Genomic DNA, 124,555 nt, shown 5'->3' with positions numbered 1-124,555 from the left:
TGATTTATGAGTGTGTTTGCTTGTCTGTTTGAAGGTAAATTATCTGTTGTGGTTATTGCTGTGTGAGAGTGTGTTGTGTTACTGTTGGATAGTGTAATGCTATTGAGTGTTTTGCACAATTTGCTGGTGTTTGTTTTGTGATCAAGTGTATTGACAAACTTTTGCCATTTTTTTTTTTTATGTATTTTATTGGTAATCTCTGTGTTTATTGTTTGTATTTGGTCCACTAGGTTTTGAAGGATAGGTGTGTGGGTATTGTGTTTAAGTGTATTTCGTTGTCTATTGAGGCCTTGGATTTCTGGTGTGAAATTGGGGTTGTGTGATTTTCTGTTGCCTCTAGAGATATATCTCTTGTCAGCATTTTGTATGATTGTATTAAAAATGTGTACAGCATTGTTTATGTTTGTGATTGTTGTACTGTTAACTGTCTCAAAATGTTCTATTGTCACTTCAGTGAAAGCTTCCCAGTTTGCTCTCTTGTTATTGGTGTATGTGTGTCTGTGGCCAACATGGGTGTGTATCTTGTTTTGGTGGTGATAATGATGGGAAAGTAGTCAGATCCCTTGGATCTGACCACTCTCCTTAAAGTTGTTGGGGTTAGGCAGGGGTAGCAGAAGGTGATATCAGGAGAGGAGGGAGTGTAGAGGGCTAGGTGAGAGATATTTACCTAGTTGTATTATACGGGAAGGGAGCTATGCTCGTGGTGACCTGTCTTTGTATCTTTCAGCATCAAGTTTTTTCTTAAATATGTGTGTTGTTCATGATGGTCAGTGAGTCAAGTTGAGTCTGCATATGAAGCCCTCTGTGTCAGGATTGTCGGCATACCAGGCCGACGACTTGGCGTTGAATCACCACCCATGGTGAGGTTAGGGATTATGGCTAGTTGATTAAGTTGAGACCTGAAGCTGTTTGGAACTGTGGATGATGATTGGGGGAGGTGTATATGTTAACTATTATCTGTGTTGATTTGTTGCCTGTACAGATTAGAATAGATTGGATTTCTGTGGTAGGGAGGAGGATTTTGGTAGTGGCGCTTGTGTCCACAAAACAGATGGATTCGTGGACCAGGGTGATGAGTCCACCGCCATTGCCATTTATCTGCAGTTGTTAAAGGTATATGTGTGCTTTGTGCTTGCAGAAGAATTTGGACATACTGTTAGAGCATATTTTTTCCTTTGAATAACCCTGTTGATTGATCAGTTTTAAGAGTCTTATTCTGAATTTTAACATGAGAAGTATGGTAGGGATTACAAAGCTGGGTAAAGTGAGGAGGAGAGGAGGGGGGGAAAAGGAGATGGGAGATAGGGTTGATGAAAGTTTAGTAAAAGAGGTCTAAAAGATATAGGTGGATGCAGTGAACATGAGGGGGTGACCGAAGATGAGATTGATGGATGGGGTGAAAGAAGCATTGAGCAGGGAAGGGAGAAGGTGGGAGATGGGGGTTAGAGAGTGGGTATGTGTAAATTATATTTTGACATTGCCCAAAGGGATATCTTCCCATCAGCTTTTTTCCATGGCGGGGCAGAGAGGGGGGATCACTGATTAAGTGAAATGGCTGGTGTTGCTGTGGGTGTGCTGTGTCTTGCTGCATTGCAAGACGCAGGGCAGTGGGGAGAATACAGGGATGATCCGTCATCCATGAGGAGCTAAAATGAGAGGGAGGAAAGGGTGATGGATAGGAGTGGAATGGGTGGGTATGTGTCTTTTGATTTTGGCTACCTCCCTTGTAAGAGGGAAAATTCCCTACAATAGGTATATACATACATACATATACCAAGGCTTTTTCCCCCTTACAAGGGAGGTAGCCAAAAAGGAAAAGGCATAAAATCATTCCCACCTATTCCATCCCTAAATACACTCCACACCCCTCCACCCTCCCTCTCATCTTAGCACCTCCTGGATGACGGGTCATCCCTGCACCTTGTCCACTGCCCTGGGTCAGAAGCAGTGTTGCAAGACACAGCACATCCACAGCAAGGCCGCTTCATTAAATCGGCGACCCCCCCTCTCCGTCCCCCCATGCATAAAGGAGAAGACGGGGAGAAATCCCTTCGGCCTGCGTCAAAATTTGCTCACACATACTACCCCACCACCCATTCCACCTCATGCATCACACATCATCCATATACAACCATTCTCCATTCACCCCTGTCTTCTGTCCTCTCCCGTCCTTCCTCAACAGATATTCCCCTCTTCCCCAAAGCCCCCTTCACCCCATCCATCCACCTCATCCTAGAACGTCCTTTCATGTTCACTCCCTCCACATCTGCCTTCCATTCCTCTTTTAGTAGTCTTTCTTCACTTATTCTTTCCATGTGTCCAAACCATCCTAATACTCTTTCATTAACCCTATCTCCCAACCCCCTTTCCACCCCTGTTCTCCTCCTCACCTCCTCATTTCTCTATCTATCCTAGTAACCCCCATCATTCTTCTCAGACACCTCATCTCAAACACATTCAAACTCCTTCTCTCTTCCTTTCTTATGTTCCATGTTTCTGCCCCATACAGTGCTGTTGGCACAATCACTCCTTCATATAGTCTCCTCGTAGCATCCATTCCCAAATGTCTATTCCTCATTACACTTTTTAATCCACCAAGGCATTTACTCACTTCTCTCAGTTTACATTCTATCTCCACCTTCACTCAACCTTTTCCTGCCACATTTGCACCCAAGTATCTAAAACTATCCACTTCCTCCAGTCGCTCTCCCTTAATGCTCACTTCCAGACTTCTGCCACTTTCACCCCTTGTACATCTCATCACCTTACTTTTACCCACATTTATCTTCAGCTTTCTTCTATCACACACTCTCCCAAACTCTGTCACCAACTTTCTCAATCCCTCCTCCGATCCTGCCACAAGCGCAGTGTCATCCGCAAACAACAGCTGGCTCACCTCCCACTTTTCTCCATTTTCTTTAACCATCTCCAACCCCAACCCACTACCCTTGCATTTACCTCTCACATTTCTCTCTCTTCTTTTCTTTCTTCCCCATTTTCTCCTTTCTCTCCACTCCCCTGGTTCCTTTCTCCTTCCTCTCCCTACTCTCCCTTGTCTCTATCTTCTTCCTTCCTACCCCATTTTGTAACATGGCAATCATTCTGTAATCAACTTCTGGTAAAATTGAAAAGAAGAAAATCTGTCATGTATATAACATTTTGGTAGTTTATTGCCCACTCTTAAAGTGACTTAACGTTTCAGGCAGTGTGTACACGAACTGCGAATGTAGTCCCAGTAATTGGAAAACCACCTCCACCTTTAGTGGTTATGACTGTCAACTTCAAAACTACTGTAAATCCTAAGTCTCACCAGAATGAGATTGTTCTTGCTGGCTGCCTTGTCCATACACAGTTTCACTTGGACAAACCACCACCCCAACCACCTTTTCAACAGCATTTTTGTGGTAAGTGGACGCACTGAAATAAAGTGAAAATTTAATTTTTATTTAATACTCTGATATTTTTTGTCAGGATGCTCACTGGCTAAACAGGTTAGGGCATCACTACTTGCAGCAGAGGCCAAGATGATGGTGGTTCAAACCATGCCACCAGTGAGTTAAGGGAGCATCGCTAGTGATATTTAGAAAAATTCTGGTACATGAGCGAATTTTAGGTAAACATTTCAAAAGAATCTCTATGATGGTGGCGACACTCATAAAAAGTTATACAGTTTTTTTTTTTTTTAAGAATAAGATAGATAAAATATTGGAAACTTCTGGAAACCCCATTGCATAAAAAAAATATTCTGTATATTGAAATAGCATCAACATTTCTAGAGCTATATAGTTTTTTGCTACAGAATTGTATTTATGGAGATATTTGGCAATTCCTCCCACCAGCATACCCCACAAAGACAGTGGACAGGGCACCAGTACTCTTGAAAAGGTCAAAGGAAGGTGACATTGCTCCTGGCGCTCTCACAGTACGCAACAATTTTGATTCCTTGCCCTGTATTGTTGCTGTGATCATGGGGAAAATTAACAAGAAACAAGAGAGTGAAGCAGCAGAATATAGAGAGGGCCCATGAGTGTCTGAAATAGAAACAAGAAGGAAAAAGAGGAGAAAAGCAGCAAAGCTGTGCCCAGCACTCTGCAAGCATTTACTAGCCATGCCACCTTATAGCTCCACCCACACCACTCACCCTCACCTCACACCTCATCAGCAAAGAAGAGGAAATTGGAGATTTGCTATACATCGCAACCATCAAACAAATGGTTGCGAAAATTTAAATCCCCCGTCCTGTAAAGTTTGTTTTTTATTCTTTCTGTTGTAATATCTTCAGTTGTTCTTTATAGATTTTTGTCATTTTTGTTTCATTTGAAAGTAAAATCATACTCTTTATTTTCTACAGTAAAAAATAAAAGAAATTGGATTTTTTTCCTTTTTGTTTATGAAACCTGAATTTTGAAGCATTTTTTAATTATTCAGAGAAACATATAAAAAATCAGAGGTATTAGTTTGAAAAAATGTATTCAGTAAGATTTGTTTCCCAGACTCTAAGCTGAATGATGTGGAAGAATTTTCCATTAAGTAATTAGAGCTTCAATAGAGCTCACTTTTTCTTCATTGAATATTCACTATGCCTTATATATACATGGGAGGAACACAACACCCTGAGGAATTACACACTAATGTAAGGGATATTTATACCTATATTCATTAAACACATATTTGAAAAAAAAAAAATCACCTACTCAATAAAGTGATGCGACACTCCTTTAAGTTATACCAAGTGTGTGGTTCATTATATTCCATGCTACAAGGTCCTCTGTAAGTGGTACCATCCTAACTTACTGATAGGGAGTTTTATGATGTTAAACTGAAATATCAAATCATCATTTTTGTCAGATTATTGGTTTGATGAAAATTATTTCCACCTTCCATCTCGGTTGTCGACCAGTTGGTTGAAACCCAGTGTTATTGCTGTTATTTTTGTGTTATTTCCATATCAGTCATATATATATATATATATATACCAATGGCTTTTTCCCCCTTACAAGGGAGGTAGCCTAGGTCAAAAGACATAATTCCACCCCCACCCATTTTATCCCCATCTATTCCGCCCCCATTCACCACACCCTCCTTTCCACCCTCTCATCTTGGCTCCTCCCAGATGATGGGTCATCCTTGCATTTCACCCATCACCCTGGTTCAGAAGCAATGCAGCAAGACACAGCACATCCACAGCAAGGCCATTTTATTTAATCATGCAGAAAAAGAGAAGATGGGGAGGAATCGCTTCGGGTTGCATCAAAATATCATTCACACATAACCACTCCCTAATCCCTATTCACCATAGTATCATCCATACACAGCATTCCTCACTCAACCCTATCTTCTGCCTTCTCCCTTCCTCAATAGTCATCCCCCTCTTGCTCAACGTCCCTTTTATCCTATCCATCCATCTTATCCTTGGTCGTCCCCTCTTGTTCACTCCATCCACCTCTGCCTTCCACACTTCTTTCTTTACTCATTCTTTCCATGTGTCCAAACCATCCCAATACTCTTTCATCAACCCTATCACCCATCTTCTTTTCCTCCCCTACTCTCCTCCTCACCTCATTTCTCACTCTATCCAGCCTAGTAACCCCTACCATACTTCTCAGATGTTTCATCTCAAACACATTTAAACTCTCTCTTCCTCTTCTATGTTCCATGTCTTTGCCCCATACAGTGCTGTTGGCACAATCTCCTCTTAGCATCCATTCCCAAATGTCTTTTCATGATCTGGTGTGTTGTTTTTGATTTACTGTATCAAACCTGGTCATGATTTGATCAGTTCTATCAATCCAATTACCAGCATGCTTTATACCTATAGTTTTGAGGTTTGCTTTCTTACACTGGATATGAAATAAAGGCAAAATGGAAAATATAACTACATACATAATATAGAATATGTACAGAGGGGGACTTACAAGATATGAGGGGTTTGAATGAGGGTGTGAGTATGTGTTACAGCATACAACCTTCCTTTTATATGTGGGGCACATACAAGAGCCAATGGCAGGTATTTTGCTATATCTATAGGCCTAGTCTATGTTCCTATTTACCTGGCACACAATCCTTCCACTATATTTTGGTGTGAAGAAAGTTTACAACTTATAATTTACAACCTATCTGAATCTTGCTAAGAACTAAGCATGATTGGTGATGGCACTACTGCCCTATGCCATTGTTGTTGTATTGACCTATGACCTCTTGCTGTTCCTTGCTCCATTTGTGTACTTCTCTGCTGTACTCTGCATCATTCTCCAGATCTGCAACTGGTAATTCCATTTCAGTTTATATATGCTTTCATGATCCTATATCTCACTATCCAACTTAAGATAGCTTAGTACTGATCGGATCCAACATGATTTTATGTATATAGATAGTAAAAGCCCTCATATCCATCCTATTAGTATACGGTACTTCAAATAACTGGCATATTTTTCACGAAAATTTAAAAATTGCGATACAGATGTAAAAAAAAAAAAAAAAAAAATAATAATAATAATAATTTTCCCGCACGTGTCTAAAATTCCTGCGCATGGTTGTAGTTGCTCCCGCCACCACCAGAGCTTCTTAGTCCCATTCACTTCTTGTGCCACGTGTTAGCCAACTCTATTTCATCATGCCCAAGGTTGAGAAGAGGAAACGTGTGGTGCTTTCACTTAAGCAAAAGGTGGACATATGCAGAAGATTGGAGAATGGCGAAAATAGAAAAATACTAATGGAAGAATACGGTATTCGTCTACCATTTACGATATCAAGGCCCAATTCAAGAAACTAAAAGAGTTTGTAAAGTTGAGTGACATGCCCATAGCTGCAGAAAACCGCCACACTCTACAACATAAATGTGTGGAAATGCTGGACATAGTGTTGTACGAGTGGTTTTGTCAAGGTCTGAAGGTGCAGCTACATCAGGCCCAATGCTGCAAGAAAAAGCCAAAGATTTTGTTGAAAAATGTCAATTGGAGAATCATGCCAGTTCTCAGATGGATGGCTTCACAGACTCAAGAATGGTCTTGATGTGGCTAGGGAAGCAAAATCTGCTGATTTACCTTCTGCAGAGTTCATAGATATGTTAATTAAGCTATGCCTTCTTGGTAAAGATTCACATCTCATATCTCAATTTCTCTCGCATACACGGATGCATAGCACTTTTTTTTTTTTTTGCAAAATTGGTTGCCAATTACAGTCTGAAACCAGAGCAGATCTACAATGCTGATGAGACTGGCCTGTTTTACTGACATCTACACTAGCCAGTGAAGCAGAGGAAGCCGCCAAAGGATTCAAACATAGCAAGGATAGACTGATGGTGGCAGAGTGAAGAAGATGACTGGTGATGCTGTGGTGATTGTAATTGATGTATATTGATTGGATTTACTCTGTACTGATTGAATTTATAATATATAGATATGCGATGTATTTATTATCTAAGTGATTTTTTTTTTTTTTATTATTATTATTATTATTATTATTATTATCCGGTATTTTCTTGTATCCAGTATGTCTTTGGACCCATTGGTGCCAGATACAAGGGCCTTTACTGTACATGTATTTTACCTAGTATCTTGCAGAAAGGGGCACTAAGCACATGGTGTCTAATCACCTTATTTTTACCCACATTTACCTTCAACTTTCTCTTGCACACCTTCCCAAATAATGTTGCTAACTTCATCAATCCCCTCTGTGATCCTACCACTAGTACAGTGTTGTCAGCAAATAACAAGTGGCTTACCTCCTACTTTTCTCCATTTTCTTCAACCATTTCCAACCCCCTGGCCATTATTTGTGCATTTACCTCCTGCACTGCCCCATCCATGTACATATTGAATAACCATGGCAACATGACACATTCTTGGTGAAGTCCTACCTTCATCTCAAACTGCTCACTTTCTCCATAGGCCCTACTACTCTTGTAAAAAATCTTGACTGTCCTTACCATCTGTCCTATCCCATATATCTGCAAAACCTCCCACAGTGTCTTCCTGTCTACCCTGTCATAAGCCTTTTCCAAATCAACAAAGGAGGGGGGGAACACCCTTATCCTTTGCCAAAGCTTTCTTAATGTCTTACCACAAAAATCTCATCCACACAACCCCTACCTTTCATAAACCCACTCTATTCGTCTCATATTCTTCTCAATCAAAACCCTCCCATAAGCCATCCCAACTACACAACAAACTGATCCCTCTGAAATTTAATCACATTTGTCCCCTTTTCCCTTGTAAAATGGAATTATATGTGTACTCCAGTCCTTTGGCACTCTACCCGCCTTTAGACAAACATTAAACAACCTCACCAGCTAGTCCATCACTGTACCTCCCTTTCTTAGATGTTCTGCATGACACCCATTTAACCCAGGTGCCTTACCTGCTCTCATAATTTTGATAACTGCTTTCACCTCATCTTTTCTTATTTCTCCCCTTTTTCCTCATGCATTACTCTCATTTTCTTAGCACCCACTGCAACCACTGTTCCCTCCCTATCCTCCTCCACATTTAGGAGCTCCCCAAAATACTCTGCCTTTCTTCCTCTCACCACTTTCCTCTTTCATTATCATCTCTCCATCAGGGTTTTTTACCTTTTCTTGTCTACTTGATTCACCTCCCTTTCCTCTCTTAACTTCTTTCCAAAATATCTTTTTATTACATACATGTTTTTTTTCCCTTACAAGGGAGGTAGCCAAAAAGAAAAAGGCATAAAAACCATTCCCATCATACTCACTCTTCCCCCATTGTCAGCTCTCCTCTTTACCTCCTTTATTGTACTTTGTACTTTTACTTTTCATGTGTTGATCTCATCTTGTTGTGCAACCAGTTCATTAATGGTTGTTTCTTCTCTTCAACAACTTTCTTTGGTTCATCATCACCTCTCATCCTTGTACCACACACAATTTTTCACATTTTACTCCCTCCTTGAAACACCCCCCAATTCTCCTCCACTCCTACCTCTATACTTCACCTCCCACTCTTCTCTCAACTTCTTGTACTCCTCTTTTTCCTTCTCATTTAAGCAGTTTATTCTAAGCACCTCTTTACCTAATGTCCTTTTCCTTTTTCTCCATCTATCTTCCACTCTCAACTTACCTTCTACTAAAAAATTATTGGTATTCCCCCCACTCTCTCCCCTTTGAATATGTACATCCAAAACTCTTTGTACGCTTCTCCTGGATACTACTATATAGTACATTAAAGCCCTGTCAGCTACCCTTCTTTCCACCATCCTCTCCCATATGTACTTGTGTTTGACTTCCTAAACACTGTTTAGCTATCATCAAGTCTCTAAACACATCACCATCAACTCTCCATTATGATTTTTTCCTGGCACTCCACACTTCCCAACCACTCCTTATATGGGTTCATCTACTCTAGCATTAAGATTTCCCAATACCACTACATTGACATTTCTCCCTGAACCCTCTATCCAAAATGCCTCCCTTTCCTTAACATTTTTCTGATTACCAGGCCTATACACACTTACAAAGACCCACATCTCTCTTCCCAGTTTCCCCCTCATCCACATTAACATTGAAGAAATCTCCTTCCACTCCACACACTTACCTATCTCTTCACTTACAAGTATAGCCACCCCTTCCCTCCCTCTTCCTCCTCTCACTCCCAACACTCCCCCTACAGTCCCAAACTCAATATCACCTTAACCCCTTCCATATGGTGCCGCACACGTAGGCGTCATGGGGAGCGAGTGTATTCGCGAGGCTGCCATATCGGCGTCTTGATTATATTTATTGTAGTCACCCCTGTGTTTTTACATTCTCTCAAATGTGCCCTGAATCCCATTCTCTGTGGTATTCAAAATTCGCGGGTGAAAGAGAGAACGATCGATATAAGCAGTGACTATATTTTATGATGCGAGTATTATTACGACACGTCGTACGGCTGGCATTGGCTGCTGCCACTGAGATCTAAGTCCATGACGCCTACGTGTGCGGCACCGTATGGAAGGGGTTAACCTTCAACTTTGTCTTATTTATTGTGAACACATGCATCTTCTCACAAAAATACTGCCTGTCTCTTCCATTTTACTCTTATCTATACCATACACATGTACCTTAACCACTTCACTATGGGACTTAAATCTCGCGGGCAGCAGCCAATGCCAGACGTACGACGTGTCGTAATAATACTCCCATCATAAAGTATAGTCACGGCTTATATTGATCGTTCTCTCTTTCACCCGTGAATTTTGAAAACCACAGAGAATGGGATTAAGAGCAGATTAGGGAGAATGTAAAAACAGGGGCGACTACAATAAATATAATCAAGACGCCGATATGGCAGCGTCGCGAATCCACTTGCTCCTCATGACGCCTACGTGTGCGGCACCGTATGGAAGGGGTTAAAAGACACAAATTGGTTGGAAAACTTCCCAGTCTCTTTTATGCCATGATGCCCCACTTCTTTTTATCATTATTATTATTACCCCTTTAGGGCTTCAGGGAGTATGTACCAGGTCTTATCCTGCATCCTATTTTACATACATATACCAAAGGCTTTTTTCCCCCTTACAAGGGAGGTAGCCAAAAAACAAAGGCTTAAAATCCACTCCCACCCATTCCATCCCCACATACTCCACTCCCATCCACCCTCTACCTCCCTCTTACCTTGGCTCCTCCTAGATGACAGGTCATCTAGCATCTCACCCACTGCCCTGGGCCAGAAGCAATATTGCAGGATACAGCACATCCACAGCAAGGCCACATCATTAAATCAGCGGCCCCCCCTCTCCATCCCCTCATGCAGAAAAGGAGATGGGGAAAAATACCTTCAGGCTGTGTCAGTTTATTCTTCACACATACTCCCTCACCCCCCATCCCCCACCCACTTCCCCTCATGCAATCACAGCATCCATACACAACCATTCTCCATTCACCCCTATCTTCTGTCCCCTTCATTCCTTCCTCAACAGACATTCGCCCCTTTCCCAATGCCCCTTTTACCCCATCCATCCATCTCATCCTAGGTCGACCCCCACTCCTTCCACCTCTGCCTTCCACACCTCTTTTACTAGTCTTTCTTCACTCATTCTTTCCATATGTCCAAATCATCCCAATACTCTTTCATCAACCCTATCTCTCAATACCCTTTCCACCCCTATTCTCACCTCCTCATTTCTCACTCTAGCCTCGTAACCTCCATCATAGTTCTCAGGCATTTCATCTCAGACACATTCAAACTCCTCTCTTCCTCTCTTATGTTCCATGTTTCTGCCCCCATACAGTGCTGTTGGCACAATCACTCCTTCATACAATCTCCTCTTAGCATACATTCCCAAATGTCTATTTCACATTACACATTTTAATCCCCCAAAGCATTTACTTGCTTTTAATCTACATTATACCTCCACCTCTTCTCCCCTTCTCGCCACATTCGCACCCAAGTATCTAAAACTAACCAGTTCTTCCAGTCTCCCTAAATAATCACTTTCAGTCTACTCCCACTTTCTCCACTTGTATGTCTCATCACCTTTTACCCACATTTATCTTCAACTTCTTTTTTACACCTCAAACTCTGTCACTAACTTCCTCAAACCCTCCTCTGATCTTGCTACAAGCCCAGTGTTGTCAGTAAACAACAACCTGCTTATCTCCCACTTTTCTCCATTTTCTTTAACCATCTCCAATCCCCAACCCATTACCCTTGCATTTACCTCTTGCACCACCCCATCCATGTATAGATTGAACAGCCAAGGCAACATAACACATCCCTGGTGAAGTCCCACCTTTACCTCAAACTATTCACTCTCCATTTCTGATTCTAACACAATCTCTACTATATATACATATACCAAAGGCTTTTTTCCCCCTTACATGGGAGGTAACCAAAAAACAAAGGCATAGAAACCACTCCCATCCATTCCATCCCCTACCTACTCCACTCCCCTCTACCCTCTTCCCTCCCCCTTATCTTGGCACCTCCTGGATGATGGGTCATCCCTGCCTCTTGTCCACTGCCCTGGGTCAGAAGCAGTGATGCAAGACACAGCACATCCAGAGCAAGGCCGCTTCATTAAATCAGTGCCCCCCCTCTGTCCCCTCATGCAGAAAAGGAGATGGGGAGAAATCCCTTTGGGCTGTGTCAGTTTATTTCACATACTCCCTCACCCCATATCCCCCACCCACTCCCCCTCTACTACTCTGGTAAAAACTCTTGACTGCTCTTAAAAGCTTTCCTCCTATCCCATATATCTGCAATACCTCCCACAGTGCCTTCCTCTCTACCCTTTTCCAAATCCATAAAGGCCCCCCAAAAATTCTTACCTTTTCCTAAATCTTTCTCACATATCTATCTTACCACAAAAATCTAAATCTGATCCAGGCAACCCCTACATGTCTTAACCTCACATTGTTCCTCTCCTAATCCTCTCAATCAAGACCCTCCCATAAGCCTTCCCAACTACACTTAACCTCTTCACTCCGGGGCACATCGCACGTCTGGCAGCATTAGCTGCCCGACGTGTGATGTTGCGTCATAATAATCGCATTATAAAAAATAAAGTCAGTGCTCAATCGTTCGTTCTCTTTCACCCATGAATTTTGATAACCATAGAAAATATGATGAAGCCAGTTTAGAGAGAATGGAGGTTACTTAGGTACGACTACAATAAATATAATCAAGATGCCGACATCGGCATCATCGCGTACCCACTTGCTCCTCATGACGCCTACGTAGGCATCACCGTATGGAAATGGTTGAACTGATCCCTCTGAAACTACTTCACTCACACTTGTCACATTTTCCCTTGTAAAGTGGAACTATACAGGCATTCCTCCAGTTGTCTGGCACTGTACTCTATCTTAAACAAACATTAGATAACCCCACCAGCCAGTCCATCATAAATGTACTTTTTTTTTTTATCATCATCTTAACCACTTCACTACGGGCCAAAATCTCGCGGGCAGCATTAGCTGCCAGACGTACGATGTTTCGTAATAATACTCATACATACATAACACAGCACATCCACAGCAAGGCCGCTTCATTTAATCGGCGACCCCCCCTCTCCGTCCCCCCTTGCATATAAGGAGAGGACGGGGAGAAAATCCCTTCGGGCTGCATCATAAAAAATAGTCACCGCTTTTATCGATCATTCTCTCTTTCACCTGTGAATTTTGATAACCATAGAAAATGTGATGAAGACAGTTTAGAGAGTATATCATTATGCAGGGGCAACTACAATAAATATAATCAAGACACCGATATGGCAGCCTCGCGTATCCACTTGCTCCTCATGCCGCCTACGTAGGCAGCACCGTATGGAAGGGGTTAACAACTGCTTTCACCTCGTCTCTCCTTATTTCTCCGTTTTCCTCACTCATCACTCATTTTCTTAACATTTCCCACTACATCTGTTTCCCTCCCTATCCTCCACATTTAGCAACTCCCTAAAATACTCTGCCCATCATCCCTTTACTGCCTTCTCTTCTTTTTTCACCTCTCCATCTGCACCTTTACCTTTTCTTCTCAACTTGATTCGCCTCCTCTTCCTTTTTTAATTTCTTTCCAAAACATCTTTTTATTACTTTAAAAGATTTGTCATAGTCTTACCCCATTTCACACTTGTCTCCTTTATCTTGTGCTTTACTTCTCTTTTCTTTGTACCTCTCATATGATTCTCTTGTCCTATTTTGTAACCAGTCTGTGAAAGCTTTCTCTTCTACAACCTCCTTTGCTTCCTCATCCCACCACTCCCTTCCCTTCCTTCTATTTCCTCCCATCCTCCTTGTTCCACACACCATCTTTGTACCTCTTATGACTCCCTCCTTGAATCATCCCCATTCCTCCTTCACTCCCTTCCACTCCTCTCTCAACTTCTTTTTGTACTCCTTTTCTTTCTCACTTAAACAATTCATTTTAAGCGCCTCCCTACCTTCTGTCCTTCCTCTTTCTCCATCTATCCTCCACTCTTAAGTTACCTTCCACCAAAAAATGATCTGATATTCCCTCACTCTCTCCCCTTAGGACATGTACATCCTTAACTCTTCCTACTATAATCCTGGTTACCACTATATAGTCCATTAATTCTCTACCACCCTTCCATTCACCACCCTCTCCCATGTGTACCTATGCTTGACTTTCTTAAAAAACACTGTATTTGCTATGATCAACTCTACACACATCACCACTATTTTTTCCTGGAACTCCACACTTACTAACCACCTCTATTGGTTCATTTTCTACCATAGTATTAAGGTTTCCCAATACCACTACATTGACATTTCTTCCTAATCCCTCTATGCACCCATTTAAATCTATCCAAAAGACCTCCCTTTTCTCTACACTTTTCTTAGTACCAGGCCCAAAGGCAGTTAGAGAAACCCACATCTTCCTTCCCAGTTTCACCTTCATCCACATTAACCTTAAAGAAACCTCCTTCCACTCCACCACACGCTTACCTATCTCTTCACTTGCTAGTATAGCCACCCTTCTCTCCATCATCTTCTCTTCACTCCCGAGAACCTCCCAACTACACTCCCAAACTCAAAAATGCCCCGCCCCTTCAACTTAGTTTCACTCAATGCCAACACATCCATCTTTCTTTTCACAAACTATGCTTATCTCTTTCCTTTTAATCTCATCTGTACCATATCCATGCACATTAAAGACCTAAACCGTAGGGCAGTGTTTCTCAACCTTTTTACCCTTGCCTAATCTTTAAAATAAATTGCATGTCTCAAGGAACCCCTGTGAAAAAAAAAACACATATACAGTGAGACCTCTTATTAATGGACGGTAATTAGCTGTGTTTGCGGTGTTTTTGCTGTGTTTTCAGTGTTTTTGGTGCTGTTTAGTGCGTGCAATCACTATGCCACCCAAAAACCACTCCAAATGAATGGATTATTCACATCAACGGACACCATTACCCCCCTTTTAGTCCGTTAATGAGAGGTAGTACTGTACCATATTTTTCTCATTTTATTTTCATTGTAATAATAGGTTAGATAGGATGATGTCTATATTACATTATTACAATAATCAAGAATATGTCGTGTGTTTAATTATATTACGCATATGAAATTAAATAAAAAATCAAAAGTGCATTAGTTGATCTCATTTGTTCTCGCGGAACCCTTAGGGATCTTTTGTGGAACCCCAGGACCTGGTTAAGAAACACTGCCTTAGGGTACTGGTTGGAAAACTCCTCCCAGACTGTCTTATACATTTACTTTGTTTTTGGAATGTCCCCTTTGGGGCTGCAGGGAGAAGGATGCCTAATCCTATTCCCATCCCATTCTTGTTGCCTTGTATGACTCAAGTGGAAATACCTGATGGCAGTATTCTTTTCCCCAGCTACAGTGTTTGGCAAAATGAGAAAATGAATATTCAGAGAAATGGTACAGGACAGTAACAAGAGTTGGGGGGACAGCATAATGGAGGGACAGTTGCAGTATAATAAAGTATCATTTCTCTATGAATAGAGATTTCCTCTACCACAGACAAAATTATGTGTGGCTCTGGTCTGTAGGGGCACCCCATATAGACCCTAAAGTATCAGCTGCATGCTACTTAGCAGCTTTTAACCCCACAATAACATGCAGCCAATACTCCAGATGGGGGTATTGGCTGTTTTGGCTGCCTTTTATGACCCAAGTGGGATTATTTGGTGTCAGCATTCTTTCTACCCTACCTCAGGGTCTGGCAGAAATGGAAATATATATTCAGAGAAGTGCCACAAGACATTATTAAGAGTGGGGAGACAGTCATATTACAATAAAGTATTGTCATTTCTCCATGAGTAGATATTTCCCCGAGCACAGACAGAATGATATGTCCATAGGGGTGCCCCCATGTAGACCCTAAAGTATTAGTTGCATGCTACTGAGCAGATTTTTACCTTGTGATAACATGCATCCAATACCCCAATAGGGGATGTCCCTTGATGTCAGTCATAAACCAAAATATTTTCTACCTGAATTGTATTAGAAGATATGACCATTTCAATTTTCTTTTCCAAGCTATGACGCATCCATCTGACACACCATGGCCTTGGGACCTCAAAGAATGTATGAGCCGATACCAGTCGACCAAGGTGGAACGTATGGATTCAGAACGAGCTCTTCTTGCCTTCTTATTGGCTAAGATTCATAAAATTGATCCTGACATTGTTGTGGGTCATGATGTTGTTGGTTTTGATATTAGTGTACTGCTGCACCGAATCAGTACCAACAAGATTCCCCAGTGGTCTCGTTTAGGAAAATTAAAAAGAGGACAAATGCCAAAACTTACCGTAAGAAAATGTCTCATTTTTGTGTGCTTCTATTGTTCTAGTTAAGGCCACTGTTTAACAGACAGGCTTTCACATTTTGATTTTAAGTATGGTAGGGGCTACTAGGCTGGATAGAGTGAGAAATGAGGCGAGCAGGGATGGAAAGGGAGGGAGATAGGGTTGATGAAAGAGTATTGGGATGCTTTGGACACATGGAAAGAATGAGTGAAGAAAGATTAGTTAAAGAGGTGTGGAAGGCAGAGGTGGAATGAGTGAGCATGAGGGGGTGACCAAGGATGAGATGGAAGGAAGGGGTAAAAGGGGCATTGGGAAAGAGGGTGTCTGTTCAGGAAGGAAGGGAGAATACAGAAGAAGGGGATGAATGGAGAATGGTTGTGTATGGATAATGCTGTGATGCATGGGAGTGGGAGGGGGGGTGAGGGAGTATGTGTGAATAAAATTTTGACACAGCCTGAAGGGATTTCTCCCCGTCTTCTCCATTTCTGCATGAGTGATGAAGAGGAGAGGGGGTTGCTTGCCTAAGTTTTACAGACTGGAAACCCCCAGCTCTACACTGGATGGCAATGGTTTCTAGACCCTCCCATACATTTCTGGGAAGAAACATTGGATGTCTGTGTTAGGTTAGTGTGAGATTGTTTCTGTTACTGAATTGTCAGCTCTTCTTGTGTGAAAAGGTGGGAGAGATTTGTAGACAGTGCCAGCCCTATTTAGCTGCTGCTCTTAGTACAGGTGAAGGTGTGGATGAGTTTCGAAGTTAAATGGCAGGGAGATAATTCTCTGATATACATCTTGCAGGCACCCATCATTGGTCCCTTTCCTCTTGTATCCAGTAAGTTAAGATTGATGATGGGTATGTGTATGAAGTGGTCCTACAAGAAGGACCAGAGTTGTATCTCTTATACTCATTTTCAGATTCATCAACTTGCTTACTTATATTTGAAGTTATAGGGCTGGCACTTGGTCTTCAGATTGGGTTTAGGATCTCTCTTTATCAACTTCATATTTCTTCCACCTTTAACCACAAAGAGAACTGACAACTAATAACAGTCTTCCTATCACTTTCAGCTAGGGACATAGAAACAGTCCCACACTAAAACATTCCAGACATTGACAAATAGTTGAGGGGGTGTCCTAGGATGAGATGAATGGATGGTGTAAAAGGAGTATTATGAAAGAGAGGAAGGACGGGAGAGGACAGAAGATAGGGGTAAATGGAGAAGGGTTGTGTATGGATGATGCTGTGATCCATATGTTGGAGTAGGTGGGGATGGGGGGTGAGGAAATATGTATGAGAAATAATTCGATGCAGCCTGAAGGGAGTGAAAATGAGGGGACAACTAAGGATGAAATGGATGGATGGTAAAAGGGGTTTTGGGGAAGAGGGAATGTCTGTTGAGGAAGGATGGGAGAGGACAAGATAAGGGTGAATAGAGAATGGTTGTGTATGGATGATGCTGTGATGCATGAGGTGGAGTGGGTGGGGGATGGGGGGTGAGGGAGTATATGTGAAAAATAAATTGACACAGACCAAAGGGAGTTCTTTCCATCTTCTCCTTTTCTGCACGAGGGAACAGAGAGGAGGGTCACCGATTTAATGAAGGGCTTTGCTGCGGATGTGGTTTGTCTTTCAACACTGCTTCTGACCCAGGGCAGATGGCCAGATGCATTGACGACCCATCATCCAGGAGGAACCAAGATAAGAGGGAGGGAAGAGGGTGAATGGTAGTGGAGTATATTAGGGATGGAATGGATGGGAGTGGTTTTATGCCTTTGTTTTTTGGCTACATCCCTTGTAAAAGGGGAAAAGCCTTTAGTATATGTATTTATTTTTTATAATTATGATATATGTATATATATATTTTAATGTCTGTGTATCACACATTTCAGGGAAAGGGATTTGCAGAAAAGACAGCTATGTGTGGACGGCTTGTGTGTGATGTGAAGATCTCTGCCAAAGAACTCATACGAGCAAAGAGCTATGATCTTGGTGCTTTGGTATCTCAAGTTCTTAGGGTTCCAGAAAGTGAACACAAAAATGTAACTGTTGAAGAGATCAAAAAGGCATATGAGTAAGTATTCCAAGTCTGTTAAGGTCTGTCATCTAGACATAATTCACATGTCCACATTGTAAAGTTGCACAAGACTTGTTGCCACTCTGCTGATGTCGAATTTTCATTGATTATGTGATAAAAATTACAATGAAATGGATAATATATTCTTTTATTTTCTTTGGGAGATAATGAGTCATTATTGAATGTGATAAATACACACAAACCTATCCTTCATGCATCATACCTTTAACCTCATGAGTAGAGTAGACTTATGAAAATAATATATTTGTAATGCTCTGTTTTCAGTTCAGCAGCTATGTTGCTACAACTGGTAACAATGACTATGCAAGATTCATCATTTATCATCCGCCTTATGTGTGAGCTCAATGTTCTTCCTTTAGCTCTCCAAATCACAAACATTGCAGGTAATTGTTTAAGGAAATGATAATATATAACTTTGTTTATTACATCTCTCCTCCAAATATTTCCTCCTTCATCTTCCCCCCTCCTCATCCCCTTTTGTCTCCTCTTTCCTCTCTCCTTCCCCTTCCTCCTCCATTTCCTACACCTCTTCCCTCTCCCCTTCCACCTCCTTTTCCACCTCCTTTTCCACCTCCTATTCCTCTTCCCTTCCCTTCCCCTCCCTCTTCCACCTCTCCTTCACTTTCTTCTTTACCCTACCCCTCATTCATTTACCCCATCCCTTCCCCCTCTTCCTTCCCCTCCCCCTTTGCCTTCCCATCTACTTCTCATACACATTCCCTCACCTCTTCTCCTTTTATGGATCTGGAAAAGGCTTACAATAGGGTAGACAGAAAGGCACTGTGGGAGGTTATGCAGATATATGGGATAGGAGGAAACTTCTAGGAGCTGTCAAGAGTTTTTATGAGAGTAGTAGAGCTTGTGTCAGGATTAGAAATGGAGAGAGTGAGTGGTTCGAGGTAAAGGTGGGACTTCGTCAAGGATGCATTATGTCGCCCTGGGTGTTCGGCTTATACATGGATGGGGTAGTGCGAGAGGTAAATGCAAGGGTAGTGAGTCAGGGATTGGAGATGGTTAAAGAAAATGGAGAAAAGTGGGAGGTGAGCCAGCTGTTGTTTGCTGACGACACTGCGCTTGTGGCAGGATCGGAGGAGGGATTGAGGAAGTTGGTGACAGAGTTTGGGAGAGTATGTGATAGAAGAAAGCTAAAGATAAATGTGGGTAAAAGTAAGGTGATGAAATGTACAAGGGCTGAAAGTGGGAGTAGACTGGAAGTGAGCATTAAGGGAGAGCGACTGGAGGAAGTGGATAGTTTTAGATACTTGGGTGCAAATGTGGCAGGAAAAGGTGGAGGTAGAATGTAGATTGAGAGAAGCGAGTAAATGCCTTAGTGGATTGAAGAGTGTAATGAGGAATAGACATTTGGGAATGGATGCTAAGAGGAGACTATATGAAGGAGTGATTGTGCCAACAGCACTGTATGGGGCAGAAACATGGAAGATAAGAGAAGAAGAGAGAAGGAGTTTGAATGTGTTTGAGATAAGGTGTCTGAGAAGTATGATGGGGGTTACTAGGCCAGATAGAGTGAGAAATGAGGAGGTGAGGAGAAGAATAGGGGTGGAAAGGGATTTGGGAGATAGGGTTGATGAAAGAGTATTAGGATGGTTTGGACACATGGAAAGAATGAGTGAAGAAAGACTAGTAAAAGAGATATGGAAGGCAGATGTGGAGGGAGTGAACATGAGGGGATGTCCTAAGATGAGGTGGATGGATGGGGTGAAAGGGGCTTTGGGGAAGAGGGGAATGTCAGTTGAGAAAGGACGGGAGAGGACAGAAGACAGGGGTGAATGGAGAATGGTTGTGTATAGATGATGATGTGATGCATGAGGTGGAATGGGTGGGGGGATGGGGGGTGAGGTAGTATGTGTGAGCAAAATTTGACGCAGCCCGAAGGGATTTCTCCCCGTCTTCTCCTTTTATGCATGGGGGGGACGGAGAGGGGGGGTCACCAATTTAATGAAGCGGCCTTGCTGTGGATGTGCTGTGTCTTGCGACACTGCTTCTGACCCAGGGCAGTGGACAAGGTGCAGGGATGACCCGTCATCCAGGATGTGCTAAGATAAGATGGAGGGTGGAGGGGTGTGGAGTGTATTCAGGGGTGGAATGGGTGGGAATGATTTTATGCCTTTTCCTTTTTGGCTACCCCCCTTGTAAGGGGGAAAAAGCCTTGGTATATGTATGTATGTATTTTTGTTCTGTACTTGTTTCTTATTGCAAAGATATATATGTAAATACTTAGTCTTACATTATAGCATTTTTATTTTTATTGTTATTTCTTCTATATCCATTCAAAAATTCTGTAATTCTGTTAGGTACAGTTATGGTGGGCTGGCTGGTGAGGTTATTTAATGTTTGTGTAAGAGAGGGTAGAATGCCAGAGGACTGGAGGAGTGCCTGTATAGTTCCACTTTACAAGGGAAAGGGGGACAAGTGCGAATGTAGTAGTGTCAGAGGGATCAACTTGTTGGGAGGGTCTTAATTGAGAGGATTAGGAGAGGAACAGAGGGAGTAATTGGTGAGGAATTGTGGGGATCAGATTTTTGGGGTAAGACAGATATGTGAGAAAGCTATAGGAAAAGGTAAGGATGTATTTTGGGCTTTTATGGATTTGGAAAAGGCTTACAACAGGTTAGACAGGAAGGCACTGTGGGAGGTATTGCAGATATATGGGATAGGAGGAAAGCTGTTAAGAGCAGTCAAGAGTTTTTATGAGAGTACTAGAGCTTGTTTTAGGATTAGAAATGGAGAGAGTGAGTGGGTTGAGGTAAAGGTGGGACTTTGTCAGGGGTTTGTTATGTCACCCTGACTGTTCAATCTATACATGGATGGGGTAGTGCAAGAGGTGAAGCAAGGGTAGTAGGTCAGGGGTATGGTTAAAGAAAATGGAGAAAAGTGGGAAATAAGCCAGCTATTGTTTGCTGATGACACCGCTCTTGTAGCAGGATCAGAGGAGGGATTGAGGAAGTTAGTGACAGAGTTTGAGGTGTGTGAAAGAAGGAAGCTGAAGATAAATGTGGGTAAAAGTAAGGTGATGAGATGTACAAGGGGAGAGAGTGGCAGCAGACTGGAAGTGAGTATTAAGGGAGACTGGAGGAAGTGGATATTTTTAGATACTTGGGTGCGAATGTGGCAGGAAAGACAGGAGTTGGGGGTGGAGGTAGAATGTAGATTGAGAGAAATGAGTAAATGCCTTGGTGGATTAAAAAGTGTAATGAGAAATAGACATTTGGGAATGGATGCTAAGAGGAGGTTATATGAAGAAGTGATTGTGCCGACAGCACTGTACAGGGCAGAAACATGGAACGTAAGAGAGAAAGAAAGGAGTTTGAATGTATTTACCTAGTTTTAATATACAGGAGGGGAGCTATGCTCCTGGTAACCCGTCTTTGTATTTCTCCACATCAAGTAGTTTCTTAAAATCCTGTATAGTGTTTGCACATACTGTTTTGTTGTCTAATTTGTTCCATGTATTTATCGCTCTGTGTGGGAAACTGTTCCTTTTCAAGTTTTTTCTATAACTGTCCTTTTTCAGTTTTTTCCGTGCCCTCTCGTTTTACTGTTGTCCCACACTAACAAGTCGTTCCTGTCTAAAACTTCCATTCCTTTCATTATTCTGTAGATAGTCAGCAAATCTCCTCTTTTTCTTCTTTGTTCCAAAGTTGGTAGGTTCAATTTGGACAGTCTTTGTTCATATGTTAGTTCGGCAAGAGTCAGTGTTAGTTTGGTTGTCGCTCTTTGTATTCTTTCTAGTTTCTTTATATTCTTTTTGGCACTGGGTGTCCAAAGTGATGCTGTGTACTCAAGTTTTGGTCTTATTAGTGTAATTAGTATTTTCTTTATCATTTCTTCATCCAAATAAGCAAATGCCATTTTGATTGACCTCAATAAATTGTAGGTTTCTCCGAATATTTTATTTATATGCTTATCTGGTTTCATGTCCTTTCCAATTATCACTCCAAGATCTTTTTCTGAGTTTGCTTTTTTTTATTTTTTCTTCCCCAATTCTGTAATCTTTTGATATTCTGTTTTTACTCTTTCCAAATTACATTATCCTGCATTTCTTTATATTAAATTTTACTTCCCACTTTCGAGTCCAATTCCAGATCTTGTTGCAATGAGTTGCAGTCCTCTTCTGTTTTTACTTTCTTTAGTAATTTTGCATCATCTGCAAAGAAATTCATATAGCACTCCACTCCTTCATTCATGTCATCAATGTATACAGCGAACATAATCGTGGACAGTACTGATCCTTGCAGGACACCGCTTTTTACTTCTTCCCAGTTGGAGAATTTTTCTCTGATTACAACTCATTTTCCTCCCAATCAGGAAGTCTGAGAAATATGATAGGGGTTACTAGGCTGGATAGAGTGAGAAATGAGGAGGTGAGGAGGAGAACAGGTGTGGAAAGGCAGTTGGGAGATAGGGTGGATGAAAGAGTATTAGGATGGTTTGGACACATGGAAAGAATGAGTGAAGAAAGATTAGTAAAAGAAGTGTGGAAGGCAGAGGTGGAAGGAGTGAATATGAGGGGGGCATCCTAGGATGAGATGGATGGTTGGGGTAAAAGGGGCATTATGAGAGTAATGTCTGTTGAGGAAGGATGGAAGAGGATAAAAGATAAGGGCAAATGGAAAAGGGTTGTGTATGGATGATGCTATGATGTATGAGGGGATGGGGGGTGAGGAAGTATGTATGAGAAATAAATTGACGCAGCCCAAAGGGATTTCTCCCTGTCTTCTCTTTTTCTGCATGAGGGGATGGAGAGGGGGGGTCGTCGAATTAATGAAGTGGCCTTGCTGTGGATGTGCTGTGTCTTGCGACACTGCTTCTGACCCAGGGCAGTGGATGGGATGCAGGGATGACCCGTCACCCTGGAGGTGCCAAGATGTGAGGGAGTGGAGGGGAGTATGTAGGGGATGGAATGGGTGGGAGTGGTTTCTGTGCCTTTTTCTTTTTGGCTACCTCCTGTGTAAGGGGGAAAAAGCCTTTGGTATATGTATGTATGTAATTCTGTTAGAAAATATTAAAGAATGAACAGGTATGATTTAGAAATCCACAATATCTTAATTTGTTTATATAAAACAGTTGTGTCAGGATTGGAAATGGAGAGAGTGAGTGGTTCAAGGTAAAGGTGGGACTTCGTCAAGGATGCGTTATGTCGCCCTGGCTGTTCAACTTATATATGGATGGGGTGGTGCAAAAGGGAAATGCAAGGGTAGTGAGCAAGGGATTGGAGATGGTTAAAGAAAATGGAGGAAAGTGGGAGGTGAGCCAGATGTTGTTTGCAGACGACACTGCGCTTGTGGCAGGATCGGAGGAGGGATTGAGGAAGTTGGTGACAGAGTTTGGGAGAGTATGTGATAGAAGAAAGCTAAAGATAAATGTGGGTAAAAGTAAGGTGATGAGATGTACAAGGGGTGAAAGTGGGAGTAGACTGGAAGTGAGCATTAAGGGAGAGCGACTGGAGGAAGTGGATAGTTTTAGATACTTGGGTGCAAATGTGGCAGGGAAAGGTGGAGTGAAAGTGGAGATAGAATGTAGATTGAGAGAAGCGAGTAAATGCCTTAGTGGATTAAAGAGTGTAATGAGGAATAGACATTTGGGAATGGATGCTAAGAGGAGACTGTATGAAGGAGTGATTGTGCCAACAGCACTGTATGGGGCAGAAATATGGAAGATAAGAGAAGAAGAGAGAAGGAGTTTGAATGTGTTTGAGATGAGGTGTCTGAGAAGTATGATGGGGGTTACTAGGCTAGATAGAGTGAGAAATGAGGAGGTGAGGAGGAGAACAGGGGTGGAAAGGGATTTGAGAGATAGGGTTGATGAAAGAATATTAGGATGGTTTGGACACATGGAAAGAATGAGTGAAGAAAGACTAGTAAAAGAGGTGTGGAAGACAGATGTGGAGGGAGTGAACATGAGGGGACGTCCTAGGATGAGGTGGATGGATGGGGTGAAGGGGGCTTTGGGGAAGAGGGGAATGTCAGTTGAGGAAGGACGGGAGAGGACGGAAGACAGGGGTGAATGGAGAATGGTTGTGTGTGGATGATGTTGTGATTGCATGAGGTGGAATGGGTGGGGGGATGGGGGGGTGAGGTAGTATGTGTGAGCAAAATCTGACGCAGCCCGAAGAGATTTCTCCCCGTCCTCTCATTTTATGCAATGGGGGGACGGAGAGGGGGGTCGCCGATTTAATGAAGCGGCCTTGCTGTGGATGTACTGTGTCCTGCGACACTGCTTCTGACCCAGGGCAGTGGACAAGGTGCAGGGATGACCCATCATTCAGGAGGTGCTCAGATAAGAGGGAGGGTGGAGGGGTGTGGAGTGTATTCAGGGATGGAAGGGGTGGGAATGATTTTATGCCTTTTTCTTTTTGGCTACCCCCCTTGTAAGGGGGAAGAAGCCTTGGTATATGTATGTATGTAGTTATAATGATATAGGCCTACTCAAGTTAGGAGCATATGAATAGGCTTTGAGATATGTAGGGTATAATCACTTAATTACATAAAGAGAAGTGTGAGCAGGAGTCACCAAAAAATAGAGGAGTTGGAGTACAAGGTTTTGTGTTCTGACTCCACAGCCCTGGGTATAACCCAGAGATGGATTGAGTGATTTCATAAATGAAAATGCAGATGTGTAAGATATACATGAGATTTGTATTGTTTCCTGTTACAGCAGTGTAACCAAATTTGAGTGAAAGTGTCGATTATATTTTGCAGGTAATGTGATGTCAAGAACTCTCTTGGGAGGCAGATCAGAAAGAAATGAATTCTTGCTACTGCATGCCTTTACAGAAAAGAATTTTATTCCACCTGATAAACAGTACAACAAGAATGAGAAGGTATATTATTATTATTATAATTTTTTTTGTTTTCCTCCATATTTTGAACTTGACTACCAGCTTTATATACTAAATAGAATTACTGTTGTAAGTTTAAAACAAATATTCTCTTTGAAAGAGAGTAACATGATTTAGGGTCTAACATATCCTGGCTCATTTGTATCCAAAGGCGGCAAATTTGGATGATGGTGATCATATGGCAGAAGATGCTGGAAAGAAAAGCAAAGGGAAACGCAAGCCAGCATATGCAGGAGGTTTGGTACTGGAACCCAAAAAAGGCTTTTATGATAAATTCATTTTGTTAATGGACTTTAATTCATTGTATCCAAGCATTATTCAAGAGTACAACATCTGCTTCACCACAATGCCACGAGCTGCCAAGGTGACTTTTATGAATTTTGAATGGACTTTTATTATTATGGTACTGGGAGTTGAGAAGCCCTTTAGTTGTGATGATTTCATAACTGCAGATACCATCATCATATTTTCTTCTTCTTTTTCTTCATTTGAATACACTTTAATACTTTCATTACTTTTGAAAAGAAAGAAGAAGAGGAAGAAGAGCAGGTTTTGGAGATGCCAGACCCAGAACTAGAATTTGGAATTTTGCCAACTGAAATTCGCAAGCTGGTGGAAAGTAGAAAGCAAGTTAAGCAGCTCATGAAACAGTCAGACCTTGCCCCTGACCTGAAGATGCAGGTATGTAATCAGAACATATCAGTAAATGCTATTTACTCTATTAGCTCTCACCTATGCTAATGGCTTAACAAGCCTTGCGCAACTACTACCAAATAGTGGCCCAAATTAGCAAGTTGATGGAATATGTAGTGGTAAATAGGATTATGATAGGAAGAGTTAAGGATGTACATGTGCTAAGGGGAGAGGGTGGGGGAATATCAGATCATTTTTTGGTGGAAGGTAAGTTGAGAGTGGAGGATAGGTGGAGAAAGAGGAAAGGGACAAAAGGTAGGGAGGTGCTTAGAGTGAACTCTTTAAAGGAAAAGGAGAAGGAGTACAAGAAGAAGCTGAAGGAGGAGTGGGAGGGAGTGAAGGATAGAGTAGAGCTAGGTGTGGAGGAGGAATGGGGATGGTTCAAGGAGGGAGTCACAAAGTGTGCAAGGATGGTGTGTGGAACAAGAAGGACAGGAGGAAATAGAAGGAAGGGTAGTGAATGGTGGGATGAGGAAACAAAGAAGGTTGTAGAAGAGAAGAAGTGAGCTTTCACAGATTGGTTACAAAATAGGACGAGGGAGTCATATGAGAGGTACAAAGAAAAGAAAAGAGAAGTAAAGCAAAAGGTAAAGGTTGCAAAGAGGAGAGCAGATGTGAAGTGGGGTAAGAGTATGACAGAAAATTTTGAAAGTAATAAAAAGATGTTTTGGAAAGAAATTAACCACTTCCATATGGTGACGCCTACGTAGGCGGCATGAGGAGCAAGTGGGTACTTGATGATGCCAACGTCGGCATCTTGATTATATTTATTGTAGTCGTACCTACGTAACTTCCATTCTCTCTAAACTGGCTTCATCATATTTTCTATGGTTATCAAAATACACGGGTGAAAGAGAACGAACGATTGAGCACTGACTTTATTTTTTATAATGCGATTATTATGACGCAACATCGCACGTCGGGCAGCTAATGCTGCCAGACGTGCGATGTGCCCTGGAGTGAAGAGGTTAAGAGTGGAAGAGGAGGCGAATCAAGTAGAGAAGAAAAGGTAAAAGGTACAGATGGAGAGATGATAATGGAAGAGAAGGCAGTAAGGGGAAGATGGGCAGAATATTTTAGGGAGTTGCTAAATGTGAAGGAGGAAAGGGAGGGAAAGATAGTTGCAGTGGGAAATTGCTAAGAAAATGACCGTGATGAGTGAGAAAAATGGAGTAGAAATAAGGAAGGATGAAGTGAAGGCAGTTGTTAAGATGATGAAAGCAGGTAAGGCACCTGGTCTGGATGGATGCCATGCAGAATGTCTAAAAAAAAGGAGGTACAGTGATGGTGGACTGGCTGGTGAGGTTATTTAACCACTTCACTCCGGGACTTAAATCTCGCGGGCAGCAGCCAATGCCAGCCGTACGACGTGTCGTAATAATACTCGCATCATAAAATATAGTCACGGCTTATATCGATCGTTCTCTCTTTCACCCGTGAATTTTGAAAACCATAGAGAATGTGATTAAGGGCAGATTAGGGAGAATGTCAAAACGCAGGGGCGACTACAATAAATATAATCAAGACGCCGATATGGCAGCGTCGCGAATCCACTTGCTCCTCATGACACCTACGTGTGCGGCATCGTATGGTAGGGGTTAATGTTTGCTGGAGCGAGGGTAGAGTGCCGGAGGACTGGAGGAGTGCCTGTATAGTTCCACTTTACAAGGGAAAAGGGGGCATGTGTGAATGTAGTAGTTTCAGGGGGATTAGCTTGTTAAGTGTAGTTGGGAAGGCTTATGGGAGGATCTTGATTAAGAGGATTAGGAAAGGAAGAGAGGGAGTAATTGGTGAGGAACAGTGTGGATTTAGGACGGGTAGAGGTTGTGTAGATCAGATCTTTGTGGTAAGACAAATATGTCAGAAAGCTATAGGAAAGGGGAAGGATGTTTTTGGGCTTTTATGGATCTGGAAAAGGCTTACGACAGGGTAGACAGAAAGTCACTGTGGGAGGTTATGCAGATATATGGGATAGGAGGAAAGCTTCTAGGAGCTATCAAGAGTTTTTATAAGAGTAGTAGAGCTTGTGTCAGGATTAGAAATGGAGAGAGTGAGTGGTTTGAGGTAAAGGTGGGACTTCGTCAAGGATGCGTTATGTCGCCCTGGCTGTTCAACTTATACATGGATGGGGTAGTGCGAGAGGTAAATGCAAGGGTAGTGGGTCAGGGATTGGAGATGGTTAAAGAAAATGGAGAAAAGTGGGAGGTGAGCCAGCTATTGTTTGCTGACGACACTGCGCTTGTGGCAGGATCGGAGGAGGGACTGAGGAATTTGGTGACAGAGTTTGGGAGAGTATGTGATAGAAGAAAGCTAAAGATAAATATGGGTAAAAGTAAGGTGATGAGATGTACAAGGGGTGAAAGTGGCAGTAGACTGGAAGTGAGCATTAAGGGAGAGCGACTGGAGGAAGTGGATAGTTTTAGATACTTGGGTGCAAATGTGGCAGGAAAAGGTGGAGTGAAAGTGGAGGTAGAATGTAGATTGAGAGAAGCGAGTAAATGCCTTGGTGGATTAAAGAGTGTAATGAGGAATAGACATTTGGGAATGGATGCTAAGAGGAGACTGTATGAAGGAGTGATTGTGCCAACAGCACTGTATGGGGCAGAAACATGGAACATAAGAGAGAAGGAGTTTGAATGTGTTTGAGATGAGGTGTCTGAGAAGTATGATGGGGGTTACTAGGCTAGATAGAGTGAGAAATGAGGAGGTAAGGAGAAGAATGGGGTGGAAAGGGATATGGGAGATAGGGTTGATGAAAGAATATTAGGATGGTTTGGACACATGGAAAGAATGAGTTAAGAAAGACTAGTAAAAGAGATATGGAAGGCAGATGTGGAGGGAGTGAACATGAGGGGACGTCCTAGGATGGGGTGAAGGGGGCTTTGGGGAAGAGGGAAATGTCTGTTGAGGAAGGACGGGAGAGGACAGAAGACGGGTGAAAGGAGAATGGTTGTATATGGATGATGTTGTGATGCATGAGATGAAATGGGTGGGGGGATGGGGATGAGGTAGTACAGGTACTCCTCGTTTAACGACGACAATTGGGACCAGCGCGCCGTCGTTAACCGAATTGGTCGTTAAGCGAAAGTGTATACATATACGTACATGTACTGTATGTACAATGTCCAGCAATACATGTATCTTTATTTTCGTGTATTTTCCCTCTTTTATACAGTACATTAAAGCTTTATTTACTGTTTATTTATGGTGGTTAGGTTCCTAAAATTACCGTATATGACCAAATCCGCGTATGCTGACATTCCATATTGAATACCGGGGTATTTTTTTAGTTTCGACCATGGGCGCAATATAGCAATAGAAAATTAATTATTAATTTTGTAAATTAAAATGTATCAACGTAATATGCAATTTTGTAGGCGGAAATGAAAGTAAAAAATACCTTGCTACAAGAAAATATGCTAATGAACGAAGTCGGTAGCATAGGCTCGGGACGCCATCTTGTCGTCTGCCAACGTCTCTCACGATGACGACAACGAAGACGAGCCGGATGACATTTAATTTGCAGGTAATGATTTATTAAACACAGGTTAGGTTAGTTTAGTTTAGGTTAGACGAATTAATTTATCATCCTTTCATTTCTTCGACATCAGCATCTATCATAACAAACATGGTGTACCATTCGTCCGACATGACTTCGTTACTTACGAAATCTGTTTTAGCATTTTTTTTTCATTTCCGCTCACAAAATTGCATATTACGTTGATACATTATAATTTACAAAATTAATCATTAATTTTCTATTGCTATATTGCACCCATGGTCGAAACTAAAAATTTACCACTACCGGTATACACTGTACCCCAGGTAGTTTTTGCAGCTTGCAGGATGGTAATGTAGACCTAAGCTTCAGAACACTTTACCTCACAGCTAATATCCACCGTACAAGTTCATTTATAACATACAAATTTGCCTCAGCCAACTTAATTATCGTACACGACGTCGTAGCTACGGGAGATTTACGTTAAACGGCATCATAAAGCCTGTCGTTAACCGAGTAGGTCGTTAAACGAGGAGTACCTGTATGTGTGAGCAAAATTTGACGCAGCCCGAAGGGATTTCTCCCCGTCTTCTCCTTTTATGCATGGGGGGATGGAGAAGGGGGGGTCGCCGATTTAATGAAGCGGTCTTGCTGTGGATGTGCTGTGTCTTGCAACACTGCTTCTGACCCAGGGTAGTGGACAAGGTGCAGGGATGACCCATCATCCAGGAGGTGCTAAGATGAGAGAGAGGGTGGAGGGTTGTGGAGTGTATTCAGGGATGGAATGGGTGGGAATGATTTTATGCCTTTTCCTTTTTGGCTACCTCCCTTGTAAGGGGGAAAATGCCTAGGTATATGTATGTACATTGGCAAGTTCAGACATGCACTTAATAACACTACTGTATACTATGCTTTTGTTTGCCTATACAGGAATATCTCACTGTACAACCGAGTTGTGTTCCCAGCTGACTGGTCACAATGTGAAAATTTGTATATCGAGGTGGGTTTTACATGTAAATAGGGGGGGTTGTGTTCATGGACCCTGTCAACCCACTCTTCAATTTTTGCCTCCTGGGGCTCTCGCATACACCCAACATTTGTTTTACCTACTTTATAGCACTCGGTCATACAGTGAGGTGATACTGTATTGAGTAGTCACTTGATTACTGTACACGTAATACATATAATAGTAATTGTTCCCTCAAGTTTCATTAAGCCACAGCACCTGGCAAGTCATTAGGAAATAAGCTTACATGCATTTTTGTGTTATCCTTGGCAATTGTAATTGTTATTTTGAGCAACGTGTTCTTTTCATTATCTGCACTTCATGTATATTGATTCAGTGCCAAATAAAATTATTATTATTATCATCATTATTACAGGGTATTGGCTGCATGTTATTGTGGTAAAGTAGCATGCAGATGATACTTTAGGGTCGATGTGTGGCACCCCTACGGACCAGAGCCACACATCATTTTGTCTGTGATAGAGGAAAACTCTGTTCATAGAGAAATTATTACACTTTTATACTACGACTATCCCTCCGTTATGCTGTCCCCCAACCCCTTGTTACTGTCCTGTACCATTTCTCTGAATATTCATTTCCTTTTTTTGTCGACCCTGTGGTGGGGGAAGAGAATGCTACCACCAAGTCTTTCCACTTCAGTCATAAAAGGCGATAAAAAACGGGACAGGGGATGGGATTAAATTAAGAGTCCTACTACTGTAGCCCGAAAAGGGGACATTCCTAAAAAAAGAAGTAAAGGCATAAGAGGGTCTGGGAGTTTACCAACCAGTACCCTAAGGTTTGGGTCTTTTAATGTGCGTGGATGTGGTACAGATGAGAGTAAAAGGAAAGAGATAGGCAGTATTTTTGTGAGAACAAAGATGGATGTGCTGGCTTTGAGTGAAACTAAAATGAAAGGAAAGGGCAACTGTGAGTTTGGGAGGTACTCGGGAGTGAAGAGTGGATGAGGGAGAGAAGGGGTGGCTATACTAGTAAGTGAAGAGATAAGTAAGCGTGTAGTGGAGTGGAAGGAGGTTTCATCAAGGTTGATGTGGATGAAGGTGAAGCTGGGAAAGGAGATTTGGGTTTTTGTAAGTGCGTATGGACCTGGTGGTGAGAAGAGCATAGAGGAAAGGGAGGCTTTTTGGGTAGATATAATTGAGTGCATAGAGGGATTAGGGAGAAATGTCAATGTTGTATTGGGAGACCTTAATGCTAGGAAATGAACCAATAGACAGAGTGATTGGGAAGTATGGAGTTCCAGGTAAAATTTGTAGTGGAGATGTGTCTTGAAAGAGTTGATGATAGCAAATACAGTGTTTCAGAAGAAAGTCAAGCATAAGTACACATGGGAGAGTGTGGTGAATGGAAGGGTGGCAGATAGAGCGTTAATGGACTATAGTGGTGACCAGGAGTATGGTAGGAAGAGTTAAGGATGTACATGTTCTAAGGGGAGAGAGTGGGGGAATATCAGATCATTTTCTGGTGGAAGGTAAACTGAGAGTGGAGAATAGGTGGAGAAAGGAAAATGGCAGAAGGTAGGGAGGTACTTAGAGTGAACTGCTTAAATGAGAAAAAAAAAGGAGAATGAGTATAAGAAGAAGCTGAAAGAGGAGTGGGAGGGAGTAAAGGATAGAGTAGAACTAGGAGTGGAGGAGGAATGGGGATGGTTCAAGAAGGGAGTCATAAGGTGTGCAAAGATGGTGTGTGGAACAAGGAGGGTGGGAAGGAAGGGTAGTGAGTGGTGGGATGAGGAAGCAAAGAGAGGTGTAGAAGAGAAGAAGCAGGCATTTATAGATTGGCTACAAATTAGGACGAGGGAATCATATGAGAGGTACAAAGTAAAGAGAAGGGAAGTTAAGCATAAGATAAAGGAAGCAAAGAGGAGAGCAGATGTGAAATGGGTAAGAGTATGGCAGAAAATTTTGAAAGCAATAAATAGATGTTTTGGAAGGAAATTAAAAGAGAAAGATTAGGGGAATCAAGTAGAGAAGAAAAGGTAAAAGGTGCAGATGGAGAGATGATAATGGAAGAGAAAGCAGTGAGAGGAAGGTGGGCCGAGTATTTTAGGAAGTTGCTAAATGTGGAGGATAGGGAAGGAAAGGTAGTTGCAGTGGGAAGCGCTAAGAATATGAGAGTGATGAGTGAGGAATATGGAGGAGAAATAGGGAAGGATGAAGTGAAAGCAGCTGTTAAGATGATGAGAGCAGGTAAGGCACCTGGTCTGGATGGATGCCATGCAGAATGTGTAAAGAAAGAAGGTACAGTTATGGTGGACTGGCTGGTGAGATTATTTAATGTTTGTTTAACTTCTTCACTCCGGGGCACATCGCACGTCAGGCAGCATTAGCTGCCCGACGTGCGATGTTGCGTCATAATAATCGCATTATAAAAAATAAAGTCAGTGCTCAATCGTTCGTTCTCTTTCACCCGTGAATTTTGATAACCTTAGAAAATATGATGAAGCCAGTTTAGAGAGAATGGAGGTTACATAGGTACGACTACAATAGATATAATCAAGACGCCGACGTTGGCATCATCACGTACCCACTTGCTCCTCATGACGCCTACGTAGGCGTCACCGTATGGAAGTGGTTAAGAGAGGGTAGAGTGCTGGAGGAATGGAGGAGTGCCTGTATAGTTCCGCTTTACAAGGGAAAGGGGGACAAGTGTGAGTGTAGTAGCTTCAGAGGGATCAGCTTGTTGAGTGTAGTTGGGAAGGCTTATGGGAGGGTCTTGATTGAGAGGATTAGGAGAGGAACAGGGAGTAATTGGTGAGGAACAGTGTGGGTTTAGGACAGGTAGAGGTTGTGTAGATCAGATTTTTGTGGTAAGACAGATGTGTGAGAAAGCTATAGGAAAAGGTAAGGATGTTTTTTTGGCTTTTATGGATCTGGAAAAGGCTTATGACAGGGTAGAAAGGAAGGCACTGTGGGAGGTACTGCAGATATGTGGGATAGGAGGAAAGCTGTTAAGAGCAGTCAAGAGTTTTTACGAGAGTAGTATAGCTTGTTTTAGGATTAGAAATGGAGAGAGTGAATGGTTTGAGGTAAAGGTGGGACTTCGTCAGGGATGTGTTATGTTGCCCTGGCTGTTCAATCTTTACATGGATGTGGTGGTGCGAGAGGTGAATGCAAGGGTAGTGGGTCAGGGATTGGAGATGATTAAAGAAAATAGAGAAAAGTGGGAGGTGAGCCAGTTGTTGTTTGCTGACGACACGGCGCATGTAGTAGGATCAGAGGAGGGATTGAGGAAGTTAGTATCAGAGTTTGAGAAGGTGTGTGAAAGAAGGAAGCTGAAGATAAATGTGGGCAAAAGTAAGGTGATGAGATGTATAAGGGAAAAGAGTGACAGCAGGCTGGAAGTGTGCATTAAGGTTGAAAGACTGGAGGAAGTGGATAGTTTTAGATACTTGGGTGCGAATGTGGCAGGAAAGGGTGGAGTGGGGGTGGAGGTAGAATGTAGATTGAGAGAAGCAAGTAAATGCCTTGGATAAAAAAATGTATTGAGAAATAGACATTTGGGAATGGATGCTAAGAGGAGGTTATATGAAGGGGTGATTGTGCTAACAGCATTGTAAGGGGCAGAAACATGGAACATGAAAGAGGAAGAGAGAAGGAGTTTGAATGTGTTTGAGATGAAATGTCTGAGAAGTATGATGGGGGTTACTAGGCTAGATAGCGTGAGAAATGAGGTGAGGAGGAGAACAGGTGTGGAAAGGGAGCTGAGAGATAGGATTGATGAAAGAGTATTAGGATGGTTTGGACACATAGAAAGAATGAGTGAAGAAAGATTTGTAAAAGAAGTGTGGAAGGAGTGAATATGAGGGGGCATCATAGGATGAGATGGATGGATGGATGGGGTGAAAGGGGCATTACAAAATAGAGGAATGTCTGTGGAGGAAGGACAGGAAAGGATGGAAGATAAGGGTGAATGGAGAGGGGTTGTGTACAGATGATGCTGTGATGCATGAGGGGGAGTGGGTGGGGGATGGGGGGTGAGGAACTATGTATGAAAAAAAAATTGACGCAGCCCGAAGGGATTTCTCCCTGTCTTCTCCTTTTCTGTATGGAAGGACGGAGAGGGCGGGGGTCGCCAAATTTATAAAGTGGCCTTGCTGTGGATGTGCTGTGCCTTGCAACACTGCTTCTGACCCAGGGCAGTGGACAGGATGCAGGGATGACCCATCATCTAGGAGGTGCCAAGATGGGAGGGAGGGAGGTGGGTGGAGAGGAGTGGAATGTATAGGGGGTGGAGTGGGTGGGAGTGGTTTCTGTGCCTTTTTCTTTTTTGGCTACCCGGGGAAAAAGCCTTTGGTATGTATGTATGCTCTATGAGAAGGAATTTTGGACAGTTATCTGTTGTATTAGTGTGGGACTATTTCTGTCTCACTGGCTATAATAGAGGAAGAGAGGAGCAGTCATGTCATTTGTCAGCTCTTCATATGTCCATTTATATACCAAGAGCCTTTTCCTCCTTATAAGGGAGGTAGCCAAGTCAAAGACACATACCTACTCCCATCCATTGTATTCCCATCCACCACCCTTTTCCCCCTCTCATCATAGCTCTTCATGGATGATGAGCCATCTCTGCATCCCACTCACCGCCCTGGGTAGAAATGTAGCAAGACTTCTTCTAGAGTAAGGCTGCATCACTTAATTGGCAAGCCCCCTTCTTTGTTCCCTCATGCAGAAAAAGAAAAGACGGGGAGAAATCCTTTTGGGCAGCATCAGAATATCTTTCACAGATCTACCTCCCATGTAAGGGGGAAAAAGCCATTAGTATATGTAAGTAGATTCTTGTTGAAATGGTAAAATCTGACATTTAGCCTGAACAAAAAAGGAGGATTAATTGTTGATGTTATTGTTCTTTCAATGAAAAAAGAGTTACTGGACAATAGAATTTTGTTAGCTGTTATTTACATTGATCTGATGAACCAAATTTACTAAGCCATGAACAAACTGATCAAGGAAAATGGGGAATGTGTGAAATAGCATATTACATGAAAGGACCACAGAGACTACCTGAAGCTTCAACTAAAGATACTCTCAGTATCGGTAACCTTGAAGAAACCCCTACAGAATCAATTGAAGAATTAAACTTTGATGTTTTGGACAAAATGGAGCATTCAAAAGTGAAACGACAGCAATTGAATGTACAGTAGATCTTCCAAAAAGAAAATTTCAGCACAATGTTCTTGTAGCAGAGCATGTGTTAGGCTTAGAAATGGAGAGAGTGAGTGGTTTGAGGGAAAGATGGGACTTCGTCAGGGGTGTGTTATGTTGCCCTGGCTGTTCAATTTATACATGGATGGGATGGTGCAAAAGGTAAGTGCAAGGGTAGTGGGTTAGGGATTGGAGATGGTTAAAGAAAATGGAGAAAAGTGTGAGATGAGCCATTTGTTGTTCACTGACAACACTGCACTTGTAGCAGGATGAGAGGAGGGATTTCGGAAGTTAGTGACAGAGATTGGGAAGGTGTGTAAGGAAGTTGAAGATAAAGGTGGGTAAAAGTAAGGTGATGAGATGTACAAATGGAGAAAGTGGCAGCAGACTGGAAGTGAGTATTAAGGGAGAGAGACTGGAGGAAGTGGACAGTTTTAGATACTTGGATGTGAATGTGGCAGGAAAGGCAGGACTTGGGGGTGGAGGTGGAATGTAGATTGAGAGAAGCAAGTAAATGCCTTGGTGGATTAAAAAGTGTAATGAGAAATAGACATTTGGGAATGGATGCTAAGAGGACATTGTATGAAGGAGTGATTGTACTGACATCACTGTATGGGGCAGAGACTTGGAACATAAAATAGGAAGAGAGGAGTTTGAATGTGTTTGAAATGAAATGCCTGAGAAGTATGATAAGGGTTACTAGGCTAGAAAGAGTGAGAAATGAGGAGGTGAGGAGGACAAGGGTGGAAAGGGATTTGGGAGATAGGGTTGATGAAAGAGTATTAGGATGGTTTGGACACATGGAAAGAATGAGTGAAGAAAGATTATAGAAAAGGTGTAGAAGGCAGAAGTGGAAGGAGTGAACATGAGGGGTCGTCCTAGGATGAGATGGATAGATGGGGGTAAAGGGGGCATTAGGAAAGAGAGTAATGTCTGTTGAGGAAGGACGGGAGAGGACAGAAGATAGAGGTGAATGGAGAAGGGTTGTGTATGGATGATGCTGTGATACAAGGGAGTGGGTGGGGAATGTTGGGTGAGGAAGTATTTATGAGAAATAGATTGACGCAGCCCAAAGGGATTTCTCCCCGTCTTCTCTTTTTCTGCATGAGGGGATGGAGAGGGTGGGGGGGATCACCGATTTAATGAAGTGGCCTTGCTGTGGATATGCTGTGTCTTGCAACACTGCTTCTGACCCAGGGCAGTGGACAAGATGCAGGGATGACCCGTCACCCAGGAGGTGCCAAGATGAGAGGGAGGGAAGAGGGTAGAGGGGAGTGGAGTATGTAGGGGATGGAATGGATGGGGGTGGTTTCTATGCCTTTGTCTTTTGGCTACCTCCCATGTAAGGGGGGGGGAGAAAGCCTTTGGTTTATGTATATATGTATGTATTATTATTTACTATTTACCTATTTGTTTATTATTTAACTTTACCTATTTAATTGTTTATTTTATTTATTATTATATTATTGTATATGGATGATATTGTGATGCATGAGGTGGAATGGGTGGGGGGATGGGGGGTGAGGTAGTATGTGTGAGCAAAATTTGACGCAGCCCGAAGGGATTTTTCCCTGTCTTCTCCTTTAATGCATGGGGGGACGGAGAGTGGGGGTCGCCGATTTAATGAAGCACCCTTGTTGTGGATGTGCTGTGACTTGCGACATTGCCTCTGACCCAGTGCAGTGGACAAGGTTCAGGGATGACCCGTCATCCAGGAGGTGCTAAGATAAGAGGGAGGGTAGAGGGGAGTGGAGTGTATTTAGGGATGGAATGGGTGGGAATGATTTTATGCCTTTTTCTTTTTGGCTACCTCCCTTGAAAGGGGGAAAAAGCCTTGGTATATGTATGTATGTATTTATCATTATCATTTTTTTGCATCTGACCTAATTATGGACCAAAAGGTCTCGTGTCAGCATGCTCCTCCTTTGTAATCCTTTATATGCATTCTCCCCTACCACAGGGTTTTGTGAAAAAGAAAATGAATAGTCAGAGAAGTGGTACAGGACAGTGTTATGAATAGGGGGATAGCATAATGGAGAGACAGCAGTATAATAAAGTACAGTAGACCCTTCATATACCAGATATCGGATATAACCTTAAAAGAATGTGACTACACAAACCCTCGCTATAACGGATGAAAATTAGTTAAAGTGAGGGATCCTCAGTTATAATGGATCTTAAGATAGAACGACAGACCCCTGTCCCCATATCATGTTATATCAAGGGTTTACTGTAATTTCTAATACCGAACAAACTTCAGGATATAACGGATCTGTCTGGTATTTCCATTGGGTATAATGGGTCCTCTGTTATAACGAATCTTCGGATATAATGACAGACTCCTGTCCCCATATCATCCGTTATATCAAGGGTTTACTGTAGCATCATTTCTCTGTGAATAGAGATTTCCTCTATCACAGACAAAATTATGTGTGGCTCTGGTCCATAAAGGTGCCCCCAATAGGCCCCAAAGTATGAGCTGCATACTACTGAGCCGCTTTTAACCACACAATAACCACCACTAAGAAATACCTGTCATTGATTACACCGTGTAACAAAGGTTTTGTCTTTGAGTTGAAACTGTTATTTCCTAATTGCCTATGTCCAGAATACATGAAAAAATACTTTTATTCATTTCTAATTTTGCTCTTGTGTTCAGGATAATGATATTTATGAAATTTACATATTCTCATAGGGACAAAGTGGTATATTGGAAATTTGATTTGAACAAAACAAACACAAAACGATATAATGCAATAATAGCATTTATTTATTCTAGATTTACAATAGAGAGACAATAGACACATTAGAAATGAGTAGTTCTTCTAGATTTACGCTTATACTGTAGATTACTTTCACGAATCTGCCCCCAAATATAGTCTCCCATCATATTTTCATTATAAGACCCTTGGTAGCGGCGTTCAAATTCCAAAATATCCTGATGGAAGCGTTCGCCTTGCTCCTCAGAGTACGCTCCCATGTTTTCCTTAAATTTATGAAGATGGGTGTCAAGGATATGCACTTTGAGGGACATCCTGCAACCCATTTTGCCGTAGTTTGTCACCAAGGTCTCAACAAGCTCCACATAGTTTTCGGCCTTGTGATTCCCCAAGAAGCCAAGAACTACTGCAACAAAGCTGTCCCATGCTGCTCTCTCTGTCCTTGTGAGTTTTTTTGGAAACTCCTTGCACTCCATTACCTTTTTTATTTGTGGACCAATAAAGATACCGGCTTCAACTTTCGCTGCAGACAACTTGGGGAAGAAATCTTGGAGAAATTTGAAAGCTGGAGACTCTTTATCTAGAGCTCTGACGAATTGCTTCATAAGGCCCAGTTTTAAGTGTAGTGGAGGAAACAGTACTTTTTTGGGATCCAACAATGGCTCCCATTTTACGTTGTTCTTCCCCACACAAAACTCGGTTCGCTGTGGCCAGTCACGCTTGAGGTAGTGTGACACGGTATCCCTGCTGTCCCAAAGGCAAAGATAACAAGGATACTTGGTAAAGCCGCCTTGGAGACCCATTAGGAAAGCCAGCATTTTGAAGTCTCCTATAACCTCCCAACAGTACTCTCCATATTTCAAGGCATCTAACAAAATCTTGACACTGTTGTATTCCTCTTTGAGCTTGACAGAGTGGGCGAGGGGAAGAGATGGGTACACAGTCCCGTTATGAAGCAGCACTGCTTTGAGGCTCCTACACGAGCTGTCGATAAAGAGTCGCCACTCTTTGGGGTTATGGGTAATTCCAATTGCCTTAAACAGACCGGTCACATTGTGGCAAAAGCAAAGCCCATCTTGACTAGTGAAAAAGCTTGAAAAATGCTGGTGACGCTTTCTCTGACCTGATATGTGCACACTCTCATCTAGCAAATTCCACTGCTTGAGTCTCGACGTCAAAAGCTCGCCATTTGACTTCGTGAGGCCAAGATCTCTGATGAGGTCATTGATGTCTTCTTGGTTGGGGTAGTATGGATTTCTGTCATCAGTTGCGTCTCTGAACTCTGGATCAGTGTCTTCATGCTCTTCTGAACTACTATTCTTTTGTAAACACTGCTGCTCTCTCATGGGAGGAGTGGGTACGGGGAGCTCAGAGCAGTGTGGCACTGGCGCAATGGATGACAGAAGATCAGGATATATGATAGCAGGCGCATTTTTGCCTCCTCGACGTTTGGAAGGGTCTACCATACAGAAGAAGCAATTGCTTGAGTGATCAGTTGGTTCCCTCCAAATTCGGGGGACTGCAAATTTCATAGCTCTGTTTTCCCCTCTGTACCAACCTGTAAAAAGCAGAATGAAAACATAAGTATAAAAATAAAACAAATAAATTTTGCTATAAACTATTTGTAAATAAAATTATATATATATATATATATATATATATATATATATATATCTATATATATATATATATATATATATATATATATTAGGTTTTTTCTTACCTTCCAGAGTTCTTTTGCAGAGATCGCAGGTGAAATGAGGTGCCCAAAGTTTGTCCTGATCCCCAACAGGCATGCCGAAATATGCTTTGTAGGCCTCGCGCATTTTTGGTGATCTTTCCAGAGAGTACTTTTTAGCTCTAGTTTTGATAAACTCGCCACAGACGTAGCAAAATGCGTCTGGCGGATGCTTACAACCTCTTGACGCCATGCTGAAAGAAGGCAGATAGGAATGACTGATGACGAACGAATTGTCTACGCAGAGACGGCTAGAAGTAAACTGACCCGTTTAGCATACGTTCCCTGCATTTATACTGCCATCTACGTTGCAAGAATGTTCTAGAAGTTTGTGGAACGTTTCGAAAGAATTGTTTTGAATGTTCTGGAGTCATCCAGAAAATTCTTTAATTTTTTTTTCCACCATATTAGTGCGGAATTTGTTTGAATTGTTGGGGATAATTGAAACTAGCCTATTATAATAGGCTAGTTTAAAAAAATCGCTGGCCAGTCTAGAATAATCAAAGTTTTAAGAGAATAATCATTATTTTCTTAACTTTGTAGATAAAAGGAAATAGAAAATAACATTTATTGACCAAAGACAGAAAAAAGTCAAAATTTTGTAACACTGTGTTATATTGTGTTGATAAGATTGGTACTCTTTTCAGTATGATATTAGGCAGAAGGCTCTTAAGTTAACAGCTAACAGTATGTATGGTTGCCTGGGTTTTTCTCACTCAAGATTTTTTGCTCGTCACCTTGCAGCCCTCGTCACTGGTTAGTGCAATTATTTTTACTTTATTGACATAAGTAGTATATATTTTAGAAATAATTGAAGTTGTGGCCCTATTGACATGCTTCAACCTTGTCTCTTTGATTCATTCATCCTGAAAACACATGCATGACTACAGAAGTCATAGATTTTATTCATAGAATTTCATCTTCTAAAGCTAATTTAGAAGAATTAATTCATGAATATGTAAATAAATAAAACTAATCTATATACCAACAATGAACTTTAATCACCCATTTATTTTTGCAGCTAAGGGTAGAGAGATTCTCCTGAACACTAGAGATTTAGTTCAGAAGATGAACTTTGATGTTATTTATGGAGACACTGATTCCATCATGATAAATACAAATTGCAATGATTTTGACCAAGTATTTAAGCTAGGTCACAAGGTAAACTTTTGTCTATTTCATATTCACCAGATGTGAATAATATGTAATATATTTAGTAGGTAATCACTATGCTTTGTGGATAGTGGCTGATTGAAAAAGAAAAAAAGAAAAGCTAGTACTTAAAAACAGAATACTAAGACATTCAGTATACTATTAACAATAAAAAAGAAATATTCTTCTTCTCTTTCTTTTGCCTCTTTCTTTATTTCTTAATTTTTTTTTCTTATTTTTCTTCTCTTTGTACAGATAAAAGCAGAAGTGAACAAGATGTACAAACTCCTAGAACTTGATGTGGATGGTGTATTTAAATACATGTTGCTTCTTAAGAAAAAGAAATATGCTGCTATGACTGTGGCCAAGCTTCCCAATGGCAATGTTGTCATGGAACAAGAATTGAAAGGATTGGACATTGTACGGCGAGACTGGTCTCAGTTGGCTTCAGATGCTGGGAGGTGGGTACATGGCCTCATACTAAGTACACACAGCTGCCTAAGAAACAATATATATTTAATATATCTAATACATTCAGTATACATACATATACCAAAGGCTTTTTCTTTTCCCCCTTACACGGGTGGTAAGACATATATGTGAGAAAGCTATAGGAAAAGGTAAGGATGTTTTTAGGGCTTTTATGGATTTGGAGAAGGCTTACGACAGGGTAGACAGGAAGGCACTGTGGGAGGTACTGCAGATATATGGGATAGGAGGAAAGCTGTTAAGAGCAGTCAGGAGTTTTTACAAGAGTAGTAGAGCTTGTGTTAGGATTAGAAATGGAGAGAGTGAATGGTTTGAGGTAAAGGTGGGACTTCATCAGGGATGTGTTTTGTTGCCCTGGCTGTTCAATCTATACATGGATGGGGTGGTGCGAGAGGTGAATGCAAGGGTAGCGGGTAGAGGGTTGGAGATGGTTAAAAAAAATTGGAGAAAAGTCGGAAATAAGCCAGTTGTTGTTTGCTGACGACACTGTGCTTGTAGCAGGATCAGAGGAGGGATTGAGGAAGTTAGTATCAGAGTTTGAGAAGGTGTGTGAAAGAAGGAAGCTGAAGATAAATGTGGGCAAATGTAAGGTGATGAGATGTACAAGGGGAGAGAGTGACAGCAGGCTGGAAGTGAGCATTAAGAGAGAGAGACTGGAGGAAGTGGATAGTTTTAGATACTTGGGTGCGAATGTGGCAGGAAAGGGAGGAGTGGGGATGGCAGTAGAATGTAGATTGAGAGAAGTGAGTATTTGCCTTGGTGGATTAAAGAGTGTAACATTCAGTATACTATTAACAATGAAAAAATATTTATCTTCTTTTTCTTTTGCCCCTTATAAGGGGGAAAAGCCCTTCCTTTGCTTTATGAATATATGCTTGGCCCTTCCTGCACTTCCTTGTCATTTATTCTTTCCCCATTTCACACTTGTTGGGCTAAAGACTGAGTACCTGCTTGTGATGGTCTTTGAAAATAGATGGCATGTAGAATCATTGACCCTTGCCCTTTAAAAGAAATATTTTACTCTTGTGGAGCCCAAAATGAGTACCCGCCTTTAATGGCCCTTTAATATGGATGGCATAATAAATAATTTCCCTTCTGCCCATTTTCAAACCCTGAAGGACTGACTCTTGGTCTCCAGATTGGGCCCAAGATATCTCTTTCTCTCTCTCCTACTATTGGGTTTAGTTACAAAGGATTACAAAGGCGGAGCATGCTGACAGGAGACCTTTTGGTCTATATCTAGGTCGGATGCGAAAAAAAAAAAAAATAGCAAATAAAAACCATAATGTAAATAACAAATAAAATACATAAGTAAATGCATAGGTATAGTTAAATAATAAACAAACAGGTAAATAGTAAATAATGATCAATTGACATATAACTAATAATAAATGAAAGTCAGACAGACAAATAAAAACAAAACAAAAACAACTAATATAAAATAAATTATAATCATTACAGCATCTTGCTTAGGTGTTTATCTTAAATGATTCTTAAAGCTTCGAACTGAACTACATTGCACTACCTGTGCAGGAAGTTTATTCCATTCATTAACTACACGGTTGGCAAAGTTCTTTCTTCCCACTTCCAAATTGAATCTATTTCCGGACAGTTTGAGACCATTGTTTCTTGTCTGATTTTCATTCAATGTGAAAATTTGGTCACTTTTGATGTTGTCAATTCCCTTTAAAATCTTAACCCCTTCCATACGGTGCCGCACACGTAGGCGGCATGAGGAGCAAGTGGATACGCGAGGCTGCCATATCGGCGTCTTGATTATATTTATTGTAGTTGCCCCTGCGTAATGACATACTCTCTAAACTGTCTTCATCACATTTTCTATGGGATATAAAAATTCACGGGTGAAAGAGAGAACGATCGATATAAGCGGTGACTATATTTTATGATGCGAGTATTATTACGACACATCGTACGTCTGACAGCTAATGCTGCCCGCGAGATTTTGTACCGTACTGAAGAGGTTAAAGACCTGTATCAAGTCACCTCTGAGTCTACGCTTTTTTAAGGAAAACAGATTCATATGTTTTAGTCGATTTTCGTATGATTTATTTTTTATATTTGGAATCAGTTTTGTGGCTCGCCGTTGTACTTTTTCCAGTCTGTCAATGTCTTTAATGAGATTCGGTGACCATACGGAAACAACATATTCCAAATGTGGACGAACTAATGATTTATATAGCTTGTTAATGAGTGATGGATTTTTTAAATCAAAAGATTGCGCAATCAGTCCTAGAATCTTATTTGCCTTCTCAGAGGCTGAAATACACTACTTGGATGATTTGAGGTTGTTACTGATAATTACGCCAAGATCTTTTTCACTATCCACTTTTGTTAACGAATTTCCAAATAACTTGTAATCATACTTACTGTTATTTTTACCTATGTGGATTACCATGCATTTACTTGTGTTAAATTTCATTAGCCACTTTTCAGACCATTGCTGTAATTTAGTTAATTTCTTACACTTTCTTATGCATGGAGACATGACAACCAGCAACTACACTCCTCCCACTTTCATCTGGTGACATCAGAACAATAGCATACTGCTACAGCAGATAGTATCCCAGAGAAATCTGTGGAAGTACCCTTGCCTTCAACAGTGGAACTGCAGGTTTATAGTCACTGACATTCAAAACAACAATTATTGTATATCACTTATTTGTTGTTTTGTTTAACTCTCCATGTTTGTTTTGTCTCCTTTTTCTGAAAGTGTACTTTTGCAATATTACTTTGTACTCTTCATAGTTGTTGTATCTTATTTAAGATGTTTCTTGCTCTAGGCACATTATTCAGCAGATTCTGTCAGACCAAGGCCCTGATGAGAGAATAGAAAATATCCACAGTCATCTAGAAAGCCTCAGGAAAAATATGGATGAAGGAAAGGTAAGCATTTGAAATTTGTTTTACCATTACAAAAGGTAAATAGATAAGATGTCCTTATGAGCAATTTTAAATCATTGTTATATAGATAGCTTTGTCATGTCACTATGACATATTTTGCTCCTAGTTATGTATTGTGGTTACCAGAGCTGGGTGTACTACTGCTGGTTTTGCTTCTGAGAGGTAATCTAAATATTCATGTAATCCTGAGATTGATCCATATGTGTTGGTATAAGGTAATTTTAATTTTCTATTCCCTCCATCTCATTCTGTCTCTCTCTCTCTCTCTTTCCAATATAATATCTTTTCAGTCTCATATCTAATACACTCCAATAGAACTGTTTTGTCTCAGTCTCTGTTCTTTTCTCTCTTATTTTTTTAAGCTTCATTTTGGAATGTCATAATTTTTCTTTTCCTCATCATTTATGTCTCTTTTCATCCATATATATTTTATAGTGTTTGTTTCTTGCTAATTATCCTGTTCTTGCCAAGATTTCTTCCGCTGCCATTTGTGACCTTAACCCCTTCCATACGGTGCTGCATACGTAGACGGCAAGAGGAGCAAGTGGATACGCGAGGCTGCCATATCGGCATCTTGATTATATTTATTGTAGTTGCCCCTGCATTTTTACATACTCACTAAACTGTCTTTAATCACATTTTCTATGGTTATCAAAATTCACGGGTGAAAGAGAGAACGATCGATATAAGCGGTGACTATATTTTATGATGCGAGTATTATTACACGTCATATATATATATATATATATATCTATATATATATATATACATATATATATCCATATATGTATATACATATACACTTATATACACACATATGAAAATCGGTAACACATTGATGGAAATGCACCCCAGATTTTTTGGTAGTTCGAATCCTGCCACCAGCAAAGTTGAACCAAGGGCATGGTTCATTAACCCCTTCCATACGGTGCCGCACACGTAGGCGTCATGGACTTAGATCTCGGTGGCAGCAGCCAATGCCAGCCGTACGACGTGTCGTAATAATACTCGCATCATAAAATATAGTCACCGCTTATATCGATCGTTCTCTCTTCACCCGTGAGTTTTGATAACCATAGAAAATGCGATTACAAAAGAATTAGAAAGAATGTCATTATGGAGGGGCGACTACAATAAATATAATCAAGACGCCGATATGGCAGCCTCGCGAATACACTCGCTCCCCATGACGCCTACGTGTGCGGCACCGTATGGAAGGGGTTAAATTCCATGCTACAAAGCCCTCTGTGAGGGGTACTGTCCTAGCTTTCTGATGGGGGTAGTTTGTCATGGTAAACCATAACATCATCATCACTACCTGTCCAACAGTAATGCACCCAGCTCTGGTGATTACCTTATGAGATCAGTTATTACCTGCTAGTGTTGGTCCCTAAAGATGGACAGTATTTAGAATCATTTCCCTGATGCCCATTTATGAAAGCTGTCAAACCCTTCACCTCCATAAGGTGGAATTCTGAGGGACTGACACTCAATCTCTGGGCTAGGCCCAAAATCTCTGTGAACATCAATAATGTATTTTCCACCTTTTCACATAAGGAGAGTCGATAGCTGGTGATTACTCTCCTTCTATATCTTTCAGTCAATGACATAAGTGTTGGTATAACAAAATGTGTAGTGATGCTAAAGATAGAAGAGACGATGTCTGGAAAAGATGGAAAAAAAATTACAAAAAAAAATAAATGACCAAATGGCAAACATACATCAAACTGAGAAACGAATATGTAGATATATGCAGGGAGGAAAAAAGAAACTAAAAAAAAGATATAATAGACAAATGCATAGACCAACCCAAACTATTTTACAGATATGTAAATGATAAGCTAAAAGACAAACACAAAATAGTGAAACTGTGCGAAGGAAACAAAGAATATATAAATGATGTGGAAATAGCTGAAGTTATGATCAGGCATTTTAGGTCTGTATTTATAATTGAAAGCTCACAAATTTGGGAAGAAGGATAGCAAGAAAGATCCCCCAAAATGAAAGAAATAAGGGACCAAATAAAAAATCTTGAGGACAGAAAGTCACATGGGCCAGATGGAATTGTGAACTGGATATTGAGAGAATGTATAGATGAACTAACGGACAAAATAAATACATACATATACCGAAGGCTTTTTCCCCCTTACAAGGGAGGTAGCCAATGGACAAAATACATACAAAGGCTTTTTTCCCCCTTACAAGGGAGGTAGCCAATGGACAAAATACACAAGATAATTGACTTCTCATGCAAAGAAGGAAAAGTACCACAAGATTGGAAAAATGCAAATATTGTACCAATGTACAAAGGAGACAAAATCCAACAAACTATAGACCAGTATACCTTACAAACACAGTAGCAAAAATATGTGAAAAAGTTATTAGGAATAAATGGATTAAACACTTGGAAGAGAACTAAATCCTAAATCCTAAACAACTTGGTTTTAGAAGTGGAAGATCATGTACTCAAGATTTATAGAAATTATACAAGAAAGAGACGGATGGGCAGATTGTGCTTTCTTGGAGTTACAAAAGGATTTTGATAAAGTACCATACAAAAAGCTACAAAAAAATTGAAATAATAGGTGGAATACAAGGAAAGTTATTGGAATGGATAAAAGATTTCTTGAACGGGAGAAAAACGCGGTGATACTCAGAGACAAGAACTCAAATTGGGAAGAAATGATACGTGGAGTCCCACAAGGCTCTGTATTGGTTCCGATAATGTTTGCTATTTATGTAAATGATATGGATGAAGGTGTGGACTATATGAACTTCTTTGCAGATGATGTGAAACTACTTAAAGAGAGTACACACAAAGGAAAACTGCAAATCTTTTCAAGAAGACCTGGACAGTCTGGAAATGGAGTCAGAAATGTGAAGTGAACTTCAACATTAAGAAATGTAGCATAATTGAATTTGGAAAAAGCAAAAATAGAATATTGTGTCAATATAAAATTGGTACAAAGGAAGTAAAAAAAAGTAAACTCGAAAAGGGAACTAGGAGTAACTCTCAAATGACATGACATCAACAAATTAGTCGGAGAAACTTTTAACTTATTAAGATCAATGAAAGTAGTCTTTGACTACATGGATGAAGAAATGGTAAAGAAAATACTAGTTACATTGATAAGACCAAAATTAGAGTACACTGCGACACTATGGACACCTAGTTCTAAAAATCACATTAAAAAAACTAGGAAGAATTCCTAGAGCAATGATGAAGATGGCACCAACACTCTCCAATTTGACATACGAACAAAGATTGGGTAAACTAAATCTACCAACCATTGAACAAAGAAGAGAAAGGTGATTTGCTAACCATCTACAGAATCATGAAAGGGATGGAAATTCCTGATAGAGATGACTCACTAAAGTGGAACAGAAGAAAAACAAGAGGACACGAGAAGAAACTTAAAAAGGACAGTTACAGAAGAGATCTGAAAAAGAATAGCTTCCCACACAGAGTGATAGATATCTGGAACAAACTGAATGAGAAAACAGTGAGTGCTAAAACTATACATGACTTTAACCTCTTCACTCCTGGGCACATCGCACGTCTGGCAGCATTAGCTGCCCGATGTGCAATGTTGCGTCATAATAATCGCATTATAAAAAATAAAGTCAGTGCTCAATCATTCGTTCTCTTTCACCCGTGAAATTTGATAACCATAGAAAATACAATGAAGCCAGTTTAGAGAGAATGGAGGTTACGTAGGTACGACTACAATGAATATAATCAAGATGCCAACGTCGGCATCATCACGTACCCACTTGCTCCACATGCTCCACATGACGCCTATGTAGGCGTCACCGGATAGAAGTGGTTAAGGACAAACTGGATGTGGAAAGACACAAAAGCGGGTCACTACGAGCATAGCTCTCTTCTCGTAAAATACAATGTTGAATGGAGAATGGTTGTATATGGAAGATGTTGTGATGCATGAGGTGGAATGGACGGGGGGATGGGGAGTGAGGTGTGTGTGAGCAAAATTTTGACGCAGCCCGAAGGGATTTCTCCCCATCCTCTCCTTTAAATGGGGGGGGTCGCCGATTTAATGAAGCGGCCTTGCTGTGGATGTGCTGTGTCTTGCGACACTGCTTCTGACCCAGGGCAGTGGACAGGGTGCAGGGATGACCTGTCATCTAGGAGGTGCTAAGATGGGAGGGAGGGTGGAGGGGTGTGGAGTGTTTTCGGGGATGGAATGGGTGGGAATGATTTTATGCCTTTTCCTTTTTGGCTACCTCCCTGGTAAGGGGGAAAAAGCCTTGGTATATGTATGTATGTAGGTAAGTACAGTGGTACCTCTACTTACGAAATTAATTCGTTCTGGAAATCGTTTTGTAACGTGAAAATTTCGTAAGTAGAAACGCTTTTTACCCTATAAATGCCTTTCCTTTGATTTTTAGGAATTTGCCCCGTGGGGCTACAGGGAGAAGGATGCCTAGTCCCTCTCCCCGTCCCTTTCTTCTCGCCTCTTACGATCCAAGTGGGAAAACTTGGTGGCAGTATTCTTTTCCCCCACCCAGGGCGGTGGGCAGGGTTCAGGGATGACCCGTCATCCAGGAGGTGCTCAGATGAGAGGAAGGGTGGGAGGGGTGTGGAGTGTATTTGGGGATGAAATGGGTGGGAGTGTTTTTGTGCCTTTCCCTTTTTGGCTACCTCCCTTGGAAGGGGGAAAAAGCCTTGGTATATGTATGTATGTACCCTATAAATACCCTAATTGGTTCCAAGCCCCTTAAAAATCAGACATAAATTTTTCATAAATTACAAAAATGCATCAAAACCTGTAACAAATACGTTAGAATGAAATTACTGCACAATAAACATAAAAATGAGAGTTGTACATAATGTAAAGAATATATATTTTTTTTATTTCTTTTTTGCATTTAATTTTTCTCTTGTTTTAACTGCTATCGTTGTCACCTTTCGCCTTCTTCGGTTCAGGTTCACTCTCAGCAGTGGTTTTTGCCTGACGTTTTGTAAAGAACCGATCCAAGGTCGTTTGCTTTTGTCGGCTTTTAACAATCTTTCGAAAATGTGCAAGGCAAACATCATCATAGTGAGCGATAGCCCGACTAGTGAACACTTTTTCTGGGTGATTCTTTTCAACAAATTCCGAAACTTCATAGAATTTTCCTAAAATGTCTTTTATTCGGGCTGTCGGAATAATGGCTGCCTCCTCTTCATCTTTACTGAACTCCTCCTGCACTTCCGTGTGTTGCATTGCCTCCAACTCCCTCAGCTCCTCCGTTGAAAGCTCCTCGTGGTGCTACTGAATCAACTCGTCGATGTCCTCGTCATTCACCTCAAGCCCCATGGACTTTCCCAGCGAAACAATTTCGTCAACTTCAGGTTCAACTTTACCCTCCAACTCCACCTTGAACCCCTCAAAATCTCGTGGGGCAACAGCATCGGGCCACAGCTTTCTCCAAGCCGCATTAAGGGTATGCCTGGTCACCTCCTGCCAAGCCATGACGATTGTCTTGAGGCAAACAACAATATCGAAGTGCTGCTTCCAAAACTCACGAAGGGTAAGCTGGGTGTTTTCAGTGATGTCGAAACACCTCTTGAACAAGTGTTTCGTGTAGAGTTTCTTGAAATTCGAAATGACTTGTTGGTCCATAGGCTGGAGGATAGAGGTGGTGTTAGGTGGGAGGTACAGCACCTTAATAAATGAGAACTCCTCCAGGATATCATCTTCGAGGCCGGGCGGGTGGGCAGGTGCATTATCGAGAATGAGGAGGCACTTGATGGGGAGATTGTTCTCCTCTAGGTACCTCTTAACAGCAGGGCCAGAAACCAAATTGACCCACTCAACAAAAAATTGTCTGGTAACCCAGGCCTTGGCATTGGCCCTCCATAGCACCTGAAGTTTTTCTTTTAATATTTTGTGGGCCTTAAATGCTCTGGGATTTTCGGAGTGGTACACCAGCAGGGGCTTGATTTTACAATCCCCACTGGCATTGGCACAAAGGGCAAGTGTAAGGCAGTCCTTCATGGGCTTGTGGCCTGGCATTTTTTTCTCTTCTACTGTGATGAAGGTACGGCGAGGCATCTTTTTCCAAAAAAGGCCAGTCTCGTCACAATTAAAAACTTGCTGTGCAACGTAGCCTTCATCGATCACCAATTGTTCAAATTTTCGCACAAATTCGTCGGCTGCTTTCTGGTCGGCGCTAGATGCCTCGCCATGCCGAACAACAGAGTGAATTCCAGTCCTCCTTTTGAACTTCTCGAACCACCCACACGATGCCTTAAACTCCTGGTGTGGTTCTTGCGCCGAAGTTCCCTCGCCTGCATCCATCTTTACGAGGTCATTAAAGATGGCGGTCGCCTTTTCGCAAATTATGGTCTCGGTCACTGTGTCTCCAGCTATCTCTTTCTCCTTTATCCACACGAGTAACAACCTCTCCATCTCATTGTTCACTGCCGACCTCCTCTTCGAAATGACAGAGAGGCCTTTGGAAGGAGTCGTAGCTTTTAGGGCTTCCTTTTGTTTTAATACCGTGCCGATCATAGATGGATTACGGCCATATTCTTTGGCGAGATCAACCAAACGCATCCCTTTTTCGTACTTTTCTATTATCTCTTGCTTTGTTTGTATGGACAAAACTCTCTTCTTCTCACCACTTTTCTCCATCACTTTCTTGGGGCCCATAGTGAATAAAAGTTAATACACACACGTAAAGTTGCAATAAATACTAACAAAAGCTGACAAAAAACTGTCCGAACACTTCGTGCTTTACTGAATTTCGCTAGTGTGAGACTGAGGCTTCGGTGATCCTCGTGGGCCGACGGGAAAACGAAGAGGATTCTGGGTATACGCACATACACACAGAGGTCCCTCCTAGCCAATGGGATGCCAGGAAGATGCTGGGCAATAGCCAATGGCAGAGCAGCTCGGACGCGCCACTTTCAAACCAAGATACAGGATGCTACAAGTATGTTTACGTTCGGTGGACTCTGGGAGCTGTGAGTAGCAGCGCGTATTTTGAAATTTTCGCCTTTCGTATCCTGAAATTTCTTTCGTAACAAGAGGCAATATTTTTCCGAAGAAGTGTTTCGTAACCTGAAAATTTCGTATGTAGAGCCTTTCATAAGTAGAGGTACCACTGTACACCATTGCAACACATAATATTTCCAAGTTTCCACCCAGAGATATTTGTCGGATGGCCCAGGAATTGCCAGTTGTGGGTTTTCCAATAAGTGAAACTCAAAGCAACCATTATTTTATTATTTCACTAACCATCTATGGGTGGGAGTGGGTACATGCCTTTTGACTTGGCTATATCCTTTGAAAGAGGAAGAAAGCCCTTGGCACATAAACTGACCTTCCACACCCTTGAAATGCTGGGTCCCTTTGCATCATGTACATCCACTACAGGAATATTACTAAAAATCTCTAAAGTATTGACCATGTACAATTTGTGTAATCAACACTATATATGGGAATAGGAAGAATGCTCGTGACCTCTGCTAGAGAGCTCGTTTTTCTGCACAGACACCAGCTAGCAAATACCTGTGAAATCTATATCTCCGAATAGTGTTAAGTGATTGTGTTGTGTTTTTGTAATTGTATACGTATAGTGCTATACAGTTACAGATTTAAGATAATAAAGTGCAGTGTTCTATTTAAATTCAAAACAAGTTTCTGTTACTGTACTCCAAAGGTAGGAGAAATAGTATAAGGTAAGCAAAGTAAGCTTCGCGTATTTAGTTTATTAGAGACCGCTTTTTTGTCGTTGATTTGTATTTTCTCTTTGCCGTTTTTATTGCTAAAGGAGGAGCGAAATGGCTTGTGAAGGTTGCGTGAACCTAGAGGTCCGTCTCAGGATGTGTGAGGAGGAAATTCGTCTTCTCAGGAGTGCGCTCCGTGAGAAGAGTGAACCCTCCCCACAACCCAAAGAGCGTTCCACTTCTTCCCCTACTGTCACTGCCGTGAGCGAGTGGCGCTCCGTGGGGTCCCGTTTGTCGAGCCCGTGTTCGGTAGACGTGTGCCCTGTGGAGCAACTGCTGTCTCTAGCCAGTCATTTTGCTCTACTGGAGGATGAAGTGGCTGAAAACCAGGAGTTCTTGGTGGTGGGGGACTCCATGGTGCGAGGCTATGACGATATCCTGCAGCGGAAGACTAAGCGACGTTGCAAGCTTGTATGTCAACCGGGCCGTGGGATCGCCAATTGTACCCAGTCCATCAGGGAGCAAGGACGGAAGAACACGATTACGATTGTTCATACGGGAAGTAACGATGTAGGTAGGGTGAGATCAGAGGAACTTGTTCGGAATTACAAGGTCCTCCTTCAGGAGATGAAGGAACATGGGAGCTGTCACGTAGTCTGTGGGATCCTCCTGAGGATCTACGCAGGCTCATGTTGGAACAGTAGAGCCATAGGGATCAATGATAGGGTATAGCAGTTGTGCACACAATTGGGATACCACTTTCTTGATCCTTGGTATCTCTTTTCTAGGCGCCATGACCTTTACGCTTCTGATGGGATCCACCTTACCCACAAAGACAAAAATGTTCTTACAAACCTCATTGTGGGAGTTTGTAATGAACTAGCTCCTTTTTTAGGGTAGAAGCCCAAAGGGAAGGGGAAATAGAATGTACATGGGAAAACAGTGTAGAGTATAGCATTAATGTAGAACAATGTGCCAGTATAGGACAAAATATAATTTTAGGATATAATGTCGGTAAAGGATGAAATGTTACATTAGGATGTAATGTCATAGGACAAAATATCGCAATGGGATGTAATGACAGTGGAGGACAAAAGATCATGATGGGAAGTAATGATAGTGGAGGACAAAATATCACGATAGGATGTAATGATAATGGAGGAGAAAATATCACAGTAGGATATAATTTGAGGAAGGGATACCGGACAGAATGTCAATGAAGGCCAAAATATCATGATGGGATGTAATGACAGTGGAAGACAAATGATCATGATGGGATGTAATTATAGTGGAGGAAAAAATATCACGGTAGGATATAATGTCACTGGAGGACAAAATATAATTTTAGGAAGGGATGCCGGACATAATGTCAATGAACGACGGGAGGCCGGCGTGAATCACGGTGACGTAGGGGGACAAAATGTACAAATGAGATCGGATGACCGTGATGGACCAGATGTCCGTGATGGGGGAAGTGTTAATTTTGATGGGAGAAATATTAATGAGGCATTGAATGTCAATGAAGGACCAAATAACAATATAGAGCAAGATATAAATAAAAAACAAAATGATAATGTAAGACATGATATTGAAACTCAAAATGTGTCAAAAAGAAATAATCACAAGTTTCTTAAAACCATGTACTTTAATGCTCGTAGTATTAGGAACAAATTTCAAGAAATACAGGCGTATGTCAAAAGCGAAAATCTCGATATGATAGGAATAACTGAGACATGGTTAAATGGTACAGAGTTCAAAGCTGAATTTAATATTGCAGGATTTAAACACTTTCATCAGGATAGAAACCACAAGAAAGGTGGGGGTGTTCTGTTGTACGTTAAAAACAATGTTCATGCTTGTGTTTTAGAGAAAGTGAAACAGGATGCATATGATAGTTTGTGGGTTGAGTTAACCCAAACAAATGGACAAAAAATGAATATAGGTGTAATATATAGGCCAAAGACATTATCATTAGTAGACGACAAACTGTTATTTCAAGAACTGTCTAGTTTCTGCAACCGGGATTTATTGATAATGGGTGATTTCAATTTTACTGACATTGATTGGATGACCCTTGAACATGGCCATATAGGTAGTCGCTTGATTGATTTTCTTAGTGACAATTACTTAACCCCTTCCATACGGTGCCGCACACGTAGGCGTCATGGGGAGCGAGTGTATTCGCGAGGCTGCCATATCGGCGTCTTGATTATATTTATTGTAGTCGCCCCTCCATAATGACATTCTTTCTAATTCTTTTGTAATCGCATTTTCTATGGTTATCAAAATTCACGGGTGAAGAGAGAACGATCGATATAAGCGGTGACTATATTTTATGATGCGAGTATTATTACGACACGTCGTACGGCTGGCATTGGCTGCTGCCACCGAGATCTAAGTCCATGACGCCTACGTGTGCGGCACCGTATGGAAGGGGTTAATTCAGCATATAAAAGAGCCCACAAGATATGGAAACTTACTCGATCTATTGATCACTATCCGCGAAAGCATAGTAACTGATGTAGAAGTCGGTGAATCTGTTGCAAATAGCGATCACAACTTAGATTCAATCTCCTAAAATTTTTTAGAATAGATACTTGTGTTTCTAAAATACCCGATTTCAGTAAAGCTCAGTTCATAGGACTACGTCAGGAGCTTCAGCTTACAGACTGGGAGGCAAAATTAAACGAAAGACCTGTAGATCAGATGTGGGAAATTTTTCAAAATACACTCACTAAGATGATTCAAACTTACATTCCTTTTAAGGACAGACATCCCCCAAATCAGGCTCGCCCAAAGTGGCTCGACAAAAAAACTGAAAAAAGTATTGCTAAAAAGAGACAGGTTTATAAGAAATATAAGTGCTCGGGTGCATCTAATGACTATGAAAGTTATGTATCAATACAGAGAGATTTAAAAAAGACATACATACATACATATACCAAGCCTTTTTCCCCCTTCCAAGGGAGGTAGCCAAAAAGGGAAAGGCATAAAAACACTCCCACCCATTTCATCCCTAAATACACTCCACACCCCTCCCGCCCTTCCTCTCATCTGAGCACCTCCTGGATGACGGGTCATCCCTGCACCCTGCCCACCGCCCTGGGTCAGAAGCAGTGTCGCAAGACACAGTACATCCACAGCAAGGCCGCTTCATTTAATCGGCGACCCCCCCCCCCCCCCTCTCCGTCCCCCTTTGCATATAAGGCGAGGACGGGGAGAATTCCCTTCGGGCTGCGTCAAAATTTACTCACACATACTACCCCACCCCCTCCCATTCCTCCTCATGCAGTCACAACATCATCCATATACAACCATTCTCCACTCACCTCTGTCTTCCGTCCTCTCCCTTCCTTCCTCAACAGACATTCCCCTCTTCCCCAAAGCCCCCTTCACCCCATCCATCCACCTCATCCTAGGACGTCCCCTCATGTTCACTCCCTCCACATCTGCCTTCCATACCTCTTTTACTAGTCTTTCTTCACTCATTCTTTCCATGTGTCCAAACCATCCTAATATTCTTTCATCAACCCTATCTCCCAAATCCTTTTTCACCCCTGTTCTCCTCCTCACCTCCTCATTTCTCACTCTATCCAGCCTAGTAACCCCCACCATACTTCTCAGACACCTCATCTCAAACACATTCAAACTCCTTCTCTCTTCTTCTCTTATGTTCCACGTTTCTGCCCCATACAGTGCTGTTGGCACAATCACTCCTTCATACAGTCTCCTCTTCGCATCCATTCCCAAATGTCTATTCCTCATTACACTCTTTAAACCACCAAGGCATTTACTCGCTTCTCTCAATCTACAGTCTACCTCCACCCTCACTCCACCTTTTCCTGCTACACTTGCACCCAAGTATCTAAAACTATCCACTTCCTCCAGTCGCTCTCCCTTAATGTTCACTTCCAGTCTACTGCCACTTTCACCCCTTGTACATCTCATCACCTTACTTTTACCCACATTTATCTTTAGCTTTCTTCTATCACATACTCTCCCAAACTCTGCCACCAGCTTCCTCAATCCCTCCTCTGACCCTGCCACAAGCGCAGTGTCGTCCGCAAACAACAGCTGGCTCACCTCCCACTTTTCTCCATTTTCTTTAACCATCTCCAATCCCTGACTCACTACCCTAGCATTCACCTCTCGCACCACCCCATCCATGTATAAGTTGAACAGCCAGGGCGACATAACGCATCCTTGACGAAGTCCCACCTTTACTTCAAACCACTCACTCTCTCCATTTCCAATCCTAACACATGCTCTACTACTCTCATAAAAACTCTTAACAGCTCCCAAAAGCTTTCCTCCTATCCCATAAATCTGCATAACCTCCCACAGTGCCTTTCTGTCTACCCTATCATAAGCCTTTTCCAGATCCATAAAAGCCCAAAAAACATCCTTCCCCTTTCCTATAGCTTTCTCACATATCTGTCTTACCACAAAGATCTGATCTACACAACCTCTACCCGTCCTAAATCCACACTGTTCCTCACCAATTACTCCTTCTGTTCCTCTCCTAATCCTCTCAATTAAGATCCTCCCATAAGCCTTCCCTACTACACTCAACAGGCTAATCCCTCTGAAATTACTACATTCACACTTGTCCCCTTTTCCCTTGTAAAGAGGAACTATACAGGCACTACTCCAGTCCTCCGGTACTCTACCCTCTCTCCAGCAAACATTAAATAACCTCACCAACCAGTCCACCATCACTGAACCTCCCTTTTTCAGACATTCTGCATGACATCCATCCAGACCAGGTGCCTTACCTGCTTTCATTATCTTTACAACTGCCTTCACCTCATCCATCCTTATTTCTCCTCCATTCTCCTCACTCATCACTCTCATTTTCTTCGCATTTCCCACTGCAGCTATCTTTCCTTCCCTATCCTCCTTCACATTCAGCAACTCCCTAAAATATTCTGCCCATCTTCCCCTCACTGCCATCTCTTCCATTATCAACTCTCCATCTGTACCTTTTACCTTTTCTTCCCTACTTGATTCGCCTCCTCTTCCTCTCTTAATTTCTTTCCAAAACATCTTTTTATTACTTTCAAAATTTTCTGTCACTCCTACCCCATTTCACATCTGCTCTCCTCTTTGCCTCCTTTACCTTTTGCTTTACTTCTCTTTTCTTTTCTTTGTACGTCTCATATGACTCCCCTGTCCTCTTTTGTAACCAATCTGTGAATGCTCGCTTCTTCTCTTCTACAACCTTCTTTGTTTCCTCATCCCACCATTCACTACCCTTTCTTCTATTTCCCCCTGTCCTTCTTGTTCCACACACCATCCTTGCACACTTTAAGACTCCCTCCTTGAACCATCCCCATTCCTCCTCCACACCCATCTCTGCTCTATCCTTTACTCCCTCCCACTCCTCCTTCAGCTTCTTTTCGTACTCCTTCTCCTTTTCCTTTTCATTCAAGGAGTTCACTCTAAGAACCTCCCTACCTTTTGTCCCTTTCCTCCTTCTCCATCTATACTCCACTCTCAGCTTACCTTCCACCAAAAAATGATCTGATATTCCCCCACCCTCTCCCCTTAGCACATGTACATCCTTAACTCTTCCTATCATAATCCTATTTACCACTACATAATCCATTAGCGCTCTATCTACCACCCTTCCCTCCACCACCCTCTCCCATGTGTACTTATGCTTGACTTTCTTCCGAAACACTGTATTTGCTATCATCAACTCTCTTTCTAGACACATTTCCACCATCAACTCTCCACTACGATTCTTTCCTGGAACTCCACACTTCCCAACCACTCCATCGATTGGACCATTTCCCACCCTAGACAATAAGAAAAAGAAAACGACAATACGAAATGAACATCGCTGATAAATCCAAAGAGAATCCCAAAGAATTCTATAGTTACATTAGAGATAAAAAGGTTGTTAGGAATCACATTGGTCCACTGTTATTTGCCGACGGTCAACTTGAATATTCAAATGAAGGAATGTGTAATATCTTAAACAATTATTTTAGCTCGGTATTCGTAAATGAACACCTCAAAGTGAACTCCAAACTGAAACCTGTGAAAAGTCTAGGGTAAACTTACTACGGTAAATATAACAAAAGAAAAAATTAAAAGGTGTATAGATAAACTCAAAGATAATAAAACACCAGGGCGTGAGGGTTGGCATCCAAGAATCTTAAAGGAAATGAAAAATGAGATTGTTGTTCCATTAGAAATTATTTTCAAGAAATCCATCATATCCAGAGATGTCCCAAGAGAATGGAAGCTAGCTAACGTTACTCCCATATTCAAAAAAGGTGACAAAAAGAAGCCAAATAAATATAGGCCTATAAGTTTGACTTCAATCGTAGGAAAAATAATGGAAACTATCATCAGAGATGCTATCGAACATCATTTAGAAAGTAACCGTTTGATAAATGATAGCCAGCATGGTTTCAGACGGAAACGTTCTTGCGTGACTAACTTACTCGAATTCTACAATACAGTTATCTCGAATTATGACAAAAGAAGCAATATAGATTTAATATATCTAGACTTTGCAAAAGCTTTTGATACCGTCCCACACGAAAGACTACTTACTAAATTAGCTTTACACGGAATAAGTGGTAGCCTATTAGGTTGGACTAGTAATTGGTTGAATGGAAAAATGTTACAAGTGGAGTTCCTCAGGGTTCCGTTCTTGGGCCACTTCTATTCATAGTATATATAAATGATATAGACCATGGACTAAAATCTACTGTTTCCAAATTTGCTGATGATACAAAACTGTGAGGAATGGCAAATGATCACTTAAACCAATTAGATATTCAAGAAGATTTAGATAAATTACAGCAATGGTCTGAAAAGTGGCTAATGAAATTTAACACAAGTAAATGCAAGGTAATGCACATAGGTAAAAATAACAGTAAGTACGATTACAAGTTATTTGGAAATTCGTTAACAAAAGTGGATAGTGAAAAAGATCTCGGCGTAATTATCAGTAACAACCTCAAATCATCCAAGCAGTGTATTTCAGCCTCTGAGAAAGCAAATAAGATTCTGGGTCTGATTGCGCCATCTTTTGATTTCAAAAGTCCATCACTCATTAACAAGCTACATAAATCATTAGTTCGTCCACGTTTGGAATATACTGTTTCCGTATGGTCACCGAATCTCATTAAAGACATTGACAGACTGGAAAAAGTACAACGGCAAGCCACAAAACTGATTCCAAATATAAAAAATAAATCAAACGAAAATCGACTAAAACATATGAATCTGTTTTCCCTAAAAAAGCGTAGACTCAGAGGTGAACTTGATACAGGTCTTTAAGATTCTAAAGGGAATTGACAACATCAAAAGTGACAAAATTTTCACATTGAATGAGAATCAGACAAGAAACAATGGTCTCAAACTGTCCGGAAATAGATTCAATTTGGAAGTAGGTAGAAACAACTTTGCGAACTGTGTAGTTAATGAATGGAATAAACTTCCTGCACAGGTCGTGCAATGTAGTTCAGTTCAAATTTTTATGAATCATTTAGATAAACACCTAAGCAAGATGCTGTAATGATTATAATTTATTTTATATTATTTGTTTTTGTTTTGTTATCATTTGTCTGTTTGATTTTCATTTATTATTAGTTATATGTCAATTTTGACGCAGCCCGAAGGGATTTCTCCCTGTCCTCTCATTTTATGCAATGGGGGGACGGAGAGGGGGGGTCGCCGATTTAATGAAGCGGCCTTGCTGTGGATGTGCTGTGTCTTGTGACACTGCTTCTGACCCAGGGCAGTGAACAAGGTGCAGGGATGACCCGTCATTCAGGAGGTGCTAAGATAAGAGGGAGGGTGGAGGGGTGTGGAGTGTATTCAGGGATGGAATGGGTGGGAATGATTTTATGCCTTTTTCTTTTTGGCTACCTCCCTTGTAAGGGGGAAAAAGCCTTGGTATATGTATGTATGTACAGTGGCCACAAAAAAAAAAGTACACATTTTCACAGCAATAAAAATGTACACACGCGAAACTGCGTGTACATTTTTATTGCGTTCCCACCATAGGAATAGTGGGAGGAGCTAGGGAGTGACGTAGCACCCACATGATAGGCTGACGTCATGCTTCCCTGCCACAGCAAGCATCAGTGAGCTTCAAAAGCTCGGTGAGTGGGGATTAAATTTACGCGCTCCTCAGTGCCCGCTTTTGCACTTGCTCACCAACTTTGATGCCCTATAACTCACAACCACTCGCCATAATGGGACGAAATAAACTTACAATGGAGGAGAAGACTCGTACCATCACCCCACTGGAGCAGGGGTGGTCTGTGATATGCGTGGCCGTAGACCTGAAGGTGACAAGAAGGGTCATCTACAACCTGAAGAAGGCAGCCGCCAGCGTCCCACCCGGCACCATTCCACCACGAAAGAAGGGCTCTGGAGCACCAAGAAAGACCAGCCCACGAACAGACAAGGTCTTGAAGCGTGAGGTGTTAGCTGAACCATCCATTACTGCCGTGGAACTAAAGGAGAAACACCCTGACCTCCTGAAGAAGGTGTCTGTTCGGACGATTCAACACCACCTGCAAAAAGATCTGAAACTCCCTGCTCGCCGCGCCGCCAAAAAAAACCCCTCCTGACAGAGGCGATGAAGAAGAAGAGGGTGAAGTTCTGCAAGAAATACAAAGATTGGACCCCTGAACAGTGGAAAAAAGTAATGTTCAGCGATGAGAGTACTTTTCGGCTTGTTAGGGGCGGCTCAAAAGTGGTCCGTCGCCCCAGTTCTGTGTCGCGGTACGATCCTCGCTTCACAGTTAAAACGGTGAAGCACCCTGACAGTGTTATGGTATGGGGTGCCTTTAGTGGGAACAAGGGCAGGGGGGGGGGCTTTATTTTCTTCCTAAAAACATTACAATGAAATCCGCAAATTATATTGAAGTGCTAAGAGAACATTTACTGACATTTTGGAACATTCACGAGTGCGATTTTTTCATGCAAGATGGTGCTCCTACCCACAAGTCCAAAGCAGTGAAAACTTTCCTTGATGACCACAATATCGCTGTTTTAGAGTGGCCTGGTAATTCCCTGGACTTGAACCCGATAGAAAATGCGTGGAACATCATGAAACACGAGGTGGAAAAGTCGTGACCCGCTAGTATTTCCGAGCTGAAGAAGTACTGGGTGCAGAGGGACCTCGCATACTTCGAGAACCTCGCTACATCGATGCCTAAGAGACTTGAGATGGTGTTGAAGGTCAAAGGAAACATGACCAAATACTAAATGAAAATATTTGTAAATATAAAGTGTGAATAAAACCCATGAAAGTAATACTTTTGCATTTTATTATCCAAAAAACCTTAGTGTGTACATTTTTTTTGCGGGCACTGTATATATCAATTTATTGTTATTTACTATTTACCTGTTTTTTTTTTAACTATACCTATGCATTTATTTATGTATTTTATTTGTTATTTACATTATTATAGTTTTTATTTATTTATTATCAAGATTTTTTTTTTTCACATCCGACCTAGATATGGACCAAAAGTTTTCCTGTCGGCATGCTCCGCGTTTGTAATCCTTTGTAATGGAAAGAATCTTAGTCATTTAACATGTTACTATTATGATTATATTTCATCAGGTTGGCCTGGATATGCTTGCCATCACAAAGCAATTAACGAAGAACCCTGAAGACTATCCAGACAAGAAATCCCTTCCCCATGTTCAAGTTGCCATAAGAGTCAACTCCAGAGGTGGGAAAAAGTTAAAGCAAGGCGATACTGTTCAATATATAATTTGTGAGGTAAGTGATGCCCACAGGAATTGATTTGTCATTAATATTAAGTTGGAATTTTTCACTTGGAATCTCCAGCAAAATGTGTGTTACAATTTTGTTAACCACTTTGGTACAATGATACCTACATAGGCATTATGAAGCGCAACTGGGGATTCTGCGAACTGGTTTGATCACATTTTCTGTTTATTTTTACTCAGAGTAAAAGAGAATGAGTTATATAGCAGTAACTTTATATTTTGTAATGCAAGTAGTGTGATGCAAATTACATATGGCAACCAATGCTGCGCACAAGAATTTGAGTCATACTTAAGTAGTTAATGACTGAAATGGTCATATCATGTAGGAGATATCCCATTTATCAATCTGTATCAGCCATAAGAAAGTAAAGTATATCAATATAATGAAAGAGTTATCATATAACTATTTACCAGACATGCAGTCTTGTGATTTAAGACTTGAAGATTAATCCATATGCAAACTTCAGGACAGTAGCAACCTTGCCGCTATGCAAAGAGCATACCATGTGGATGAGGTCAAAACCAACTCAACTTTAACCATTGACAAGAACTACTACCTGGCTCATCAGATTCATCCGGTAGTTTCTCGTTTATGTGACCCTATTGATGGCACAGATGCAGCACGGATTGCAGAGTGTTTAGGTAATTTATTGTATTTTGCTTGTGGATGAATATTGCCAATGTATATCATTTTAGGCCATATCAATTTATTCACAATCACTCTCCATTCACCCCACTCCACTCACAACTATCTCTCGCACTCTCCCTTTCCTATTCAACAGACACTCTCCATGTACCCAGGGTCTCCTTCACCCCTTCCATCCATCCATCTCATTTTGTCTTACCCTGAAGTTCACACCACTTCTACTTTCCACATTCATTTTATCGTCTTTTTTCTCTTATTCATCCCATATGCCTAACTGGGTAGGGGACAGAGATGACCCTTCATCTACAAGGAGCTAAGATAAAAGGGACAACAAATGGGTGTTGAATGGGTATGGGTGAAATGTGTGTGTATGCTTTGACTTGGCCATCCCACTTATAAGGGAGGAAAGGTCTTATAGTATACATTAATGTGTATAGGTTACATATTTGATTACCACATTGTTGCATATTCAGAGATTATAAGAAAGGGCACCCAGTAATTAGTATATACATGTGTATACCAAAAGGCCCTTTCCCCTTTCATGCACAAGAGATAAGAGTTCAAATCCTTGGGTGAATGCCATGAAGAGGAAAGAAAAAATAGGTGCTGATCATTATATCTAATGTCTAATGAATTTCAATCCACAGGACTAGACCCAAGTGGTTACAAGCAGTCACGTCATTATGGTGATGGGGAGGAGGATGAAGAAATGGCTGGAGAACAAATTTCTGATGAAGAAAGATATCGCTCCTGTGAACGTTTTACTTTCATGTGTCCCTCAGCCCAGTGTGACACAATTATATCCATGGATGGGGCCTTCAGAGGAGTGGTAAGCAAGATTTGCCTATTTTGAATTCAGTTCTATGTGAAAGTGGTAAAAAGAGATAGATTCATGCTTGAGTTGGAAGAAACTAAAAGTATTAATTTTGGAGGACATGAGGAAAAACAAAGTTGTGAGGAATATGAAAGACAGATGAGGGTGTCACAATTTGATGTTTTTTATTTACTGTATTAAATCTGGGCATGATTTGAGCAGTTCTATCAATCCATTTGGCAGCCTGCTTTTGCCCTCATTATCAAGTAATTTCTCTCTTACACTGGATATGAAAGGTGAAATGCAAAAAAATATATACATACATATACACATACCAAGGCTTTTTCCCCCTTACAAGGGAGGTAGCCAAAAAGGAAAAGGCATAAAATCATTCCCACCCATTCCATCCCTGAAAACACTCCACACCCCTCCACCCTCCCTCTTATCTTAGCACCTCCTGGATGACGAGTCATCCCTGCACCTTGTCCACTGCCCTGGGTCAGAAGCAGTGTTGCCAGATACAGTACATCCACAGCAAGGCCGCTTCATTAAATCGGCGACCCCCCCATGCATAAAAGGAGAAGATGGGGAGAAATCCCTTTGGGCTGCGTCAAATTTTGCTCACACATACTACCTCACCCCTCCATCCCCCCGCCCATTCCATCTCATGCATCACAACATCATCCATATACAACCATTCTCCATTCACCCCTGTCTTCTGTCCTCTCCCGTCCATCCTCAACAGACATTCCCCTCTTCCCCAAAGCCCCCTTCACCCCATCCATCCATCTCATCCTAGGACGTCCCCTCATGTTCACTCCCTCCACATCTGCCTTCCATACCTCTTTTACTAGTCTTTCTTCACTCATTCTTTCCATGTGTCCAAACCATCCTAATACTCTTTCATCAACCCTATCTCCCAACTCCCTTTCCACCCCCGTTCTCCTCTTCACCTCCTCATTTCTCACTCTATCTAGCCTAGTAACCCCCATCATACTTGTCAGACACCTCATCTCAAACACATTCAAACTCCTTCTCTCTTCCTCTCTTATGTTCCATGTTTCTGCCCCATACAGTGCTGTTGGCACAATCACTCCTTCATACAGTCTCCTCTTAGCATCCATTCCCAAATGTCTATTCCTCATTACACTCTTCAATCCACCAAGGCATTTACTCGCTTCTCTCAATCTACATTCTACCTCCACCTTCACTCCACCTTTTCCTACCACATTTGCACCCAAGTATCTAAAACTATCCACTTCCTCCAGTCGCTCTCCCTTAATGCTCACTTCCAGTCTACTGCCACTTCCACCCCTTGTACATCTCATCACCTTACTTTTACCCACATTTATCTTTAGCTTTCTTCTATCACATACTCTCCCAAACTCTGTCACCAACTTCCTCAATCCCTCCTCCGATCCTGCCACAAGTGCAGTGTCGTCAGCAAACAACAGCTGTTTCACCTCCCACTTTTCTCCATTTTCTTTAACCATCTCCAATCCCTGACCCACTACCCTTGCATTTACCTCTCGCACTACCCCATCCAAGTATAAGTTGAACAGCCAGGGTGACATAATGCATCCTTGACGAAGTCCCACCTTTACCTCAAACCACTCACTCTCTCCATTACCAATCCTGACACAAGCTCTACTACTCTTATAAAAACTCTTGACAGCTCGTAGAAGCTTTCCTCCTATCCCATATATCTGCATGACCTCCCACATTGCCTTTCTGTCTACCCTATCGTAAGCATTTTCCAGATCCATAAAAGTCCAAAAAACATCCTTCCCCTTTCCTATAGCTTTCTCACATATCTGTCTTTCCACAAAGATCTGATCTACACAACCTCTACCCGTTCTAAATCCACACTATTCCTCACCAATTACTCCCTCTCTTCCTCTCCTAATCCTCTCAATCAAGATCCTCCCATAAGCCTTCCCAACTACACTTAACAAGCTAATCCCTCTGAAACTACTACATTCACACTTATCCCCTTTTCCCTTGTAAAGTGGAACTATACAGGCACTCCTCCAGTCCTCCGGCACTCTACCCTCTCTCCAGCAAACATTAAATAACCTCACCAATCAGTTCACCATCACTGTACCTCCTTTCTTTAGACATTCTGCATGGCATCCATCCAGACCAGGTGCCTTACCTGCTTTCATCATCTTAACAACTGCCTTCACTTCATCCTTCCTTATTTCTCCTCCATTTTCCTCACTCATCACGGTCATTTTCTTAGCATTTCCCACTGCAACTATCTTTCCCTTCCTATCCTCCTTCACATGTAGCAACTCCCTAAAATATTCTGCCCATCTTCCCCTTACTGCCTTCTCATCCATTATCATCTCTCCATCTGCACCTTTTACCTTTTCTTCTCTACTTGATTCGCCTCCTCTTCCTCTCTTAATTTCTTTCCAAAACATCTTTTTATTACTTTCAAAATTTTCTGTCATACTCTTACCCCACTTCACATCTGCTCTCCTCTTTGCCTCCTTTACCTTTTGCTTTACTTCTCTTTTCTTTTCTTTGTACCTCTCATATGACTCCATCATCCTATTTTGTAACCCATCTGTGAAAGCTCGCTTCTTCTCTTCTACAACCTTCTTTGTTTCCTCATCCCACCATTCACTACCCTTCCTTCTATTTCCTCCTGTCCTTCTTGTTCCACACACCATCCTTGCACACTTTGTGACTCCCTCCTTGAACCATCCCCATTCCTCCTCCACACCTAGCTCTACTCTATCCTTCACTCCCTCCCACTCCTCTTTCAGCTTCTTCTTGTACTCCTTTTCCTTTTCATGTAAAGAGTTCACTCTAAGCACCTCCCTACCTTTTGTCCTTTTCCTCTTTCTCCATCTATCCTCCACTCTCAACTTACCTTCCACCAAAAAATGATCTGATATTCCCCCACCCTCTCCCCTTAGCCCATGTACATACTTAACTCTTCCTATCATAGTTCTATTTACCACTACATAATCCATCAACGCTCTATCTACCACCCTTCCATCCACCACCCTCTCCCATGTGTACTTATGCTTGACTTTCTTCTGAAACACTATATTTGCTATCATCAACTCTCTTTCTAGGCACATTTCCACCATCAACTCTCCACTACGATTCTTTCCTGGAACTCCACATTTCCCAACCACTCCATCAATTGGACCATTTCCTACCCTAGCATTAAGGTCTCCCAGTACTATTACATTGACATTTCTTCCCAAATCCTCTATGCACTCATTTAAATCTATCCAAAAGGCCTCCCTTTCCTCTCCACTCTTCTCACTGCCAGGCCCATATGCACTTACAAAGACCCACATCTCCTTTCCCAGTTTCACCTTCATCCACATTATCCTTGAGGAAACCTCCTTCCACTCCACTACACGTTTACCTATCTCTTCACTTACTAGAATAGCCACCCCTTCCCTCCCTCGCCCTCTCTTCACTCCTGATAACCTCCCACTTACACTCCCAAACTTACACTCACCCTTCCCTTTCAACTTTGTTTCACTCAAAGCCAACACATTCATCTTTCTTCTCACAAACATACTACCTATCTCTTCCCTTTTACTCTCATCTGTACCACATCCACGCACATTAAAAGACCCAAACCTTAGGGTGCTGTTCCGAAAACTCCCAGACCCTCTTATGCCTTTACTTTTTCGTTTAGGAATGTCCCCTGTGGGGCTACAAGGAGAAGGATGCCTAGTCCCACTCCCCGTCCCTTTCTTCTTGCCTCTTACGATCCAAGTGGAAATACTTGGTGGCAGTATTCTTTTCCCCCACCACAGGGAATAAAATATATAACTACTTTTACTTAGGGTAGTGGTTGGAAAACTCCTAGACCCTCTTATGCCTTTACTTTTTTTAGGAATGTCCCCTTTGGGGCTACAGGGAGAAGGATGCCTAGTCCTATCTGCATCCTGTTTTTTTGTCACCTCATATGACTAAAGTGGAAGATTGGTGACAGGGATAGGCAAAGAAAGGAAATGAATATTCAGAGAAATGGTACAGAACAGTAACAAGGGGTGGGGGGACAACTGCAGTATAATAAAAGATCATTATTTCTCAATGAGCAGAGATTTCCTGTATCACAGACAAAATTAATGTTGCTCTGGTCTGTGAGGGTGCCCCATATAGATCCTAAAGTATGAGCTGCATGCAACTTAGCCATATTAACATGCAGTCAATACCCCAGACAGGGAATTGTGTAAGATAAGGGAGAATAGTTGAGGAGTGCCTGTATAGTTCCACTTTACAAGGGAAAAGGGGACAAGTGTGAATGTAGTAGTTTCAGAGGGATCAGCTTGTTAAGTGTAGTTGGGAAGGCTTATGGGAGGGTCTCGGTTGAGAGGATTAGGAGAGGAAGAGGGAGTAATTGGTGAGGAACATTGTGGGTTTAAGACAGGTAGAGGTTGTGTAGATGAGATTTTTGTGGTAAGACAGATATGTGAGAAAGCTATAGGAAAAGATAAGGATGTGTTTTGGCCTTTTATGGATCTGGAAAAGACTTATGACTGGGTAGACAGGAAGGCACTGTGGGAGGTATTGCAGAATTATGGGATAGGAGGAAAGCTTTTAAGAGCTGTCAAGAGTTTTTGCAAGAGTAATAGAGGTGGAGGTGAACTGAGGAATAAAGGAAGTGAGTAAATATCTTAAGGGAAATGAAAAGTGTCATAAATAGGTAGCTAGAGATGAATACAAAGAGGAGACCGAGAGAGTGATTGTCCATTGCACTACATGGAGCAGAGACATAGAATTTGAAGGAAGCAGAAAGGAGCATGTTTATGAACCATGGTGGGGGCTACAAGGATGGATGGAGTGAGAAATGTGGAGATGAGGCAAAGAGCAGGGCTGAAAAGAAAGTTGGCAGATTGGATTGATCAGAGAAAATCAAGATGGTCTGGGCATATGGAAAGAAAAAGTGAAGGAATACAAGCAAAAGAATGTGGAAAGCAGAAGTGAATGAGGGAACTTTAGGGGCAGATTCTGAATGGGGTGGATAGATGGGGTGAAAGGGGGCTTTGGATGCAAGATGTCTCTCAGTCAAGTAAGAGAGTAAACAGAAGATGGTAATGAATGGAAATTGGTTCTAAATTGGCGAGGAATGGCTTCAGCCCAAGAGATGTTCTTCTTTGCTCCATGATTATCTGAGGTGGTTGAAGGGGTGAGAGTAGTTCCCATAAAATGAAGCAGTGAAGATAGATTATCTCCAACTGTTGGGCCTTGATGTGGAGGTTGTATCTTGCTGCATTGCCTCTTGACCCATGCTCTGTATTAGGGGACAGGAATAATGCTTCATCCATGAGGTGTTAGGTTGGAAAGGGCAACAAAAAAGATTTTGCATGGGTGAGAAAGGATGGGTTGCTTTGGCTTAACTAACCTCCTCATGTGGGGAAAAAGCCTTTTTGTATATGTACACATATTATTTTTATGTTTCTTTTTCTAGTTTTCTTTTTCAACTTTTGTGTTTTATTGTAGGGGACCCAGAGGGAGGTGGTGCTGGACAGGTGCCCCAACCCTAAGTGCAACTTTACAATTTACACTAAACTGACGCCTGTCATCAATAAATTGCACATGGAAATCCAAAAACATATCAACAAATATTATGAGGTAAGTATTGAGTTCATATAGTCAAAATGTTAACAGATTCTCATAGCTGTAATATATATGTGAGTCAAGTACACGTCCACCTAATTGTACATACATATACCAAGGGCTTTTTCTCTCTTACAGGGGAGGTAGCCAAAGTCAAGAGACATAATTCCACTCTCACCCATTTCATCCCCACCCACTCTACTCCTATTCACCACCCCTCCCTCCCTCCCTCCCTCTTTTCTTGGCTCCTCCTGGATTATGGGTCATCCCTGCTTCTTGCTCATTGCTTTGGGTCAGAAGCAATGCAGCAAGACACAGCACATCCACAGCAAGGCTGGTTCACTTAATTGGCAACCCCCCTCTCCATCCCCTCATATAGAAAAAGAGAAGGGGAGAAATTCCTTTAGGTTGCATTCACACATAACCACTCCTTAACCCCTTCTGCCCACTGCTTACTGTACATCACAGCATCATCCATATATAGTAAAAGTCCTAAATTTCAGAAGTCATGGGGGTTTGGACTTTCCAAAAGTATATATATTTTTTGCATGCGAAACATAAGTTATTGCACTATTATTACAGATGAGCAAATGGTTACATTGAATTGACAAATGAGTGGCAGCCTGGCCTGTCCGTAATGCTCTTTAACAGCATAGCTCCCCTTCCTGTAAGATACAACTAGGTAAATACTGTTATTAACATCCTTAATCCCTCTAGTCCTGCTACAAGCTCAGTGTCATCAGCAAACAACTGGCTTATCTCCCATTTTTCTCCATTTTCTTTAACCATCTCCAATCCAGCCCATTATCCTTGTATTAGCCTCCTGCACCATGCCATCCATATACACATTGAACAGCCATGGCAACATAACACACCCCTGGTGAAGTCCCACCCCTCAAACCACTTGCATTCTCCATTTACAATTCTAACACAGGCTCTACTACTCTAATAAGAACTCTTAACCTCTTCAGTACGGGCCAAAATCTCGCAGGCAGCATTATCTGCCAGACGTACGATGTGTCGTAATAATACTCGCATCATAAAATATAGTCACCGCTTATATCAATCGTTCTCTCTTCCACCCGTGAATTTTGATAACCATAGAAAATGTGATGAAGACAGTTTAGAGAGTATGTCATTACGCAGGGGCAACTACAATAAATATAATCAAGACGCCGATATGGCAGCCTCGCGTATCCACTTGCTCCTCATGCCGCCTACGTATGCGGCACCGTATGGAAGAGGTTAACAGCTTTCCTATCCCGTATATCTGCGCAATACCTCCCACAGTGCCTTCTTGTCTACCCTATCATAAGCATTTTCCAAATTCATAAAGGCCCAAAAAACATCCTTATCCATTGCTAAAGCTTTCTCACATATCTGTCGTACCACAAAAATTTGATCCACACAACCCCTACCTGTCCTAAACCCACACTGTTCCTCACCAATTACTCCCTTTGTTCCTCTCATAATCTCCTCAATCAAAACCCTCCCATAAACCTTCTCAACTACATTCAACAAACTGATCCCTCTGAAACTACTACACTCACATTGTCCCCTTTTCCCTTGTAAAGTGGCACTCCTCCAGTCCTCTAGCACTCTACCTTCTTTTAGACAAACATTAAACAACCTCACCAGCCAGTCCACCATCACTGTACCTACCTACCTAATTGTAATCCATAATTTATTGTTGCTTGATTCTCTCTATCCCCCTTTCTCTGATCTCCATCAGTTCTTCCTTATTTTGATTCCATATATAATTATTTTATTATTATTATAAAAAATACATCTAGGAGGTGCTAAGATGGGAGGGAGGGTGGAGGGGTGTGGAGTGTTTTCGGGGATGAAATGGGTGGGAATGTTTTTGTGCCTTGTCCTTTTTGGCTACCCCCCTGGTAAGGGGGGAAAAAAGCCTTGGTATATGTATATATGTATAAAAAATACATGTATATGAGATGTACAAAGGGTGAAAGTGGTAGCAGACTGGAAGTGAGCATTAAGGGAGAGCGACTGGAGGAAGTGGATTGTTTTAGATATTTGGGTGCAAATGTGGCAGGAAAAAGGTCGAGTGGGGATGGAGGTAGAATGTAGATTGAGAGAAGCAAGTAAATGCCTTGGTGGATTAAAAAGTGTAATGAGGAATAGATATTTGGGAATGGATACTAAGAGGAGACTGTATGAAGGAGTGATTGTGCCAGCAGCACTGTATGGGGCAGAAACATGGAACATAAAAGAGGAAGAGAGAAGGAGTGTGAATGTGTATGAGATGAGGTGTCTGAGAAGTATGATAGGGGTTACTAGGCTAGATAGAGTGAGAAATGAGGAGGTGAGGAGAACAAGGGTGGAAAGGGAGTTGGGAGATAGGGTTGATGAAAGAGTATTAGGATGGTTTGGACACATGGAAAGAATGAGTGAAGAAAGACTAGTAAAAGAGGTATGGAAGGCAGATGTGGAGGGTGTGAACATGAGGGGATGTTCTAGGATGAGATGGATGGATGGGGTGAAGGGGGGCTTTGGGGAAGAGGGGAATGTCTGTTGAGGAAGGACGGGAGAGGACTGAAGATGGGTGAAAGGAGAATGGTTGTATTTGGATGATGTTGTGATGCATGAGGTAGAATGGGTGGAGGGATGGGGGGTGAGGTAGTATGTGTGAGCAAAATTTGATGTAGCCCAAAGGGATTACTCCCCATCTTCTCCTTTTATGCATGGGGGGACAGAGAGGGGGGTCGCCGATTTTATGAAGCAGCCTTGCTGTGGATGTGCTGTGACATGCAACACTGCCTCTGACCCAGGGCAGTGGACAAGGTGCAGGGATGACCCGTCATCCAGGAGGTGCTAAGATAAGAGGGAGGGTGGAGGGGAGTAGAATGTATTTAGGAATGGAATGGGTGGGAATTATTTTATGCCTTTTTCTTTTTGGCTACCTTCCTTGAAAGGGGGAAAAAGCCTTGGTATATGTATGTATTGTATGTATATATAATAATGGTGTTACATGTAATTTTTCAGGGATGGATTATTTGTGATGATCCTGGCTGTAGCAATCGCCTAACTCGAGTTCCTCTATGCTTTTCAAGAGGTTACCCCATCTGTAATGTGTGTGAAAAAGGATTTCTTTACAGAGAGGTAATACACTGTAACCTGTCAAAGTTGATTTAAGATATAATCATTTTTACTCAACCCCTTTACTTAAATTGATGTTGTTTCAGGCAGATGATAAAATATAATATTAACCAAGAAAGTCTCTGAAGAATGTTGATAAAAAGGCTAATCAATTACACTCTGAATAAATTGACTAGCATTAACCAGAGTTTAAATCTGAGAAAATGTCATTATTGTTGGAGGTTGAGTAATCATTTGATTGGTTTAGATTCTTTGTGATTTTTATTCCTGTCTATGGTTGAATTGCTTAGTCCCACATTGTCATTTTCAAATTATGTCTTTTGGGGATTGGGACTAGGCATCCTTCTCCTTGTAGCCCTACAGGGGACATTCCTAAACGAAAAAGTAAAGGCATAAGAGGGTCTGGGAGTTTTCCGACCAGCACCCTAAGGTTTGGGTCTTTTAATGTGCGTGGATGTGGTACAGATGAGAGTAAAAGGGAAGGGATAGGTAGTATGTTTGTGAGAAGAAAGATGGATGTGTTGGCTTTGAGTGAAACTAAGTTTAAAGGGAAGGGTGAGTGTAAGTTTGGGAGTGTAAGTGGGAGGTTATCAGGAGTGAAGAGAGGGCGAGGGAGAGAAGGGGTGGCTATTCTAGTAAGTAAAGAGATAGGTAAACGTATAGTGTAGTGGAAGGAGGTTTCCTCAAGGATAATGTGGATGAAGGTGAAACTGGGAAAGGAGATGTGGGTCTTTGTAAGTGCATATGGGCCTGGCAGTGAGAAGAGTGTAGAAGAAAGGGAGGCTTTTTGGATAGATTTAAATGAGTGCATAGAGGATTTCGGGAGAAATGTCAATGTAATAGTACTGGGAGACCTTAATGCTAGGGTAGGAAATGGTCCAATTGATGGAGTGGTTGGGAAATGTGGAGTTCCAGGAAAGAATCGTAGTGGAGAGTTGATGGTGGAAATGTGTCTAGAGAGTTGATGATAGCAAATACAGTGTTTCAGAAGAAAGTCAAGCATAAGTACACATGGGAGAGGGTGGTGGATGGAAGGGTGGTAGATAGAGCATTGATGGATTATGTAATGGTAAATAGGATTATGATAGGAAGAGTTAAGGATGTACATGTTGTAAGGGGAGAGGTTGGGGGAATATCAGATCATTTTTTAGTGGAAGGTAAGTTGAGAGTGGAGGATAGATGGAGAAAGAGGAAAGGGACAAAAGGTAAGGGAGGTGCTTAGAGTGAACTCTTTAAATGAAAAGGAAAAAGAGTACAAGAAGAAGCTGAAAGAGGAGTGGGAGGGAGTGAAGGATAGAGTAGAACTAGATGTGGAGGAGGAATGGGGATGGTTCAAGGAGGGAGTCACAAAGTGTGCAAGGATGGTGTGTGGAACAAGAAGGACAGGAGGAAATAGAAGGAAGGGTAGTGAATGGTGGGATGAGGAAACAAAGAAGGTTGTAGAAGAGAAGAAGCGAGCTTTCACAGATGGGTTACAAAATAGGACGAGGGAGTCATATGAGAGATACAAAGAAAAGAAAAGAGAAGTAAAGCAAAAGGTAAAGGAGGCAAAAAGGAGAGCAGATGTGAAGTGGGGTAAGAGTATGACAGAAAATTTTGAAAGTAATAAAAAGATGTTTTGGAAAGAAATTAAGAGAGGAGGAGGAGGCGAATCAAGTAGAGAAGAAAAGGTAAAAGGTGCAGATGGAGAGATGATAATGGAAGAGAAGACAGTAAGGGGAAGATGGGCAGAATATTTTAGGGAGTTGCTAAATGTGAAGGAGGATAGGGAGGGAAAGATAGTTGCAGTGGGAAATGCTAAGAAAATGACCGTGATGAGTGAGGAAAATGGAGGAGAAATAAGGAAGGATGAAGTGAAGGCAGTTGTTAAGATGATGAAAGCAGGTAAGGCACCTGGTCTGGACGGATGCCATGCAGAATGTCTAAAGAAAGGAGGTACAGTGATGGTGGACTGATTGGTGAGGTTATTTAATGTTTGCTGGGGAGAGGGTAGAGTGCCAGAGGACTGGAGGAGTGCCTGTATAGTTCCACTTTACAAGGGAAAAGGGGATAAGTGTGAATGTAGTAGTTTCAGAGGGATTAGCTTGTTAAGTGTAGTTGGGAATGCTTATGGGAGGATCTTGATTGAGAGGATTAGAAGAGGAAGAGAGGGAGTAATTGGTGAGGAACAGTGTGGATTTAGGACAGGTAAAGGTTGTGTAGATCAGATCTTTGTGGAAAGACAAATATGTGAGAAAGCTATAGGAAAGGGGAATGATGTTTTTTGGGCTTTTATGGATCTGGAAAAGGCTTATGATAGGGTAGACAGAAAGGCACTGTGGGAGGTCATGCAGATATATGGGATAGGAGGAAAGCTTCTAGGAGCTGTCAAGAGTTTTTATAAGAGTAGTAGAGCTTGTGTCAGGATTAGAAATGGAGAGAGTGAGTGGTTCGAGGTAAAGGTGGGACTTCGTCAAGGATGCATTATGTCGCCCTGGGTGTTCGGCTTATACATGGATGGGGTGGTGCGAGAGGTAAATGCAAGGTTAGCGAGTCAGGGATTGGAGATGGTTAAAGAAAATGGAGAAAAGTGGGAGGTGAGCCAGCTGTTGTTTGCTGACGACACTGCGCTTGTGGCAGAATCGGAGAAGGGATTGAGGAAGTTGGTGACAGAGTTTGGGAGAGTATGTGATAGAAGAAAGCTAAAGATAAATGTGGGTAAAAGTAAGGTGATGAAATGTACAAGGGCTGAAAGTGGGAGTAGACTGGAAGTGAGCATTAAGGGAGAGCGACTGGAGGAAGTGGATAGTTTTAGATACTTGGGTGCAAATGTGGCAGGAAAAGGTGGAGGTAGAATGTAGATTGAGAGAAGCGAGTAAATGCCTTGGTGGATTGAAGAGTGTAATGAGGAATAGACATTTGGGAATGGATGCTAAGAGGAGACTATGAAGGAGTGATTGTGCCAACAGCACTGTATGGGGCAGAAACATGGAACATAAGAGAGGAAGAGAGAAGGAGTTTGAATGTGTTTGAGATGAGGTGTCTGAGAAGTATGATGGGTGTTACTAGGCTAGATAGAGTGAGAAATGAGGAGGTGAAGAGGAGAACAAGGGTGGAAAGGGAGTTGGGAGATAGGGTTGATGAAAGAGTATTAGGATGGTTTGGACACATGGAAAGAATGAGTGAAGAAAGACTAGTAAAAGAGGTATGGAAGGCAGATGGGAAGGGAGTAAACATGAAGGGACGTCCTAGGATGAGATGGATGGATGAGGTGAAGGGGGCTTTGGGGAAGAGGGGAATGTCTGTTGAGGAAGGACGGGAGAGGACAGAAGACAGGGGTGAAAGGAGAATGGTTGTATATGGATGATGTTGTGATGCATGAGGTGGAATGGATGGGGGGTGAGGTAGTATGTGTGAGGAAAATTTGACGCAGCCCAAAGCGATTTCTCCCCGTCTTCTCCTTTTATGCATGGGGGGATGGAGAGGGGGGTCGCCGATTTAATGAAGCGGCCTTGCTGTGGATGTGCTGTGTCTTGTGACACTGCTTCTGACCCAGGGCAGTGGACAAGGTGCAGGGATGACCCCCGTCATCCAGGAGGTGCTAAGATAAGAGGGAGGGTGGAGGGGTGTGGAGTGTATTCAGGGATGGAATGGGTGGAAATGATTTTATGCCTTTTCCTTTTTGGCCACCTTCCTTGTAAGGGGGGAAAAAGCCTTGGTATATGTATGTATGTCTTTTGGTTAAACAAGATGCATATACGAACAGCTCCCCCCCCCCCTTACAAGGGAGGTAGCCAAAAATAAAGGCATAAAATCCACTCCCACACATGTCATCCCCACATACTCCACTCCCATTTATCCCCCTCCTGCCATTTTATCTTGTTTTCTGGATGACAGGTCATCCCTGTGGCTCGCCCACTGCCCTGGGTCTGAAGCAATGTAACAAGACACAGTACATCCACAGCAAGGCCACTTCATTTAATCGGCTACACCCCTCTCCATCCCCTCATGCAGAAAAACAGAAGACAGGAGAAATCCCTTTGGGCTACATCAAAATATCATTCACACATACTCCCCCTACCCTCAAATCCCCCACCCCTCCCATGCAACATAGTAGTATCCATACACAACCATTCTCCACTCATACCTATCTCCTGCCTTCTCCCTTCCTTCCTCAACAGACATTCCCCTCTTTCCGAACACCTCTTTTACCCCATTCATCCATCTCATTTTTGGTCACCCCCTTGTGTTCACTCCTTCCACCTCTGCCTTCCACACCTTTTACCAATCTTTCTTCTCTCATTTTTTCCAAACTCAAATCATTAGACAAGGTAAATCAAGATAGATTTTTTTAGGGTTGATACAATTTTCCAAACTATGTTTTTTTAGATTTAATAATTTTAAGTATTATAGTATCCATCTATCTCTATAGCTATATATATACATCTATATCCATAGCCCAGTAGCACTTATAGTAATTTTTATTTCAGTACACTGATTCACAGCTATACAAGCAGCTTTGTTTCTATGACCACATGTTTGACTTTACCAAAGCTTGCACCAAGTACAGAGATGAAAGTAAGTTCAGTGTGTTGTTTTCATATTAGGAATAATATCGACAGTACTTAAATGATTATTATAAGGATTTATTAAGGATTATGGAACTAGTTCATAAATAAGGCCAGTGTCCTAACTATATCCTTTGTAGAAACTTTCTTCCAGATAATGCAGAATATGTTGATAATAATCCTTGAGTTACTTTTATTGTTGTTCATCTTTAGATATAATTTTATCATTATACTAGTGTTTATGAAACATCTTTCAGTTTTTTTTTTATGTAATAATGCCCAAAAGTTAAAGACAAAAGGCAATGTGTGTATTTGGTTATACTTGGTCAGGAATATGGTCTGTCATGTATGGTGGTTCCCCCTCAGATGAATAAAGATCTTTGGAGAAAGAGTGGTGTGAAGTCTAGGATGGTGTAAAAGTATTTTATTCTCAAAAGTATTAACATTTTTCCTACACCACACTCTCCAACAGTTTGGCTTTTCTTGTGTCAAATTAAAAATCTGTTTGATGTGTTTTCATCCAGATTGAGTTGATCAAATCACTCATCCTCCTTCAAGAGAATAAAATTGATAAGAACCAGAACAAAATTTGTAATCTTTATCACCATACTGATGGGGTTAGAGTCAAAATCCTGAGGTTCATACAAAAATGAATGCTGGTAGTAAGTCTTCATATGCAGGTGTATTTACAACCTTTTGGGACTCCCTTTATGCTTTATTCAGACAGTACACACAAAGAAAGCCCATCCAACACCTTCATAGCACATACACAAAGTACCCTTCTGGATGAAGGTGAAACATTGGTTTTGTGGCAGAAGAGAATACCATTGGCCCTCGGGCCTTCCCTTAAGTTTCCCACCAAGGTGGATGCTGCCCCCATTTCTGTGACAGACTGTTACAAACTAACAATATGGTTAACCTAAGGTACAGTATTAGTAATTGAGTTTTATTTGACTTTATCTTGATTATTGCTTTGCAGGGATCCGGAATGATACTTTAAGAAAAGCATATAATGTTGTCCACATGGAAGTTCAGAAGATTCTAAAACTTAATGCATATGCAGAAGTGAATCTATCAAAGCTTTTTGCAGGAATGTTTGCAAAGCCTGAAAATTAATGGTAAATATTCTGTTTTATCCATACATAGAGTTTTGTATTAAACAATAGTCAATCTTGTAAATAGTGTAAGGTATAACAATAGAATTTAGTAGAATTTTTAGAAGAGTTGTACCTTCCAGGATGTCAATATTTATTACTACACAACAGAATTTGAAATAGGGATTTTAGCAATGAATAAAGATTACTTTTTTTAGCATTAGTAACATTGGGTGGTTACAATGTCAGGGATATTATATGAAATATGCTTTTATTTTCATTTATGAACTTGTTTAACAAAGCTAGAATTAGGGTGAAGTTATAAGTACAAAACTATTGATGTGAGAATTATATATAAAAAAAAAAAAAAAAGTACACCATTTAAAGACTATAATGATTTTTGTGTGTAAATAAATTTATTTCAAGCTGTGAATATATATTATTACCCCAATTTCATAATAAGAGTATTACCATAATTGCACAGTTTTAAGCCATATATATTTTTGTTCAGAAGAAGGTGCAAAATTAGGAAATTGGATTTCAGTAGAATGCAAATATGCAATATTGAGGGCACCTGCCACCATTGCCCATCACCTTGGTGACTTTGCCATATTTCTTTGTCAGGAATGGTAGCACTGAGCATCATTGTATTTTACAAATGTTGTGATCAGTTAAAATAATGAGAGCAGGTAAGGCACCTGGATTAGATTGGTGTTATGTGGAGTGTCTTAAAAAGGGAGGTATGGTGATGGTGGACTGGCTGGTGAGGTTTAATGTTTGTCTAAGAGAGGTTAGAGTACTGGAGGAGTGCATGTATAGTACACCTTTACAGGGAAAAAGGGAACAAGTGTGAGTAGTAGTCTCAGAAGGGTCTGTTTGTTGAGTAGTTGGGAAGGCTTGTGGGAGGTTTTTGATCGGGAGGATTAGGAGAGATACAGAGGGAGAAATTAGTGAGAAACGGTGTGGGTTTAGAATAAGGGGTTGTGTGGATCAGATATTTGTGGTAAGACAGATATGTGAGAAAGCTTTAGGAAAAGGTAAGGATGTTTTTTGGACCTTTATATATTTAGAAAAGGCTTATGACGGGGTAGAGGGGAAGGTACTGGAAGGTATTGCATTATATGGGATAGGAGGAAAGGTCTTCAGAGCAGTCGAGACTTTTTATGAGAGTAGAGCCTGTTAGAATTGTAAATGAAGAGAGCAAGTGGTTTAAAGTAAAGGTGGGATTTTGCCTGGGATGTGTCACGTCACCATGGCTGTTCAATTTATACATGGATGGGGTGATGCAAGGGTAATGGGCTGGGGATTGGAGATGGTTAAGAAAATGGAGAAAGATGGGAGATGAGCTAGTTGTTGTTTGCTGATGACATTGCACTTGTGTCAGGATTAGAGGCAGGATTAATGAAGTTAGTGATAGTTTGGGAAGGTGTGTGAAAGGAGGAAGTTGAAGATAAATGTAGGTAAAACTAAGGTGATGAGATGTACAAGGGGAGAGGATGGCAGCAAATTGGAAATAAGTATTAAGGGAGAAAGACTGGAGGAAGTGTATAGCTTTAGATACTTGAGTGCAGATGTGAAGGGAAAGAGGAGTGGAGGTGGAGGTAGAATGTAGATTAAGAAAAACAAGTAAATGCTTTGGGGGATTAAAAAGTGTAAAGAGGAATAGACATTTGGAAATGGATGCTAAGAGGAGATAGCATGAAGGTGGCGATTATGCTGACAGCACTGTATGGGCAGAAACATGGAACATAAGAGAGGATGAGTTTAAATGTGTTTGAGATGAAATGTCTGAGAAGTATGATAGGGGTTACTAGACTGTTTAGAGTTAGGAATGAGGTGAGGAGAAGAGAAATGTCTGAGAAGTATGATAGGGGTTACTATATTGGTTAGAGTTAGGAATGAGGTGAGGAGAAGAGCAGTGGTGGAAAGTGAGTTAGGAGATAGGGTTGATGAGAGAATATTGGGATGGTTTGGACACATGGAAAGAATGAGTGAAGAAAGATTAGTAGAAGGTGTGGAGGGAGTGAACATGGGGCAACCAAGGTTGAGATGAATGGGGTAAAAGGGGCATTGGCGAAGGGAGATGTCTGTTGAGGAAGGACGCGAGAAGATGGGTGAATGGAGAATGGTTGTGTATAGAGGATGCTGTGATGCATGGAAAGCTGTCGGAGGGAGAGGGTATGTGTGAATGATATTTTGATGCAGCCCAAAGGGATTTCTCCCTGTCTTCTCTTTCTGTATGAGGGGACTGAGGTGGGTTGCTGATCAAATGAAGTGACCTTGCTGTGGATGTGCTGTGTCTTGTTGCATTGCTTTTGACCCAGTGGGCAAGATGCAGGGATGACCTGTTATCCCGAAGGAGCCAAGAAAAGAGGGAGGGTGGAATGGTGAATGGGTGTGGAGTATGTGAGGATGAAGTGGGTGGGAGTGGGTTTATGCCTTTGACTTTGTCTACCTCCCTTGTAAGGGAGAAAAAGCCCATGGTATATGTATGTGACCAGTTATTTATAGATATGTAAGATGTGTCATCCTTGTCACTCCCCATTAGTGTTTTGATGAAGAACAACTTGTTTGACACCTGAGGATTCCCTGAACATAGTTTTACTGTAATGCACATCATGAGAGAATAAGATGGCTTCAGCAAAAAATGGTTTGACATGCCATATAACTGATATTCTATATCCCTCCCCCAATTAATTTCTTGTTAAGATAATTGTGGTAGAGATTTCTCTTATGGGTTGCATTTTCAAGAAGTCTGGTGAAATACAACATTTGGTGGTCTGTTGTAGAGTGCTTTGTTTTGTGATTTGAATGTATGTGTTTGTGTGTGGATGTGTTGCAGGGTACTGAGAGCAGGTTGTAAATGGTTGAATAGAATACTGCTAGAGTTACATTCACTGGGCTGTGATCATGTGATATGGTGTGAGGGGTGAGAGCTTTAGAGCTCTTGCATAGAATTGTGTGCCTGTCATTCCTATATTAAGTTCAGTGCAAAGAATTCTGGTTTATGATCAAGCAAAAATATGCACAGATGATAGAGATCAAGAACATCTAGCAGTAGATTTACGAGTGCAGCATACAACCAAGATGTACATTCTCAATAAAACGTGGTTAAAAAAGTACTGGGATGAAGAAGGTGGGGGGGAGTTCTGTCAGTGGCTCTTGAAGGGATGTTTTAAGCAAAAAATGGATTACTTTTACCATCTTCCCAATATGTATAATTTAGTTTACCCCTAAAACTTAAACATCAGATAGAAATCACTATTTTAGTCAGCCCTAAAACTTCACTTTAATCCAATGTAATGATATTTCCATTTTGTAATTACATTCCATTGTAACATTTGAAGTTTCCAGTCTATAAATTATGTGACACTGCAAGCGAATGGATGAGGCTCTCAAGGTGTGAAGATGAAAATGAAAAGGACAGTGGATGAATGTAGGGTGGCTGTATGTTTTAACTTGGTTACCTCCCCAAAAGATGGAAAAGGACTTTTGGTAATATAACACAACAGTAATGGAATATTCATTTATCTATATAACGAGCTTTTTCCCCATTATAAGGGGGGTAGTCAAGTCAAAGGCACATACTCACTCCCACCCATTCCACTCCCCTCCACCATCCTTTCCTCCCTCTCCTCATAACTCCTCATGGTCATCCCTGTATCCTGCCCACTGCTCTGGGTCAGAAGCAATGTAGCAAGACACAGTTCTAGACATAAATATACAAATACTCACCAACATTGTTTATTTGCATATCAAAATCTTGCCACACATTTCTGTAACTAACCTTTTAATAACATTTGAAGATAAAGTAAAAAACAGCTTAAAAAGAAAAAATTAAAAAAGAAATGTGACCTTTCAACTGGAGTTGCATTCAGAGAATATTTCCAGGCCATATGTAGGCGTAAATGATTGTAAAGGGCCCAAAGGACCTACAATCTTTTTGTATATACAACCCAACCTGCTTCATGAGATTAGTGCACTGGGGATGAACACAGTATTGCTGGAAAGTAAAGTGCAATTTTCTCTTGGTTTTACTTGGAAGTAGTGATGGACTCGAGTAATCCATTGCCCCAGGTCTCTCCTGCTGGAGACCCACAACTCCAGGTAACCAGCAACAGCCACCGAATTGGTCCATGAGTCACTCAAGTAAGAAATGTGTTGCTGTTGTTAACAGGAGTAAAAAGAGTGAGGATATTCCTCTTATGTGTAGCTCCCTTGATTTGCAGTAAATAGTGTGTAAATTGATAATTATATAAGATAAACTAATTATACAGTGTTTTTTTTTTTTTTGAGCAAAGAAGGGAGAGGGCAATTGTAAATGGATGAAGAAATGATGTGGCCTGAAAAAATTCCTCTTGTCTGCTTTATATATGCAACAGTTTAGAAAAAGGGTACTACCAAGCTCAAAGTAACTAGGCAGCGGCCTTCACTTTGATGTGTATACTATGACAATTTGCCCCATGAGTTAGCTATTGTTCTTGAAAATAGGTATCATTCCACCCTTCTTTCTATAAGAATTCCCTTCCCATAAGTTATATTGTCTGTAATTGTCAACCCCCATCCCTGCCACCATAACCTTCTTCCTCTCCTTTTCCTTTCATCATGACCTTCTCTCATACTGAGCACCAAAAATACAAATTTTTACAATAATCCAAAGTTTCTTTCCAAAGATCTGTGGGAAGCCCCAATGGTTATTGCCAACCAGTATAGGGCAGTGAGGTCCTAGTTAGGGAACTAGTAAGTATTGTGCTGGGATAATTGAACAAATACTCTATAATTAGTACTGTAGGGACAGGATTTTCTTCACAGTGGTCTTCAAATTATTTCATTGTTATACCGAGAGGTAAAAAGGTAAGGGGCCAGTGATGGATATCTGTTTGCGGTGGTCCTGTAAGATGAGCAGCAAAGAGAATCACCTCCCTGCTGCCTATTTTCAAAATCCTCAAAACCCTTCACCTTCAACTGGAACCAAAGATTGTGAATTTCAACTGTATTTTCTCTACCTTTTCACTTATGGAAAGTTGACAACCAGTGAATGCTTCCCTCCTGCTATTTTCAGCCAGTGACATGGAAACAGGCCCTTGCTAATATAGCACAGACAGCAGTCCAAAGTTTCTTTTCAGAGAGATCTGTGGGGTGGTTTGAGGATTTGCCAACCACTGTGTTGGTTTCTAGTTGGTGAAACTTGAGGTAACAATTATTATGGAAAGACCATATTATTCAGTTGAACCTCTGGAAGTTCTCTACTACCAAGCAATTCAATTCATGTTGATAGATGACATTTGTATGTGTGACAGGACTAGTATGCATTCTGGTACTGATAATAATTGTATTAGATGAGTGATGCTGTCAATTTTGATAGCATATAAGAGAATACAATTTGGAAGTGGCTTATAACTATGCAATTAATGTACAGAGTTTATACCTTAGTTGTTGTAATAGAAAATGGTAATAATAACTACTATTTACTCTTAATTAAATTCTATTGTAAGTGAAATTTGTTTATCTAGCATTAATAAAAGAACTGGCACACGTATAAGTCCGGTTCAGAGCATTTGTAATCATAAGCTCGGAAGTGAGCTTCATTGAATAGACCCACACAGTTTCCAGCACCACTTGGCAGACCTTCATTCCAGGTTGAGTTGCTCATATCCAAAGGTTTTCCAGCCTGTGTAAGGGAAAAATAAAAGGTGGTAGAATTTATTGATTTTACATACATATATACATATACTAAAGGCTTTTTCCCCCTACAAAATAATATAGCACAGACAACAGTCCAAAGTTTCTTTTCAGAGAAATCTGTGGGATGGCCCAAAGACTTGCCAATTACTGTGTTGCTACCCTGTCTGGGATATTGGCTGCATGTTACTCTGGGGTTTAAAACTGCTCAGTAGCATGCAGTTGATACTTTAGGGTCTATATGGTATGCCCCCATGGACCAGAGCCACACATAATTTTGTCTGTGGTAGAGGAAATCTCTATTCATAGAGAAATGATGATACTTTATTATAATGCAACTGTCCCTCCATTATGCTGTATCCCCCACTCTTGTTACTGTCCAGTATCATTTCTCTGAATATTCATTTTCTCAATTTTGCCAAACCCTGTGGTGGGGGAAAAGAACACTGCCACCAACTCTTTCCACTTGATTTGTATAAGGTTACAAAAATGGGACAGAGATAGGACTGGGCATCCTTTTCCCTGTAGCTCCAAAGGTGACATAACTAAAAAAAAGTAAAGGCATAAGAGGGTCTGGGAGGAGTGTTCTAACCAGTAACCTTAGATTTGGGTCTTTTAATGTGTGTGGATGTGGTACAGATGAGAGTAAAAGGGAAGAGGCAGTATGTGAAAAGAAAGATGGACATGTTGGCATTGAGTGAAACTAAGTTGAAAGGGAGGGGCGAGTTTGAGTTTGGGAGTGTAGTTGGGAGGATCTTAGGGGTGAAGAGAGAATGGATGGCTTTACTAGTAAGTATTTACCTAATTGTATTATACGGGAAGGGAGCTATGCTCGTGGTGACCCGTCTGTATCTTTCAGCATAAAGTTTTTTCTTAAAATCTTGAATAGTGTTTGCACACGCTGTTTCTTTGACTAATTTGTTCCAGGTATCTATCATTTTGTGGTAATATTTTTTTTTTTTTTTTTTTTTTTTTTTTCTCCGGATCTTCTGTAATTATCTTTTTTGAGTTTCTTTTCATGTCTTGTTTTTCCATTGTCCCATTTCAGTAAATCATTCTTATCTTAAGATTTCCATTCTTTTCATAATTCTATAGATAGTAGGTCTCCTCTTTGCATTCTTTGTTCCAGAGTTGGTAATTCTAATTTGGACAGTCTTTGTTCATATGTCATTTTGTAAAGAGTTGGTGCCAGTTTTGTTGTTGTTCTTTGTATTCTTTCTAATCTTCTTATATTCTTTTTGGTACTGGGTGTCCATAGTGTTGCTTCGTACTCGAGTTTTGATCTTATTAGTGTAGTTAATTTTTTTTTTTTTATCATTTCCTCGTCCAAATAAACAAACGCCACTTTTATTGACCTCAATAAATTGTAGGTTTCTCTAACTATTTTATTGATATGCTTATCTGGTGTCATGTCTTTGCTGATCATCACTCCAAGGTCTTTTTCCGAGTTTACTTTTTTTATCTCTTCTTCACCAATTTTATGATCTCTTGATATTCTGTTTTTACTTTTTTTTTCTTCCAAATTCCATTATACATTTATTGATATTGAATTTCACTTCCCACTTTTGAACCCATTTCCAGATCTTGTCCAAGCCTTGTTGTAATGAGTTGCAATCCTCCTGCATTCTTACTTTCTTTAGTATTTTTGCGTTGTCTGCAAAGAAATTCATATAACACTCTACTCCTTCATCCATGTCATTTATGTATATGGCAAACATCGGGGCCAGTACTGATCCCTGTGTGACACCACTTATCATTTCTTCCCATTTTGAGAATTTATCTCTACTATCATTTTCCTCCCAGTCTGGAAGTCTTTCATCCATTCCAATAATTTTCCTCTGATGCCACCTATGACTCTATTTTCCTTATTAGTTTCTTGTGTGGTACCATATCAAATGCCTTTTGTTGGTCTAGAAAGGCACAGTCTGCCCAACCATCTCTCTCTTGTATTATATCTATTAATCTCGAGTAGAAGCAGATTAGTGTGTCAGGATTAGAAGTGGAGAGAGTGAGTGGTTTGAGGTAAAGGTGGGACTTCGTCAGGGATGTATTATGTCACCCTGGCTGTTCAACATGGATGGGGTGGTGCGAGAGGTAAATGCAAGGGTGGTGGGTCAGGGATTGGAGATATTTAAAGAAAATTGAGAAAAGTGGGAGGAGAGCCAGCTGTTGTTTGCGGACAACACTGCGCTTGTATCAGGATCAGAGGAGGGATTGAGGAAGTTGGTGACAGAGTTTGGGAGTGTGTGTGAAAGAAGATTAATGTGGGTAAAAGTAAGGTGATGAGATGTAAAAGGGGTGAAAGTGGCAGCAGACTGGAAGTGAGCATTAAGGGAGAGCGATTGGAGGAAGTGGATAGTTTTAGATACTTGGGTGCAAATGTGGCAGGAAGAGGTGGAGGTAGAATGCAGATTGAGAGAAACGAGTAAATGCCTTGGTGGATTAAAAAGTGTAATGAGGAATAGACATTTGGGAATGGATCATAAGAGGAGACTGTATGAAGGAGTGATTGTGCCAACAGCACTGTATGGGGCAGAAACATGGAACATATGAGAGGAAGAGAGAAGGAGTTTAAATGTGTTTGAGATGAGGTGTCTGAGAAATATGATGGGTGTTACTAGGCTAGACAGAGTGAGAAATGAGGAGGTAAGGGAGTTAGGAGATAGGGTTGATGAAAGAGTATTAGGATGGTTTGGACACATGGAAAGAATGAGTGAAGAAAGACTAGTAAAAGAGGTATGGAAGGCAGATGTGGAGGGAGTGAACATGAGGGGGCGTGCTAGGATGAGATGGATGGATGGGGTGAAGGGGGCTTTGGGGAAGAGGGGAATGTCTGTTGAGGAAGGACGGGAGAGGACAGAAGACGGGTGAATGGAGAATGGTTGTATATGGATGATGTTGTGATGCATGTGGTGGAATGGGTGGGGGGATGGGGGTGAGGTAGTATGTGTGAGAAAAATTTGATGCAGCCCAAAAGGGATCACTCCCCATCTTCTCCTTTTCTGCATAGGGGGACAGAGAGGGGGAGTCGCTGATTTAATGAAGTGGCCTTGCTGTGGATGTGCTGTGCCTTGCGACACTGCCTCTGACCCAGGGCAGTAGACAAGGTGCAGGGATGACCTGTCATCCAGGAGGTGCTAAAATAAGAGGGAGGGTGGAGTGTATTTAGGGATGGAATGGGTGAGAATGGTTTTATGCCCCTTGTACATATATACATATACCAAGGCTTTTTCCCCTTACAAGGGAGGTAGCCAAAAAAGGAAAAGGCATAAAATCATTCCCACCCATTCCATCCCTGAATACATTCCACACCCCTCCACCCTTCCTCTCATCTTAGCACCTCCCGGATGACGGGTCATCCCTGCACCTTGTCCACCGCCCTGGGTCAGAGGCAGTGTCGCCAGACACAGCACATCCACAGCAATGCCACTTCACCAAATTGGCAACATCCCCTCTCCGCCCCCTCATGCATGAAAGGAGAAGACGGGGAGAAATCCCTTCGGGCTGCGTTAAATTTTCCTCACACATACAACATCATCCATATACAACCATTCTCCTTTCATCCCTGTCTTCTGTCCTCTCCCGTCCTTCCTCAACAGACCTTCCCCTCTTCCCCAAAGCCCCCTTCACCTCATCCATCCACCTCATCCTAGGACGTCCCCTCATGTTCACTCCCTCCACATCTGCCTTCCATACCTCCTTTACTAGTCTTTCTTCACTCATTCTTTCCATGTGTCCAAACCATCCTAATACTCTTTCATCAACCCTATCTCTCAACTCCCTTTCCACCCCCGTTCTTCTCCTCATCTCCTCATTTCTCACTCTATCTAGCCTAGTAACCCCCATCATACTTCTCAGACACCTCATCTCAAACACATTCAAACTCCTCTCTTCCTCTCTTATGTTCCATGTTTCTGCCCCATACAGTGCTGTTGGCACAATCACTCCTTCATATAGTCTCCTCGTAGCATTCATTCCCAAATGTCTATTCCTCATTACACTCTTCAATCCACCAAGGCATTTACTCGCCTCTCTCAATCTACATTCTACCTCCACCTCCACTCCACCTTTTCCTGCCACATTTGCACCCAAGTATCTAAAACTATCCACTTCCTCCAATCGCTCTACCTTAACCACTTCCATACGGTGACGCCTACGTAGGCGGCATAAGGAGCAAGTGGGTACTCGATGATGCCGACGTCGCCATCTTGATTATATTTATTGTAATCGTCCCTACGTAACTTTCATTCTCTCTAAAGTGGCTTCATCATATTTTCTATGGTTATCAGAACACACGGGTGAAAGAGAACGAATGATTGAGCACTGACTTTATTTTTTATAATGCGATTATTATGACGCAACATCGCACGTCGGGCAGCTAATGCTGCCCGACCTGCGATGTGCCCCGGAGTGAAGAGGTTAATGCTCACTTACAGTCTACTGCCACTTTCACCCCTTGTACATCTCATCACCTTACTTTTACCCACATTTATCTTTAGCCTTCTTCTATTGCATACTCTCCCAAACTCTGTCACCAACTTCCTCAGTCCCTCCTCTGATCCTGCCACAAGCGCAGTGTCGTCAGCAAACAACAGCTGGCTCACCTCCCACTTTTCTCCATTTTCATTAACCATCTCCAATCCCTGACCCACAACCCTTGCATTTACCTCTCGCACGACCCCATCCATGTATAAGCTGAACACCCAGGGTGACATAACGTATCCCTGACGAAGTCCCACCTTTACCTCGAACCACTCACTCTCTCCATTTCTAATCCTGACACAAGCTCTACTACTGTCATAAAAACTCTTGACAGCTCCTAGAAGCTTTCCTCCTATCCCATATATCTGCATAACCTCCCACAGTGCCTTTCTGTCTACCCTATTGTAAGCCTTTTCCAGATCCATAAAAGCCCAAAAAACATCATTCCCCTTTCCTATAGCTTTCTCACATATTTGTCTTACCATAAAGATCTGATCTACACAACCTCTACTCGTCCTAAATCCACACTGTTCCTCACCAATTACTCCCTCTGTTCCTCTCCTAATCCTCTCAATCAAGATCCTCCCATAAGCCTTCCCAACTACACTTAACAAGCTAATCCCTCTGAAACTACTACATTCACACTTGTCCCCTTTTCCCTTGTAAAGTGGAACTATGCAGGCACTCCTCCAGTCCTCCGGTACTCTACCCTCTCTCCAGCAAACATTAAATAACCTCACCAGCCAGTCCACCATCACTGTAACTCCTTCAGACATTCTGCATGGCATCCATCCAGACCAGGTGCCTTACCTGCTTTCATCATCTTAACAACTGCCTTCACCTCATCCTACCTTATTTCTCCTCCATTTTCCTCACTCATCACGGTCATTTTCTTAGCATTTCCCACTGCAACAATCTTTCCCTCCCTATCCTACTTCACATTTATCAACTCCCTAAAATGTTCTGCCCATCTTCCCCTTACTGCCTTCTCTTCCATTGTCATCTCTCCATCTGCACCTTTTACCTTTTCTTCTCTACTTGATTTGCCTCCTCTTCCTCTCTTAATTTCTTTCCAAAACATCTTTTTATTACTTTAAAAACCTTCTGTCATACTCTTACCCCATTTCACATCTGCTCTCCTCTTTGCCTCCTTTACCTTTTGCTTTACTTCTCTTTTCTTTTCTTTGTACCTCTCATATGACTCCGTCGTCCTACTTTGTAACCAATCTGTGAAAGCTCGCTTCATCTCTTCTACAACCTTCTTTGTTTCCTCATCCCACCATTCACTACCCTTCCTTCTATTTCCTCCTGTCCTTCTTGTTCAACACACCATCCTTGCACACTTTGTGACTCCCTCCTTGAACCATCCCCATTCCTCCTCCACATCTAGCTCTACTCTATCCTTCACTCCCTCCCACTCCTCTTTCAGCTTCTTCTTGTACTCCTTCTCCTTTTCCCTTTCATTTAAAGAGTTCACTCTAAGCACCTCCCTTACCTTTTGTCCCTTTCCTCTTTCTCCATCTATCCTCCACTCTCAACTTACCTTCCACCAAAAGATGATCTGATATTCCCCCACCCTCTCCCCTTAGCAAATGTACATCCTTAACTCTTACTATCATAATCCTATTTACCACTACATAATCCATCAACACTTTATCTACCACCCTTCCATCCACCACCCTCTCCCATGTGTACTTATGCTTGACTTTCTTCCGAAACACTGTATTTGCTATCATCAACTCTCTAGACACATTTCCACCATCAACTCTCCACTACGATTCTTTCCTGGAACTCCACATTTCCCAACCACTCCATCAATTGGACCATTTCCTACCCTAGCATTAAGGTCCCCCAGTACTATTACATTGACATTTCTCCCTAAATCCTCTATGCACTCATTTAAATCTATCCAAAAGGCCTCCCTTTCTTCTACACTCTTCTCACTGCCAGGCCCATATGCACTTATAAAGACACACATCTCCTTCCCCAGTTTCACCTTCATCCACATTATCCTTGAGGAAACTTCCTTCCACTCCACTATACATTTACCTATCTCTTCACTTACTAGAATAGCCACCCCTTCCCTCCCTCGCCCTCTCTTCACTCCTGATAACCTCCCACTTACACTCCCAAACTTACACTCACCCTTCCCTTTCAACTTAGTTTCACTCAAAGCCAACACATCCATCTTTCTTCTCACAAACATACTACCTATCTCTTCCTTTTTACTCTCATCTGTACCACATCCATGCACATTAAAAGATCCAAACCTTACGGTGCTGGTTGAAAAACTCCCAGACCCTCTTATGCCTATACTTTTTCGTTTAGGAATGTCCCCTGTGGGGCTACAAGGAGAAGGATGCCTAGTCCCAATCCCCGTCCCTTTCTTCTCGCCTCTTACGATCCAAGTGGAAATACTTGGTGGCAGTATTCTTTTCCTCCACCACAGGGAATTCCCCCACAGCAGAAAATGAATACTCAGAGAAATGGTACAGGACAGCAGCAAGGGGTTGGGGGACAACATAACGGAGGGACAGTCATAGTATAAAAGTGTCATTATTTCTCTATGAAGAGATTTCCTCTATCATAGACAAAATGATGTGTGGCTCTGCTCCGTAGGGGCGCCCCATATAGACCCTAAAGTATCAACTGCATGCTACTTTGCCACAATAACAAGCAGCCAATACCCCAGATTTGGATTCAGTATAGTTTTTTCTTCCAAATGTTTAACCCATCTATTTTTGATGACCTTTTTCTCAAATTTTTGCTACTGTGCTTGTCAGGGAGACCGGTCTGTAATTTGATGGATCTTCCTTGTTTCCTCCCTTATAAATTGGTACAATGTTTGCATTCTTCCAATCCTGTGGCACCTTTCCTTCTTGAAATGAGAATTTAATTATATTGCATATTTTATCTGTTAATTCCTCCATGCATTCTTTCAGCATCCAATTTGCAGTTCCGTCGGGACCATGTGATTTCCTGACATCAAGGGTTTTGATTTGGTCGCTGATTTCCTTCTGTGTTACAATTATTTCTTTCATTGAGGGGGATATCTCTCTATTTCCTCACAGTTAGGTGAGTTTTCTATTGTGAATACTGATTTGAAGTGGTTGTTCATAATATCAGCCATTTCCAGTTCTTCAGTATATTTGTATTTACCTTGGCGCAGCTTTTCTATTTCTTTTTTATTCTTCAGTTTGCCATTTACATGCCTGTAAAGTAGTTTGGGTTCTTCTTTGCATTTTTCTATATATATATATTTTTTTTCTCATAGTTTCTCTTTTCATCTCTGCATTTTTTTACATAATTATTTCTTAGTTTGATGTACATAAGCCATTTGATTGTTTTCTTGTCTTTTTTCCATTTCATCCAAGCTTTGTCTCTTTTATCCTTAGCCTTACTACATTTTTTGTTGTACCAGCTTTTTATGTATGTTCTTTCCTTTTTTTGTTGTGGTACATATTTATTCACTCTCTCATAATAAATTTCTTTAAGTATATTCCATTTCTCTTCCATCCCTGTTTCTTCATTTAGGAATTTTTCCCAGTTCGCATTGCGAAAGAATTTTTTGAGTTTCTCAGAATTTGTTTTGTTGTACATTAGTCTTCCTATTCTATGTTTATCATTTCTGCTTTGATCCATTTGCTCTTTCAACTCAAATTCTATTAGTACATGGTCACTCTTTCCTGTCGGAGATTTGTAATAAATTTTGATAAATTTTATCGACAATTTCAGGCTCTGTTGTAAGTATTAAATCCAGCCTTGATGGTTCTTCACTACCTCTGTATCTGGTATTTTCCTTTATCCACTTAGTCATTGTGTATTAGATGGTCATATTGAGCAGGATGTTCCTCTCTGCCCTTCACTGTCATTTCCTCCCAACATATTTCTTTTGAATTAAAGTCACCCATAATTATTGTATTTCCTCTGTCTTTCAGTATATTAGTTAATTCATATTTTGTATCTTCTAATAGTTTGGAATGATCACTTTCTGTCCAGGACTTTGGTTTGGGGGGCACATACACCACTACAAATTTTCTACTCTTCATATGTTTGCTTTCAACTTGTATCATAATTTATTCTACATTATTTTTTCCTTCAGTTATTTTTGTTACATTTAAATCTTTCTTAGTCAAAATTAATACTCTGCCACCCTGTTTATCCTCTATTTTTTGTCCAGCAGTTGTATAAACCATGTCACAGTGTTGGGTCGTGGAGTACACTTTAACTTAGTTTCCACTACATATTCCCATTATGTCTGGTTTTTCTAAGGCTAAATAATCAATTCATTCCTGAAGTTATTCCATCGATATTGGTATAAGCTATTTTTAATTTCCTTTCTCCATGTCTTTTTCTGTCTTTGTTTCCTTTTTCTTTTTTATACCATATTCTCAGCCTCAGGTCCACTCTAAAATAATAATAATAATAATAATTTTCAGTTTTTTTTTTATGCAGCTTGAAGGGATTTCTCTCCATTTCCATTTCTGCATGAAGGTATAGAGAGGGGGCGGGGGTCACTGATTTAATGAAGCAGCCTTGCTGTGGATGTGTTGTGTCATGTAACACAGCCTCTGACCTGGGCACTGGGTGAGATGCAAGTATGACCCATCATCCAGGAGGGGACAAGATAAGAGGGAAGGAGGGGGGTGGATGGTAGTAGTGTATGCGGGGATGGAATGGGTGGGAGTGTATTTTATATCCTTGTATTTTGGCTACCTCCCTTGTAATGGTGAAAGAGCCTTTGTTATGTATGCATGTACAAAGTAACAAACACCATTCAAGTTTGGTATATATTGATGAAATTCAAAATGGGTAACAAATGAAGGGTGACAGGATTTAGTTTCTTATTGAATCATATGAGATGTACAAAGAAAAGAGAAGAAAAGTAAAGTATAAGATAAAGGAGAGCAGATGTGAAATGGGTAAGAGCATGATAGAGAACTTTGAAAGTAATAAATGTTTTGGAAGGAAATTAAGAGATGAACTGGTGGTAAATCAAATAGTGGAAAAGAAAAATAATAAAATAATATAAAAGGTGCAGATGGAGAGATGATAATGGAAGAGACAGCAGATAGAGGAAGATGAGGAAAATATTTTAGGGAGTTGCTACCCTGTCTGGGGTATTGGCTGCATGTTATTGTAGGATTAAAAGCTGCTCAGTAGAATGTAGTTGATACTTAAGGGTCTATATGGGGTGCCCTGCACCAGAGCCACACATCATTTTGTCTGTAATAGAGGAAATCTCTGTTCATAGAGAAATGATAATACTTTATCATACTGCAACTGTCCCTCCATTATGCTGGCCCCCCATGCTTAATACTGTTCTGTACCACTTCTCTGAATATTAATTTCCTTTTTTGCCAAACCTTGTGGTAAGGGAGAAGCATACTGCCACCACATACAAAAATTGACTAAAACATATGAATCTGTTTTCCCTAAAAAAACATAGACTCAGAGGTGACTTGATACAGGTCTTTAAAATTCTAAAGGGAATTGACAACATCAAAAGTGACAAAATTTTCACATTGAATGAGAATCAGACAAGAAACAATGGTCTTAAACTGTCCGGAAAGATTCAGTTTGGAAGTAGGTAGAAACAACTTTGCCAACCATGTAGTTAATGAATGGAATAAACTTCCTGCACAGGTAGTGCAATGTAGTTCAGTTCGAAGCTTTAAGAATCATTTAGATAAACACCGAATTAAGATGCTGTAATTATAATTTATTTTATATTTTTTGTTATTATTTCTCTGATTCTCATTTATTATTAGTTTTGTCAATTTATTATTATTTGCTATTTACCTGTTTGTTTATTATTTAACTATACTTATGCACTTGTTTATGTATTTTATTTGTTATTTACATTATTATAGTTTTTATTTATTAATTTATTAATATGATTTTTTTTTGCATCCAACCTAGATATGGACCAAAAGGTCTCCTGTTGGCATGCCCCGCCTTTGTATTCCTTTGTAATAAAAGATGACAAAAATGGGACACACGGAAAGAACTAGGGATCCTACTCTGTAGCCCTAAAGGGTACATTCCTAAAAAAAGCAAAGGCATAAGAGAGTCTGGGAGGATTTTTTCAAACAGAACTGTAAGGGTCTTTTAATGTGCATGGATGTGGTACAGATGAGAGTAAAAGGGAAGAGATAGGCAGCATGTGAGAAGAAAGATGGATGCTGGCTTTGAGTGAAACTGATATGAAAGGGAGGGCAAGTTTGTGTTTGGGAGTGTAGTTGGGAGGGTGTCAGGAGTGAAGAGAGGACAAGGGAGAGAATGGGTGGCTATACTAGTAAGTGAATAGATAGGAAAATATGTGATAGAGTGGAAGGAGGTTTCTTCAAGGATAATGTGAATGAAGGTGAAACTGGGAAGGGAGATCTGGGTTTTTGTAAATACATAATTATGGCCCTGGTAGTGAGAAGAGTGTAGAGGGAAGGGAGGGTTTTTGGGTAGATTTAAATAAGTCCATAGAGGGTTTAGGTAGAAATGTCAATGTAGTGGTATTGGGAGATCTTAATGCTAATGTGGGAAATGAACCAATAGATGGAGTGGATGGGAAGTGTGGAGTTCCATGAAAAAATCGTAGGGGAGAGATGATGGTGTGGATGTGTCTAGAGCAGGGGTTCCCAAAGTTATCTATATCGACCCCCAGGGGTCGATAAGACCATCCAAGGGGTTGACAAATAGCCAACGGGTCAAAAGGGGGTCAGTAGATTGCTAGGGGGTCAATGAAACCATCCAAGGGGTTGAAAGGGGGTCGGTAGATTGTTATGGGGTCGAAAGGCAGTCTTTAAAATTAAATGGTTAGCATGAAATGAGCCTGTTCTCTTCCCGTACTGAAAGAGTGAAAATAATCAACCAACCAATATCTAAACTTAAAGGAAAACCATGTCAGTTCACTCTGAGTCGAAAATCCTCCCCATTCTGTGCATGTAGGGAGAATCTCACACACAACCACATCATGAATGAACATCAAGATGACAAGCTTGTGTAATATTATTGGCTTGAATATTACTTATAGTAATATAATAAAGAATATATAACATAAATATTCTAAAACGCTTATTTTTATGTACAGGTACTCCTCGTTTAACGACCTACTCGGTTAACGACAACTCAGAGTAACGACGGGCTTTATGACATTCGTTTAACGTAAATCTCCCGAAGTTACGACGTCGTGTACGATAATTAAGTTGGCTGAGGCAAATTTGTATGATGTTATAAATGAACTTGTACGGTGGTTATTACCTGTCAGTTAACGTATTCTGAAGCTTAGGTCTACATTACCATCCTGCAAGCTGTACCTGGGGTACAGTATATACCGGTAGTGGTAAATTTTTAGTTTCGACCATGGGCGCAATATAGCAATAGAAAATTAATTATTAATTTTGTAAATTATAATGTATCAACGTAATATGCAATTTTGTGAGCGGAAAAAAAGGTGCTAAAACAAATTTCGTAAGTAACGAAGTCATGTCGGACGAATGGTACACCGTGTTTGTTATGATAGATGCCGATGTCGAAGAAATGAAAGGATGATAAATTCGTCTAACCTAAACTAAACTAACCTAACCTGTGTTTAATAAATCATTACCTGCAAATTAAATGTCATCCGGCTCGTCCTCGTTGTCGTCGTGAGAGACGTTGGCAGACAAGATGGCGTCCCGAGCCTATGCTACTGATTTCGTTCATTAACATATTTTCTTGTAGCATGGTATTTTTTACTTTCATTTCCGCCCACAAAATTGTATATTACGTTGATACATTTTAATTTACAAAATTAATAATTAATTTTCTATTGCTATATTGCGCCCATGGTCGAAACTAAAAAAATACCCCGGTATTCAATATGGAAAGTCAGCATACGCGGATTTGGTCATATACGGTAATTTCAGGAACCTAACCACCGTAAATAAACAGTAAATAAAGCTTTAATGTACTGTATAAAAGAGGGAAAATACACGAAAATAAAGATACATGTATTGCTGGACATTGTACATACAGTACATGTACGTATATGTATACACTTTTGCTTAACGACCAATTCGGTTAACGACGGCGCGCTGGTCCCGATTGTCGTCGTTAAACGAGGAGTGGTTGTATATGTGAAAGTGTGTATCATTATTGGAATGACGTCGCCTTGAAGAATGTTGTCATTTAACCCTTTTATAACGAATCAAAATGATAATAACACTTGATAACTAGAACTATAATAATAACAATAATGATAGTAATAATAATAATGATAAGGATAATAATATTAGCATTAATAACAATAACAACACCAATGATGATAATAAACTGACATAATTCGTGAATTGATAGTTTGGGGGTCTATAGAAAATCTTAAACTTTACTAGGGGGTCGATGAGCTGAAAAGTTTGGGAACCCCTGGTCTAGAGAGTTGATGATAGCAAATACAATGTTTAGGAAGAAAGTCAAGCATAAGTACACATGGGAGAGAGTGGTGGATGGAAAGGTTTTAGATAGGGCTTTAATGGACTATATAGTGGTAACCATGAGAATAGTAGGAAGAGTTTTAGATGTACATGTTCTAAGGGGAGAGAGTGGAGAAATATCAGATAATTTTTTGATGGAAGGTAAGTTGAGAGTGGAGTATAGATGAAGAGGGAAAGGACAAAAGGTAGGGAGGTGCTTAGAGTAAACTGCTTAAATGAGAAAGAAAAGGAGAATGAGTATAAGAAGAAGCTGAGAGAGGAGTGAAGGATAGAGTAGAACTAGGAATGGGGATGTTTGAAGGAGGAAGTTACAAGGTGTGCAAAGATGGTGTGTGGAACAAGGAGGATGGGAGATAATAAAAAGGGTAGTGAGTGGTGGAGTGATGAAGCAAAGAAGGTAGTAGAAGAGAAGAAGTGAGCATTCACAGATTGATTACAAAATAGGATGAGATAATTATATGAGAGGTACAAAGAAAAGAGAAGTAAAGCATAAGATAAAGGAGGCAAAGAGGAGAGCAGATGTAAAATGGGATAAGAGTATGACAGAAATTTTTGAAAGTATTAAAAAGATGTCTTGAAAGGAAATTAAGAGAGGGAGTGAATCAAGTAGAGAGGAAAAGGTAAAAAGATGCAGATGGAGAGATGATAATGGAAGGGACGTCAGTAAGAGGAAGATGGGCAGAGTATTTTAGGGAGTTGCTAAATGTGAAGGAGGATAGGGAGGGAAAGGTAGTTGGAGTGGAAAGCACTAAGAAAATGACAGTGATGAATGAGGAAAGTGGGGGAGAAATAAGGAAAGATGAGGTGTAAGCAGTTATTTAAATGATGAAAGCAGGTAAGGCACCTGGGTTGAGTGGGTGTCATACTGAGTGTGAAAAAAAAAAAAAATGAGGTACAGTGATGGTGGGCTGGCTGGTGAGGTTGTTTAATATTTGTCTAAAAGAGGGTAAAAGTGCTGGAGAAGTCCCTGTACCACTTCACAAGGGAAAAGGGGACAAGTGTGAGTGTAGTAGTTTCAAAGGGGTCATTTTGTTGAATTTAGTTGGGAAGTCTTATGGAAGCTTTTGATTGAGAGGATTAGAAGAGGAACCGGGAGTAACTGATGAAGAATAGTGTAGGTTTAGAACAGGTAGGGGTTGCATGGATCAGATTTTTGTGGTAAGGCAGATATGTAAGAAAGCATTAGGAAAGGGTCAGTCTTCCCTTTCTATGTTTCTTATTCTCAAATAATTTCTTCTTTTAGTCTGAACTCTATTAGTATGTGGTCACTCTTGCAAATTGTTGTTTTGTATTCCATTTTGTCTGCAATTTCAGGCTCTGGTGTAAATATTTTTCTAGTCCTGACGGCTCCTCCATATCTGGTGTTTTCCTTTACCCATTGAGTCATTGTGTATGCAATGGTCATATCCAGTAGTATGTTTTCCCAAAGGTCTTCTCCACCTTTCACTGTCATTTCTTCCCTACATATTTCTTTTGAGTTAAAGTCACCCATAATTACTCTTTCCTTTCAGTAAATCAGTTTGTGCATTTGTGTCTTCCGACATTTTGGAATGATCACTCCCTGTCCAGGACTGTGTTTTTGAGGGTACATATATTACTACAAATTTTCTACTTTTCATGTCACTATTTTAATTTTTATCATAATTCAACATTTTTTCCTATTGTTGTCTTAGTCGCATTTAAGCCTTTCTTAGTAAAAAAACATGACTCCACCCTGTTTCTACTTTCTATTTTTATCAAGTTGTTGTATAGACCTTGTCCCACAGTATTTGGTGGTAGTGGACCTTTTGATCTTGTCTCCACAATTTCCAATATGTTTGGTTTCTCTGCTGCCAGATAGTTATTTTATTCATTTAGTCCTAAAATCATGCTATGTTGGTATATGTTATTTCTAATTCTTTTCTTTCTCCTCTTATGTTGTTTATTATGTTATATATATATATATATATATATATATATATATATATATATATATATATATATATATATATATACCATTTTCTCGGCCTCAGGTCTAGGAATCTTAAAAAAAAAAAGTGTTTTCAGTCTCCGTTCTTCTCTCGTTTTTTTTTCTAATGTCTACATTTTCCTTTTCCTCATTGCTAAATCTTTATTCATACACTTTTGTAATATTCACTATTTGCCAACTTCGCTTTTTTTTTTTTTTTATAATATTTCAGTTATCATTTGAGACCTTAGTTTGATTTTTAGTGGCCTATATTGTTTTTCTCTAGAGTACTATCCCATCCTATGTACCTCTTCAATCTCTTTGTCCATTTCCTGTCCCTCCTCTTGTATCTCTTTCAGAATTGCTTTTGCAATTTCTCGTCTTTTTCCCTCTGAATCTATGTACATTATATGTTTCTGTAATACCATAAACTACAGTGTTTTTTTTTCTTTTCTATCTACTATGTGACCCACTTTTCTTTTTCCCTAATTACTGGAATTATTGTTTCTTTGGCATTTTCTTCCACTTGTTGCTGAACTATTTTCTTAAAAGTTATCTTTTGATTTTTTTTTTTGTACCATTTTCCAATGATTTTTTATTTCTTGGAGATCAGTCTCCTTAATAATTTCTCCAACGTTCATGGTCACCTCTTGTATTTGTTCTTTCACTTTTTTCAAAGCTTCGGTTTTGTTTTTATCTTCATTTTACATTCTTTCATTCTCACTTCTGACTGTTTAATTCCTTTTTTAGATCATTATGCTCCTTGCCCTTGTTCATCTTGTCAATAGCTCTTTGAAGTTGAATTATTTCTCTGCACATTGCCCTATATTCAGTTTTCAGATCCATTAGTTCCTCTGTCAAATTAGCAATATCCCAATTTCTTAGGAAATTTTTAAACCTAGATTCTCTATCCAATTCCAAACCTCTACCTAATTACCTTTTACAAACCCTGAAAATGCATAATTATCCAACCTTTGAGTAGGCTTTGGGGTTTCATTCATGCATGATCTTTTTGGTATTACTCCCAGCGCAGATTCCACTCTGCTTACATCTAAGCATCTCTTTGTTGGTTCACTTTTCTTCTTTCACATTTATCACCCTCCATTTTATGTATTTAACACTAACACTGTAACAATTTTGTCATTTCGGTCATTCGGTATACACAACTCCCTTCCCATTCGTAAATACAATTAGTAGTTTCCAAATACTGTAGTGAAAAAGCGATGCAAAACAGAGCTCTTTTCCAGCCGTCCGATCCCGCCTGTTGCTCACCTGTATGTGTTCATGGTTGGCTGCTGAGGATTGCCCCCAAATCTTTTTTGCTATATTTTGTCATAAGAATGCCCTCACGCACAGAATAAACAGCAGTCCAGTGAGTCTTCCTGCAGATGTCTTTGGGAGGGCTTTGTCACTTTTTCTATCTACCAAGGGGCCATGTGTTTCAGATCAGAGAAACATGACATAATTGATGAAAATCTTTCTGTTTGCCTCTCTATCATTGTGTTGAATAGCTTTGGATTCATGTCACCAGATTTCACCAATTTGTCACATCTTCCCAATCTATCCACTTCTCTTAAGTCTTTACAAAATTTCTTCCCAATACATAACCCACCATGTAATTCTGTTATACATCACAAACTCCTGTATCAGTGAATATTTAATTACAGGTTAGTCAAAGATAAATGATCAGAAATTATGTTGAATTGCCTCCTTGTGTGTACTGATTTAGCACCCAAGAACAGGGAGAAGTTCACAAGAAATGCTAAAGAATTATCATATGTCAAACCTGACTGATGCATTTTTACATCTGTTGAAAAGGTAATGGTTATTTTGAAATTATGTGGGTTGTTCTTTTGTGGTGGTAATAAGTGACGGATATCATATCATTTGATATGTTAAAAATAGAATTAAGTGGATTCCTGCATTTGGTGGTTGTGGTGAGGTGGTTTTATACCATTATTTCAGTAACTTTCATAGCCCTTACCATGGGTCCAGTAGCCCAAGCCCAGGTGTGTGTGGTCTGAGTTTCCGGTGACCATGTTTCCTGGATACGAGAAGCACCAATCCACAAGTACTCAGGAGAATCTACAGACCAAGAAAATTAGAATCAGGAGAAATTTGTTTTCATATTCAAGAGTTGTGTCTTAAACGTTAATTGTGGGGCTTCCAAGATTAAATGCTGACCTGGGTATCGCATGAGGTAATCCCGCAGTGCTTTCAAATCACGTGGAGCAGCTAAATCTCCACCAAGTTCACCACATTCTCTGCGAGCTCCCATCCACGATCTCTTAGCACCTCGGGTTATGTGGAAGCATTCATTACCCACAAGCTCATAAGGTAGAGGACATGAGGTGTAGGCAGCAGCAGCAGCCCAGGTGTCTGAACTGTCTTCATGTTTGCTGCTGCTACTGCTTGGTACCTCCAAGGTGCGAGTTGGGCCTTGGGACAGGTAAGCAACATCTTTAGGAGAAGAAGGGAGTAATTAGATGATATGTTACTTCCAAGCATCAGGCAACCCTGATGCTTCCCCATAGTTACCTCAGGCTAATTTAATAAAGAGAAATTACAAACTGTACTCCACCATTTTGGTGCATAAGCAAGGTTCTAAAATGAGTACTAATAGTGTAGGTCCATATCATAAAGAAGTTATCAAAATAGGCATAATAATTTTTTCTAAATGGACTCAGGATTTCAATTTTAGATATATTTTTAGAAATCTAAAATGAAAAATTGTCTTTGTTGATAGAATATGTAATATGAATGGTGATTTTTTTATTCTAGTGAAAAAATGAAAATGTACAGATTACTGTTATAGAAAATATTAATTTAATATATTTCTATAGAATTAGGAAATTGTCCTTTTGAACTAGGAAAGAGTGGTTCTGAGAGAAATGATTTAATAGAAAAAACAACAACCAAAGTATCATAGTGCTGTAGACCTGTGATAAAGTAAATGTTCATTGGTTTACAATGGGTTCACCTTTTTGAGGACCTCGGCGAATGTCTTGGTCCCTTTGACTTTCCACTGTTTGTTGCCACGATTCCAGACTTTCAATACGCTGCCGTAGTCCAAGAAGTGCCTCCATTTCTTTCCTCATTGTTGAAGCTTCTGAACGCCAGAGTTCTATTTCATCCTGCAAGCAGTAATTTAATTAACTTTCAAAGTATTTCTATATCCTTCCTGTACCAATATTTGTGATGGTTCCTTCCTGTGGATTGCAATATTTTTTGTCAAAATTTGTCACTTTCTTTAAAAGGCATTCTAGATATTTCACCATGGAATCCTGATAAAAACGCCAAGTTTTTAATTCTTATGTTTCTATTTCTCATTTGTTAAGGATTTACCAGCCTTTTCCTTTTGTATGATTAAAATCTTTTAAATCGCTAATTGGATCTTCCCCATGCGACCATGACCAATCATGAATCTATTTTTTTGGGGCAGATCTTTAGAATGATCGCTGGCCGAACGGGTTAGAGCGTCGCTATTTGTGGCGGAGGTCGATGTGTTCTAACCCTGTGGTCAGCGAGTTGGACCAAGGATATGGTTCATTAAACTGCACACTACAAAGTCCTCTGTAAAGAGTACTGACCTAGCCTCCAAAGAGAGGGAGTTCGTGACGTTAAAACGAATAATTTATTGATTGATTTATGTCGAGCGAGTTAGGGCGTCGCCACTTGCGGCGAAGGTCGAGATGACGGCTGTTCGAACTCTATTGGCAGTAAGGTGAATGAAAGGTATGGTTCATCAAATTTCACGCTACAAGGTCCTCTGTAAGGTGCACCGTCCTAGCCCCCTGATAGGGAGAGTTCATGACTTTGAACCGAATCATCATCATTAGATCATTGACCCTCATGTGTTTACAGTTTAAGCAGAGATTTCTCCCAGTAAATTGAGCACTGTAGCACCCAGCCCTCCTCATGACAAGAACCCAGTGGTGTAGTTTCCTGTTATGACACTAGGGCTAATGTTAAACCACGACGGCGAAATGCACCGCTTTTCAAGCAGCGCATTACCGCAACCGTTGTCTATCGCTGTGTTTGATTCAACAAGGTCTTGATCATATGCGTGATTCACAACTATCAATCTCTCGTATGGAATCTTGAGCTTTCATAAAGGCCGGTGTATGGGCATTATTTTGACTTGTCTCACACACGCGCACACACACACACGCGCACACACACACCCTTTTGTCGAATGGACGGCGAGAACTAAAGTTCCGAAGAAAAAGGAAAATCTACGTGGATCTCAACGTCCAGGAAGTGTTTTATTGTATTTATAGGGAAGGGGAGAGCTCGTGGTATAGGGGGGGGGTGATTGGGAAGGAGAAAGGTAGGGATTATTGAGGGAAATGGAAGGAAATGAGGAAGAGGGGGACATGGTCCAGGAGGCCAGGCGTCTTGTAAACAAAAGGCGGACTGATGACGTTGACTTTGGTGATGACGGGATCAACAAAAATTTAAAGATTAGAAGTATAGATAAGAGCAGCACAGTGGAAAGTGATGATAATAGTTTCCAGGGATTTAAAGAGGGTGGGGGGGAGGATACCAACCTCCCCCGATTGGCAAGATTTGATAAGATGACCGAGCATAGGGAAAACAGGTTCGGTAACTTAGCCAAAATTGCACAAAGAGTTGAAAGATTGGAAGAACTAGAGAAGGCGAACAAAAACTTAACTTTAGACATAGAAGAATTAAAAAGACAGTTAAAAGAAGTTAAAGAAGAGAATGAGGAATTAAAGAGGAATAATAAAGACAATAAAGAGGCCATAGCAAAGGAAGCACAGGGCTGGAAAAAAATCCAAGAAAACAGTAAAGTTGCATTTACTGACATAATTAAACTACAAATGAAAGAACAAACTGAAGACTCAGTTATTAAAGTGATGAAACAGAAGGAGAATATAGTAAGAGACTGTAGTAGTTTTAGTTCGGAACAACGGCAGGACAAATGAAAATCAACACAAAAGATCTAATCTCTTCCTTTTGGTAATTAGCCACAAGGTGCGACACTAGAAGTGTCACATGAGAAATATAGGTGAAGCTCGGACTAAGGCCACAGCTTAGTGGAGCTTATGGTTGTAGCTGGACGTGGAGCCTAACGTCAGCGAGGCGGTAGCAGATGATGACGGCGAGGCTCGATGGGACAGCTAAAAGACTGGACGAGGAGATGTAGTTTGTGCGCTGGTCGGTCTGGTCGGTACTGTTCTGCCCATCTCGGCGAAACGCCGACCTTTTAAAGGAGGCTGGCGGGAACGTGAGGAGCTTTCCAAGTTCCTGATTGGCTGACCGCTGTCTGGCAGGGACACCCTTGCGAACTACGCTTGCCAACTACAGGAACTTGGAAATGCTAGCTCCGAAGATTTCTTTGATTAGTGTGTGACGGGTCGTAGGATGCATCATGTCACTACACCACTCCCCCTGCTCTTCAAAAGCGGGCGTCGAGGAGGATAGGGAGCGACGCGCGCGACGTATTTGAACCTGTCTGGCCTTCGGATCAATCGCCCCGAACGAGTGGTCATGCCGTCAGGGGGCATGTCTGGCGAGGAGGGCCTTGATGGAGGGGGGCTCGAGTGCAGGGTGGTGTTGTCGAGGTCGGAGGCCTGGCGATGGGAGGTCGGTTGAGTATGGAGCTGTGGAGACATAAGGTTGGGTGAGAATTGTTGCATTGCATGGTAGAGCGGGGGCGTGGGGTGGGGAGGATCTTGGGGGGTGCCGGGAACAGTTGTAGAAGGGTGTGGTTGTGGGATATGGTTAGCGGGGGTAGGGGTGGTTACCGACCCCCGCGTTTGGCGTTTCCCTGCGACCAGCTGCATGGTTGTGTACATCTGAGCGCCTTGGCTCCGAAGCGGGTATGGTACCAGCAGGAGGTAGTATCCTGTCGTGGAGCGGGGCTACGTGGTGGTTGATGACTTCCCTTCTCGGCTAAAAACTGGTTGAGCAAAGTCTTCATGTCGGCCACTTCCTGTCGTAGCTGCTGCACACTTTGGTCACTGGCACTATATGACACGGGAATGTTTTCGCTCACATTACTATTGTCACTAACACCTGGGTCGTCACTACACTGAACACTTTGCACTGGTTTGTCACTGGGGTGGAAGCTGCTGGCTGACCGGACTTGTACCGAGATATGACGTTGGAACAATCTATCTGCTATTTCGCAGTATTGTTCATCGTCCTTATCGCCGGCTAGAGCTTCCAGGTGTAAGTGGAGGGCGTCCGGCATCTTGGAGAGGTGAATGGAGCGGAGGAGTTCCTTGGGCAAAGACACCTTTGCCCGGGTGTTGAGGGCGGCCATACGGGTGTATAATTGTGACGGGGTGATGTCGCAGAGTTTACTATGCTGGATATCTCGGTAGAGCTGGTCGTCGGGCTTGGTGTAAAGCTTTCGTAAGGCAGTCTTGAGGGCGGAACACTTGCCTTCTTGCGGAGGAGAGACGACGTTACGGACAAGGGCGATGACGTCCGTTGGTAGAGCGGCGATGTACGCGCCGAAGGCTCGGAGGTCCGGCACGTTACCTTGAGTGGCTAAGTAAGCCTCTGTGTGAACTAGCCAGCTCTCCAAGTCACGGGAGAAACTGGGAAGTTTCACTTGTGTGTTTTCCATAATCCTGGTTGTCCTTCACCGGGGTCACCACTTTGTAGTAGTTTTAGTTCGGAACAACGGCAGGACAAATGAAAATCAACACAAAATATCTAATCTCTTCCTTTTGGTAATTAGCCACAAGGTGCGACACTAGAAGTGTCACATGAGAAATATAGGTGAAGCTCGGACTAAGGCCACAGCTTAGTGGAGCTTATGGTTGTAGCTGGACGTGGAGCCTAACGTCAGCGAGGTGGTAGCAGATGATGACGGCGAGGCTCGATGGGAGAGCTAGAAGACTGGGCGAGGAGATGTAGTTTGTGCGCTGGTCGGTCTGGTCGGTACTGTTCTGCCCATCTCGGCGAAACGCCGACCTTTTAAAGGAGGCTGACGGGAACGTGAGGAGCTTTCCAAGTTCCTGATTGGCTGACCGCTGTCTGGCAGGGACACCCTTGCGAACTACGCTTGCCAACTACAGGAACTTGGAAATGCTAGCTCCGAAGATTTCTTTGATTAGTGTGTGATGGGTCGTAGGATGCATCATGTCACTACAAGACTTAGCAGACAAAAAGAAATGTATAATTATATTAGGAATGGAAGAGAAATTTAACCAAAATAGAACCACAAGAATTAAAGAGGAAAAAGTAAACAGTTTACTAGAATTAGTTCAGGAAGATGAACCTGAAATCATGAAACAAATTGAAGAGATGTTTAGGCTCGGAAAATATAGTACGGATAAGACCAGACCAATTAAGATTAAATTCAGGCCACAAACAACAGCAGAGAATATCTTAGCAAAAACAGGGAAGCTAGCAGCAAGTGAACAATATAAAACGGTATGGATAAAAAGAGAAATGAATAAAGAGGAAAGAGAGGAAAAAATGAAAAGGCAAGAAGCCAAAGAAAAAAACGAGAATAGAACGGAGTCAGAAAAAGAAGAATTCTACTGGAGAATAGTGAATATGAAAGTGAGGAAATTGACCATAACAGAGAGAAACAAAAAAGAAACAGAAAATACAATGGAAATAACAAAGTTAAGACTGTCCTACACAAATATAGATGGATTAATAACAGGACTGAATGAACTGAAAGAGAATCTGAAGGAAAAAACCCCGGACATGATGGGTATTGTAGAGACAAAATTAAAAGGTCCACTACCACCCAACAGCATAGGACACAATGCATATAATTATTGGATTAGAAACAGAGAGATAAAACAAGGGGGTGGTGTTATGTTCCTGGCTAAGAAGGATATAAACGTGAAGAGTGTCACATATGGAAAGAATAGAGTAGAGATGATTATGATAGAAGTAGAAGATAGAGATAAGAAGAGCAGAAAGATTGTAATAAACTACGTGCCCCCAAAAACAGCCTCGTGGGAAGAGAGTGAACATAAAAGTATGTTAGAAGACACAAGGATAACATTAAACAAGATAATGGAAGATGGAGGAAGAATAGTTATGATGGGCGACTTTAATTGCAAAGAAGTCTGCTGGGAAGAGATGACAGTAAAGGGTGGAGAAGACTCATGGGGAAATGTTCTACTTGAGATGATTATTGACTACACAATGACACAATGGATTCAAGAGAACACTAGGTATAGAAATGAAGAAGAACCATCGAGACTAGACCTAATAATCACATCAGAACCTGAAATAGTGGAAAAGATAGAATACCAGGCACCAATAAGTAAAAGTGACCACATATTGATAGAACTACGAGTAGAACTAAATGAGAAAAAATACATGAAAAGAAATGAACAATATAGAAAAGGATTGATGTATGAAAAAACAAATTTTGATAAAATAAGAGAATTCTTTCAAAATGAAAACTGGGAAAGAATACACAAAGAAGATACAACAGTGGAAGAGAAATTGAATATTTTGACAAAAAAAACAAAAAAAAACAAACAAAAAAAAAAACAAACAAGGAATGGAAAAGTATGTCCCAAGACAAAAACAAGAAAAGAATATGTAAAGTGCTGGTACAACAAAAGTTGTAGGGAGTTAAAAGACAAAAGAGACAAAGCTTGGACCAAATTGAAGAAAAACAAAAGACCTGAAAAATGGAAAATATATACTTGTTATAGAAATGAATATGTACAAGCGTGCAGAGAGGAAAAGAGAAAATATGAAAAAGATGTCATAGAAAAATGTAAAGATCAACCAAAACTATTCTACAGATTTGTAAACAACAAACTGAAAAACAAACAAGATTTGGAGAAATTAAGACAAGGAGGAGTTGAATACACAGAGGAAATAGAAATGGCGGAAATTATGAACAAGCATTTTAAATCAGTGTTTACAAGGGAGAACATACAACCGGAAGAGATCGAATGGAAAGAGAAAGTCCCCCCTATGAAAGAAATAGAAGTAACAAAGAATGAAATAATGAAACACTTGAGTAATCTTGATGTCAGAAAATCGCATGGACCAGATGAAATAGCAAACTGGATTTTGAAAGAATGCAGGAATGAACTGGCAGACAAAATACATAGCATAATAAATGATTCCTTGAAAGAAGGAAAAGTTCCAGAAGATTGGAAAAAAGCAAATATAGTACCTATATATAAAGGAGGAAATAAAGAAGACCCTACCAACTATAGACCAGTCTCTCTAACAAGTACAATAGCAAAAATTTGTGAAAGAATGATCAAAAGTAGATGGGTAAAAAAAAAAAAAAAAAAAAAAAAAAAGTGCTAAATCCAAGGCAATTTGGATTCAGACAAGGACGATCATGCGTCACCAATTTAATATGTTTTTATTCAAGGCTAATAGATATAATACAAGAAAGAGATGGATAGGCTGATTGTACATTTCTAGACCTAAAAAAAAAAAGCTTTTGACAAAGTACCACATAAGAAGTTGCTTAAGAAATTAGAAACTGAAGGAGGAATACAGGGCAAACTGCTTAAATGGATGGAAGACTTTTTGCAAGAAAGAAAAATGAGAGTAGTGATATGAGACAAACACTCAAAATGGGATGACGTAATAAGCGGTGTTCCACAAGGAACAGTTCTGGCCCCAATAATGTTTGCTATATATATTAATGATATGGATGAAGAAATTGAAAGTTATGTGAGCTTCTTTACAGATGATGCAAAACTACTAAAAAAAGTGATCACGGAAGAAGATTATGAGTCACTACAGAGTGATCTAAATAAGGTATGGGAATGGAGTAGGAAGTGGTAGATGGAGTTCAACACTAAATAGTGTAGTATAATGGGATTTGGAAAAAGCAAAAACAGAATAACAGGATCATATAAATTGGGAGAAGAAGGAATAAAAAAAGTAGAAAATGAGAAGGACCTGGGAATCATTGTTATGAATAATATGTCACCTGAGAAACATATAAATAAGATTTTTGGAGAAACTTATAATTTAATAAGAACAATCAAAGTGGCATTTACATACCTGGATGAAGAAATGGTGAAGAAAATTCTAATCACTCTGATAAGACCAAGATTGAAAAAAAAAAAAAAAAAAAAAAAAAAAAAAAAAAAAAAAAAAAAATAAAAAAGAATTGAAAGAATACAAAGAGCAATTACGAAATTGGCACCAACACTCAAAACTATCATATGAAGAGAGACTAGCAAAACTTGAACTACAGACACTAGAGCAAAGAAGAGAGAGAGGAGATTTGAGAGCTATTTACAGAATCATGAAAGGCATAGAAATTATTGATAGAGAGAATCTGATAAAATGGGATGACAGAAATACAAGAGGACACGGAAAGAAAATCAAGAAAGACAGCTATAGAAGAGATCTGAAAAAGAAGAGCTTTCCTCACAGAGTAATAGACAGTTGGAACAAGTTAGATGAGAAAGTGGTGTGTGCAAAAACAATACATGAATTTAAAAATAGTTTAGATAAAATGAGATATGAAGACGGGACACCACGAGCATAGCTCCCCTTCCCATAAGATACAACTAGGTAAATACAACTAGGTAAATACACACACACACACGTCGGTCGGGGTGGCAGCGAAGTCTGGACTCCGGTGATATCTTCAAATTTCGAGGATCACAACGACAAGGAAGTACCTGTGTTGTATTAATAGGGAAGGGGAAAGCTCGTGGTGTAGTGGGAAGGTGAAGAAAAAGGAGAAGGGGAGGGATTACTGAGGAAAATGGAAGGAAATGAGGAAGGGGAAGATAGGGCCCAGGAAGTCAGACGGCATGTCAGCAAAAGACGGCCTGACGATAGTGGTGAAGTCGATGTGATTAGTAAAAATGTAAAAATTAGAAATATAGATAAGAGCAGCGCAATGGAAGGTGAAGATAACTATTTCCATGGATTTAATGAGGGAGGAAATGACAACCTCCCCCGACTAGTAAATCTAGAGGAGAAACTAAAAGAAATGAATGAAAATTGGGAAGCTAAGTTTAACCAAATAAAGTTGATTACTCAAAGAGTTGATAAACTGGAAGAACTAAAGAAGGAGAATCAAAACCTAACTAAAGAAATAGTAGAATTAAAAAGACAGTTAAGAGAAAGGATGAGAATGAGGAATTGAAGAGGAGTAATAAAGAGAATAAAGAGTCCATAGCAAAAGAGGTAAGTGGTTGGAAAAAAGTACAAGAGAACAATAAAATGGAATTTAGAGGTATAATGGAACAGCAGATGAAAGAAACTAAGGACACAGTTATTAAAGTGATGAGGGAGAAGGAGAATATAGTAAGATACTTAGTGGATAAAAAGAAATGTATAATTATATTAGGGATGGAAGAGAAGTATAATCTAAATAGGACTACAAGAATAAAGGAAAAGGAAAGAGTAAATAAGATATTAAAAGTAGTTCAAGAAGATGAACCAGAAACAGGGAAAGAAATAGAAGAGATATATAGAGTAGGGAAATACAATACAGATAAGACCAGACCAATTCAGGTCACAAACAACAACAGAGAAATCTTAACCAAAACGGAAACTAGCAGACAGTGATCAGTATAAACAGGTATGGATAAAAAGAGTTATGAATAAAGAGGAGAGGAGGAAAAAACAAAAGGACTAGAAGCTAAGGAAAAAAATGAGAAAAGAACAGAGTCAGAAAAAGAGAAATTCTATTGGAGAGTAGTGAATATGAAAGTGAGGAAATGGTTCATAGCAGAGAAAAACAGAAGGAAAACAGAAAACACAATGGAAGTAGCAGAAAAGTAAAAGTGTCTTACACAAATATAGATGGCTTAATAACAGGCTTGAACGAACTGAATGATTACCTGAAGGAAGAAGAACCGGACATAATAGGAATTGTAGAGACAAAACTGAAAGGTCCACTACCACCCAACAGTATAGGACATGGTGCATATAATTATTGGATTAGAAACAGGTAAAACAAGGAGGTGGAGTTATGTTCCTGACTAAGGATATAAATGCGAGGAATGTCATATGGAAAGAATAGAGTAGAGATGATTATGATGGAAGTGGAGGACAAGGATGGGAAGAACAGGAAGTTTGTAGTAAATTATGTGCCTTCTCAAACGGCTTCGTGGGAAGAGAAAGAACACAAAAATATGTTAGAAGACACAAGGATAACACTAGATAAGATAATGGAAGATGAAGAATAGTTATGATGGATGACTTTGATTGTAAAGAAATCTGCTGGGAAGAGATGACAGTAAAGGGTGGAGATGACCTGTGGGGAAATGTACTACTTGATATGATTATACAACATACAATAACGCAATGGATACAAGAGAATACTAGGTATAGGAATGAAGAAGAACCATCGAGACTGGACCTAATAATCACATCAGAACCCGAAATAGTGGACAAGATTGAATATAAGACACCAATAAGTAAAAATGACCACATATTGGTTGAACTGGAACTAAACGAGGGAAAATACATGAAAAAACGAACAATATAGAAAGGGAAGATTGATGTATGAATTTTTTTTGGATAAAATAAGAGAATTCTTTCAAAAAGCTGACTGGGAAAAATACACAAGGAGGAAACAACAGTAGAAAATAAATAAAATGTTTTGACAAAAATTTATAAACAAGGAGTGGAAAAGTATGTTCCAAGACAAAAGCAGGAAAAAGAGTATGTAAAGTGCTGGTACAACAAAAGATGTAGGGAGTTAAAAGACAAAAGAGACAAAGCTTGGATAAAATGGAAAAAAAAAAGATAAAAGACCTGAAAAATGGAAAATATATACTGGTTATACAAATGAATATGTACAAGTGTGTAGAGAAGAAAAGAGAAAATACAAAAAAGATGTCGTAGAAAAATGTAAAGATCAACCAAAACTACTTTACAGATTTGTAAACAACAAACTGAAAAACAAGAATTAGAGAAACTACAAGGAGGAGTTGAATACACAAGAAATAGAAATGGCAGAAATTATGAACAAGCAGTTTAAATCAGTGTTCACAAGGGAGAACATACAACCTAGAGATATCGAATGGAAGGAGAAAGTCCTCCCTATGAAAGAGATAGAAGTATCAAGGAATGAAATAATGAAACACTTGAGTAATCTCGATGTCAGAAAATCGCATGGTCCAGATGAAATGGCAAACTGGATTTTGAGAGAATGCAGGAATGAACAGACAATATACATAGTCTAATAAACAGTTCATTGAAAGAAGGAAAAATCCAAAAGATTGGAAAAGAGCAAATATAGTACCAATATATAAAGGGGGAAACAAGGAAGACCCTACTAACTATAGACCGGTCTCTCTTACAAGTACGATAGCAAAAAATTGTGAAAGAATTATCAAAATTAGATTGGTAAGGCATTTGGAAAGAAAAAAAAACGTACTAAATCCAAGGCAATTTGGATTAAGACAAGGACGATCATGCGTCACAAATTTAATGTGTTTCTAGTCAAGGCTAATAGATGTAATACAAGAAAGAGATGGGCTGATTGTGCATTTCTAGACCTAAAAAGGCTTTTGATAAGGTGCCACATAAGAAGTTGCTTAAGAAATTAGAAACTGCAGGAGGAATACAGGACAAACTACTGAAGTGGATGGAAGACTTCTTGCATGAAAGAAAAATGAGTGGTGATAAGAGACAAACACTCTAATTGGGACGAAGTGATAAGTGGCGTTCCACAAGGAACAGTTCTGGCCCCAATAATGTTTGCTATATATATTAATGATATGGATAAAGGAATTGAAAGTTATATGAGCTTCTTTGCGGATGATGCAAAATTGTTGAAAAAAGTGAACACTGAAGAAGATTGTGAGTCGCTACAGAGTGATCTCAATAAAGTATGGGAATGGAGTAGGAGGTGGGAGATGGAATTCAATATCAAAAAGTGTAGTATAATGGAATTTGGAAGAAGCAAAAAGAAAAAAAAAATAGTGGTATCATATAAATTGGGAGAAGAAAAAAAAAGTAGAAAATGAGAGGGACCTGGGAGTCATTGTTATGAATAATATGTTCCCTGAGAAACAAAAATTTTTTTTTGGAGAAACTTATAAGAACAATCAAAGTGACATTTACATACCTGGACGAAAAAATGGTGAAGAAAATACTAGTCATTTTGATAAGACCAAGATTGGAATATGCAGCGACGACGTGGTCACCAAGTACAAAAAATGTATAACAAAACTTGAATGAATACAAAGAGCAATTACAAAAATGGCACCAATACTCTCAGAACTATCATATGAAGAGAGACTAGCGAAACTTGAGCTACAGACATTAGAGTAAAGAAGAGAGAGAGGAGACTTGATAACTATTTATAGGATCATGAAAGGCATAGAAACTATTGATAGAGAGGATCTAATAAAATGGGATAGTAGAAATACAAGAGGACATAGAAAGAAAATCAAGACAGTTATAGAAGAGACCTGAAAAAGAACAGCTTTCCCCACAGAGTAATAGACATTTGGAACAAGTTAGATGAGAAAGTGGTGTGTGTAAAAACAATACATGAATTTAAAAACAGTCTAGATAAATGAGATATGAAGACGGGATTCCACGAGCATAGCTCTCCTTCCCGTAAAATACAACTAGGTAAATACACGTAATACACACACCTTGCTCAAGGGGGTAGTAACATCTTGCACAGGTTGTAAGTCTTTTATAGGTTGCAACCCTTTTCATCCTCAAATTTTTGTTTATTCCCAACAATTCGTGCGGACACTACTGTATATCGCCGCTAAATATTCTAAGCGTGTACGTCAGCAGGGGTTTCGCAAAGGAGGGGGGGTGGTGGCAGCCTAGTTTTGATATAGGCCTGGAGTTTCTCCTGATCAAATGGTGCTGGCAATAAAATATGTTATTTCCAGAGCCCCCGAATGTTCTGCCCCTTCATCCACCAATAGCAAAACGGTTGGTAGGAGAGAGATGGCACTCCTTGGGATGCCAGAGCGCCGGTGAGATAAAGGACAGCTCGCAGTGTGCCACTCACGGAAACGGAAAGGATGGAGGGGGGTGGGGATAGGCCGGTCTTAGGGCTTCAGGAAAGGTTCTTTCTTCTAACAGAATGTTTGAAAACCCAATTCTTTTTCTTACATCACAACCTTTAAAAGCCATGTTGCTCCACCTTGAGACACAAACACATTTTCCAGGGGGTGGTGGTGGGCAACAGATCCCGGAACACCATGAATCTAGCCCAGGGTGGATTAGGTATCTTATGATTTCCTGTTTCATCTTTTCGCCTCATTAGTGAAAAGCTGCTTTTTATAACCATCACCAGCTTGTATACCTAACAGCGTTGCTGATATGTTTGTCGGGTTCCCGACGATCTTGGATTACGTGTTGGACTCGTGATCGAAAACTGTTACCCTCGCGGATGAGAGCTCATATGTGGCCTTATCTAATACTGTGACCTTAAACACACGCGCACACACGAGTACACAACTCTGCCAACCTGAGTTGGAATCCCGGCTCGCATTGCAGCGATGTGTGTGTGTCTCTCTCTCTCTCTCTCTCTCTCTCTCTCTCTCTCTCTCTCTCTCTCTCTCTCTCTCTCTCTCTCTCTCTCTCTCTCTCTCTCTCTCTCCAGACCTGGGCGGGACTTGAATCAGGATCGCTGAATAATCGGTCAAAAACAGTATCACTACACCGTTGAACCGTGTGACAAATTACCCACAAGTAACATTTTCAAATAATTTCCTCTTCCCAAATCGTTTCGTTTCCCATTGAGTCAGTCGTTCATTTCTTTTTAAAACTTAAGCCTATTTCCAGTGCTTTGGAATTTTGGGTGTTGTTTATTTATAACTTTGGTTCATGTATGTGTTTAACCCAATTGTATTTACTTAATCGTGAGATGTAGGAAAGGAATTATATTAATGGAGTCCTGTCTTTTTCTTGCATGTGTTTTAGCTTCGATTATATTAACTTCTAAGCTATTGGAGGAGTTGATGTATTTATATGGGAAAATTTGGCATTATTTTGACGTACTTATCTTATTGTATATCTTTTTTTGTGAGGGGACACCACTGCTGCATATTCTTATCAGGGGTGGATGGAGTACCCGCGTGTGCCCATGTGTGTGTGGGTATTCATGCATGGTTCCAAGAAGCATGGCATTGAAATAGACTGAAGAAAATAGCTTGGACCCAAGATCCTGAAAGCAAGACGAAAACTTCTAATGTAGTGTTTGTTTCCTTTAGTAAGTTTGTCATCACACGTATGTTAGAACTGCACAGAGATAAATGGGCAACTCTGAACTTGGGAGAGCTGTTTAATCTAAAAGTTTACTGATGTTTGCACACCGACCTTGGAAAGGCTACTTTTTCAGCATGTTTTGTAAATGTAGATGATGATATTATTTGTGGTTTTCACAGACGTGTTTTCCACTTCTAGTTGTATGATCTATCTATACACCAAGAGGCGTCTTCCCTCCAACCACCCCACAGCCGTCTTCCCCCATACCACACTCCCTTTTATTTTAGCTCCTTGTGGATGAAAGGAAATCCCTGCCCTTCCGCCCACCGCCAGGGTCAGAGGCAGTGCAGCAAGACACCGCCCAATAAGAACAATGTGTCGAAGAAAGAGAGACGGAAGAACATGTTAGAGACTACTAGAGACCATAAGGCCTGCACTAAGCAGTTAAGGCAGTTCCCTGTACCTTACCACCTGTCGTCCCTATCCATAAAGTTATCTAATCTTCTCATTAAACAAATTTTTTTTTCAGTGCTCACTACGTGGTTGTCTGGAGTTGGTTTATAGCAGCCTCGTGACACATTATGCTGTAGACAACTTCCACCTCTGTGGAAGAAACTTAGGAGAAACTCGGGCACTGCAGGCACTGTTGGTGTGTGTGTGGGAGGGAGATTTTGGACTGATTTTATGTGTATTATCTGAATAAGGTGCCAGGTCAACCTGATGAGGTGCAAGCATATGTACACATGAACACTTACTACCAGTACCCGTTTTTGTGTCCACCCCGTGATTCAAATTCGGGTCTCTGGCGCGTCGTATGACTGCATTACCTCTAAGCCGTCCGGAGTTCCGTTAGTTTGGAGTATCATGTTAGAATGCTTTTCAGATGCTCTTGCGACGTAAAGGGTCATTCAAGCCTACAGCTGTATCTTATCAGCGCCAATTTATTCATGTCGTTTCTGGCACAAGACCGTCATTATCTACGTCAGCGTTTCTCAATCAACCAGTGTTCCCCGAAACCCTAAGGTTCCGCAAAAGGTCCCTAAGGGTTCCGCGAGAACAAGTGAGATAAGCTAATGCCCTTTTGATTTTTTATTTAATTTAATATACGTAATGTAATTAAACACGCACGACATATTCTTGGTTATTGTTATAATGTAATATAGACATCATCCTATCTAACCTATTATTACGATGAAAATAAAACGAGAAAGATATGGTATATATTTTTTTGAGCAGGGGTTCCTTGAGTCATACAATTTATTTTAAAGGTTACGCAAGGGAATGAGAAACGCTAGTTTGGAGTATCATGTTAGAACGCTTTTCAGATGCTCTTGCGGCGTAAAGGGTCATTCAAGCCTACAGCTGTATCTTATCAGCGCCATTTTATCCATGTCGACTCTAGCACAAGATCACCATTCTCTACGTTGCCTCTTTTTCCATTTACGCTTCGTCATTAAATCGCCTGTCTTACCTTCATGGTTCTGTATTGTTGTCGAAGTTTGGTGTCCTCGGTGACGAGGTCTTTGAGCACAGACTGCATCTCCTGAGTTCGGGAGTAGAGTTCGCCATGTTCCTTCTTCTGCATGAGAGCGTCGAAGATCCTCCAGAGAGCTCGCGTGATGAGTCGATGACCCTCAGAAATGCCGCCCTTAGGAGGGTTGTTGTTCGCAGCAGGAGGGTGGTTGTTCAAAGGGCGAGGATTTACGGGACGATTATTCACGGGTTGGCGATGGTTATGTGGAAGGTATTCTTGGCCTCTTGTCCTCGGCATGCCAATCGTTCCCACCAAAATCAGCAAGAAAGAGAACCAGAAAGTGCTAATGGGTCTCATGATCCCTTTTCCTCTTTGACTTCACACCTCGACGCAGTGTCAACTTTGAGCCGAAGGAAAGGGAAGAGTCACTACTGGCTGTGGACAAAATGACGTGGTTCTGGACACAGCCGCGTTTAAGGACCAGCTTGCTATATATGAACCAATGATTGCCTGTATAGCTTGAGTTTATACACAACACTGAATTCTTAAACTTGTCTTTCCACCAGGAACCAGCTTGTACGCGCGAACAGCGCGCTGCCTCTCACGTTGTGATCTCAATTCCGTTTATCGACGTCGTGGTAGATAATATGGCGGCAGACTCTCTGATTAGATCACCTTGCGTTGTTATCAAATGATCGAGTGACCATCTCCAAGACTCAGTGTCGCACGGCCGTTCTGAATTTGAATTATTTTAAGAAAGCATTGCGTTTCATGTCCCGTTCGTGTTCAGTGGACTACATCATGGAGGGTTTGTCCCTGACAGAGATGATTAGGATAAATTGAAATCTTCCCAGTTCTGGAAACTTGGTCCATGCCTTTTAATTAATGAAATACGCATATGTAAATCTGGGCGCATCCATGATGCTACTGCCAACACCCCCCCCCCCCCCCACACACAACTTACTCCCCCAGAACTGTTCCACTTCTCTCAGATCCGGACACGGATGAAATTTATCTCGTGCGTAGTTTCAAAAATCATCTTTTTGTTTTACCCATCGTCGGAGATTTGAGATTTACTCTGTTTTATTTATCTATTTTTTCTAACTTTCATGAACTTCTTTCTTGTCAAATACTCTCGTCTCGTAATGCCCTCCACATGCATAAGTATTCGAATTGAGGTTGGATAGTCTTGGAAGTACGTAATTAAATGTCGACATGTTTGGTTTCATCTACATCCTTGTTCGATTTTTTTTAACGATGAACAAGTTCTTTAGATTTCTAACGAAACTACAGCTGAATCACCTCAGTGAAAGATTACTAGTTTCTAGAACATTGTAAGCACTCGCCACACGTGTGGTGGAGGGGTTACCGTTATCATTGTTATGATATGTTCGTTCCATGATAAAGAAACAGTCTCCAAGATGTTTCTCGTAAACGTAACGAATTTGATATTTTATTATTATTTTTTGTTTTTTGTTATTCTATTATCTATTTCATTGCTAATTTTCTACTATTTGAAATTCATTATTTATTGCTATATAATTTATTTATTATTCATCATTTATTATTGTCTATTACTTATTATTTATTGTCTATTATTCATTATTGTTTATTATTTATCATTTGTTATATATAATTTATTATCAGTTATTTATTAATTATCGTTTACTATTTATTATTATTACTTATCTATTATTATTATTTACTATCCATTATTGATTAATTATAAATTTATTCTATTATATAGCATTTATCTATTTTATTATCATTCTATCGTAAAAGGAAAGTTATCACTAACCCTTGACGCTCTGGTTCTGTTTTTTTTTTTAACGTTTTGTATAGAATTACAGAGAAATAACGAAAGAATGCCATTTTATGAGGAACAATAGACTAAAAGACACTTTAGTAAATAAGATGTTAAACACCTAAAGAACATGGGCACCGTCATCATCATTGTCGTTTTCGTTGACGTCGTCGTTATGATAATCGTCATCATAATCATTATCGCTATCATCACCATCATCATCCCCTCGTCGCCATCATTATAATCATTAACAACACCGTCACCGTTACCAACAGTATCATCACCATTACCACTATAAACACCACCATCATCGACATAAGAACATGAGAATGAAGGAGACAGCAAGAGACCATAAGGCCTACACTAGGCAGTTCTATGGCCCTTACCACCTGTCGGGGAAAAAAATACTTTTTCTTTTTCCAGAGCCATTTTTCATTTTTTCTAAATTTCACCAGAGCCATTTTTTTAAATTACCAGAGCCATTTTTGATACTTCCAGAGCCATGTTTTTGCAGGTTCGATTTCCTTCAAACTATTGGAAAGCTAACTCATTACTCATGTGCATGAAAATAACTTTTTTTTTTTTTTTTTTAACAAATTAACCTTTAATTTTGGGGGGAGGGGGAGGGGTGAAACTGATCGGCAGACACAGCGCCTCTGTTTCCACTGGCAGTGGTTGGGGGTGGAAATGCACGACAACCCTTGCAATACACCGTTAGAGTACCATCACTGCCCCGATCCACTTCAAGCCAATCTAGGTTCCACGAGCTTATAGTAGATTCATGCTTTACTGGTTTTCGTTTTCCTTGGCCCTTGCCCGTAGAGTTTGAATTAGGCTTTGCTGGTCTAGAAGTTGTTCCTGCCGTCAAAACACTTTCCCTCGATTCTGAAAAGACTGAATCTGAGGGCAAACCATCTTCACTCATCTTCACTCGCTTCACTAGAAATCGCTCCATGATGTACGATCATCGAAAGTTTGACATGGACGTGGCGTACAAACGTACACCTAGCTACCGTAAACCTAAACTAGCTAACAAATAATTTCTTATTTTTGTATTTTCTATTCTCCCTCCAAAGATCCGTATTTATGAACTAAATATATCATTATCAAATGTTCATATCTATAATTTAATTTATTTACTTTCAATTGCTAACCAAACATTTTATTCTATTTTGTTTTCTCATAAATACGCGAACGAGGTTATAAATAAGATTTCCCAGTTTCCCTCCTAGGCCTCGAGCGAGTTTGCATATGTACAGTGTACGTATGCATGCGGTGATGCGGTATTGGGTATGGTGCATTGTACATGTAGTCAGCGCGTTGATTGGGCAGCTAGCTGCATGCAACCAATGAACTTCCCTGCATACAGTTACCATGCAATTCGCAACTAGCGACATTATGTAGCACGATAGTCGTGTAGAGTCTAGTCAACATGTACTATAGTATACGCGCGCATGCAGCTGATACGAAGCTAGGCTAGGTAAGCCATTGAACTCTAGCAGCTATACCGCGTAAACATACGTACGTACATCTACAAATTAAAGTTGATTAATGCGTTGCGTTTATGATATCGATTGATAATGCAATGATTGATCACGGGTAAGTTGTGTTTGCTCTGATCCTTTCATCAATGGTGATGGGAATCAGGGATCGCCAAATGATGGATAATGCATGAAAAACGTTGAATCTTGCCGCGGGAGCGATTTTTTTTGTGGGGGATCGCTCCCGCTATTGGATTTGCGAGAGCGACATTGGAACTTTCCCGAGCGAAATCGCTCGTCGCTCCCGTGTATTTTTTTCGCTGCCACCTGTCATCCCCATCCATAAATTTACCTAATCTTCTCATTAAACAAACAATTGTTTCAGCGCTCACTACATGTTTACTAAGTCTATTCCATTCGTTAACCACTCTTGGTAAACCACATCTTGTCCACTTCCTTTTTAAACCTAAAGTTGTCCAATCTAAATCCATTACTATGATTCCTACCCTGACCTCTTAACATAATGACCTTCCCTGCATCACCTTTATTGAAACCCTTGACCCATTTGAATACCTCTGTTAGATCACCCTGCGCTCATTGTTTTTCCAGGGAGTGTAATCTGGGGTGTCTGATCCCGACTTCGTATGGTAATTTTCTAAGCCTCTACATAATGTTGGTAATTCTCCTCTGTACTGATTCTAATGTATTAATATCCATTCTGTAGGACATAGACCAAAACTGTACCGCATAGGCAAGGATGGGCCTAACTACCGTCATCACCGTCATCATGATGTGACATTTTATTGGAGTCAGTTTTGCCACTTGTGGAAGTTCTTATTTACCTTCAATATTTACCTTCGTTATTGGTCATTTGATACCCCCAAAAAGGCAGAGATCATACCAAAGATGGATTGTTGGCCTTGTAACGATTGAGTGGTTGTTTCAACATGGAAAAGTAACGATACATATCGAGCCTTTGTTGCCTTTTTTTAGCCAGTCTTCTAAAAAGCTCGACGCTGTTGACAGTCTTGATTCAGACTGTTCCTCGCTTTGGTGATCTTGGCTAGAAGGAAGTGGTTCCTTAGGTCTGTCTGGGGCTGGAATAATAATCTGTGGCCTCTGGTAGCAGTATTGAGTGAGTTCTGGAATATTGTCTTGCTGAAATAACGACATTGCCTTTGGTGATTTACTTTGTCTATGTTCTTTGATATCTTGAAAGTTAGTATGGCAACTGCTCGACGGTCTCGTCACTAGAGTGTAGGGAGGTGGAGGATTGAGAGTCGTTCATATCATATAAGTTACGTATATTTGTTGCTTAGAGCATGCCATGCTAAAGATAGAACGGGTTGATGTGTGAGTGCGTCTTGCTGTCACCTAGATGGCTCTTAACTTTGGGAGAACAAGACACCGTTGCACAGCGATGGCATAGGATGTAGACACCGAAGAAGATCGTTGCGGTAGTGGGACATGTTTACATCTTAGGTTTTGTCTGTGTTTGAAGGGTACATTATCGGAATAGTTGTGACTGAGCGCATTGAAGTTTAGTTGGACACAACATATTGAGTATTTTTTCAGGCTTGTAACAAGAAGGATTCGAAGTTACCAAGAAGGTTTATGTATGTAGGACAAACTAAGATTCAGAAAACTAGGTTCTACTTAATTAAGATAAATGGTCTAAGAAACTCAGTTTATTGTTTTATTGATACGAAAAGTATAGAAATGAACCAATATTTTTGTCTCGTCCTGTGGTCGAAGAAAAGCTCAGCTAAGGCTCAGAGCAATGAGAATATCTAATCTTATTGTATCTAGGAGATTGTAGCAGCGCACACGTCGGGTTGATGGGTGATTGCCTTCACGGAGAGCTTCTTTGAAAGTTAACCTTTAATCAGAGCTTATCAAGACTTCTGTAATCACTTTACTAGATAAGGGATCACCTGCACCTTTATAACAACTAAAAACAAGGAAGCATCAGGTGTTGCACACCCCCAACGACAAATGTAATCACTTATCAAGGTTTAAAAAAAGTTCATGCGAATAAAAAGATTATATTTGTCGTTGAGTGGTGTCTGGTGTTGTGTGAATTAATATAATTCCAAGAGAACACGTAGATGGGGATAGAGGAAGATGAAACATAAATGTAAAGTGTGAAGACATCTGGCAGCCTCAGTCGACTAATGGCAGATAACCTGTTGTGATTTTCTTTAATTCAGACATCAGGAGTGCAATGGCGCCTCAACCGAAGATAACTACTTCGATTTATTTATTTGTCTTTAAATACGAGATATCCATCGAGACAGTATAGGAGATAGGTAAGGAGCATGTCGTACATAGGATTGTGACAGAATCACTGTTGGAATCTACAGATTATATTACACAGTTTCATTTGTACTCTAAATTATTAGGTAAATGTAGATATTTCTGTAGCAGATACAAAGGCAAAAAAACTGACAGTCTTGGAAGTGGGATGGCCCTATGGGAACAACTTAAAAAGGACCAACAACAGGTCACAAGGATGGCAAGTTTTTTATTCTTATTTATTTATTTATTTTTTTCTTTTATGGGTGCACCAACTCCTGTAAGATCCTAGATGATGACATGGCCAAAGCTACAAACATAAGTGGATTTAAAACTACAGTAGGTATGACAGTTGGAGTAAAAGATATGGGGTCTTCACGAACGCAACTCTCACATACATTACAATTAGGTAAATCACCGAACACACACACACACGGACACACACACACACACACACACACACACACACACACACACACACACACACACACACACACACACACACACACACACACACACACACACACACACACACACACACACACACACACACACACACTGAACTAACAGACAAAATGCATAGTCTGATAAGCAGTTCATTGAAAGAAGGAAAAGTTCCAAAATATTGGAAAAGAGCAAATATAGTGCCAATATATAAAGGGGGAAACAAGGAAGACCCTACTAACTATAGACAGGTCTCTCTTAAAGTACGATAGCTAAAATTTGTGAAAGAATGATCCAAATTAGATAAGGCATTTGAAAAAAAAAACTATTAAACCCAAGGCTTCGTATAAGGAAGCTCGCTGGCTGAGCGGGTTAGGGCGTCGTTCCTTGCGGCGAAGGTCGAGGTGAGGGCGGTTCGAATCCTGCCACTGGCGAAGTTGAACCAAGGGCATGGTTCATTAAATTCCACGCTACAAAGCCCTCTGTATAGGGGCACCGTCCTAGCCTCCCGATAGGGGAGAGTGTGTGACGTTAAACCATATCACAAATCCAAGGCAAATTAGATTTAGACAAGGACGATCATGCGTCACAAACTTAATGTGTTTCTATTCAAGGCTAATAGATGTAATACAAGAAAGAGATGGATGGGCTGATTGCGCATTTCTAAACCTGAAAAAACTTTTTATAAGGTGCCACATAAGAAATTGCTAAAGAAATTAGAAACTGCAGGTGGTAGCCTATTAGGTTGGACTAGTAATTGGTTGAATGGTCGAAAACAGAGAGTTGTTTTAAATGGAAAAACTTCTAGATGGAAAAATGTTACAAGTGGAGTTCCTCAGGGTTCCGTTCTTGGGCCACTTCTATTCATAGTATATATAAATGATATAGACCATGGACTAAAATCTACTGTTTCCAAATTTGCTGATGATACAAAATTGTGCGGAGTGGCAAATGATCACTCAAACCAATTAGATATTCAAGAAGATTTAGATCAATTACAGCAATGGTCTGAAAAGTGGCTAATGAAATTTAACACAAGTAAATGCAAGGTAATGCACATAGGTAAAAATAACAGTAAGTACGATTACAAGTTATTTGGAAATTCGTTAACAAAAGTGGATAGTGAAAAAGATATCGGAGTAATTACCAGTAACAACCTCAAATCATCCAAGCAGTGTATTTCAGCCTCTGAAAAAGCAAATAAGGTTCTAGGACTGATTGCGCGATCTTTTGATTTCAAAAGTCCATCACTCATTAACAAGCTATATAAATCGTTAGTTCGTCCATATTTGGAATATGCGGTTTCCGTATGGTCACCAAATCTCATTAAAGACATTGACAGACTGGAAAAAGTACAACGGCGAGCCACAAAACTGATTCCAGATATCAAAAATAAATCATACGAAAATCGACTAAAACATATGAATCTGTTTTCCCTAAAAAAGCGTAGACTCAGAGGTGACTTGATACAGGTCTTTAAGATTTTAAAGGGAATCGACAACATCAAAAGTGACAAAATTTTCTCATTGAATGAGAATCAGACAAGAAACAATGGTCTCAAAATGTGCGGAAATAGATTCAATTTGGAAGTAGGTAGAAACAACTTTGACAACCGTGTAGTTAATGAATGGAATAAACTTCCTGCACAGGTAGTGCAATGTAGTTCAGTTCGAAGCTTTAAGAATCATTTAGATAAACACCTAAGCAAGATGCTGTAATGATTATGATTTATTTTATATTATTTGTTTTTGTTTTGTTATCTTTTGTCTGTTTTATTTTCATTTATTATTGGTTATATGTCAATTCATTATTACTTACTATTTACCTGTTTGTTTATTATCTAACTATACCTATGCATTTATTGTGTAGATCAGATCTTTGTGGGAAGACAGATATGTGAGAAAGCTATAGGAAAGGGGAAGGATGTTTTTTGGGCTTTTATGGATCTGGAAAAGGCTTATGATAGGGTAGACAGGAAGGCACTGTGGGAGGTTATGCAGATATACAGGATAGGAGGAAAGCTTCTGGGAGCTGTCAAGAGTTTTTATGAGAGTAGTAGAGCTTGTGTCAAAATTGGATATGGAGAGAATGAGTGGTTCGAGGTAAAGGTGGGACTTCATCAGGGATGCGTTATGTCGCCCTGGCTGTTCAACTTATACATGGATGGGGTGGTGCGAGAGGTAAATGCAAGGGTAGTGGGCAAGGGATTGGAGATGGTTAAAGAAAATGGAGAAAAGTGGGAGGTGAGCCAGCTGTTGTTTGCGGACGACACTGCGCTTGTGGCAGGATCGGAGGAGGGATTGAGGAAGTTGGTGGCAGAGTTTGGGAGAGTATGTGATAGAAGAAAGCTAAAGATAATTGTGGGTAAAAGTAAGGTGATGAGATGTACAAGGGGTGAAAGTGGCAGTAGACTGGAAGTGAGCATTAAGGGAGAGCGACTGGAGGAAGTGGATAGTTTTAGACACTTGGGTGCAAATGTGGCAGGGAAAGGTGGAGT

General features: G+C 40.7%; 3 protein-coding genes across 4 annotated transcripts; 1 reads left to right on the top strand and 2 right to left on the bottom strand.

The window, feature by feature from the left end:
• Window positions 1–3,202: 3,202 nt before the first annotated feature.
• On the top strand, window positions 3,203–78,269 carry PolA1 (DNA polymerase alpha catalytic subunit; the record flags this gene model as incomplete). Its single annotated transcript, XM_076192657.1, is given in 18 exon segments — window positions 3,203–3,404; window positions 15,962–16,233; window positions 18,121–18,302; window positions 18,591–18,709; window positions 25,046–25,167; window positions 25,337–25,549; window positions 25,711–25,866; window positions 40,654–40,762; window positions 41,028–41,167; window positions 41,414–41,619; window positions 44,449–44,551; window positions 61,849–62,010; window positions 62,489–62,663; window positions 63,315–63,496; window positions 68,963–69,094; window positions 72,086–72,202; window positions 76,669–76,756; window positions 77,726–78,269. Coding segments are annotated over 18 exon segments (2,817 nt in total), but the record flags the coding sequence as incomplete, so codon positions are not given.
• On the bottom strand, window positions 38,121–40,570 carry LOC143029747 (uncharacterized). Its single transcript, XM_076192650.1, has 2 exons — window positions 39,992–40,570; window positions 38,121–39,826 (listed from the first exon to the last, which is right to left on the bottom strand). Exons 1-2 carry the CDS (start codon window positions 40,197–40,199, stop codon window positions 38,355–38,357), a joined length of 1,680 nt encoding a protein of 559 aa, XP_076048765.1. The 5' UTR covers window positions 40,200–40,570; the 3' UTR covers window positions 38,121–38,354.
• An 83-nt stretch (window positions 78,270–78,352) lies between the features above and the next one.
• Window positions 78,353–116,736, bottom strand: LOC143029754 (uncharacterized). 2 transcript variants are annotated; one of them, XM_076192659.1, is made up of 5 exons: window positions 116,032–116,736; window positions 101,401–101,554; window positions 100,605–100,859; window positions 100,405–100,505; window positions 78,353–83,511 (listed from the first exon to the last, which is right to left on the bottom strand). In XM_076192659.1, the coding sequence occupies exons 1-5, from the start codon at window positions 116,389–116,391 to the stop codon at window positions 83,356–83,358; spliced, it is 1,026 nt and encodes a 341-aa protein (XP_076048774.1). In that variant the 5' UTR covers window positions 116,392–116,736; the 3' UTR covers window positions 78,353–83,355. The 2 variants fall into 2 exon arrangements, with proteins under 2 accessions (XP_076048774.1, XP_076048773.1); XM_076192658.1 differs by having other exon boundaries at window positions 100,605–100,880; window positions 116,032–116,716.
• Window positions 116,737–124,555: the final 7,819 nt, after the last annotated feature.

Source organism: Oratosquilla oratoria, chromosome 11 (assembly GCF_046742065.1).
Source record: "Oratosquilla oratoria isolate Oo_2021 chromosome 11, ASM4674206v1, whole genome shotgun sequence".
Classification (NCBI taxonomy): Eukaryota; Metazoa; Arthropoda; class Malacostraca; order Stomatopoda; family Squillidae; genus Oratosquilla; species Oratosquilla oratoria.
The sequence above is the reverse complement of the archived record's forward strand: the minus strand, read 5'-3'. Positions and strand labels throughout refer to the sequence as shown.

Bases quoted from the DNA above. Each gene is read 5' to 3' on its own strand.
- LOC143029747 (XM_076192650.1), bottom strand. From the start codon at position 40,199: ATGGCGTCAAGAGGTTGTAAGCATCCGCCAGACGCATTTTGCTACGTC. The intron at 39,827-39,991 runs GTAAGAAAAAAC...TGCTTTTTACAG, and splicing joins CTGCAAAAGAACTCTGGAAG to GTTGGTACAGAGGGGAAAAC.
- LOC143029754 (XM_076192658.1), bottom strand. From the start codon at position 116,391: ATGAGACCCATTAGCACTTTCTGGTTCTCTTTCTTGCTGATTTTGGTG. The intron at 100,881-101,400 runs GTGAACCCATTG...CTTCTCCTAAAG, and splicing joins TCGCCGAGGTCCTCAAAAAG to ATGTTGCTTACCTGTCCCAA. The intron at 83,512-100,404 runs GTAAGGGCTATG...TCCCTTACACAG, and splicing joins CTTGGGCTACTGGACCCATG to GCTGGAAAACCTTTGGATAT.